The sequence below is a fragment of the Cetorhinus maximus genome, chromosome 21 (genome assembly GCF_964194155.1).
Source record: "Cetorhinus maximus chromosome 21, sCetMax3.hap1.1, whole genome shotgun sequence".
Classification (NCBI taxonomy): Eukaryota; Metazoa; Chordata; class Chondrichthyes; order Lamniformes; family Cetorhinidae; genus Cetorhinus; species Cetorhinus maximus.
In genome coordinates, this window is record NC_135899.1 from 61,303,922 (window position 1) to 61,448,100 (window position 144,179).

The 144,179-nt window shown below is 43.9% G+C and overlaps 2 protein-coding genes across 3 annotated transcripts; both read left to right on the forward strand.

Annotated features, from left to right (window-relative positions):
* The first annotated feature begins 4,089 nt into the window (after positions 1-4,089).
* Positions 4,090-61,883, forward strand: LOC144695901 (transmembrane protein 35B-like). Of its 2 annotated transcripts, none has more exons than XM_078566980.1 (3): positions 4,090-4,262; positions 18,889-19,069; positions 53,695-55,317. In XM_078566980.1, exons 1-3 carry the CDS (start codon positions 4,155-4,157, stop codon positions 53,823-53,825), a joined length of 420 nt encoding a protein of 139 aa, XP_078423106.1. In that variant the 5' UTR covers positions 4,090-4,154; the 3' UTR covers positions 53,826-55,317. The 2 variants fall into 2 exon arrangements, with proteins under 2 accessions (XP_078423106.1, XP_078423107.1); XM_078566981.1 differs by lacking the exon at positions 53,695-55,317 and adding an exon at positions 60,021-61,883 and having other exon boundaries at positions 4,108-4,262.
* Positions 61,884-109,296: 47,413 nt separating this feature from the next.
* On the forward strand, positions 109,297-121,450 carry LOC144695392 (platelet-activating factor receptor-like). Its single transcript, XM_078566284.1, has 3 exons — positions 109,297-109,456; positions 115,599-115,708; positions 119,401-121,450. The coding sequence occupies exons 2-3, from the start codon at positions 115,662-115,664 to the stop codon at positions 120,425-120,427; spliced, it is 1,074 nt and encodes a 357-aa protein (XP_078422410.1). The 5' UTR covers positions 109,297-109,456; positions 115,599-115,661; the 3' UTR covers positions 120,428-121,450.
* The last annotated feature ends 22,729 nt before the right edge of the window (positions 121,451-144,179 follow it).

A 144,179-nucleotide genomic window follows, 5' to 3' on the forward strand; every position in this document is an offset into this window, starting at 1 on the left:
AGGTAGGTCAGATTGGTATCTCAGGTTGGTATCCCCTTTTCCCCAGCTTCCTGCATGCTCTCCTTCAATAACAAGTGCAAGAAGCTCATAGGCATCTTTGTCACAAAAATTGTGACCATCTGTTCAATTGTGTCTGTCATTTCCCTTAGTCCCATCACCCAATGGGCCAAAATCCCCTGAACTTCCTCCTGCTCTAGCTCTGATGTTACATCTTTATCTGGTTTCGCTCCTATCTTCCTCCATGCATTCTCTGAGCCCACCTTGTCAATGCGGCCCACTTCTGCCTCTTTGAACCTTATCTACACTAAACTGCCGACCACCCAACTTTCTTTCCTGGTTCACCTATAAGCTGATATTGTAAATGATGCCTACTTCATAGGTAGGTTCTGCCACATTTCAAAACCACAGTCATCGCCACTCTAGATCTCTTTCCTTGCAAACTATCCCATCTCTAACCTCCCTAACCTCTCCTAAGTCCTTGAATCCATGTCTGTACCTTTCCTGTAACTCCAAGATTGGATATCAGGTTTATGCCACTGCTTCGGCAATGAAACAGCCCGAATCAAAGTCACAAATGCCACCCTCTGTGATCCTGGTGCACTTTCCCTCTTCATTCACTTTGTCCTCTCTGCAGGCCTTGACCATAGCATCCTTCTCTAATGCCTTTCCTCCATTATCCAGCTGAGTGGACTGCCCTTGCTCAGTTCCAATGGTGGCTGAACATCTCAAGCGATGACTTCTCTTCCCTTCCCTGCATCTCTGAGGATCTATCCTTTAAAGCCTTCTCTTTATCATACACTAGTGTCCTTTGACTACATTCTCAGAAGACATGTCAGCTGAGACACTCAGCTCTACCTCTCCATACCTTTCCCAACTCCTCCACTGTCCCATGTTGTCAGACTGCTTGTCTAACATCGGTCTTGGATGAGCTTAATTCTCTCCATTTAAAGGTTTGGAAGATGCAATCCATCAACTTCGACACTCCCAAAAACTCCATATCCTTGTCACTGATTGCATTCCCTTCCTCAGACATGGGGGATTAAAATTCTGTCCATAGTTATCTTGGGCTGGATTTTAGGGTCACCTGCCGGGTGTGCTTTCAGTGGGGCAAGAGGGGGGCACATAAAATATGATGGGTGTGTAGCCCACTGCCTTCTCCCCACCTCTGACCCGATCCCAAAGAAAGGTTCTGCACGCACTTTTACGGAAGGTGAAACAAAAAATTGAGTGAATGCTGCATCAGGGAGTCATCTCACCTGTAACCAAACCTGCAAGCTGGTGTTCAGGTATGGTTCCAGCACTGAAACCAAATGGCTCAATACAAATCTGCGTTGATCTTATGCAGTTAAACAAGGCAGTGGAAAGGGAGATCCAGCCAATGGCACCTGTGGATGAGAGTCTGGCAAAGCTAGTAAAAAGCACAATTTTTACAAAATTGGATGCAAACAGTAGTTTCTAGTAACTACCTTTGGACAAGAATCCAAACAACTGACTACATTCATCACAACGTTTTGGAAATATTGCTTCAATCGGTTACCCTTTAGAATTACAGTGGCACCAGAGATTTTTTAGAGAATTATGGCAGGCATTTTTGAAAGAAGAGATGCCACATGGATGACATCCTGATCCACAGGTCCGCCACTATGAAGCATGAGGCATGAGTGAGGGCAGTGTTACAATGCTTGGAAAAACAGGACTAACTCTCAATAATAAATGTGATTTCTCACAGCCCACCATCAAATTTCTGAGACACATGGTTCACACATCAGGCATCAGGGCTGATCCCGAAAAGACCAAGGCAATCAAAGATTTTCCACCATCTTGCAATGCAACAGAGCTTCAGTACTTCATGGGGATGGTCAATGAAGTAGGGAAGTTCCTACCTAATCTGGGCACATGTAAATGAACCACTATGACAGTTGTTTAGGCTAGACCAAGCATGGTGTTGGGCAGAACATCAACAAATCTGTTCCAAAAGACAAAAACGATGCTTATTTCGCCAAATTGGCACGCTATTACCTGGAACCGCCCACAATAGTTGCTGCGGATGCATTGGCGACTGGACTAGGACCAGTACTCTTTCAAATTCAGAAAGATGGAACAGATAGATCAGTGTATTATGCATCTTGATCATTGACTGAAATGGGGCAAAGATACACTGTAATCGCAAAAAATGGGCCAATGAGAAGTTTGCTGACTACTTCTTAGGCCTCAAGTTTACCATTGAGACAGACCACAAGCCATTGGTTACCTTATTAAATGCAAAGATGCCACCAAGTCCAGAGGTTTCAACTGAGACTCATGAGATTCACAAGCAAATATGTTCAAGAAAAACAACAAATAACAGCAGAGTGTTATTACGCATTGCTGTTGAAAAGCTTGAACAGGAGAACATAAATTTTGTCAGAGATGTAGAGTCGTATGCCACATTAATTACAAAATTTCTGCCAGCAACAACATAGAGGCTAAATAAAATTTGAAAGGCAAAAAGCAGATGAAGAATATGCCAAAATTAGGGAATACTGCATAAATAGATGACCAGAATATGTTCCAAATAATTTCATCCTGAAACAATACTTGGAGCAACAAAGACATCTCAGTGTCATGGATGACCTACTGGTTTATGATGAGGTTGGTCATACCAAGAGTCATCATAGTTGTTAACTATTATTTCAGATGGGTTGAGGTTAAACGTCTTCATGGTCCAACCTTAGAAGCAGTCATCAAAATACTAAAAGAAACTTTTGCCACACACAGCATTCCAGACTTAGTCATTTCAGCCAATAGCTCACAGTTTGCAAACAATTGGTTTAAGCAGTTCACAGCCTATGCATTTGTCCACATGACTAGTTCACCCAAATACCCACAAGCTAATGGAGGGGCTGAAAGAAGAGTAAGAACGGTAGAAGCTTTATTGATAAAAGACAAAATCAATTTGGCATTGTTCAGCTACCATTCCACACCACTTCAGAACGGTTTGGCTCTGTCAGAACTTCTGATGGGAAGACGAGTAAGGAATCAACTTCCTGTTCTTCCCCACACGCTAATGCCATGCCTCAAGGTAGCAGATACAGAGAGAGTAAGGGAGAAGGAGGATGGGTATCATGCACATCAAAGCAGAAATTATAATCAATGCCATAGAATGCATGATTTACCAGGACTCCAGCCAGGTAAATCAGCTTGGACTCGTGACCAGAATCACAAATGTTTTCCTTTTCAAGCTTTTCAACAAATTTTGGAAAAAATCAAAATCCGCAATCTTATCTTGTAGAGATTGAAAATGGAATAATAAGGAGAAACAGGAGTGCACTTGTATCTATAAGAAGACCATCAATGGAATAGACTGACTACCCAATCTGAATAAGAAGACACCCTGATTAGAGAACCAATTGTCTCTGATGATTTACATTTACTCTACAGAGTTCAAGACAGAACATGAAGAACTTGAACCCTATGTGACCTCCTGGGGAGCTGAGAACAAGGTCGGGGAGATTGGTGAAACCGCCACAAATCTTATCTCTGTGAACCAGGGATGAAGGCAGAGCCTTTGGAGGAGATATAGGATAATGTAAATAATGTATTTAATAGTCAGAGGTTTGGGGAAGATGTAGTATAAAAGGTCAATGTTGAATATGTAAATAAATAATCTACATCATCAGTGGTGTAAGATCACGTGACAAGTGCATGCTGCAAGAGAGGTCAAGTAGAGCCTTGTCCGAAGCCTGCACTGTATCTATTTAATAAACTTTGCTGTTTATTAAACATTCTATTAACAGCCTTGTCTCCAGCAATATCTGTAAATCCTGACCATGGACAATCTAAGCTAAGAACCACAACGATGATAACAGAGGAGCGAGCTTATCAGAAAAGTATAACACGTTAAAATCCCATTTGAACAGGGAGCAATGCTTAGTTTAAAAAAAAGATGCATTCAAAAGTAAGTCACATTTTAAACCACAAAAGGAAACGAATATAATAAACTTCAAAGTGGACTGGCAATGAGGTATGTTGACAGAGGACCGAGCAGATGCCATGGACTGGGTTGAGCTAGTGTTTGGTTGGCAGAGAGAGAGAGAGAGAGAGAGTGTGTGTGTGTGTGTCCCTTTAAGAACTCTTCTGTCTTGTTGCGAGTTTCAACGGGTGAACCGGCGATCATGGCGCTTGTGGTCGCGGCTGTGCGAGGCCTTCTGGGGCTCTTCTTTATGCTGATGGGAGGCATGAAGTTGACGGATCGGATCTCCCCCCAGCTGTATGCAAAGGCGGTGGGTATGAGCAGGAGCAGCGCTGGAGGAGAGGAGGCGTCCCGGAGGCTGCAGAGCTCCTTGTTGCTGCTTTACACGCATATTTTGGCGCTAAATAGGGCGGGTGGGTGAAGAGCTGCTGGTTTTTGGGAGGTCTAGGTGTAATGTTAAAACATATATATATATATGTAAATCAGGGGCTGCTGTAAAGCAGGATCGAGGAATAAAAAGGACTGGAGGTGCAGTCTTGTGCCACACATCAAAATAAATTCTGAATTTATCATTCTGAATGTGCAACATTCCTGTTGTGTAAACGAGGTGGATTTTGCTTTCGCTGTAGCTCATGTTTTCAGGTGTGTTGCAGTTTGCCATCTCCGGTTAAACAGAGTTTGCTGTTCATTTCAGTTTGCACCGAGTTTCACATTTTGTTTACAAACTGACTCAAACTTGGGAAGTGAGCTCAGCTTTAACGAGTGTCATTCTGAACGCAAAGAGATTCAATTTAACCTGGATAAAGCAAGGCTTTTTTAAAAAAACTGTTTTTATATTAAGGAACTGAAAAGCAATTAAAAAGCACTGGAAGACGTGGGTAAATGTGAACGAACCCCTAACCAGCATCACTGAGAAGTTGCATTCACATTTTTAAAGTGTTTTTTAAAATAGTGAACCTCCCAAGGGAAAGGTTATATTAAAATAAAAGGAAATGCATTTGTGGTTAGGGGGAAGTGAACCAAGTGATCACTGAGGGGTGGAGAGCATTTCCAACAACAACTTACACTTGTGTCTCTCCTCTTTAAGGGAGATAAACAGAGGAGCAATCTGACATAAAGCGATAGCAAGGCAAAAATGGTGAGATTAGGAGGGGCGACCAAATGAGTTTTAAGGAAGGCCTTAAAAGAGAGGGAGCTATAAGCAAATAGCTCAGTGCGAGAATAGTTAAAGCATAATCTGCTTTCAACCAGCCAAAAAAGATTTGGAACAGTAAAAAGCTTTCCATGAAAACAAAGCTTGGTTTCTATACTGTAAATGTGCTCTTCACTCTCCATACACTTTGTGAAACATGGAATCTGCAAAACTGCCCAAGAAAAGAAACTGGCTGATTTGATACCAGATGTCTCAGAAGGATTCTAGGTATACACTCATGGGACTTTAGACTCAACACTGAAGTAAGAAAACACTCAGAACAGCCTCCAGTTTCATCCGTCATCAGCAAAAGACAGTTCAGCTGGCCAAATTCTGTCATCGTGGCCTGCCCATCAGGTCATAGATGTAGAAGAAGAGGGTGGCCCAAGATGAACAGGTGCTAGACTGTCACTCAGGATCTTCAGCTGGTCAACAGACGCTGGAACGATGCGGGGATATTGGCTGTGAACAGGAGAGAATGGAGTGATTTGCCTCGTGCCTCTAGACAGGGAAGCTACTATGTCTAAGTTGAAAGAGAAGAGGGAGGCGGTGAGGTAAAAGGGAAAAGGGAGGGAATTCCAGAGTGTGGGCCAAGATGATTAAAGACATGGACATCAGCGGTGGGGGGGTGGGGGTGAAGGGATGGGAGCTGCATGAAATGCTGGAGTCAGAGGAACAGAAAGTTCTGGATGTTGTAGGCTTGGAGGAGATTCCAGAGAAAGGGAGGGAAGAGGCCCCAAAGGGATTAAACATGACGACACAAATTTTAAATTGGATGCATTGGGGCACTGGGTGCCTATGTAAGTCAGCAGGGTGGGGGTGTGATGGCTGAACAGGACTTGGTGTGGGTTCTATCACAGGCAGCAGTGTTTTAGATGAGCTGAAGTTTATGGAGGGTGAAGAATGGGAGGCCGACCAGGAGAGCATTGGAACAGTTGAATATGGAAGTAACAGGGTTGAGAGTTCAGTGGCTGAGGCAGAGGGTGAAAGTGGGCAATATTAGGGAGATGGAAGTAGGGAGTCTTTGTAATGGAGAAGATATGGAATCGGAAACTCAGCTTGGGGTCAGCTAGGATGCCAAGATTGCAAACATCTGGCTGGAGGCTGATGGGATCATGGCCGCTAGCGTGGAGTTTTTGCTCCTACCAATGTTCAACTGGAGGGAATTGGAGTTTATCCAAGATTCGATGTCTGGCAGCACAGGAATAGTGGCAAGATTGAGAGAGAGAGTATGGTTGTAATACTGGGTGTAGTTAGTGTGCATGTGGAAGCTGACCACCTGTCTCTAGATGTTAAGAGGTGTCCAAGAGCAGATATATGAAAAATACTGAAAGTAACAGTGTGGAAGTGGGAATAATAGGCAATGCTGGAGCTGCTGTTGCTACAATAATATAGGTAAGAGTGGAAGGAAAGGGGGACAATGCACCCATCTGGGTTATGTAGAGAAGGTAATGAAGAATAATGGATCACAGTTGCAGAGGATGTCACTTATGACTTTCATTAGGGCCATTTCAGTGCTGTGGCAGGGACACAATCCTGACCGGAGAGATTCAGTTGGGTGGCAACATCCCATTCAAGAACTTCTGAGAGGAAAGGGATAACCATAAGACCATAAGACATAGGAGCAGAAATTAGGCCATCCGGCCCATCGAGTCTGCTCCGCCATTCAATCATGGCTGATAAGTTTCTCAACCCCATTCTCCCGCCTTCTCCCCATAACCTTTGATCCCCTTACCAATCAAGAACCTATCTATCTCGGTCTTAAATACACTCAATGACCTGGCCTCCACAGCCTTCTGTGGCAATGAATTCCATAGATTCACCACTCTCTGGCTAAAGAAGTTTCTCCTCATCTCTGTTCTAAAAGGTCTTCCCTTTACTCTGAGGCTGTGCCCTCAGGTCCTAGTCTCTCCTACTAATGGAAACATCTTCCCCACGTCCACTCTATCCAGGCCTTTCAGTATTCTGTAAGTTTCAATCAGGTCCCCCCGCATCCTTCTAAACTCCATTGAGTATAGACCCAGAGTCCTCAAACGTTCCTCATATGTTAAGCCTTTCATTCCTGGGATCGTTCTTGTGAACCTCCTCTGGACCCTCTCCAGGGCCAGCACATCCTTCCTGAGATACGGGGCCCAAAACTGCTCACAATATTCTAAATGTGGTCTGACCAGAGCCTTATAAATCCTCAGCAGCACATCCCTGCTTTTATATTCTAGTCCACTCGAAATAATCTTGGATGTTGGAGGTCGGTTGGTAGTTTGCAAGGATAGGGTTTAAGAATGGTTTTTATGTTGGGGGTGGGGTGATGATGGCCGTTTTGAAAGGACAGATGAGAAAAGGGAAGGGTTTATCATGTCAGCTAGCACGGGGCATGAGGGACATGAAAAGATGTTGGGTGATCAGCGACTTAGTGTGAATGCGGTCAAAAAACAAGGGGTGAGTCTCATGGACAAATGAGATAGGAGAGAAACTAAAGGAAGCCATAGAAGAAAGGTCCAGAATGTAGAATGAAGATAGCTGAAAACTTGCTACAAGAGGTTAATTAGGATAGCTGAGGCCTTTGGTACATTATCTTTAATATCTGGATTTCCATTGTGCAGTGCAAGCAAAGTGACCCATTATCCTTGTTTGTCCTTCAAGGTGGGGATGACCATGTTCATCATCTGGGATGTTTGGTAGGGTTCTGGTGAGCATGTAGTGATTGTCAAGGCCAATCTGTGCCCAGAAAGTTCTGCTGCAAAATGGACTGGATGCTGCAAACAATTGAGTTTTGGATGAGTTGCTGGCTCGGGATTTCCTCTCCTTGCATTTTCTCTCTGCCTCCGATATGCTTTCGATGGAGGCTGCATCGTTTTTATTTGGTTGCGCCTGGACAAGTTTCTTCCAAGATTCGAAGTCCATATCAGAACTCCTAAGCAAAGTCTTCAGTATGTCCTCGTAGTGCTTCCTCTGACTGTCATGAGAGCACACCTCAGACTCAAGCTCTCCATATAAGATTTGTTTTGGTAAGTGAGTGTCAGATATTCTGGCTATATGACCAGCCCAACTTAGTTGTTACTATCTCAATATGGTGTGGATGCTTGGCATGCCAGCTTGGGTGAGCACCTCAGTGTCAGGTATTTTGTCCTGTCTTCTGATCTTCAGGAGCTTCCAAAGGCAGCTCTCAAGTGAAAGTAGTTGAGCTTCTTAGTATGATGCTGTCACACAGTCAAAGTCTTGCATGCATAGAGCAGAGTGGGCAGGATTGTTGCTCTACAGACTTTCAGTTTGGTAGGCAGAATTACTCCTCTTCATTCCTAGACAATGTTCGATGTCTGTTGAAGGATACACTTGCTTTGGTGATTCTTGCGTGTGTTTCATCGTCAATATACACAAGTCAAGAGTGTGCTGCTGAGATAAATGAACTTATCCACTGCTGGCAGGTTCTGGTCATGGACTAAAACCTTGGGCTTGAGATAGGGCTTTCCTGGAGCAGGCTGGCACATCACTTCAGTTTTCATCGTGGTGTTCGTAAGATCGAAGTTGTCAGATGCATTGGAGAACAATCCATGCTACATTGGATGTCCAGATCTGAACTTACAACTTAACCTATTGGAAGGGCAGCTTACCATGCCCTCAGTATGATAATGTGCAGGCTTGGAACAGTGAGCTCCTTGTCAGAGAGCTGGCACAAAGCAGATTTAAGATTTACCCCTTTGTACCTGAATATGTTGGCTCCATTATGAGAGTAATCCTTTTGTACCTCTGTGCCTGTTTATCATGTGTGGCACTAAAATGAATGCCAGTGGCCACTTGGTTGTGGAGCAGACCACACCCAAGCTCAGTCTTGTTTTCACTGGACATCCACAAACTCAGCAAGAGCCATTGGACACTGATCAGAAATAGGAAACTTGGACAGATATGATCCCCTACATAGGGCAAAGGCACTACTGTCAACTATAACATCCCACCTGACATTCTGACAGAGATCCTAGGGCAGATGATGTGCAAAACTCTTTCACAAGAAAATGTGAAAAATTGGAGAGAACAACACATCAGCCCTTCCTGCACTTCTGTCGCAGAACAAGACAACATTTGTTCTGCTGTGAACCTGTCACTGAAACAATGCTGACAGGGGCAGTAAAACATCAGGAACTGAGCCTGCATGTAAGCATTTCTCCTCGTGCAAACACCTTTATATTTTTTAAAAAGACACACTTCCCTCCTACAGCTGCGTTCCTGTTATTGTTATGAATTTGGCAACCAAGATGGCTTCAGTCAAAAATAGAATGGAATTTAAGATTTTCCAGTTTGCAACAAAGCTGCAATAAAACCAGAAAAGGAAAAGTTGGGTGGATTCATTATCCTGCAAAATCCTTCATCAGATACAGTGTCACCCATGTTTGTGTTTTAAGAGGATGTGTAAATTCCTGACTCACTTTGTTCTGTTAGCTGCTTTCCATAAAAAGAGTATGTTCTTCCCCAATGGAAGGCTGCTTAAATTATACCTGTGATTTTTATATGGGAAATAAAAGTGGACCTTGAGCAAAACAGGGTTTATTTGTGGCTGAGAAAAACCAAATGGAGAAATACACTTGGGTCTGTGTCAGGATCTTTCCCATTAATTGATGTGATTAAATCCTCCAGTACCGAAAGTTGGGCTATCTACCTACAAAATTCGAGCTCTTGCCAAGGGCAGAGCTAAAAGCAGAAATCTGGGCACTAATCCCTTGCTCCCAGTTGTGGGCTGAACAGATATGTAATGTCTTGCTGTGTTAAAGATGTGGCTCCATCTGTTTTTGATATTTTTTCATTGAAAGGGCAAATATGTATATCAATGTCCCAGACAGCAGCATCACTATCCCTGCATATGTCCTGCCCCACCGGAAGGACAGACCTACCAGAGGTGGCGGCCACAGTGGTATATAGTCAGGAGGGAGTTGCCCTGGGAGTTTTCAACTTTGACCCTGGACCCCATGAAGTCTCATGGCATCAGGTCAAACATGGGCAAGGAAACCTCCTACTGATTACCACCTACCGTGGCCCCTCAGCTGATGAATCAGTGCTCCTCCAGGTTGAATACCAATTGGAAGAAGCGCTGAAGGTGGCAAGGGCACAGAATGTACTCTGGGTGGGGGACCTCACTGCCCATCACCATGAGAAGCTTGGTAGCATCACTACTGATTGAGCTGGCTAAGTCCTAAAGGACCATACCTGCTGCAGACCCAGTCTGGCAGCTGGTGAGGGAACCAAGAGGTAAAAACATACTTGACCTCATCCTCACCAACCTGATGCATCTGTCCATGATAGTATTGGTAGGAGTGACCACCACTCAGTCCTTGTGGAGATGAAGTCCCGTCTTCAGGTTGAGGATACCCTGCATCATGTTGTGTGGCACTACCACCGTTCTAAATGGGATAGATTTCAAAGAGATTTAGCAACTCAAGACTGGGAAACCATGAGGCACTGTGAGCAATCAGCAGGAGCAAAATTGTACTCAGACACAATCTGTAACCTCATGGCCTGGCATATCCCCCACTCTACCATTCCCACCAAGCCAGGTGATCAACCCTGATTCAATGAAGAGTGCAGGAGGGCATGCCAGGAGCAACACCAGGCATACCTAAAAATAAGGTGTCAACCTGCTGAAGCTACAACACAGGACTACTTGCGTGTCAAACAGCATAAGCAGCAAGTGATAAACAGAGCTAAGCAACTCCACAACCGGCCGATCAGATCTAAGTTCTGCAGTCCTGCCACATCCAGTTGTGAACGGTGGTGGACAATTAAACAACTGACTGGAAGAGGAGGCTTCACAAATACCTCCATCCTCAATGATGGAGGAGCCCAGCACATCAGTGCAAAAGATGAGGCTGAAGTATTTGCGTCAATCTTTAGCCAGAAGTGCCGAGTGGATGATCTATCTTGGCCTCCTCCAGAGGTCCCCAGCATCATAGATGCCAGTCTTCAGGCAATTCAATTCATTCCATGTGATATCAAGAAACAGCTGAAGGCACTGGATACTGCAAAGGCCATGGGCCCTGATAACATTGAGGCAATAATGCTGAAGACTTGTGCTCTAGAGCGTGCTGCACCCCAGTAAAGCTGTTCCAGTACAACCACAACACTGGCACCTACCTGGCAATGTGGCAAATTGCCCAGGTGTGTCCTGTGCACAAAAAGCAGGACAAATCCAATCTGGCCAATTCCCCCCCATCGGTCAGGAGGGTTTGGGCAGCTGTTGAGGAAGGAGTCATGGACACGGCTGTCTATTTTTGGGCAATCTGAATATTTAAAGCAGTTCTTTTTCACATTGCTGGTGCATGACATGCAATATGATTGTAGCAGTGCCATCGATCTGCAACAGTAAAAAGGATGGTTATCTTTTTATCTTATCAGATTTCTGGACATTCCAGATATCTGCTGAAAAGCGAATCTGCATGTGGCCCATCAGTGTCCAAAGGGAAGACTAGTGGTAACGTGAAATCTTAAACTGGGGGTGCAACTTGGGCAGGTCAGGTTCGTAACATACCACCTGGGAATCTGAACTGCACCAGGCTACAATGTAAATTAGGGTTTTATAACTGGCTATGTGAGAACTGCTTGACTTGAGCTATTGTCTGACATAATGGCCTTTGTGAACACGCTGCATCATTATTTGGTGCTTTGGGTTGATGAATGCCTATTTCAGAGGCTGACAGGGAAGTTGGCACTTATTTTGAATTTGAAATACTTAATAATTTTGAGAGTTTTCGATGCTTACGGACTTTGCGCCGTCGAATGGATCAATTCTTGTACTTTCTGTTCTTAAGTTTCCTAATCTTGTATCACTGCTCCCTTTAAGGTGTCTTTACCTCCAAACTCCAACATTAGAAATGTCTAATGGAGAATTTCTCATTGGATGACACATTTTATAGAATTAACATCACAGTCAGTACATTCAGATACATTTTCTATTTGATGTACAACGCTAACGAGTTGATTCCTATTCAATAAATTCCACATTCCTTAAAGTAAAAGCCACACTTTGATTTTTTTAAATATATTTTTAAGGATTGTTATGCCTTATCTGCTTTTATTCATAAGCTTTTGTAGCAACTCTCATCGGCGATGGATTTTCAAGTTTTTTTCTGAAATGAGGGCTCATACAAATTGCAATTTCACTTTCAGTCACTTGCTCTCAGCAGACTCTGCTCAGCTGGTGAGCAGCCCTGGGCCACTTATACTCCTTCTCATGCTTCCTGTGCACTTCAGCTGAGATGTATCCTGGCAGTTAAATTGAGATATTTGCCAGCAGGTTTAACTATCAAAGTTAGTGTAACTCAATTTCACATGTTCAAGATTTCTGTGTGTACCCTCAACATGACACTAAACCACGGGATTTAGATTCAGGCTGTTTGATCCTCACCATGTTTACCGACATCTGGCTCGAAAGATTTAACTATTAGCCTTTCATTTATAAAATACGTGTGTGTCGCAGTCTCCATTTCTGCTGAGACCTGTTAACACGTTTCCTGCAAACATTATTAATCTAAAATGTGCTTGACCAAAATAACCTCTGATCTGGCCTTCATTGCACAGTTGTAATACTTGGTTTTATTAATTTCCCTTAATGTAAACCTAAAACTGGATTAGTGCTTGTGAATTCAGCAAGAAAGAAAATAAGTAAAACTTATGCGATATATTGATTCCTTATAGGTTTCCTAATGTTCAATAGATGTTCACTGCTGTGCACCTCCAGAAATAAATTTTAGTCCATCTGGTGCAGTTTTTTTTTTCAGTCCCTTCACTTGTCCCCCTTTGTTTTCCAGTACTAAGTGGCTGCTGTTTGCTGCTTTCCATATGGTCGGCAATGTCTTCTTATCTTATGCTATTTGCTCTTTGTCCTCAATCCATCCCTGGGCTCACCATCTACCTCTTGAGCAGGGAATCCATTAGGCATACAACCAGGTTTGCTAGAACATTGTGCACGGCTGCAATCTACATTGGTTTACTGGCAGAGATTTATATCTGTTGTCAGTGCTGTAACTGAACAAGTTAATTGCACTAATTCTTATATTTTCCATGAGCTGTATGTGGTGTGTATTGTATTGTCTTTACATCTTCAGTTGTGTGTTTTTCTATTGCTGGAAAGAGGAAGAGAATAAGCTTGAGTGAGCAGGGAAGCCTTTTAATTTGGAGACCTCTAGAAAAGTGAATTTGACAAATGGTTAAACAGAAGGAGAGTTCATGTTTTTGTGCATGTTAATGATTATATCTCACACTCTGCTGAAAGTGAACAAATGTTGTTTCAACAGCATTAAGTGGTATTGCCCGGTGACATAAGGTTGCAACGTGATGCTTTCTCCATTGCGTTAAATAGCTGTTAAAGCTTTTGTTCAAATGAAATTTAAAGAGAGGAAAAAAACGAGACATTGGGTGAATGTTTCATCTATTAAAGCTACTTGCAGCGTGAAGCCTCCCTTTTAATTAAAAATTTGGTTTACCTCACCAAGTCTTAATCCAAATTTAGGCAGCTAATTTTGAAATAACCCCTGGTTGTGCTATTTACGGAGTTGTGAGATTATGATCGAACAGACTAATTATTCATGAGCTATGGTCCTTGCATGTGTGGGAGTAAATGTGGATGATTCCAAGAATGATGAAAGAGGCCTCTGTGCTGACAGTTGTTTATTAAAAGGCATTGAAATTATATTGACCATTATTAGTGTCCAAATATTTACCTTGATTTAATGAAGGAAGAAATTTCATTCAAAGGGAAGGCAAATGTTTCATACGGATGTGCTAAGCGTTGATCCACTAATATATTCTTATGCATAATTTAGGGCTTGACTCTCGGTTAATGACTAGTGAAAGTGTAAATCGTACATTGGAGGGTTCAGAATTTGTTCATAGATTTGTTTGTCAGCAGTTCTAAGGCTAAGATTGCTGATAGAGCTTTTGGCAGCCATTCATTTAACTGAGATATAACTATTGATTAGCACTTTGCTATTTGAACTTCATTGCAGACAGGTTGACAGAGTTGGTTGGCCCTGCACCAAGGAGACCTGAGGGCATTACTTATAGCTTAGTTGGAGTGGGAGAAGGAACTTCTTTGATGCAAATGATTTCCGTGAATTAATTACTGCACTCAGTATATTGTTTGTTAAAATGTCTGTGATGATTTTTCACCACAAAATGGCTTCATTGAGGTGCCCTGCATGCTAAGGCATTCTGGCCAGATTTAATCTGTGGTGAGATTACCCAAATTCAGTCAGAGCAACTGTTGAAGCGCTACAGTTAGTGAGGGGGGAATCGAAACCCGTGGCCCCTGTGCCCTCAGTAGTGCAACAGTGCAGGTGTTAATTCATCATGTGTCAGAGTGGCCTTTGGCACTGAGAATTTGGCACAAGTCATGAATAAGTCTCGTTAAGGCCTCAGCTTTCAGACTTATTTAGAAGAGCACATAACATTATAACACAATGTAGGTGCCAGCTTTGCTTTTTTCTCCTTTGTTTGGACTGGGATCAACAGAAGCTTTATACACACAGGAACTCTTTTTAAAGTGGCAAAAACTTTGTGCTTTTTATTTTTTCCAAAAGTTTTTTTAGTGGAGCGCTGCTGCTGTTGTAGGTTTATTTCAGGTTTTTGACATTAGATTCTTAAACCTTTCGAAACAGATTTTAGGCAGCTGATTTTAGGCAGGTTTTACTCCTTGTGCTAAATTTGCTTACTTTAAGTGTTTTTTTATGGTGCAAGATTTAAAAGGATTGTGGAAGAATCAGCAGGCCCCAAACATGCGTGCAGGCCTTGGCTCATCTGCTAGTTAATGACTGAGAGTACGGACTCCCACCTCGTGTAGCTCAGCGGGATGCCAGTTGCAAGAGGCTGTTGCCACTTGGAGCAAGCTTGCCTGCAGGCAAATTGCAACATAGGGGTGGCCCTGCTCTCAGCTGTGCCTTATTACAGCAAACTCTGCAATTATCTGTCAGTGTGCTGCTCACAGCTCAGACCGGTGCCTGACGCATTGGCCTGTCTTCACACTGAACAGCATGACACAACTGCACTGCATTTCACAAAATGTGAGGTTGTTGATGGCTGCCCAGTGCTCAGCCTAGTAGTTGACCATGTTAGTGCACAGTGGTTTGATGCGTAAAGGTCTTGGAAGACGTGAGCATGGCAAAGCTTTCCGTTATAAGATTCAGCTTGAATGTGTGCCCTGCTGAAATATGGGCCCCAGTATTCACGGGGAAAGTGCGGGGAGTGTGAAAGCAGCGGGGGGTGGGGGGGGTGGGGAGAGTCTTGGCAAGGCTGGGGATGCGAAGTTCCCGCTAAATGTAGTAACAGGACCTCGTTATTATTATTTTTCCTCTGTTTCCTGCTCGGCTGCCGGCCAAATCGATAGGCAGTGCGGCTGCCGTGGAGGAGTATCAGCAGCAGAAGCTCGCAACCGGGGACCATAGGGCAGGCTGCAGAATGGGGAGGGGTGGTGAATTGGGGGGCGGGTCTAATGTGGTTGTGGAACAGGCTGCAGATCAGAGTGGAGGTGATTACTATGATCGAGGTAGGGGCTAGAAAGTGCCTAGGATTGCCGGGCAGGGTCAAAGGTTTTCTTGGGCGATGGGAGGGAACACTCCTTGACCTGGCTTATAAAAGTGCTTTAAAGCCTACTGGACTTGGAGGACCCACTCCCCTTTCATGTACCTGTAAAAATAGCAATGGGCACATACATGGCAAGTTGAGGATGTATTTACCATTTTCTAGGGTTTACAACCTCCCTCCTTCCATCTGTTTAGAGGAATTTAATGTTGAGGCCCTTCAGTATGCATAAGGTGCAATGAAAGGTTATGTGGGAGTTTGATATGGGCAAGTAGTACATGTGGGATGTGTTGGAAGACAACATTTTGCAGCATGGAACCTTGCATCATCAATTTACTACATGGTATTGTTGGGTAATCTCAGTTTGTCAGGTCCTTATCTATCACCCTCTTCCTCTTCCATCCCGCATCGTACGCAGCATCCAGCTAGCCTGCCACCTTCTGTTGGACATGGTGAACTGCCACCTTATATGAGATGTCCTCTGCAGTCCTGTCTTTAGAACTATGTCTGCTACATCTCCACCTAGAGTTGGAGTCGGCATTGCGCCATCACTCACCCACAGTCTCCTTCTCATGCCTTGACATTATATATTTTGAAAAGGCTGATAACTATTAAAACATATTAGAAAATTGAAGAGGAGAAACACTATTCCAAAACATCTTCTCATGTGGCCACTGCATCTTTAAATGCTCCCAACATTTCCCAGTGGGCTTCCAGGTTACATCCTTTAATCTGTCCCCTTCCATAATGAGGTCAGGTACTGGGAGCAGATTGCATTTATTTCAATATGCTCTCTTCATGTTATAGAACAGTTTATCCCGCAGGATGTGACCTGCACTCAACATGCAGGCTTCTCAACTCCTTGCAACGTGGATTGCAATATTGGCCTTTAGTTTCTCTTTGGCAACCTATGCTGGACACGTGTAGCTGTGATCACCCTCACTATTGTCAATTTAATAAGTACTTTGAGTTGACGTTCCTCTGTGTGCAACTGTACTGTGCATATTTATGTCATATGCTTGTGTGCACCAGTGGGTAACCATTTCAGATACAGCAAGACGCAGGAATTTAGACTCTGTGTTAACCGGGGCACTAGAAATAACACATACAACTTATAGCCCGTAATAAACCAGGTCTTCGCATGGAAAATGGCCACCTGGATAAGGTGCTGATGGGCTAGCTGCAAGTTGTGGAATTCTAAGCCAGTGTCGGGAGAGGAGAGGTTAAGGGCAGAGAATAAAAGGAGATTTTTTTAAAAATTGAAATCTTTGTCGTAAATAGTGTCAGCCGGCTAATATGATGTATGATATAATGGTGCATGAATTAACGCCAATGGTTCCCCTCATTAGCTTGACGGCTAACGTGGGAGTTCTGCCAGGCAATAAGAAAGGAGGAATTCAGAAGGCGATCAGCAGCATTACTGGAGTGACTTGTGGCCCAGTGACACTGGCAGATACCCTGGAGCTGGAGAGCGTAACCTTGAGCAGAGAGCTAAAGCTGAGATTCCTTACTGCCAGAAGAAACTCTTTGTCAGGAATGGGGTGGGTGGGTGTGTAGGAGGGGGTAAGATCTCCTCTGTTAGCTATTATGAACCAAACCTTTACGTGTGCTTTTAAGATTTGACTAAAAATAGCGAACAGAGGAAATCCTTCCCTTAATATCTTAATATTCTATAGGCAGGAAAAAAAAATGAAACCTTTTTAGTAATAGCACACCAGTCACTTCTGTCTCTCTCCAGTGCAAGTTTTTCAGTGTTTAAAAATGCGGCTGAAATTCTTGGAAAACTAACAAATGAAAGATTGTGACATTTAGCTTTGTTGCCTGCCTCAGTCACCAGTCTGGATGATGCAGAGTATTTGAGTATTGCACTTTGATCTCTGCAGTCTGCCTGGATCTAGCCCAACCTGAGGGGAAACTGGCTGTAATGACTCCAGATGAACAAAGCCTGGTCATTAGCAGCCCAGTTCTAAATGGGAGTGGGCGCTTTGTACTAACCTGCACCAGACTGGCACCAACTAACACCACTTTGGAAATTTACTTGAAAGATTCGAATGGATGGCTGTTGTGCAAAGTGGTTATGCCACATTTGTGTAGTGGGAGTGCTCTTAGGTTGGGGAAGAGTGCCTACTGCTGGCTGCATTATATCTGGCCCAGGTGTCACAGCTTACACAAAATGGGAAAGAAGTCCATTCCCCAGCACTAAGAGCCTTCGCCTTGATGAGCATCTGGTTCTCCCCCATCTTATAGGACCACTTGCTGTAAGTGAGAGAGAGGGTGGGGAGGCAGCTACCAGCCACCAGCATGGTGCTCTTCAGCTGGCTATAAGGAGGTGGGCACCAATGATCAAGTAATAACTCTTTCTTTTGATCTCCTTCATGTTTACGTTGATAATTCACAAGAATGTGTTTAAAGCAAAGAGTAAATAAAATTAGTCACGCCTCATTTGGAGGATTGGGAAAAGTTGATCCAGGCAAATTGACCACTATATCTAAGTTTCCAGGGGGCACAATTGAAAATGAGGGAGTGAGGTGGTGCCTTGTCTTATAAAACTTACTTGTAGGAAGAAAGAAGGACTTGCATTAATCCGGTGCCTTTCATGACCTTGGGTCGTCTCAAAGTGCTTTACAGCCAATTAAGTACTTTTCAAGTGATGTAATGTAGGAAATGTTGCAGCCAATTTGTGCACAGCAAACTCCTGCAAACAGCAATGTGAAAATGACCAGATCACCAGTTTTTCAGATGTTGAATGAGGGATAAATTTTGGTCAGGACACTGAGCAAAGCTCCCCTGCTCTTCGAAATAATGTCCTGCGATCTTTTACATCCGCATGAGAGGGATGATTGGGCCTCTGTTTGACATCTTATCCAAAAGATTGCATCTCTGACAGGGCAGCACCCCCTCATTGCTGCACTGCAGTATCAACTTATATTTTATCTAAAGTGTAATATAGTAATTACAGAAAAAAAAATACTAGTTGAGGCCAATTAAGAAAACAGTATAAATAGGTTAAAAGGACAGTTGTATGCGTTTCTAGAGAGATGCGATTGAGGGGTAATTTCAGGGGGTGCGCCGGATGATTGAAGGAAACAGGCAAGCTTATTTACTTACTTAGCCTCCTCCGAAGGTTCTTTGTTTCTTGCTGTAAAATGTTGTTGATTTTCTTTCCCTTTCTGTGTTTCTCCAACAGGTAGATGAGTTTGAGAAGTTTGCTGATGTGTTCCCATTAAACGACGTGGGTATCAAGTTAGACCCCATGCAATACCTACTTGTGGTGGGCTGGATCGAATTGATTGGAGGTTTGGTGCTGGCGTTTGGGACTAAGATCCTGCAGGAAATCAGTAGTATTATCCTTTCAATCATTATGATGGGTAAGAAATGACAAGATTCCAGTAAAATACACTTCAGGCAGACCCACCCATGATTGCAATGGAGTGTGATGTGAGCACACCGATCAATTAATAGCTCGCTGATTTCCCCCATTTTCCTGACAAAGAGAAACTCTCAAGTCCTGGAGGCAGGTTAGACTTCGGCACAACGCTCGCAGAATCTAAAGGAGTGAACTGTGAGGGTAGAATGGAGAAATGAGGCTCTTTATCCTCAAAGGTGAATGAGGGGGACCTCGTAGGTAGATATTAAATGGTATAGAAAAGGTAAACCTGGAACAGAAAAGATAAACCAGAAACATTACTTCAAGGTAAAACTGGGAGGAGGGCAAGGTTCTAATTGACGATTAGCAAATTTGGGACTGATGTCAGGAAGAATTTCTTCACAATGTGTATATGACAATTGAATTAGAGCCACAAAGAGAGGCGATGGGGAAAACCTCAAAATTGGAACTGTAGGTTTTTCATTTTGGATGGATGAGTTAAGATGGGCCGATTGTCTTTCCTCATCTGTATTCATCTTCTGAAGGCCACTTTGGCTGCTCATATTTAGCAAAAAAAAAACATACCTAAGACTACCCACTTGCAAGGGTGCAAAGCCACAGATTGTATCGGTGTGATTTATTTCCTCATCATTGCCATCTGTAGATGCGGCGCAGTGAACAGTTTGTGCTCTGGGCAAACGAAGCTCAGGTGAATCTCAGTCCTGTAAGATAGTCACAACTAGCAAAGGGAGGAATCGTTCATTCCAGCAGTCTAAAACGGAATTAAACTTCGATTCCAGACGTGGGAGAACAGTATATTAGTGAGCTAGCCTCCTGTGCCACCCATATTGTATTAGTTCAATTTGGTTTAAAATTTAAAACTTCGTATTATCTGTTGATGGTTTTAACAGCCTGCAACCTTGAATTTAAATGCTTCCCGTCTCCCCTAATGTTAGCAGTATATCAGTTATAAGTCCAGGTTTCCATTGAACTGATCTAGTAAATTATTTTTTTGAAATCGCTGTATATGACGTCCAGCATCTAATCCTGTTCACTTGCAATGCCCGTTTATAGACCAAAGAAATCCACATATTATTCTTTAACTTTTTGACAATAGCCATTGGTGGCCCTTTCCTGTGCCTTATCATCAGCTCTCCTGTTGAAACTCTCACTCATGGCACAGATTGATTTTCTCTAAAACTCATTGACTTCCTCAAGCCATTCCTCACAACCTCTGTTTAAGCCGGAGGACAACAGCGCAAGTCATTATTCCCCCAATCAAAGGAAAGCTTATTACCTAGCCCAGATGGGGAGATGGTGGCATGATGGTAATGTCACTGAACTAGTAATCCCGAGACCCAAGTTCAAATCCCACCACAGCAGCTGCTGGAATTTACATTCGGTTAATAATCTGGAATATAAAGCTAGCCTCAGTAGTAATGACCATGAAATTATCATCGATTGTTATAAAAACCTACCTGGTTCACAATGCTTTTCGGAAATCTTCCATCCTTACCTGGTCTGGCCTTCATGTGACTCTAGATCCACAGCAATATGGTTGACTCTTAGTTGCCCTCTGAAATGGCCGATCAAGCCACTCAGTTTTTAAAAATGCATTCACGGGATGTGGGCTTCGCTGGCTGGGCCAGCATTTAGTACCCTTGCGAAGGTGATGAGCCGCCTTCTTGAACCGCTTCAGTCCATGTGGTGTAGGTACACCCACAGTGCTGTTAGGGATGGAGTTTCAGGATTTTGACCCCGCGACAGTGAAGGAACGGCGATATATTTCCAAGTCAGGATGGTGAGTTACGTGGAGGGGAGCCTCCAGGTGGTGGTGTTCCCATCTATCTGCTGCCCTTGTCCTTCTAGATGGTAGCGGTCGTGGGTTTGGAAGGTGCTGTCTAAGGAGCCTTGGTGAATTCCTGCAGTGCATCTTGTAGATGGTACACACTGCTGCCACTGTGCGTCGGTGGTGGAGGGAGCAAATGTTTGTGGATGTGGTGCCAATCAAGCGGGCTGCTTTGTCCTAGATGGCGTCCAGCTTCTTCAGTGTTGTAGGAGCTGCACTCATCCCGGCAAGTGGGAAGTATTCCATCACACTCCTGACTTGTGCCTTGTAGATGGTGGACAGGCTTTGGGGAGTCAGGAGGTGGGTTACTCGTCACACGATTCCTAGCCTCTGACCTGCTCTTGTAGCTACAGTATTTATATAGCTAGGCCAGTTCAGTTTCTGGTCAATGGTAATCCCCGGGATGTTGATAGTGGGGGATTCAGCGATGGTAATGCTATTGAACATCAAGGGGCGATGGTCGGATTCTCTCTTGTTGGAGATGGTCATTGCCTGACACTTGTCTGGCGCAAATGTTACTTGCCACTTGTCAGCCCAAGCCTGGATATTGTCCAGGTCTTGCTGCATTTGGACATGGACTACTTCAGTACCTGAGGAGTCACGAATGGTGCTGAACATTATGTAATCATCAGCAAACATCCCTACTTCTGACCTTATGATGGAAGGAAGGTCATTGATGAAGCAGCTGAAGATGGCTGGGCCGAGGACACTTCCCTGAGGAACTCCTGCAGTGATGTCCTGGGTCGGAGATGACTGACCTCCAACAACCACAACCATCTTCCTTTGTGCTAGGTATGACTCCAACCAACGGAGAGTTTTCCACCTGATTCCCATTGAGTCCAGTTTTTCTAGGGATCCTTGCTGCCACACTCGGTCAAATGCTGCCTTGATTGTCAAGGGCAGTTACACTCACCTCTGGGATTCAGCTCTTTTGTCCATGTTTGGACCAAGACATAAGGTCAGGAGCTGAGTGACCCTGGCGGAACCCAAACTGAGCGTCAGTAAGCAGATTATTGCTAAGTAAGTGCCACTTGATAGCACTGTTGATGACCCCTTCCATTACTTCACTGATGATGGAGAGTAGACTGATAGGGTGTTAATTGACCGGGTTGGATTTGTCCTGCTTTTTGTGTACAGGACATACCTGGGCAATTTTCCACATAGCTGGGTAGATGCCAGTGTTGTAGCTGTACTGGAACAGCTTGGCTAGGGGCACAGCAAGTTCTGGAGCACAAGTCTTCAGTACTATTGCCGGAATATTGTCAGAGCCCATAGCCTTTGCAGTATCCAGTTCCTTCAGCTGTTTCTTGATATCACATGGAGTGAATCGAATTGGCTGAAGACTGGCATCTATGATGCTGGGGACCACCGGAGAAGGCCGAGATGGATCATCCACTCGACACTTCTGGCTGAAGATTGTTGCGAATGCTTCAGCCTTATCTTTTGCACTGATGTGCTGGGCTCCTCCATCATTGAGGCTGGGGATATTTGTGGAGCCTCCTCCTCCAGTGAGCTGTTTAATTGTCCACCACCATTCACGACTGGATGTGGCAGGACTGCAGAGCTTAGATTTGATCCGTTGGTTGTGGGATCACTTAGCTCTGTCTATCACTTGCTGCTTATGCTGTTTGGCATGCAAGTAGTCCTGTGTTATAGCTTTAGCAGGTTGACACCTCATTTTTAGGTATTCCTGGTTCTGCTCCTGGCATGCCCTCCTGCACTCTTCATTGAACGGGGGTTGATCCCCTGGCTTGATGGTAATGGTAGAGTGGGGGACATGCCAGGCCATGAGGTTACAGATTGTGTTCGAGTACAATTTTACTGCTGCTGATGGTCCACAGTGCCTCGTTACTGCCCAGTCTTGAGTTACTAGATCTGTTCGAAATCTATCCCATTTAGCACGGTGGTAGTGCCACAGAACATGATGGAGGGTATCCTCAATGCGAAGGTGGGACTTCATCTCCACAATAACTGTGCGGCGGTCACTCCTACCGATACTGTCATGGACAGATGCATCAGTGGCAGGCAGGTTGGAGGATGAGGTCAAGTATGTTTTTCCCTCTTGATGGTTCCCTCACCACCTGCCGTGGACCCAGTCTAGCAGCTATGTCCTTTAGGACTCGGCCAGCTCAGTCAGTAGTGGTGCTACCGAACCACTCTTGGTGATGGACATTGAAGTCCCCCACCCAGAGTACATTCCATGCCCTTGCCACCCTAACTGCTTTCTCCAAGTGATGTTCAACATGGAGGAGCGCTGATTCATCAGCTGAGGGCGGTACATGGTAATCAGCAGGAGGTTTCCTTCCCCATGTTTGACCTGATGCCATGAGACTTCATGGGGTCCGGAGTCGATGTTGAGGACTCCCAGGGTAACTCCCTCCTGACTGTATACCACTGTGCCGCCACCTCTGCTGGGTCTGTCCTGCCGGTGGGACAGGACATACCCAGGAATGGTGATGGTGGAATCTGGGACATTATCTGTAAGGTATGATTCCGTGAGGATGACTATGACAGGCTGTTGCTTGACTAGTTTGTGAGACAGCTCTCCAATTTTGACACTAGCCCCCTGATGTTAGTAAGGAGGGCTTTGCAGGGTTGACAGGGCTGCAATTTCTGTTGTCGTTTCCGGTGCCTAGGTCGATGCTGGGTGCTCGGTCCGGTTTCATTCCTTTTTTGTACATTTGTAGCGGTTTGATACAGCTGAGTGGCTTGCTAGGCCATTTCAGAGGGCATCTAAGAGTCAACCACAGTGAAGGGCAATTAGGGATGGGCAGCAAATGCTGCTGTTGTCAGTGACCCCCCCATATCCCATGGAAGAATAAACAAACAAAAAAAATCTGAACACTGCTTTCATGTTACAGCCGCCCAATCAGAAGGAGCATTGCAGCCCACTGGAGGGTCCTTTTAATAGTTTGCATTCAGAATGCGAACTGGTCAGTCTGGAGACGGGTTAGAATGTTCTCTACAACCAAAGCAAAATACTGCAGGTGCTGGAAATGTGAAATAAAACCAGAAAATGCTGCAAATACACCGCAGGCTTGGCAACACCTGTGGAGAGAGGAACAGAGTTAACATTTCAGGTCAGATGGATTAAAAGAAGGGTGAGAGGAATGGAGCAGGGCAGTTGATGAGTAGAGAAATCAGTGCTTGTGCCGTAGATGAGGTTTCAACAGGAGAGGAGGTGAGTGAGATGGGGCACAGGGTAGGATCATCATTGACAGAAGGTGGAAGAATAACGTTTGCATTTCATTGGTTTATAAATGCCCGATGCACTTGGACTGGGAAAGATGCTGGAAGTAACCAACCTGAAACGTTAACTCAGAATATTCTACAGCTCTACAGACTGGAAGTTGAATGTCATGGGCAGCAATTTTGAAAATGGACAAATTGCTGAAGAAACATCGAGGTTGCAACCTCAGGCTTTTCCCAGGCTTCCTACCCTTTCTCTACATCTGCCTCCTAATGCCCTCTCCACCCCCACCCCCAGCCCCACCCCAACACTGGTTCTTTCCATTTGACTCCAGATTTCAATCTCACATTGCGCTAATGTCTGGAGATGGGGATGGGGAGGGAGTAAGCCACTTTTGGTCATTATCTAGCGCCCCTTGCCATCAAGTGCATCAGTATTTAAAAATCTCTCAGATTCTAGGTAAAATCACAGTAGTGATGGTAGGTTATGAAAATCAGAAGATGGCATACTATGACAGCACATAACCATCCCTGACTGATATGGAGGTGTAGAGGGATTGGACATCCATGGTGAAGAGGAAGCGGTTGGGGCCAGGGAACTGGAAATTGTTGATGTGACGTAAGGTGTCAGAGGAATCACGGATGTAGGTGGGAAGAGACTGGACAAGGGGAGAGAGAAGGGAGTCAAGATAACGAGAAATGAGTTCCGTGGGGCAGGAACAGGCTGACACGATCGGTCTGCCAGGACAGTGCTGTTTGTGGATTTTGGGTAGGAGGTAGAAGCAGGCCGTCCAAGGTTGGGCGACTATCAAGTTAGAAGCTGTGGGAGGAAGATCTCCAGAGGAGATGAGGTCAGTGACAGTCCTGGAAACAATGGCTTGATGTTCTGTGGTGGGGTCATGGTCCAGGGAGAGGTAGGAGGAAGTGTCTGCGAGTTGACGCTCAGCCTCCGCGAGGTAGAGGTCAATGCGCCAGACAACAACAGTACCACCCTTGTCAGCGGGTTTGATGACAATGTTGGGGTTGGACCTGAGAGAACGGAGTGCAGTAAGTTCAGAGAGAGACAGATTAGAATGGGTGAGAGGAGCAGAGAAATTGAGACGGTCCACCAGGATGGTCTGAGGGCCCTTAGCTTCTTCCTTGAACAGAGGCCCCAACAATCCCCATCCACCACTACTCTCCTCCGTCTGGTTGAACTTGTTCTCACACTGAACAATTTCTCCTTTAACTCCTCTCACTTCCTCCAAATAAAAGGTGTGGCTCTGGGTACCCGCATGGGCCCCAGCTATGCCTGTCTCTTTATGGGGTATGTGGAACATTCCTTGTTCCAGTCCTACTCCGGCCCCCTCCCACAACTCTTTCTCCGGTACATCGATGATTACTTCGGTGCTGCTTCATGCTCTCGTCGGGACCTGGAAAAATTGATTAATTTTGCTTCCAATCTCCACCCCTCCATCTTTTTCACATGGTCCATCTCTGACACTTCTCTTCCCTTCCTTGACCTCTGTCTCAATTTCTGATGATAGACTGTCCACCAATATCCATTACAAGCCTACTGACTCCCACAGCTACCTCGACTACAGCTCCTCACACCCCGCTTCCTGTAAGGACTCCATCCCATTCTCTCAGTTCCTTCGCCTCCGTCGCATCTGTTCTGATGACGCTACCTTCAAAAACAGCTCCTCTGACATGTCCTCCTTCTTCCTTAACCGAGGTTTTCCACCCACGGTCGTTGACAGGGCCCTCAACCGTGTCCGGCCCATATTCAGCGCATCCGCCCTCACGCCTTCTCCTCCTTCCCAGAAACATGATAGGGTCCCCCTTGTCCTCACTTATCACCCCACCAGCCTCCGCATTCAAAGGATCATCCTCCGCCATTTCCGCCAACTCCAGCATGATGCCACCACCAAACACATCTTCCCTTCACCCCCCCTGGCGGCATTCCGTAGGGATCATTCCCTCCGGGACACCCTGGTCCACTCCTCCATCACCCCCTACTCCTCAACCCCCACCTATGGCACCTCCCCATGCCCATGCAGAAGATGCAACACCTGCCCCTTCACTTCCTCTCTCCTCACCGTCCAAGGGCCCAAACACTCCTTTCAAGTGAAGCAGCATTTCACTTGCATTTCCCCTAACTTAGTCTACTGCATTTGTTGCTCCCAATGCGGTCTCCTCTACATTGGAGAGACCAAACGCAAACTGGGCGACCACTTTGCAGAACACCTGCGGTCTGTCCGCAAGAAAGACCCAAACCTCCCTGTCGCTTGCCATTTTAACACTCCACCCTGTTCTCTTGCCCACATGTCTGTCCTTGGCTTGCTGCATTGTTCCAGTGAAGCCCAACGCAAACTGGAGGAACAGCACCTCATCTTCCGACTAGGCACTTTACAGCCTTCCAGGCTGAATATTGAATTCAACAACTTTAGATCTTAAACTCCCCCTCCCCCCAACCCCACCCCGTTTCTCCCCCCTCCCTTTTTTTTTCAATAATTTATATAGATTCTTCTTTTCCCACCTATTTCCATTATTTTTAAATCTAAAACTAAAACTTTGTTAGTCTTTCCACCCCACCCCCACTAGAGCTGTACCTTGAGTATCCTGCCTTCCATTCTTAATTAGCACTTTTCTTAGACAATATCACCACCTTCAACACCTCTTTGATCCTTTTGTCTGTGACGTCTTTTGATTATCTGCTCCTATCACTGCTTGCTTATCCCCACAATCACCCCACCCTCAACTTCTCCCCACCCCCCCCCCCCCCCCCCCCCCCCACCTTAGACCAGCTTATATTTCACCTTTCTCCTAACTATACTCAGTTCTGCCGAAGGGTCATGAGGACTCGAAACGTTAACTGATTTCTTCTCCACCGATGCTGCCAGACCTGCTGAGTTTTTCCAGGTAATTCTGTTTTTGTTTTGGATTTCCAGCATCCGCAGTAGCTTTTAGCTTTTTGTTTTTTTGCTCTATGTACAGTGTTGGACAGTTGTGTTGAAATGGATGCATGGCACTAAAGCACATATCTTAAGAATTAAAGGTTGTAATCTTTCCTAAAGGTGCCAACTTGTGCTGAAGTACAGTTTGGTGGGAGGTGATAACTTCATCCTAGTTGTTATTCTTCATGTATCTTCACTGATCCACATTGATTTGCAGTCTGCCAATGAATTGGATTTGAAAGCCTGGTCCCTGTCTTTATTTCCCTTTCCCTGCCTTTCCCCACTCTATCTCTGCAATCGCCTTCACCCCATACACCTATGGATCACGCTGACCCTTAGTCTGTTCTTATATCTGTCTCACTCCCTCCTATCCTTTTTCCACATTGGTAACTGAACTAGCTGGGACCTGCCCTCTGGAATTCCCCCTTTAATCTCACTGTCTCTAGACACCACCCCCCCTCCCCCCACCACCACCACCAGCTTTGACTCTTTAAGGACCCTCTCAAGACTTAGCCCTCCAACTTTAGCTTTCAGTCAACCTTCTGACCCCCCCTCATTCTGGCACAATGTCTGTTTTCTTTAGGTATATCTGTGACTCACCTTAAAAGATGCTATATGACTGGGAGTCAGATGAGCACGTAGTCGTATCATTGAGGGCATTAGAGCACCCTGTCTCAGCCTGGGGCACTGAGACCAGTTGGAAAGACCTTATTGCCACCCTGGTTTAGATCAGTTCACTTAGCACAGACTGAAGATCAGAACTGGGACCTTTCTGGTCTGTTTGACTCAGTGCTATCCTGGGTGGTACAGGCACACACACAGCCTTCCAAGAGGTTTGATGCTGGCATTGATTCTACGTAACTGAGGGGGAGGGGGGGGGGAGGGGGAGGGGGAAGTGGGGGGGTGGTGTGGGGGGGCGGGGAGAGTGATTAATCACCAATAAAACGAAAGGCTTTATCATCTTCAAAAGCAAAAATACTGGAAACCTGTCAGAAAAAATAGAAAGTGCTGGAAACACTGGGAGCATCCGTGAAAAGAAAGATAACAAATGTTTCAGGTTGATGACCTTTCATTAGAACTGGAAGATGTTAAAACGAACAGCTTTTAAGCAAGCACTGGCTGGGAAATGTTGGCACTCGGGGATCTTGGGTATCCTTGTCCATGAATCATTGAAAGTTAACATGTAGGTGCAGCACGCAATTAAGAAGGTAAATGTTATGTAATCTTTGTTGCAAGGAGGTTGGTATATAAGAGTAAGGAAGTCTGGCTCCAATTGGATAAGGCTAAGACCATATCTGTGATAGGGTGGAGGGCAGGAGTGATTAAATGACAAAAATAGTGATGGGTGGAAAGCAAAACGAGCTGCAAAATGGCACAGGTACAGAAACAAAACGTAGCCCCAGGGGAGGTCTAAGCGGTTGCAGTGGAATACCAGAGCATGTAGGAAGCAGTAAAAACCTGGCAAAGACCCAAACGTATGGCAAAAGAAAGACAGGCAGTGAAGGCAACCCCGCTCGCCATGTGCTGTTTTGGAGATCCCATCTCAAACAGCAGCCCACATCTCCTCCATTCCCAGTGGCTCTAGTGCAGCCAATGCTCTATTACCAGGACCTCCTGCCAGGGTAGGGTTGCCAACCGCCGCCCCCCCCCCCCCAACCTCGGAATGGCCAGGAGACTCCTGGAATCGCCCTCAATCCCATGGCGGCTGCTAAAATGCAGTCCGGGAGATTTCAGAACGATAGGATCCCAATTAGTCGAACGACTTCTGTCCCGGCAGCCAGAGAGTCCATTTCACTGAACAGCATTTGGCAGGCAGGCTAGGCAGCGCTCCCGCGCAGGCGCAGCCAGCACGGTGACACAGCACACTACATCGCGGCCGATCACGTGTCCTGAGCCCACGGCCGTCTGTCGCTGCTTGCAGCCTGCCTGTGTTTGTTCCCGTCGGCACCGAGGTGAGTGCGGTGTGAGCCGGCAGAGGAACCTGTGGTGCTGCAAGAAGCGGGCGCGAGGCCATGGTCCCGGGGACGGGGTGTGGGGAGCCTGTTAATGTAACCATCAGGAGGGAGCAGGCCAGGGCCGCTGGCAGCCGGAGAGCAGAGCCTGAGGCAGCTGCTTGTTAGCGCCCGGTGTGTCTGTGCTCGGGGTGGGGGTGGGGGGGGGGATGACCCTACAGAGGCTCACGGGTATGGGGGTGGTGGTGGGGGAAGTGGAAAGATTGGGATCTGAGCCAGGGGTGCGGGGGGGGTGGGGTGGCGAGGACTCAGCAGCAGCAGCTTTAAAGGGCATCTGACTGTGGTTGCAGCGGGCACCCAGGTGCAGCAGTGCCTGAACGAGCCAGTTCTAAACAAGATACAAAATACCTTTGTCCATTTATGCGTCGAAGAAACCCATCCCCTCCCACTAGTTTTTGTGGATTTGGACTTTGCCCCCCCACCCACCCCCGGGACGGGCTGACCCGCTCGCACCACGCAGCCGGGACCCTGTGATGCCATTTCCACCAAGCCCAGCTGGAGTTGCCAACCACAGACGTGGTGGTTAAGATTTTAAAGTTTTCTTCATCCTGTCAAACGCAAGGTTAAATTACAGACTTAAAGTATTTGGAAAAGGGTGTAAATCCATGTCAGCTCTGTTTCTGCTTCTCTCTTAACTGTGGCTTGTCCTCTCGGGTTGTGTAGACCCATGACAGCATGATTAATGGGGCTTTCGCTGAGAAATAATCCTCGAGCTGGGACATGCTGCCATTCCTGGGTGGACCACTAGATGGCTCCAAAAGCAAAAGAAAATCATGACTGCAATGAAAAGCGTCAGCTACTCTGCACTGTAAATAAATTCCAGTTTGAAGAGTAATAAATAATTACACATCAATCCTAATCAAAGGGGGGGAAACAAAGTACAACTCTTTCCTTCTCTTTAGTTATTGAATGGTTTTAGAGTCTATGAAGTATCTTTGAGGTTTGAAGTGCGGACATATATGAGGCCGGCACAGTACAGCAGATTCTGAAGGCCTCTCAGCTGCCTAGAAAACTGTCAGTGTGTATGACTGGCGACTGGTGGGGAAGAACAGCAGCTGACCAGGGATAAACGCTGAAGGTGTTGGCAGCAATGGTCAGGGCCATCTCCTGACCCAGCAGAAGTGGGACATCCTATTTAGGAGCAGCACACTTGCTCCTTCCACTGAAACTGACTTTGGAAGAAACAAGAGATGAACACCCTGCCCTGTCACCATGGGTAAGTATTGCGAAGTGATCCTCGAGGCGAAGACACATGTGTGGAGGACAGGAACAGACTGGAATTTCTGACCATATATTTATGCACAGGAGGAACGTGTGTGTTCCAGGTCCGGGCAGGACTGTGCGACATCTTTAAGAGCAAGCCTTAGTTGCGGCTCCTCGATATTTAAGCCCCACTGACTGCTCCTCAACTTTAACCACTTTTCCATCTTTTTTCCCTCTCCCTTCTCAGTCGGCAAAACCTGTAGTCTTGTCTCGCGTCCTGACTGCTACAACTGCCTGTCCAGGTGGTAATGTAGTGTAGCCCCCTGAGCAGATGCAGATAACCTTTGACACTACTCTAGGGTGGTGGTGTAAGGCTCCTTCTACGTGTCCAGACACGGGAAGTGATGCTTTAAGATCCCAACGCTTGCTCCACCAGAATTTGGGTGACGGTAAAAGTTTCATTGTGTTTTTGCTTTGCCTTGGATTTTGGATGAAGAGGAAAGTGTTGCCCTGATTCCCCAGTCGCCATCTCTCCTTCCGCCTCCTCTCACACAATTGTGGCACCAAGGGCATTCATTATACCCAAAGCTTCGTGGCTGTTGCATGAGTCCATTGAAGTCACCTGCCCGGTTCTGTTACAACGGTCAGAGACCAACTGAAACTCAGTGACCACCCTTTCTGGTTTTTCCTTTCCTTCCCATAATGAAAGTGACAGAGCTGTTACAGAAAGAAAGACTGGGGTTTATACAGCACCTTTTATCACATCAGACTGTCCCTAAGGTGATTTACAGCCAATGAAGCACTTGGGTGGTCACTGTTGTCATGTAGGAAATTTAGCAGCCAATTTACCCACAGCAAGGGCCCACAAAGAACAATGAGGTAATGACTGGATAACCTGGTCTCTTTTAATAAAACCATAATAAATGGCAACAGAAGTAGGCTATACAATTCCCTGAGCCTGATCCATCAGTCAGTAAGATCATAGCTGAGCTTTTCCATCAATGGCACGCTCTCACTCTATGCCCATACTCCTTAATTTCCTCAGTTCCATCAATCTATCAATCTCAGTCTTGAATGTACCCAAGTAAGCATCATGGGTCAGAGCACTTCAAAGATTCTCACTCCTGGGAGTGAATAACTTTCCCCACATCTCAGTCCTAAGTGCTGACTCCTTATCCTGAGACTATGACTGTTAGTTTTAGATACTCCAGTCAAGGGAAACAACCACTCAGTATCTATCCTGTCCAGCCCTCTAAGAATTTAATGTCTTTAAATGAGGTCACCTCTCAATCTTCTAAACATCAGAGAATACAGGTCCATTCTACTCAATCTTGCCTCGACATTCATCTCATTCCAGGAATCAGTCTAGTGAACCTTGTTTGCATCCCCGCTAGGATAAGTGTATCCTTCCTGAGGTAAGGAGACCAAGACTGCATACAGTATTCCAGATGTGGTTCTACCAAAGCCTTATATGATTACAGAAAAATGTCCTTACTCTGATATTCCAACCCCCTTGCAACAAAAGATAACGTCATTTATCTTCCTAATTGCTTGTTATACCTGCATGTTAACTTTCTATCATTCATGCATACAGACATCCAGGTTGCTCTGAGCACCAGCATTTTCCAGCCTATTATGTCTTAAAAAAAATTATGTTTTTTCATTCGACCTACCAGAGTGGATCATTGCACATACTTCCTCACATTATACTCCATCTGTCACGTTTCTTGCCTAATTACAGTAAGCCCTCTCTTCAAGTTCCCCTTTTTAAGCTGTTTTGATTAATGTTGTGTTTTTAATGGGGCTGGTGTTATCGTTTAGCATCACTTGGATTTGCATTTACGTTGTTTTGTGCCAGGTGTGACGTAGGGTCATATGACCCAATCAGCGCCATTTTGGAGCTGCCTCTTCCGCTCTCCAACCCTACCGGTTGACGTTGACCCTCCTGCTTATGGCTGACCTCTGCCACCCTGCAACACAAAGCATGGGTTGCTTCCTGCCTCTCGCCACTCATCTCCTGAGTTCTCATTCACAGCGAGGGTCCGGGAGAGGGAAGCAGCCAGTGGGAGGGTCGGCGACCAGGAGAAGTGGCAGTGACTACAAAAGTCAGGGAGTGGAGCAGGAGAGATAGTGAGCCAGAGTTAATTAGAAAGAGTTAGCATATTTCTTTCGTACTTTAAAATTTATTTTATTTTAAAAGTTATTTTGTTTACGATCATAGTATTTGAGCAATGTATGGTATTTATTCCGACAGGGTATGATGTTTTCACCTTGTTTCTGATGGAAAGGGTCCTACGGAACCTACTTAAGGCTTTTACATTGGTTGTAATTGGAAAATCTGATTTGTTTGATGTTGTTTCATTTAAATTTGCACTTTTCAGGAACACAACTAAACGTTAAGTGGGGAATTACTGTACCTAACTGGTCCAGATCCCTTTGAAGCCTCTTTGTGTCCTCCTCACAGCTTACTTTGCTGCCAAGCTCTGTCCTGTTTCAGTGATGTTGAGTGAGGGATAAATAGCAGCTAGGACACTATCAAGAACTCCCCTGCCCTTTTCCGAAATAATGCCATGGAATCTGTTATGCACACCTGAGAGGGTAGATGGGTCCTCTGTTTAATGTCTCATCTAACATTCAGCAGCTGCGACACTGCTGCACTCCCTTGGCGCTACACGGATTGACGCTAGCAAACATAGCTTCAGTGAACTGCTTAACGCAGCGTTACACAGATGCCTGATTGAGCAAAGTCCTCAGTGATGGGTTGAACTGTACCAGTTGCATCAAGTGCGGTTGAGTTAGCCCGCATTGGGCATGACTGTCCTTCTATTGGACATAATCTGCAAGTCAGACTCCGGCAGATGGCATAGCTCAGCAATTGCCTCCCTATTGATGGTGAGGGCAGGGCTCTTTTGACTTGCTCAGGTAATTGTGTCTGGGTCATATCACGTGTTGGGCTGCTTGCACATGGGCTCTAGTCATCTGAGGTGCATCTGCCTTTTGTCTCTCTTCTTCAGTGCCTCTTTGCCTCCACATCCACGTCAGTCAATGGCACGTTCAATAAAATGAGCAGGTTGCGGAAATGTGTCTGCAGCCCAGGGTGGCCACTGATAGCAAGAATGGATCTGTTGAGCCACACACTAATAGCTTGCTTACAATGGTGAAAACCGGGCACTGGTGAAGAGAACGCATGCCCAGCAAATAGCGAGCTGCACTGCAACATAGCATGGGAAATTTGTTGTACCACCTATCAAAATGCATTGGCACAATGTTACAGTGAGGTCAGTGCACGCAAGTAGTGCTGCCTCCGAAAGTGGAAAATGCTTCCACAGAATTGAGAGCTCAGTGCCAACTTTACAAGGTCCCACTCCCTGAGTCTGTGGGCCTTGTAATCTGGCCATCAGACATCCCTGAATGTTCACAGCGAGGAATAAGTCCTATCAAGTACCAGGGGCTGAATTTTAATGCCAGCGAGATTTTATGCTCCTGCCGAAGTCAGTGGAGTTTTAAATGGCTCGTTGCATTTTACAGCCCCCTGCCTGCTGTCACAGGGCTGTAAAATTCTGGCCCAGGACTCAACACAGTGTGTGAATATATTACAAATATATCTATTTTAGTAGAATTTCTATAACATTGTATGCAGTACAAGTTGGTTGATGTTTTATAAGGGGAATAATATAGCATAGAATCCAGTATTCTGCTAAGATGAAGCTCTTCCTTTAATATTACTAATTGATAGGCAAACATTGGGCGAGTTACTTGTTGACAGGCTAAGTGACATAAAAGCTCATGGAATAGTGGCACAGCACTTCCAGCATTCCTGACAATGAACTATAAAAAAAGGATTAGATTTCACTGTTAAATCTGGTCTGGCTGCTTTGTTATAACAGTGCTTATTAATATCTCTCCTCAAGGCCACCTCCTTTGAAGGTGCTTAGATCAGCTAACTGAGCTGAGAACAAATTTCAAACCTCTGATCTTCCTCATGTGCAGTCAATGTAATGCCATAACATCGATGTGTTCAGGAAAGCTTGTACTTTTGCAAAAAAATTTCCTGTCTCTTTAATCTTTCTCCACTCAGAGGATAAACATAATCTCCTGTTGCTGCCCTTGGCATATTAGAAATCATAGGTGTGAACTGGTGCCCTGCTTTCCATCACTCTGTGCATGTGTGCTTAACCTGGTATGGTCAATAATAGTAATTAATTTCCTGCTGGTTATACATTTACTATTTGAAGATGTGCGAGAGATAATTGGCAGATGATCTTCCCTGCCAGGTTACCACCCAGTAGATTGGGTGCATTCAGGAGGTTCTGCTAATTACAGTATCCACATGTCCACTGTTAAGGAAGGAGATGGAATACGTGCTTGGGATCGACAGACAAATCATGAAAAGCATTGATTCAGCTTCAAAGTACCAGGCAGATTCACTACCATTAACCCTCCACTTGAAGCACATGTGATATTGAATTTCAGGGAAAATTTCTCTTCAAGAAGTACTTGGGTTTTTGATGAACTGCTTATCAAGGAGTTATTTTTCCCTTGGTGCAGGGTACATAAAGCTACAGAGTGCGAGCTTCTAAATGTGGTGCACTCCTTAATCTAAGAATACTTTTCAACCTGTGGCTGCTGTGGAGTGGGACAGGAGTCACTTTTGCTGGCTGGCCTGGATGGTTTTGACACATTAGCTGACTTGTCAGAGAGAGGGAACAAGTAATTCAATTCAGACACAAGCAATGTGTGGTTTTTGTTTGACTATATCTTTGACAGCAGTCTGAGGTTGAGGTACTAAGTTGAATTTCCTTTGTCCAGTTTCATTTTGTTGAAAATGCTTTTCTTAGCCTGCCTTGCTCAACTTGTCTGAGACCATCAGAGAAATAGATAGACCTGAGGGAAAATCTTTGGAGGGTCGGTAATAAACCACCAGAAGGACAATATTCAGGAACATTGACTCCAGTATTAATGGGGAAGTGTGCAGGGTGGAGGGAGGGGCGCATTTGGAAGCAGTGACAGGCAACGAAGCCACCAAAGCTGACCACATGCAGTCAGAACTGATCTTATCGGCACAGCCTCATTTAAATGAAGCAGTGCAGATTCCCGCCTGACAGCTGGCCAAATTGAGAGCCTGGCCAGTGAGCGGGGACCGAAATTAATGGCGTGAGGCCACAGCCAGCGACTTTGGAAACATGCCTCGCAGTCAGTGTTTTGGGGAGGCTTGGGGGCTGTGACAGGAATGGGATGGGACTCGGTGACACGAGAGGTTGGGACCACAGTCGGGAACAGGATGGGCCATTGGGGGGTCAGGGCAGCACTCCTGCTCCTCCTGGCTCACGAAGAGCTTAAAAACAGACAGTGTTTTAAAACCTACCTGGGCCACTTCTGGCCAGCGGGTTTTCCTTGCCATGTTGCGGCTGCCCAGAGACTAGCGGCTACCCCCTGTGCTGAGGCTCTAAATAGGTTATGGCGCCAAGGACACTTTGAGCTGCCACTTTGCATATGAAGTAGGCCTGAATCCAGGAAAGGGATCGCGTGTTCAACCCTGACTTTTTAACCTCCCTTCCCATGACATTCTCTCATCCACTGGGCAAGGGGTTAAAATCGAGACCCTTATAACTGGTGCATTTTACAGTTCACCCACGTTAAAAGGGCAGATTTACAATACTGGAAATGTAATGTGTTGTGGCTTCAGTTCACTTATTCGTTTACTTTTTAATGAATCTATTTGGCAGCTTGTAGCCTAACCCACGGTCTCGTGCAATGCTTATTCTACTGCCTTCTGATGCTGAGCAGAATCATAGGAACACAGGAATTAGGAGTAGGTGTAGGCCATTTAGCCCTTTGACCCTGCTCCATCACTCGATAAGATCATGGCTGATCTGGTTGTAACCTCAACTCCACTTTCCTGTCTGCTCCCTTCCCACGCCCCCATAACCCTTGACTCCCCTGTTGATCAAAAATTGAACTCAACCTCGAATATATTCAATGACCCAGCCTCCACTGCTCTTTGGGGAGAGAGAATTCCACAAAGTAACCTCTGAAAGAAAAAAATGACTTCTCATCTCAGTCTTAAATGAGAGACCCCTAATTTTAAACTGTGTTCCCTAGTTCTAGACGCCCCCACCTTGCTTGTCACTTCCTCAAAGAACTCTAATAAATTAGTCAAACACAATTTCCCTTTCACAAAGTCATGTTGTCTCTACCTGATTGTATTATGATTTTCTAAATGTCCTGCTATTACCTCCTTTAATAATGCATTTTAGCATTTTCCCTGTGATGGATGTTAACTGGCCTATAGTTTCCGGTTCTCTGTCTCCTTTTTTTTGTGAATAGAGGTGTTATATTTGCAATTTTCCAATCCAATGGGATTTTTCCAGAATCTAGAGAACTTTGAAAGATCACATCCAATGCATCCACTATCTATGCAGACACTCCCTTTAAGACCTTAGGATACAGGCCATTAGGTCCCGGGGACTTGTCAGCCTTTAGTTCTGATAGTTGTTCCAGTATCTTTTCCCTGGTGAGTGTGATTGTTTTAAATTCTTTCTTCACTTTTACCTCTTGATTTTCAAGTATTCTTGGGATCATGTGAGGGTAAGTGATGTAACTAGGAAGCTGACATATAGTAAAGGATTTTCTGTTTGATCTCCAGACACACTACATATTACTTAGATATTCAGCAGAATAAAGGTGCAACTTGGGTTATAGAAAATGGGGGGGGCGGCCTGTATAAGTGCACCACGACACTGGGTGCAATCGTCCCCGATTTGCACTAAGCGCGGTAGCGAGTGGGTAAAACAATGCCGCATGCACATCTCTCAGTGCTTCCAGACCAGGACTGCTGCAAAGAAGACATGGCCCTGAAAAGCAAGAAGACTGCAGCCCCCAGGTTCAATGACGCGTCCCTCGAGCGCCTTTTGGACACAGTGATGTCCTCTACCACCGCTTTGGCCGCAGGATGGGCAGCAACATCACCAATCCGGCTTGGGAAGCGGTGGTCGGCGCCAGCGCCCTGCAAAAGGGGACAGCCACCCAGTGCCGCAAGAGGATGAATGATCACAGGGCCCTCACTCACTGCCAGTTCAAGGGATATCACCATTCACTCTCTGATGCACATCTTCATTGTCTTCAACCTGTCCATGGGACCGCTTACCACCCACACATGCCAGGCATACTTATCATCTGGCCTGGCAGGCATCCTGCTTACACTCTTTCCATCTATCTTTATGCAGGACAAGCTGGCACACAACAAGAGGGAGAGGTCACAGCTGGTGGAGGAATGCCTGAAATCAAGGTCCTCATGGACTTTAAAAACAGAGCCATCCAGCTGGCCGGTGAGGATCTGGACCGTTCCTGTGCTGACGGTGAGGTCGGCGGTGCTCTACGAAATGAGGATCTAGCAATGCAACATCCTTCAGATAACCATGCTATGAGTGATGTGCCCTGTTTCACAAGCCACTGCCATACATTAATTATACCCCCTTGCTTCTGCAGGCACATCTGAGAAACAACCAAGAGAGTCTACGATCTAGGGCCTGCAATCAAGCCCCGAGGGAAACTCAGAAGGGAAACCCGCTGAAACCCTCCCTGAAGTCCTGCCACAGTGCTCACCCACACCCTCCACCCCTGCAGAGACACACACCTCGGTGGGACCTAGCTTTACAGTAACCTCATGATCACAATCTGGTGAACACTTTCTGATCCACAGCAGGTACTTCCCAGATGTACGGCTCTCGGAGGACTGCTGGAGGCCAGTAATTTGCTGAGTCTAAGTCAGATGATGAGCCTTTGGACTCGATCATGTCACAGTTGCTGGAGCCTCAAAGGCAAGCACGGGAACATCAGGAAGGGATGTCCGCTGCACTCCTCAGATTGCAAGGCATGATGGAGGAGTCCGTCCGCCTTCAGGCTGAGGTGATAGCGCTGGCATGCCAACGCACCAAGGTCAACACTGGTAGGATGGCGACCGCCATGGAGACCTTGCTCTAGGACATCACTGCTGCGCGGGCTGAACTACTTTGCTGATGCCATAAAAACAAAAAACTACTGCGGATGCTGGAAATCTAAAACAAAAACAGAATTACCTGGAAAAACTCAGCAGGTCTGGCAGCATCGGCGGAGAAGAAAAGAGTTGACGTTTCGAGTCCTCATGTTCTGCTGAAGGGTCATGAGGACTCGAAACGTCAACTCTTTTCTTCTCCGCCGATGCTGCCAGACCTGCTGAGTTTTTCCAGGTAATTCTGTTTTTGTTGTTGCTGATGCCATAGTTGGCCTCCAACAGTTGTGTATACGAGAGGAGTGCGGATCAGCCCGATCTCACTCCAGCTACCCCTTCCCAAGAAGTCAGCCAGGGGCCCTCGGGCACCCTTAGGGAGGAGGATCTGCAGGTGTACCCCTGGAGCCATCCATCCAGGTGACTCTGGGAGGGTCCGGCCCATCTGAATCCCTCTTCCTGTGACCTCAGCAGCTCCAGCTCCACAGGTCAAGGAGGGTGCCACTGCCACACAGCAGGACCCCAAAAGCAGGCAGGGGCCCTCCAGACTTTGGCGCTCCAGGGGACGCCCGCCAAGGTAATCACAGACAGGGCGTTGCAGGCAGCAGGCTGCACCTCCACTGTGGATGTCCAGGGAGCACCAAGACGTAGTGGCAAAGTTTGGAAGGTTAAGAAGATGTAACTCTTCTGTAACAAAACAAATAAACTAAATTAACAAATCAAGGGACAAAGTAAAAAGCTGCCCCTTAAAGGGAAACTGCAAAAACAAAAGACAAAATGCGTTAAGAAGATGTAGGAGCACAGCCTGGGCACAGGTGTTAATCACTTGTACATAATGTTCACTATTGTAAATAAACTCCCAAGAATGTCTCCATGCCTATGGCTCCTTGTTCTGATGAGCAGTGTTCATGTCACTCAGATGTGAAACCTTTCTGCACAAGATAAAGACAGGTGTCTCAGTCCAGGGCCTCTTCCCTGTGCTCTGTGCAGCCTTCAGACCGAAGTGATGGTCCAGCTTCACACTCCCTGGACACATCACTGATGTCTGCACATCGACGGTGCTTGTCATTGCTGCCAGAATATTGTGGGCAGGCGTCACAGAGTTCCATCATTCTCTCTGTGTGTTCTCAGCACCTTTAAGGTGGAGTTGGCCCCCATGTCTTCAGCACCTGTGACCGGTGACGCTGTGCTTCTGAAGGGGTCAGGTGCTGAAGGCGAGCAAAGGATCAGATGCTTTTATAGTTTCATGGTTGCATCTCCATGACATGAACCTGATCACAGAGCACAAGTGAGCTGTCCTCAGCCAGACAGGAGTCAGACATTCTCAGAGGCTAGGTGAAGATCTATGGAGTGCCCTCACTGCATGTCATCATCATCTTCCTGCAATCAAAGGAGTATTGGGGCCTCCACTGTGTCTCCATGACAGGAGCATTCTCACAGAGGGTATTGGCGCTGCCATCAGCCAGACTGGAGTCAATCATTCACAGATGCAATGTGAGGATCTATGGTGTCTACTCACTGCATGTCATCATCATCCTCCACAAATCTAGCAGCTATGAGGGCCTCCCAAGCATGCCTGCCTTGTCTGGCTAGTGCGAGGGCCTCATTGCTGTCATTGTCGCCTTCACGGACCTCCTCACCCTCATCACCGCCGACGTCCTCCTCATCAGAGGAGACCTCCAGCTCCTCCATCTCCTCAGCCAGCTCCTCTTGCCGTTCCAGCGCCAGGTTGTAAAGGGCGCAGCAAGCGACGATGATGTGTGACACCCTCTGTGGGCTACATTGCAGAGCTCCACCAGACCCCTCCAGGTATTGGAACCTCATCTTCAACATCCTGATGGTTTGCTCCACCAAGTTGCAAGTTGCAGCATGAGCCTCGGTATACCTCCACTCTGCTGCAGTCTGAGGCTGCTGCACGGGTGTCATCAGCCATGTCCTCTGCGGGTAGCCCTTGTCCCCAAGGAGCCAACCCTGCAGCTTCTGTGGAGCCTGGAAGACATCAGGGATCTGTGACCAACTGAGAATGTAGGAGTTGTGTACACTCCCTAGAAATGGTGCGTAGACCTGCAGGATGTGTTCGTGGTGGTCGCATACCAGCTGCACATGCAGTGAATGGAAGCCCTTGCGGCTGACAGAGTTGACCCCTTGTTGCGACGGAGATCTGAGCGCCACGTGAGTGCAGTCGATTGCACCCTGCACCTGCGGGAAACCTGAGAATTGGGCAAAATCCAATCACTCTTGCATCCTGGCTGCCTTAGGCGAAATGCACAAGGTTGTGTGCCCTCATGAAGATGGTATCTGTGACCCCATGGATGCATTTGTGGGTGGAGGCTTGTGATATCCCACAGAGATCACCTGTGGAGCCCTGAAAGGAGCCAATGGCCTAAAAATTGAGCGCCGTGGTCACTTTCATGGCCACTGGCAGTGGATGCCCTCCATGTCCCCTTCACACCAAATCCTGCAGTAGCTGGCAGATGTGACCGACCAGTTCCCTAGACATAGGAGTCTTCAGCGACACTGGTTGTTGGTCATCTGCAGGAATGAAAGGCAGCATCTATAGACCCTGAGTCTATCTAGGCGCCAACCAACGATGGCTCGCTGTGGCTCTTCGGTGACATGTACGGGAGCCCCAGCCACCCCTTCTTCCTGAGCATCATGCTCCTCCCTCTGCACAGCCAATTGGCTTTGTCGCTCTCTTCTCAGTCGTCTCTGCTCCCTGTAAGCCACGAAACATACAGCTAATTCACCAGGCTCCATTCTCCTGCTGTACTCCTGCTGCAGGATGAAAGAGAGAGACTTGTGGGTTAGCTTGGGTATACTAAAAGGGTATACTCTCTTGGTTCCTTAATGCATCCTGGAGTCTGCTGGCCACCATTTGGATGGCCAGAGTTTAGTGCGCTGCATGGCTGCCCGAGATCCCACCCACCTCCTCCCCACTCCACCTGACTGATTGGCAGCAGCTTTGCCCACTGGACTGCATGCCATGCTGTCAGCTCAGGCGCAGGCATTCTCCTAACTCACACTGCAAGGCTGTACTGTTAGCTTGAACCATGGGGGAGACTGGTCCAAACCGGGATGATGACATTGCAAGGGGCTGTTAGCACCTCCACCAGTGACTGCTCCATGGCCAGCTTTAGCGAGGAGATTGTACAACATGCGCAGTCATCCAACTGTTCTGTAGTCCACTAATATGCTCATTAGTTTGCAGTCTGTGCCCGAGGGGTGAAAAGCTCTGGAGCACTTGGTGGCACTTTCATGCCTCTGCGATGCTTGACTGGGCAGATGAGCTAGAGGCTTGACTCCACACATGTCAATGTGGCTGTGTCTGAACTGTCTTAGCTGCAGAGGAATAGTCACTTTATATAAGGTTTGCCCTACTGCGTGGCTGCTTCCCTCTCCCACAACTCCCCCCCCCACAACTCCCACCCTGCACGTGCTTGTGCACTATCTTCAAGCGCAGGGCAGCCCTTGCCCCCACCCCCAAGTGGCCTAAACTGCAGGGCAGCCCTTGCCCCCATGCCTCCAATGCGCCTCCACCTTGAAGTCCAACAGGCAACCCGGGTGAGCGCTGCGCAATGTTTACCTCCAAGCTTCCCTCAAAGTGCAGCCTGCCTTATGTATGCTGTTGTGAAAACACGTCGGTGTGCAATCTCGCTCAGGTGGGCAGATGATCCTGCATGGGGGGATAATTCCTGCGGACTGGCCTTATAATGATATGCAGACGTATTAATGAGGTACCCAATGTCTGTTGGTGGCAAATGCGGCCCGCCATTGATGGGCTGAGCGGACGATCGCAAACTGGTTTTGCAACGTTGTGAAACCGACTTTTGGCCTTCTCGCCATATTGTCCGCTCGTGCGGCCGAGCACGCCCGACGCCAGCGGGCAGGGACGATTCCGTCCATTGAAACTAAATAGTCGCTGCAAAAAGATCTCCAAAAATGGAGTGTTGCCTGAAAAAAGTGGGAGAGTGGTCCTTTTCCAATAATGGATTCCTCCTTGTGGTGGAGGAGATCTTGTGATGCAGAGGGTAGTGCCCCTGCATCTGAGCCAGCAGCTCTGGATTCGAGTCCCAGTCCAGGACTCGTAGGGGAGTGCAGAAAGCTATCCCCTGGCACTCAGAGTAAACAGTGTTGACTGTCTAGCTGGGACTACGGGCTGTTCGTGCAAATATATGATGACAACGTGTGTGACGGTTTTCGGTTGGACCACAGGATAGCAGTTAGCCCAGTTCACTTTGTGCTGTGCTTCCTGTGAGAAATTATAGTCTGAGCAGCTTCTGACGATGCAATTGTAGACCACACACTTAAATCCTGAAAGTGCAGATAGACACCCACCAGACTCAATGTATCGCATTAAGCCTGCAGTGCCCCATAGTTGACCTGTAGCGACAATAGTTCTTAAAAATCCTGTGTATAACTTGAAGTTTGAGAACCCACCTACTTGGCCAGGCTTGCTGGGTGCTGTCTGGTATGAAAATAGCCTGTCTGCTGGAGAGGAGGTAGACATCAGTACTGCACAGTTGCTATATCTCGACCTCACGCTCTCTTCTCTGTTTCTACAGTGTCGGTCATGCCTCAGTGCTCTCACCTCTCACCTCTAAGCCAGGAACCCTGCTTCACGCCCCGCTCCAGAGGCTTGAGCTTGAAATCTGTAGTACTGTGGGAGGGCTGCACTGTTGGAGACGCCTTCTTCCAGATGAGATGTTAAACCAAGCTGCTCCCTTGAGAGGGCATAAAATATACCACAGCTTTTCGAAGAAGAGAAGGGCAGTTCTCTGCACTGTCGCTGCCAATATGTATCTGTCAGCCAACATCATTTTAAAGAAAAAAACAATTTTTTTTCTTCTTTCTACCATCAGCAAAGACTTTAGTGACAGGTCACATTGCCATAATGATCTCTTTGGTGTTAAATCTTTAATCTAATCCCAACCTCAGCCTCATTAGGATGCTGACTTGCGCTGATGTACAATTCCATGCATCCCTCCGAGACTTTTCCCAAGGTACATTCTTCGTTTGTAGGGCTGGGGGATATCAATCAGGAACAGGAGCCCTGGCAACAATGAGGCCATTTGTAGAGCTCTGCCTGAGATCAGAAAACTAAACCCAGTCAGGGATTAAACCAGGAACATTTCTACTAAGGCATTGCATTAACCAGCTGATCCATCAAGGGAGCTTAATTGCAAAGCATTAATTTCATGTTAACAGATGGTGCTCAAAGGAAAAAAAGCTAGCAGACCAGTTTCTTTGGCTCCTGAATGACGGAAAAATCCATTTCTGGAGTCACTGCCAATTTGACACAGTCAAATCCGCCCTCTGTCTCTTTTACATAGCAGTATTTTCCATCCCTGCCTTGTAGCTGCAGGTGACCTATTTAAACTTTCAACTGCCGGAATAAAAACCTCTTTCTTTCAAAACATCTGTAAATTTTCATTGAGTGTTAATAAAAGTAAAATAAAAATAAAACAAACACCGGGTTACCTCTTACATTTTCGATTTGATACAGAAACATTTCTGATGTGCCCAGGATCAAATTCAGTAGAATGCTGATGAAGGCCTTAATGTGATCTTATTTCAATCTTAATTGATCTATTTCGTTATTATGAAAGGATTTACTGAGGGTCACGGCCATGATTATTGAGGGTGATGGCCATGTTTATCCAGGGTCCGTGCTCATTGGGGGTTCATGGCCGGGGCCACAGCCGTATTCATCTGGGGTCACGGCCGTGTTAATGCGGGGTCATGGCTGTGTTTATTGGGGGTCATGGTGCATGATGACATGATGGAGTCCTCTGGTTGTTGGTGTATCATTTTGGATTCATGTGTGGAGTTTTCGTGCAACCCATGTTACTTCGAACACTTAAGTTCCCCTATTTGATAGCTTACCGTGTGATATTATGTGGAGAGGGCTCAACTCCAGCTACCCAGTGACAGGGTCCCAAATCCTTTTCTCCCTGGGACCTGGCCACTGCCTATGGTGCCTTGTGGGCTGATCTCACTGCTGCCTCCAATGCTTCCTCAGGCTTGGCTCTACAGCCTTTAACTGACATAGCAGCTTAGGTTTCCTCTTTCTCAACCATATTTGCCATATTGTGCTCATCTTTGAGATTATTTCCTAATAAACCTTGAACAACATGACTGTAGTCGCCTCTACATTCATCCTAATCACAAGTGATATTTGAATCACCCCTCAACCAAATGTATTTCAGGTGATACTGAAAGAACCCAGAATTTAGGCTGGCCTACCTTGAGGTACTGCATGCTTCACACCAGGTGTATGGAGGCGTGTTTGGACCAGAGTCAGGTTGTGTCCTGCACCCTGTGTGGCCTAGCAAAGGTTTATACTCACTAACAGGAATTGTAGGAATGATGTTACGTTATTTACATCTGGGGTCATTGCACATTGAGCAGTCTTGTGTCTCCCAAGTGGGTTTGCGGAAGCACTTTGTCTCTGTCTGGTAGGTAAATACTGCCAACCAGGCTAGAGAAATTGAATAGATCAAGCAGTATCTATAGAGAGAAACTGAATGTTTCAGATTAATGACCTTTCATCAGAACCGAAAGGTCGTGACCTGAAATGTTAACCGCCTCTCTCGCTCTCCACAGATGCTGCCAGGCCTGTTGAGTGTTTTCCAGCATTTCCTGTTTTTATTTCAGATTTCCAGCATTTCCAATATTTTGCTTTTGTGTTGTCGCAGGGAAATTGAGTGGCTGATGGGACCTGCTGCCCTGGCATTGCTCCAACTACTCTTGTATTAATCCAATGGACCAAAGCTGTTCCCACTGCCTCATATGTTACAGAATTGTAATGGACCAAACTCAACTGACTGATTCAGAGGCTTTTCTGTGGAAGTTCAGAATAACGGCAAATGGGTGAACATACAAACAAGGAGCAGGAGTAGGCCATTCAGTCCCTTGAGCCTGCTCCGCCAATTAATAAGCTCACGGCTGATTTGATAGTAAGCTGAAATCTGCATCCCACCTACTGCAGATAACCTATCACCCCCTTGCTCACCAAGAATCTATTCATCTCCACCTTAAAAATATTCAAAAACTGTGCTTCCACCACCTTTTCAGGAAGGGAGCTACAAAGAATCACGACCCTCTGAGAGAAATAAATTTGCCTCATCTCCGTTTTAAACAGGCGAGCCCCTTATTTTTAAACAATGACCTTTGGTTATAGATTCTTCTACAAGAGGAAACATCTTCTCCACAGCCACCCCTGTCAAGACCCCTCAGAATCTTATATGTTTCAATCAAATCACCTCTTACTCCTCTAAACTCCAGCGGATACAAGCCTAGTCTGTCCACCTTTCCTCATAAGGCAATCCACCCATTCCAGGTATTAGTCTGGTAAACCTTCTCTGAATTGCTTCCAATGCATTTACATCCTTCCTTAAATAAGGTGACCAATACTGTACACAGTATTCCAAATGTGATTTCACTAGTGCCCTGTACAACTGAAGCCTAACCTCCCTACTTTTGTATTCAATTCCCCTCGCAATAAATAATAACATTCTATTAGCTTTCCTAATTACTTGCTGTACCTGCATACTAGCCTTTTGTGATTCATGCACTAGGACACCCAGGTCTCTCTGCATCTCAGAGCTCTGCAATCTCTCACCATTTAGATAATATGCTTCTTTTTTAATCTTCCTGCCAAAATGGACAATTTTATATTTTCCCACATTATACACTCATTTGCCAGATCTTTGTCCACTCACTTAACCTATCTATATCTTTTTGTAGCCTCCATATGACCTCTTCACAACTTACTTTCCTACCTATCTTTGTGTCATCAGCAAATTTAGCAACTATCCCATCCACCCCTTCATCCAAGTCATTTCTATAAATTGTAAACAATTGAGGTTCCAGCACTGATCCCTGTGGCACACCACTCGTTACATCCTGCCAACCAGAAAAAGACCCATTTATACCTACTCTTTGCTTCCTGTTAGCCAGCCAATCTTCTATCCATGTCTGTATGTTACCCTATACCATGAGCTTTTATTTCCTGCAATAACCTTTGATGTGGCAGTTTATCAAATGCCTTCTGGAAATCTAAGTACAGTACATCCACAGCACGTTACTTCCTCAGAGAGCTCCAATAAGTTGGTTAAACATGATTTCCTTTTCTAGTCTTGTCCTTCTAAAGATATGTTGTAGCTGAAGACAGAATTGTGTTGTTACGGGTCCCTTACTGGGAATGGTAGTGGGAGGAATTAGAGGCAGTAAATTAAAAAGCTTATCAATGCAATATTGAAGCTTGTTGCAGTAAATTAAAAAGGCAGTAAATTAAAAAGCTTATCAATGCAATATTCAAGTATGATTTTCTTACAGGATATCAGTTTCAATAGGTTAGAGAAACCCAGTAAACAAAACCGGCCAAGATTAATGAGACTAGACATGCAGTCAAATGACATAAATTGAACACTGTTTCATCCACCAAACATTTTAGGTGGGAAATGATTTAACCTTTGTAAAGTCACAGGAAAGCTGATGAACTGTTGGATGATTTCAACATGATGCTTATCACTGATTTTTTTAAAATGAAATTTATGCTTCTGGTTTTATTTACTGTGTATAGGAAATTGCTGTTTACTGATTGCAAGCATTCTCGTAACCAGATAGTCTTCGAGGCTTGGTAAATGAAAGTCTTTTTTAAATGTGGTTTTCATTAATGAAAAGATCTGGAAGTTTTTAACCAGTTCCCACCACTAAAATAAAAACCCAGCTTAAACGGAAAGTACGTGAAGAATGTAACTTTTAGCACGTGGTAACTTACCTAACCAAAATCGCAGAGGTGATCAGATAAATCTGGAAAAGCCCTGTCTGTGCACACTGAAAAATGAACATAATTTACGCAGTGAGAGTATCTGTACCTAAATGCATGGGGAGCTGATCCATCAAGACTGACCGCCCTTTAGTTCCTTGCCCCAGTTTCCTGAGCCTGTGTGGTGAATGTTTGGTTAAACAGAGCCCGATCCTGATCCAAAATAAAAACAGAAAATGCAGCATCTGTGGAGAGAGAAGCAGAGTTAATGGAAAGGTCATTAACCTGAAACCTTAATTCGGTTTCTCTCTCCACACATGCTGCCAAATTCGCTGAGCATTTCCAGCATTTTCTGTTTTATTTCCCATCTGCAGTATTTTGCTTTGGTACTGCAGATCCTGTTATCCCCAGCAACAACTTGTATACTTCCCGATCAAGAGTGGGAATAATAGCTGATTTGTTTCCCCATCTACCCAGTTTAGATATACTGATTATCAGTTAGAGTGTCCTTACCAGCAACCTTGCAGATCTAACCCAACTATTGGGTAATTCAATTTTGTACATCTTAAACAGCATGTATTAACCTTAATATAAAGAACCTTAATGTGAAGTTCTTTTGTGGAGACGCTGGGGCTAAAATTCCCCATTTGTCCCACCATAACCCTATAGTACTGCTAGTTGGCACATTGAGCAAATGAAGCATGCCACCCTTCACAAGGCATCTAGGGGCCCACCAGGGAGAACAAGGCCATGCAAACTGTCTGGAACCCTGAAGAATTAAAAAAAAAGTCCCCAGATTGACTAATTGAGTAGGGGCTTTGATGGGATCGTGGGTGAAGGACCTGGAAAGTCACCATCCCCTCATGGCCCCCAAAGTCTCAAGCAGGCAGGTGTTGAAGGTGTGCCTGAAGTACTACTTGTGCCTGCCTGACCCATACACACGAGGTGCCCTCTCACATGACCCTGCAAACTGGAGGAAAATGACTGGTGTGATGCGGAGGAGTTTCAGAACAGCTCTGTTTTACACCTTGCCTTGATTCTGAGACAATTAAAGAGAAACGCATCTACACTACTCTCAAGTAAGGCCACTTGCAACACTGCCTTTTATTCCTCATCATCCATCTCCTTCCAATGCCACTTCCTTCAATGTCTGCATTGGGAAATAAACTCACCCCCAAATTATTTACCACTGCTTTTGCAAGCTCATAACTTTCTAACTGTTGCCTCTCCATTTACCATTATAGTGCCACAATTGTTGATGTGCTCAATCAAACCCCACCTACACCTACTTCCCAGTAAAACCCTTACTCGCTTTCAGCCTCGTTGTTTACCTTGATATGACCCCTATCTTCACTCTCTCAATTCAAGAGGCTTAATGTCTGGTGCATAACAGGTTTAACCATCCATAGCAAGGTCTGACTGGAACACATCAAGCACTACTAGACCTTTCTGCCAAACCTGCTTAGCACTGCAAAATCATCCTGGAAAGCAAAGATACTGTAATGCCCAGCTTCTTTTCTGTACCAGCAGCTGTGTCCTTAACTGCCCTGCAGCTTCCAACCTTACTTTCATGAACAAGCACAAGAAGCTCATGGACTTTCTCACCACAAACATTCATCTGACCATCCATTCAACTGTCTTTGCTGCATTCCTCCCTTCCCTTTAGCCCACCAAGTTACCCTCTCCCAAGGTTCCCCCTGCCCTGCCTTGAAGCTGCATTGTTTTCTCATTTCTCTCCCGTCTCCCCTCAGGCCCTCACTGAGCTCCTCCTGTCCATGAAACCTCATGACCCCAAACTGTTGATCACCCAGCTTTCCTTCCTGGCCCTTGACTATTTTGATTCCTGGTTCTCCAATATCTCAAGTTTAAAATCCTCATTCGAATCCCTTCATGGCCTTGCGTTTCACTATCTGTAAAATTTTCTCCAGCCCTGCAACCTTCTGAAGACACTTCATTTCTCCAACTCTAACCTCTTGGAGCTCTGGATACCCCTTCACCCTACCATTGGCAGCTGTGTCCTCAATGTCTAGGCTTTAAGCTCTGGAATTCTCCACCTATAACTCTCCTCCTCTCAAACGCCCTCTTATTCTTTCTGACTCTCCTTAAAACCAGTTGACCAAGCTTTTAGTCACCACAAAGCTGGTTCCCTAATGGAGAACAATTATCCTTTTACATTTGACCATTTCTAAAAGCTGCATTGAAGCACAAAACAAGATCCATACACTTTAGAATGTGATACATTTTATTGAACAATTCCAGCTACATGCAAGAACTTGAGAGTAAATTACACATTTCTCAGTTTCTCATTACTAATGACATTAACTCGAATTTCACAGTCAGTGATGAATGACCGCTGTGAACTATTGGTTGAACTTGCACTTGCCACAGACTTACTGTGGGCTTTTGCACTGGAACTTGAGGTTATTAGGTAAAACAGCACAGCATCCTCTGCAGGGAACCTGGGGCCTGAAAAGGGGAAGCAATGGTGTGTCTCCTTAACCAATCAGGTTAAAGGATCCTTAGTGAGACACAGTGCATGGAATTGTTCCAAGTTTGGACTAAGAGCGGTAGCGGGCAGGTAAAACAGCATTTTACCTGCCGCTCGCTTCTAATGCCATATCGCCCCAAACCTGCTACATTAATTATGCATTCCCGGGAAACACACTGTTTCCATGGCAGGTGGGCCCTGTTTCGCCTGCCACGCCATCAACTCGCTGCTTCGTCACACCGGGTGCCACGTTGAAACTACAGCCGCATGCGCATCTCTCAGTGCTTCCAGCCCAGGACTGCTGCAAATAAGACATGGCTCTGAAAGGCAAGAAGACTGCAGCCCCCAGGTTTAGTGACACATCCCTTGAGCGCCTTTTGGACGCTCTGGAGGCCTTTTGTAATGTCCTCTAACCCCCCCCCGCTCTGGCCGCAGGAGTGGCAGCAACATTACCACTCCGGCTTGGTGGGTTATGGCAGTGGTGATCAGTGCAAATGCTGCACAGAAACCATCCAGTGCAGAAAGAGGGTGAATGATCTTATCTGTGCAGCCAGGGTAAGGCAACCATCTCATCATTCTAAACTCACACACCCAAGCCCATCACACATTCACTGGCATCTCACTTACTGCCCGTTTAAGGGACATCACCTCTCACTCTCTCACAGACATACCCTCACACCTCCATCTGGTCTCATCAGCTCTGGAGACTGCCTCCTCAGCCCTCACCATCTTGAGGCCACTTGCACCGATCAACTTGTTCCCCCACACACACCCTGGGATACCCCTCATACAGTACAGCCCTCACCCTGCAGCCTCTTCCCTTGCCTGAGGCCACTTTTCCTCCTTCCCCAAGCAAGCCCTCGCCCTGCGGCTGTACAAAGCCACCCCCGCCTTATGGCTGCTCTGGTAGGTAGAGACCTGCCCGTGAATCCCCTTAAAAGTGATGTGGTGCTGCCTGTGAAGCCTGGCGCTGATGATTGCGAGTGATGCCCGAAGTAAGGTGGGCAAACAAACCTTGAAGCCCTGAGCACCTGCAGCTCGCCAGGTGCATGTCGCTTATGTACAGTTGTGAAGCATGTCGGTGTGCAATCACGCTGATGTGGGTGGACGATCCAGTGTGGCGGGGGGGGGAATGAGTCTTATAATGATATGCAGATGTATTACAGTGAGGTTCCCGACGTCTAATAGTGGGAAACGTGGCCCGCCATCGACGCGCTGAGCGGACAATTGCAAACTGGCTTCACGACATTGTGAAACCGATTTTTGGCCTTCTCGCCATATTGTCCGCTCATGCCGCCAAGCACGCTCGATGCCAGCGGGCATGGACGATTCTGCCCATTGCCTAAACCAAGTAGTGTAAGTTAGAATAGTTAATTCAATACCAAATCATGAAAAAATGCAAAATAAAGAGAAAGAAAGCAAGCTGGGATTGAGAGAGGGATAAAAGATGCAGAAAGAAAAAGTAAAACTTTTGAAGGAATTCACACTTTTAAACATTAATTTTCAGTTCGAGAGGTTATTTGAATTACTATATAAAAACAAAAAACTACTGCAGATGCTGGAAATCCAAAACAAAAACAGAATTACCTGGAAAAACTCAGCAGGTCTGGCAGCATTGGTGGAGAAGAAAAGAGTCGACGTTTCGAGTCCACATGACCCTTCAACAGAACTGAGTGTAGTTAGGAGGGGGGTGAAATATAAGCTGATATAAGCTGATATATATAAGCTTATATTTCACCCCTCTCCTAACTACACTCAGTTCTGTTGAAGGGTCATGTGGACTCGAAACGTCGACTCTTCTCCACCGATGCTGCCAGACCTGCTGAGTTTTTCCAGGTAATTCTGTTTTTATTTGAATTACTATGCTGATAAAAGTACTTGAATGGACATGCTCTAATTTTCACTGGTGTGTTGTGGGCATCTATGACATAAATACTGCAAATTCACACCCTCCCAGTTATGTGATTGATGAGCCTCTTGGTGAAGTACCGGTATAGCGAAGCGTCTGGAGGATCAGGTCAACTCAGACAGCAACTTCCTGATTTTCTTCTTCAACTGCATATGTACAGTTGGTGGAAGTTGCTGAGCAATTTACTCCTTAATAACGGTGAGCGCTGACGTGCTCAATGTTACTTCTCCTGCAAAGTCCTGGCCAGTTAAACACCTTGGGCCCCGCAGCTAGAGTCAGAAACATTTTTATCATTTATAGAAAGTAAGAAAGCAAGAACCTGCATTTCTCTCGCACCATTCTTTTTTTTTTCATTTAGGCTCTTAGGAAGCACCTAAGTCCTTCACGACCTATAAGGTACATTTAAAGTGTATTCACAGTTTTGTGGGCAGAGGCAAACGTGAGCCAAGAAGTGTCTTGCAAACAGCAATGAGATGAATGAGCAATTTAATCTGTTTGGTGGTGTTGGTTGAGGTTGAGTAACTTGTTAACTGCATGTAAAATTTTGCTGGGTGGTTATTACAGTCATGACAAGAATGGTTTTTTTTTTACTCTTGCCTTCCTGAACAACAGAATTGCTTCTTTTTATAAATCCATGCACCATTTATTTTGTTAGCAGGCTATAAATAAATATTTAATAAGTAGGTTGTTTGCTACTTTATTGAACAAAGCTGAAGATTCAGCTCAACATGGCCTACTCATAAAATTGCCTGTTAACACCAAGCAGAATAGATCAAAAGAGAGACGGGATGTTCTTGATATAATTTAGGGAGTCGGGATTAACTCTTCAAACTTTTGAACAGCGGCTTTTGACAAGATTTCTGAATCCAAAATAAATACCACGTTAGCTCAAAATTTACTTCAAATCCTAAAGCTGCAGAATCACATCTCATGAGGTCCCACTATCGCAACGTTCATAGATACCACTTCATCCAAAAGGGTGTCCCACTGTGTTGAGATGGTTATCAGGTTCCTTGTTACTGTTTCATTGTTGATTCACCCTCTGATTTTAACTAATTATTGCCTTTCCATATTCTTCATATTTCTCTTTGCTTGTTTTCTCAATAAAAATCCATCTTTCACCATTCTCATAAATCTAACTGCTTATATGGATTCACAGTGAAAGAATGCAAGAATTGTGAAATATTTTGTGTGCAGGATGTAACCTGATTCTTGAAGGGGAACTCCAGATTCTATGCAGATTTGATTCAATACATCAAGCAGTGGTCCAATGTCTTCGAAGCAATTGATTCATTATTTCACTATAATTTCATCTACAAGGGAAAAGCAAGTGTTGGAATGACTCAGCTACTGATGACTCCGGAGAGAAGCCTGGGTGCCTTGTTTCTCACCAGGCTGTGAATTTAATCTGCTTGCTGCTGTTTAAGATACACCATGCCTGTGTTCTTTTCAAGGGTCCTGTAGGGTGCAGGATTGCCATTATGAGACAGAAGACTTTTCTGATTAAATTTTTATTAAAATATTTTATGAATTTTTTTCTCCCAACACTAATATTTATAAAAATGCAAATTGAAAAGGCTGCTCGCAATCTCCAAAATGGTTGATCTTAATTCAGAAAAAACATTCCCTATCAAATAACCTTCTGCTGTGTTGCTAAAGTGATTGTGATGAATTAATTAGCCCTTGCACTTTGACATTAATATTCATCTGGTGTAGTACTGAACCATGTACACCAGGAGTATCCTATGTTCAGTGTGCTATAAAAGCTACCTTTTCAATAACGCTTTACGTTAGCCCCATCTAACTTCTCCTTACTTATCTGTGGGTTTGATGCCCAACTGTCAATGTTGAAGGCGCTGCACAGGCCTAAGTTGTATTGCTATTATCAGCTTTTCTCAGCCAGGACTGTATACGTAAGCCAGGGTTCTCACCCCTGATTGCTATCCAGTGAATGTTACGGAAAATACGTGTTGAACATCTGGTTATACATTTGGGCTTTGCTGTGTCCTTCGAGCTCCTGAAGTCTGCCAACACTTATGGTCTAATCTTGCCACAAAGAATGAGTAAGATAACAAGTTCTTAGGCCTGTGGGTCAGACCCCAAAGTGAGTCAGCATCTTCCAGAGAAGGAAAGAAAATCTATAAACAAAATATTAAGCATTGCTTTAAATGTTGGAGTTTTCTTTGAATGAGTGGCCATCCATTGACTGTTCAGGGGAAAGCTGTGAACTTTGTAAAAGACAGGCAGTAGTGTATTTAATTGCCTTTGTTTATGACTCTGCAGGTGAGCTGTATTCCATCCTGATCCTAAAGGAAGAACTTTATTTGTGCGTACCATCTGCCACCTGCCTTGGCTTACTGCTGCTCCTTCTATATATCTGGGAAAGAGACAGAAAGAAACAGAAGAAAGAGTAACCAAAACTACTAGTTCCAGACGTGAGGGACCAATTTGGATAATGCATAGAGCCTGTCTATCATAGGGACAAAAGTAAAAGGAGAATATGTACAACATACCTATTGAAGGGGATTAATACATTGACTTCAGAAGGTCAGCTGGGAATAAGCAGCTAGAAATGAAGGAATAGATGGGGTGGGGATTTGGAAGAGGCAGGGACATTCAGATTCTGAATGTCATAGCTTAAGTTTGGCTGACAGGATTGAAATGACCAGATGTAGGCACCTTTGGCCTACAATATATCCAGCTTTCAGTAGGTACACTATTGTTTCTGTGTGAAACATTTGCAAATAATTTTCTGCGAATTATTTAATATGGGATGAACTTGGTAAGAATTTGAAAACTGGGGACAGACAAAAGCATTTCTAGGTGTTATAGTGTTCTTGGGTATGATCTATTTTTTGCTTTTTTGTCATTTCTCTATGAGTGGTGTCAGCCATGGCTCAGTGGGCAGCACTTGTGCTTCTGAGTCAGACGGCTATGGGGTCATTGTCCCACATCAGACACCTGAGCACAAGGCTGACATTTCAGTGCAGTACTGAGGGCATGCTGCACTGTCAGATAAGATGCTGAACTGAGACTCCTGTCTGTCCTCAAAGGTGGACATAATAGATCCCATGGCACTGTTTTGAAGAAGGAAAGGGGAGTTCTCTCTATTGTCCTCAATATTAGTCACTCAACCAGCATCACTATAACAGATTTTCTGGTCACTGTCATAATGCAGATTGTGGGAGCTTTCTGTGCTGCGTTTCCTACATTTCAACAGGGATTACCCCTCAAAAAGTACCTCATTAGCTGCAAAACGCTTTGGGATCAGGAAAGGCATTATATAAATACAAGTATTTTGGTGCGTTGAAATTGCCATTGCATTCATCAGACAGTTGATTGTATGGCCAGTCTGACACTGGGGAAAAAAAACATTTGAAGAGAATGGAGGTAAACATTCAGTTCGCTGTACTGTGCTATTTGAAATGTTTTAACCTGTGATGAAAAATCCTTGGGAGATGTCGAGGAGGAATGTACATGTACTTCCCTGCAAACATCCCACTTTGTGCAGTGGTGGGATTGTAAATGATGTTAATTTCAATACAGTTGTTGTAATAATGCTGATGGTTCATGTGTTAAAACCATAATCTGCTTTTTGTGTTTAAAGTTCACTATTGAGTCTTAATTGTTTTACTGATTTTCCTGGCACTTTGAGCCATGTTTCCAGCACTTGTTTTCTTTCCACTATGAGATAGAATACCTTATAAAGTTCAAACACTCTCATAAAAGGAAGTAGCACCTCCCTTTCTACCATAATGTGTTTTACTGATTTGTGGACTGACTTAAGTTGAATCACCTCTGTTTTATTCTTTCATTCTGTAAAAGTCTCTACCTGCTGCTTTGCTGTGCTTACTGTATCATCCTGCGTTTTGAAAAGCAAATAAAAAGATTGCATTAAAAAAGTAATATATTGTAAACCTCTGAATGGAATTAATTCCCAAGAAAATTATACAGGTTTTGTTGTAAATGGTCCTTTTGACCACTCCTAAATCATGACTCTGAATTTCATAAAACTATTGCATGGACTAAGATTTTCTGGCAGTCATGCATTAGAGGAGTAGCCTAGAGCAGGGTGCATTCTAGAAAAGCTTTTTACATGGTTTCTGTGTTTGTGAGGAATCAGCAGTGTGTGATGCAATGATGGTCATATTTTAGAAGTGGTTCCTGCATTGGAAGGGAAATCAATGATGATGCAGGTTGTTATGACCAGTCCTTGGGCAAGGTCCCCCAATTTGTTAAGATCCTGGATGAGATACCCCAAATTGTTAACTTCCCAAACGGCCCCAATTTTGTTATGCTCCTGGGTGAGGAGGAACGAGCTGGCTCCCTTTCTTTATTCAACCCCCTCAGTTGGTCACAACAAGGCTAATTTAAAAGGGATCCTTTTCCCAGCCCAAATGCATTTATGTTTTAGGAGGAGCCAATTTAACCAGGCTTCCTTGAGTCAAAGAAAGAGTAAGTTTATTAGTTACTAAAACCCGAGGAAAAAATCATAAAAACTTAACACATATGCAAAGAAATGAGAAGTTGAGTCCAAATAAAAATTTAAAGGATATCCGAATCAGCCTTTGGCTTGTCCATGAGGAGTAGATGGCGAAATGTTGAGGCTGTTAAGACGGGTGATTCCAGTAGATGATTCCAGTAGATCTGACTTTAGCAGTTTAGCAGTTGATTTGGAGACACTTGGTTCTGCAGGTTAGTTGAAGGAGTAGTCCTATTTCCTTTCTTGATTGTGGCTTTGCTGACTTGCCCCCAGCAACAGAGAGGAAAGAGCTTTGCCTATAAGCTGCAAAGGGGTGCCTAGTCGATCTTCTTCTGTTGTGACTCTCACTAACACACACTAGCATATCAGAACTAGATCAGGTCTGCAGCTAGCTTTTTAACCCATTTCCTAGTGTATTCTTCTCCGTCGATGCTGCCAGACCTGCTGAGTTTTTCCAGGTAATTTTGTTTTTGTTTTGGATTTCCAGCATCCGTAGTAGTTTTTTGTTTTTATCCTAGTGTATTCATGTCTTTCGCCCAGAGTGTCTTTCAACTTAGATCATTTCCACATACTGAGATATAACTCAACAGGAGATGGTTTCTGCTGAGATGTGGCGATCAGTCTCCATTGTCTCCGCAACCACAGGAGATTAAAGTTCAGTGTTTTGCATTTCATCTCTTCTTTTCAAGCATCTCTGTCTGAAGTAGGCCTTAGCAGCTTTTTAGGTGCGATATTCCATGGTCTCTCTGGGATGGTTGGTCAAGTATAATCCACATAGGAATTTTCCAGAAAGTGGTTACTTTACATTCTTGGCCATCTTTTGTTTAGTGTCTTCGCTTGTATGTCTTTTGTAAAAAAGCACATTTCTTCCTTAAAAAGGTCAATATACCCATAAGTAATTTGGGACTGTAATCCACTGTCGTGACAAGGTAAATTCGGAGTGCTCTAGTGACTGAGTGCTGTACCTGCACACTCCAGGTGAATGGGAATTGGGTGTCTTCCCCATTGTACTATGGGAGAAGTAGCCATTCATCCTCATCCCGTTTCAGGACATGTGAGATAGAATTTGCATCTCCTGTGCTTGCCAGCAAGCAATTTCCTGCCTTTTTACTTACATATCGCGGGGCTGACCAGTGTCGAAGCAGAATTTATACTAATTTCTTTGACACTGAGGGATGAATTCAGGTTTGTTTAATTCTGATAATTGTGAATTCTGTCCAGAAAACACTGTTTTAGGTTGCAGTTTCAGCTGTCTTTGTTATGTTCTTCTTGGAGTTAGGTGTGCTAATTTTTGCAATGGATGAGGGCCTGAAAAATTACCAATTGAATAAAATACTATTAGGCATTTTAAGCCTGTGATATCCACAATCTTTATTTCATTTCAGGAGAACTCTAGAAGATAAAATGGTGGCGGAAGCGAACCTCACTTCAGTTTGGTTTTGAAGCTTTTTTTGTTAACAGGAAAGGATATCCTCATAAACTGCTACATATACTTTATGGTTTACCTGAGACTAAAGTTAGCACAAATAAACAATCAGCACAATCCTATTTCACAACTCTATCATAGACAGAGTTTTTGATGAGAGTACAGGTTTTGTCTTGTGGATTTTTGTACCTTTTTTGGAATTTGAACATCTCTCTTTTCCCTTTGTATCAGTCTCCCCAGCCAAACAGGTTGATTGTCAATCTGCAAATCTTTTCAACATGCTATCAAGTCCTGGGGTGGGATTCAAACCCAAAAGCTTCTGGCTCAGAGGTAGGGACGTTACCCACTGCACCACTAGACCTCCCCAGACAGCCAAGATGGAGGGACTAAAAATAATGCCACCAGAATTCTGCCAAGTCCTGCAAACCTTCGAGGAGAAGCTGGTGGAGAGTGTTAAGTTGCTGGAGCCTTGACTGGTTTCCAAGTTCTACTCCTTGCAAACCCAGTCAGGCTCTACCTGATCTGAGATAATCCAACCCATCACAAAGCAGAGATAGGAAGTTGGGCACTTACTGTTATTGAAGTATCACACTGGATGGACAGTTATACCATCAGGGAATCATGTCTGCCGGCCTACCCTTTTTTCTCCATGAGGAAGGTGTATGAACAATTTACAATTTAAAATGATGTCACTGGCCACTGCTTATGAGAACTACACCACTTGTCTACATATTCCAACTCACAAAATACTGATCTGTTGTGAAAGATATAGAAACAGGGCAACAATTTGTCTTCAACCGCATATTGCACAAAAAAAAATCGGTGTTTCGTAACTTAGACGAAGTAAGGGGCAAAATTCTCAACTGGCGTTTAAGGGGTGTAAATAATTAATAGACTCGCCCAAAATAGATGCCAAGAAATATGAGGAAGGCACTTCTTCACATCTTAAACCTTTACACATCTAACTTTACCTGAAATTACTTCTGTTTTGGCTTCTACTGTCTTAGCTGTCATTGCATGTGTTTGGTGACTCCTTATGAAGACTTCCTGAACTCAGTCTTTTGCCACTTTGAGCTTGTCCTGCTGTCAAGGTTTACCAAAGTTGTCTTCCAGATTGACTTTTCCTAAACTAGTTAATACTATTAAACCCTATTGCTTTCTCTCCAGGTTAAATAGCCCAAGTTTCTTGAGCCTTTCTTCATAATTCAGTTTTCCAATACTAGGGCCAGAACTTTTACCAGTTCTCAGTGTAACTCCAGGGGACAGAGGTGAAAAATTCTTTGGAGGCTCACCATCAACCCATTCTCCTTGCCACTTCCAATCATTTTGGGCTGGAAGTGACAGAATGGATCTATCCAAATATGATGAGCGTTATCAGAGGAAATATAAGTTGGGAATATATCATTTTAGATGATGTGCAGCCTGTCATTTGTGCCCAAGCAGCCATATTGCTTGGAATGCATTCTTGGTGCTCAGTGTTGGTATGGTTTGCGAAAGTGGAATTTAAATTTGAAAGGCCTAGTAGGGAGTTGAATCAAATGTAGCCACCAACCCACAATTTAAAAGCAAATGCCTTCCTCTTCAGAGGGCAGCTGGCCCTGTTACATTGTGGCTGAGCTGCTGCAGTGATTTTCCTCTCTCCCTCAGCTGGGCTTCTGGGCCAAAGCAGGAACTTGAGCAGGAACCTGCCAACATTATTGAAATAACCCTGACCCCAGGTAAATTGGTCAGGGCCGGGTTGATCCACTAGGGTGAGTGGAACTTTGACCCATCCTAGCATTCATCAGGATTCAGCCAGAGTTGAAAATCCCAGTCAAGCTCTGCTCCACCTCTGCAGGGTGAACCTTCCCCTTATATATCATTGATCAAACTGAAGACAGCACTCAAGGTGCAGTCTGACCAGACCACTTAATCATTTAAACAGGACATCTTCCAATTTATACTCTATGGTACATGTTTTCTATTTGGAAATCCCTGGATATTGTGTTTTAGGATCAACAATACTTAGAATGAAGTCCCAAAAATCCAATTCAAGGAATGTAATTTTTCAAAATGTATTTTTTAAGATCAAGGTCATCTTAATTGCATAAAAGAAAATTTTAAAGAATACAACAGGGAGCTTCCCCATGTTTAGGTGAACCTGTTTAGAGGTGGTTTGGACTGTTTGCCCTAATTCTCCCTCAACACAGTGGGACTGTTACCCAACTGTGAAGCTACGTTGGTGTTATCTAAGTATAAGTTGTTTTGCTATTGTTAGCTTATCTCATCCAAGGCGCTATGTGACTTCAGCATCTCTGGGCTAAAGAGGAAAATATCAACCAGGGTTCCCACCCCTAATTGTTATCCAGTGAATCTCACTGTAAAGTATATGTGTTGTGTTGTCTTTCACAATTGTGTAGTCTACCAAGATTTATGGTTTGGTCTTAGACATGAAGGATCACTGAGAGGTAACAAGAAAGTAGACCATATTCCAGCATGAGTCGACATCTTCAAAAGGGAAGGTGAGAAAACTGTAAAAGCAAAATAATGCACATTGTTTTAGATGCTGGAATTTTCCTTGAGCAAGTAAATATCCCATGATATAGCCTATTGAAATGGTTTCTGTCTTTAAAGCCTGGAGTTGCTGTTCAGGAGAGAGCTGTGAACTTTGCAAAAGGCAGACACTAAAGCATTTAACTGTCTTTGTTTATGACTCTGCAGGTGCCATCTATTCCCAGCTGGTGCTGAAGAAACCCCTTTACATGTGCATACCAGCTAGTGTCTGTCTTGGCTTACTGCTGCTCCTCTTTGTGTGGGGAAGAGACAAAGAAAAACAGAAGGAAGAGTAACCAACATCCTGTTCAGTTTCGGGTGCTGTGGACCAGTTTGGGTCTTGCACAGTATCTGAATATTTTAAAAGCAAAAGGAAAGTCTGTACACCACGGCAGCTGAAGGGGATTAATACAGTGCTTTGATCAAAATTCAGTAGGTCAGCTGGGAATAAGCAGGGAATATTGTCTATCGAATATTTAATGGAATCATGAAGCGCTAAATAGCTTTCTTGCAATGCATATGGCTGAGGGGTTGAGGTCTGAAAGAGAAAGGGACATTCAGCTGCTGAATGTCTTAAGTTTACAGTTTGGTGATACTAGATGTAGGCATTGCTGGCCTGTGCTTTATGTTACCAGATTTCAGTAGGTAAATTCATTTGTTTATTTTCTTTAATGAAACATTTGCAAAATAATTTTCTGGGAATATTCTAATATGGAATGATCATGGTAAAAATTTTGAAACTAGAGACAATCAAAAGTATTTCTAAATGGTGCTATAATCTTGAATAATAGTCTATTTTTGACTTGATTTAATTGTGTTCAAATGCCATTACATTTGTCAAACAATTAATTATATGACCACTCTGACAGTCGGGAAACAGTACAACATTTCACATTTATAAGTGTTAATGGAGGAAAACATATAGGGTGGAATTTAATGTTTGTGATAGGGGTCTAGCCCACTGGCAGGATAACTGGTGGGAGTCCATTGTTACATCCGTTGGGAAGGCCCGTCGTATTAAGTACTCATCAGGCACTTCAGTGGTTAGCATCAGGATTAAAGACCCCAGAGGTGAAAATCCCGCCTCCTGACGCTTGCTGACCAATCAGTGGCTGGAGGCTCTCCATTGCCATCAGTGCCACCAGGAGCAGTGGCAGCAGCCAATAATGCACCCATCAGAGGACTAGAATCAATGAGGGTCCCCAGGTCCAAAGGTGAGTGAAGGTGGGATGGAATTCATGTGGTCAGGATCATGGGAGGGGTAGAAAGGGGGTAGGAGGGAAGGAGGAAGCCCCCTTCCCTTCCTGATGCCACGTCCTTTGATCTGACACTGAGTGCCTTTGAACGAGGGCCCCCCACCCCAGGGCCCCCACAACCAAAGTTACCTCTCCTGCCCCAGACTTAATTGAGTGGAGTTGGGGAGGTGCCAAGGTTCTCCCCCACTCCCCCTACATGCTCCTGCCTGATTAAATGCCCCCCTCTCCGATACCACCACTGGGGAGGGACATTAAATTCTGCCCATAGTTCGTTGTATGTCCTTCACCTTTTGAAATCTGTTAACCTGTGATGAAAAATTCTTGGGAGGTGTGGAGGAGGATTGAACATGCACTTCACTGCAAACCTCCCACTTTGTGCAGTGTTGGGATTGTAAACTGTGCTAATTCTAATGCAGTTATAATAATAATGGTGATAGTTCATTTGTTTAAACCATAGCGCTCAAGACTATATTGTGCTTGAATTTTCATTGCCTTGCTGATGCTCCTGACACTTTGATTCATGCTTCTGGCACTTTTTTTTTCGCTGAGAGATAGAATGTGTTGTTAAAGTTGAAATATTCAATAAGGGAGCAGCACCTCCCTTTCTATCTTAGTGTGTTCTACTGATCCACACTAGTGTTTAATCACTTATCATCTGAGTATGTATCTCTGTTATGTTCTTCAGTTCTGTGTAACCCTCTACCTGCTGAAGCTGTGCTTACTGTATTATTTTGCAGTTTGAGAATCGAATAAAAAGATTGCTTTAAAACAGTAATGCATTATAAACCTCTGAATGGAATTTATTCCCAACAAACTTAAAATGATTCTGTTCTACATGATCACCTTAGCCACTCTTAACTGAGGGGATGTTTCCACTTGCAGAACGACCAGAACTAGAGGCCATAAATATGAGATCTCCTCTCCCTTTGACTTTGCATTGTTTCTGATGATTCAAATCTACTTCCCCTCTGTGTGAGTTTTCAAGTGGGAGTACAGACTAATTCATGCACGATATTATAGGCTACAGTAGGGACACCCTAGATCTTCATTTACTGATACAGAGACTATTGTGCATGCTTCTTCCTGCAATGGCGCTTTTCTGTGGAAATCTGAAAATGTTGCTCTTCATATTTTCATGCTCCAGCGTGGAGACTTGGGTGCCAAATGCTTTGGTCAAGTGCAGACTGTTCCTAGTTTCTTGAAGCCAATCTGGCATGAAATTATATCTCGCTTTCATGAATCCTTGTTTCTTATATTTAGCTGTTGGGCTGCCAAAGCTAAGATAAATATAAGATGGTCACAAATAAATCCAATATGGAAAAGAGGAGAATCTACTTTACCAAGAGAGTGATTAGAATGCAGAACTTGTTACCATAGGGAGTAGTTAAGGCAACTAGCATAGATGCATTTGAGGGGAAGCTAGAGAAATACATGAAGGAGAGAGGAACAGAAGGACATGTTGAAGGGGGTTAGATAAAGAGGGTTGGGAGGAGGCCCTTGTGGAGCATGGAATCAATCAATGGTTACAGCACAGAAGGAGGCCAGATGGCCTGTTGAGTCTGGACATAAACACGGCATGGATCGGTTAAACTGAATGGCCATTTCTGTCCTGTCAATTCTATGTGATTATGTTAATTGGGAACTAAAATTTTATAAAAACCTCTGGGTAGTACTGTTACTTAAATCAAGACAAACTTTGGGAGGCTGACAAGATGAGAATGCTCTAGAGAGCTTAGAGAGCAATATTCTTGAAAATATTTTTTGCATGGTTTTGTGTCTTAATGTGAAATCTATCAGCAATCTTCATTGTAGCAATGGCCATGTTTTAGAGATGTTTCCTGTACTGGAATGGAAACCAATAACCCTGCAGGTAAAGTTGGAGTGTTCTATTGACTGCCTGCCCCATACGCTCAAGATTGAGTGGATGTCTCTCTCTTGTGCTGTGGGCAGGTAGCCTTAGAACTTATCCAATTCACTGTTCAACTGAATGGACAGAAAACTGTGAGTATGGAATTTCTACCCAGTTTGTCATTTTCATGAAATAGAACAAGAATGGATAAGTTCTAATGTTACCCGGCCACAATGAGGAACAAGGAAACATCTTCCCAAAAACAATGGATATATAAAAAGGGAATACATATTTGATCTAGTGATTTGTGTAGTGTTTAATTGTTCTGCATTTAATTTTGTGAGTCCATTTCCAATTAATGCTCATTGTGTTTGATAAGTTAAGCCTGGATATGGACTCAGAGAAAAGTAAACAGATCTGTCGAAAGAGCTGCATGCCAGGGTTGAAATATAGGGTAAACATTTTAAAGCACTGTGAATAAAATCTGTCACACACATAGAAACTAGTGTCATCTCTGCATAGACCTGAGATATATAAAATATACAACAATTTGTGCCCAAGCAACTGTGTGTCCAGTGTTGCTATGGTGTGTGAAAGTGGCATTCAAGTTTTAAAAGCTCAGTAATTTACACTCGGCTTCATAGGTGACAACTGGCCACGATGCACTGTGGGTGACTAGCTATGGAAATTCTCCTGGCTTCCTGAGGCGGACTTTCTGACAAAAACAGGAACCCTACCAGGAACTTGCTGACATTATCTAAATGGCCCTGACTCCGGGTAATCATCCAGGTTCAGGATGGTCCACGCGGGTGAGTGGAACTCATTGAACATGGCAGTCAAGATGTAGTCTGACAAGAGAATTTAGTCGTTTCAACATGACATCCATTGACTTATAGGAACTAGGGTAGGCCATTCAGTTCCTTAAGCATGTTCCACCATTCAGTTAGATCATGGCTGATCTGTACCTTAATTTTTCACCTACCTGCCTTGGTTCCGTAACTGTTAATACTCTTCCCTTACAAAAACCATTAACATCGGTATTTAAAATTTTCATTTAACAACACCCTACCCAAACCCCTGCCAACCCCCCACCCCTGCCAACCCTCCCCCCCCCCCCCCCCACCCCTCAACCCCCACCCCCACCCCCAGCCCCAGCCTCAACAGTTTTTTGGGACATGTCTTCAGAAGTTTTGAGATTCTGTGTTTCAGGACCAAGGACTATTTCGAATGAAGTTCCATAAATCGAAATCAAAGGATGTAAACTTTTCAAGATTAAATTTTTTCCTGGTGATGTGAACTTCAGAGGCATAAAATTTCTTACTGCAAATGTCAATTTTAAGAATAGTGAATTTCCGCCCTCCCCACCAACTTAGTTGTTTTTTTCTATGCTTCGGGAAACTATTGGCTGTCTGAAAGCAAAAAGCTAACCTAATATGTAGACTTAGCTGGTACTGACGATGCTCACCCTGTACTCGGGGTGAATTCATTTCTTTGGGTTGCAATGATTGGCTCTTTCAGACATCTTGTTACTGGAAAGTTACCATCATAATTAGCTTAGACCCAGGGAACAGGAAGTAAATGTCAAAGGGGATTTCCTCAACTAGCTAACTCATTCACAAGCATATCTCATGACCTACAAAATGTAAATTTGGATCAGACGTTGGCAAAAGTAATTCATCGCCAAATGCTGTTTTACTTGCTGCATATTAGCATTGTCACTTGATTGGATCATACAGCAGCAATCAGTGAGGGAAGTATTTGAGGAATTAGCAGTTTATTTTAGGACAATCATGAAGAAAACATTAAATAATGGAAACTTCTGGAAGTATACAGCAGGGCAGTCAGCAGATCAAAAAGAAAGAAAGATTAACATTCCTGTTTTGACCCTTCATCAGAACCCTGTAATGAAAGGACATTGTGAGGGAATCTAGAATTAGGGACACAGTTTGAAGATAAGGGGTCTCCCATTTAAGACAGAGATGAGGAGGAATTTCTTCTCTGAAAGGGTTGTTAGTCTTTGGAATCCTCTTTCACAGAGACCAGTGGAGGCTGGGCCATTGAATATATTCAAGACTGAGTTAGATAGATTTTTTAATTGACAAGGGAGTCAAGGGATGTGGGGGCAGACAAGAAAGTGCAGTTAATGCTAGTCAGATCAGCCATGATCTTATTGAATAGTGGAGCAGGCTTAACGGGCTGAATTGTCGACTTCTGCTCCTATAATGATCTTGCATTCATCATGTTATGAGAAGGGCTTGAATGAGGTAGTCTGCTTTGACTCATTAATCTTATCCTTTCAGAACCCTCGGATAAATCTCCTAAATTCACACCTATTTTCCTTGCTAGTCACAATTGACCTTGAAGAACATATGCTTAACACTGCTAATGCTGAGCCTTGCGGGTAAATGAGATCATTTTGGAGATAAACTAAACATGGAAGAATGAAGATCTAACTAGATGTGAGTGCTATTATGACATAGTAAAATGAATCTGTAACAAGTAGGCAAGTAACACTAATCTAACAGAGCTCCTTACTAACTGCATACATAAATGAATTTGCTTGTAGTAACATTTTTAATCTAGTGCCTATTAAAAAGTTAAACAAAACCATTTCAGAATAAGGTTTTTTTTTAAATGATGGCAACTCAATAAAAGACAGTATTTCTACTTTGGGTGCAGTCGAGAGATTGCTCCCATGATTTGCTTTGCAGTTCATGTTCCTGCTATAATGTATTTGCATAATCTGAAACATAAAATCTTCTACAAAAGCAAAATACCGCGAATGCTGGAAATTTGAAGTTAAAACAGAAAATTACGGAAATACTTAGCAGGTCAGGCATCATCTGTGGAAAAAGAGACTGATTCATTGTTTGCTGAGACATAGGGCCAGCTCTGCAGATTATTGTAAAGCTGTCTCACACTCATCCCCTAACCTTTCACCCCCCCCCCTTAACTCATTTCACAGAACCACAGAACTTTTGTAGCGCATCAGGAAGCCATTTGGCCCATAGCATCTGCACCAGCTCTCCAAATGAGCAACTCGCTTAGTATCATTCCCCGCCTTCTCCCAGTAACCCTGAACACTCTTCCTTTTCGGATAGAAGTCTAATTCCCTTTAGAATGCTTCAACTGAACCTGCCTTCACCACACTCTCTGGCAGTGCATTCCAAACTCTAAACACCTGCTGCATAAGTAAGATTTCCCTCATATTACTTTTGTTTCTTTTACGAATTACTTTAAATCTGTGTCCTCTTATTCTCGATCCTTCCACGAGTGGGAACGGTTTCTCCCTATCTACTCTGTCCAGACCCCTCATGATTTTGAATACTTTTATCAAATTTCCTCTCAACCTTCTTTCCTTCTCTAAAGAAAACAGTCCTAACTTCTTCAATCCATCTTCATAACTGAGGTTCCTCATCTCCGGAACCATTCTCATGAATCTTTTCTGTACCCTCTTCTCCACTGTGTTCACTTCCTTCCTAAATTGTGGAGCACAGAACTGGATGCAATACTCTAGCCAAGGCTGAAGTATTAACTTGTATAAACTCAACATAACCTCCTTGCTCTTGTACTGTATGCCCCTATTAATGAAGCCCAGGATACTGTATGCTTGATTAATTGGTCTCTCACCCTGCCCACCACCTTCAATGATTTATGCATATATACACCCAGGTGCCTCTGTTCTTGCATTTCTTTTAGGCCAGGATTTTCCCGTCGGCGAACGGGGAGCAGGGCCCACTCGCCGACACGCAAAATGATGTGGGAATGACGTCAGGGGGAACCCCCGATGTCATCCCGCCCCATTTAAATCTTCAGGAAGGTGGGCCCGCAGCAAAATCAGCTGCAGGCCCACCGACCTGTCAATGGCCATATTGAGGCCATTGACAAGATCATTAAAACAATTAAAGGACCTGCCCGTACAATCTTAAGGTTGGCGGGCAGGCCAGGAGCCCCGGCAGGCGATAGATAAAACATGAAACCTCATCCACTGGCAGGATGAGGTTTCATATAAGGTTTAAAAAAGTTTAATAAAGTTTTAGTGAAATTTATTAACATGTCCCATCTCGTGTGACATTGTCACATGAGGGGGACATGTTAAGCATTTTTTTTTCTATTTTTAATGTTTGTACAACTTTCAATGATCTCCCTGAGGCAGCAATTAGCCTCAGGGAGATGTGCGCTCTTTCGTGTGCATGTGCAAAGGAGCGCACTCTCGCATTTGGGGAATCCCTCCCCCCGCCTGCACAGGGAGCGCATAGCGCTTCCCACCGGGCGTCATGCTGGGCGGGCCTTAATTGGCCCGCCCACTTAAAATGACGCCGGGGCCCACTTCTCCAGCGGGGATCGGCTCCCCGCCCGCCGGAGATTGGGTCGGGCCCACCGGCCTGGTAGGCAGAAAATTCTGCCTCGATGTCACTGCGCACCATTTAAATTTTCAGGTAGGCAGGGACTCAGCAAAATCATCTGTGCACCCGCCGACTTGTCAAAGGCCAATCGAGGCCATTGACAGAGTCATTTAAGTAACTAATGGACCTGCCCATCCAACCTTAAGGCAGGCAAGGAGCCCTGGCGGGCATCAGAAAAAGCATGAAACCTCATCCATGGGTGGGATGAGGTTTCATGTAGGTTTTAAAAATTTAATTAAAGTGTTTTTAAAAGTTATGGACATGTCCCAATCATGTGACAGTGTTACATGAGGGGACATGTCAGGGGATTTTTTTTTTCTATTTTTAATATTTTTTACAGTGGGGCCGATCTCCCTGACAGTACTTTGCCTCAGGGAGATGAGTGCGCTCTTTTGTGCGCATGCACGAACGAGCGCACTCTCGGGTTTAGGGAATGCCCCCCGCCCGCACAGGGAGTGCATAGCACTTCCGTGCAGACTTCACGCTGGGCGGGCCTTAATTGGCTTGCCCACGTAAAATGGCGGTGATTGGAGGCACGCCTCTGCGCACCCGCTCTTCAACTTCTCCCCCCAATGGGGGGAAAATCCTGGCCTTAGAGTTGTACTGCTTATTTTATACTGTCTCTCCATGTTCTTCCTGCCAAAATGAATCACTTCGCATTTCTCTGCATTGAAATTCATCTCCCACATGCCCACCCATTCCACCAACTTGTCTCTGTCCTTTTGAAGGCCTGCACTATCGTTTTCATAGTTCATAATGCTTCTAATTTATGTATTATCCACAAACATTTGAAATTGTTCCCTTGTACACCAATGTCTAAGTCATTAATATAAACCAGGAAAACCAAGGGCCCCACTACTGACCCCTGGGGAACTCCGCTACAAGCCTTTCCCCCCGTATGAAAAACATCCATTTACCACTACTCTCTGTTTCCTGCTGCTCAACTAATTCTGTATCATGTTGCTGCTGTCTCTTTTATTCCATGAACTATAACTTTTCTTACAAGTCTGTTGTGCGACACTGTATCAAGAACCTTTTGGAAGTCCACGTACACTACACCAACAGCATTGCCCTCATCAAACCCCTCTGATACCTCTTCAAAACACTTCAGAAAGTTTGTTAAACATGATTCTCCCTTAAGAAATCCATGCTGGCTTTCCTTAATTAACTTGCGTTTGTCCATGTGACTATTAATTTTGCCCCGAATTATTGTTTCTAGAATTTCCCCCACCACCGATGTTAAACTGACTGGCCTGTAGTTGCTGGTCTCATCTTTACACCCTTATTTGAATAACGGTGTAACATTTGCAATTCTCCAGTCCTCTGGGACCACCCCTGAGTCTAAGGAAGACTGAAAAATTATGGCCGGTGCCTCTGCAATTTCCACTCTCATTTCCCTCGGTATCCTTGGAGGCATTTCATCTAGTACAAATAATCTATTCAATGCCTCCTCCTTTTCAATTTTAAACTGTCTGAACTACCTCATCTTTTACCATGGCCTGGGTAGCATCTTCTCCCTTCGTAAAGACAGATGCATAGTATTAATTTAGTACCTCAGCCATGCCCTCTGCCTCCATTTGTAAATCCCTTTTTTTGGTCTTGAATCGGCCCTACTCCTTTCACCACCCTTTGACTATTTATATGCCTATAGAAAACTTTGGGATTCCCTTTTATGCTAGCTGCCAGTCTCTTCTCATACTCTTTTTTTGCTTCTTCACCTCTTCTCTGAACCTTCTAAATTCAGCTTGGTTTTCAATTGTATTTTCTACCTGACATCATTAAGCACACCTTTTCTTCTTTATCTTAATTTCTTTCTCTTTTGTCACCTAGGGAGCTCTGGCTTTGTTTGCTCTACATTTTTCTTTCGAGGGAGTATACCTTGATTGCACCCGAATCGTCTCTTCTTTGAAGGTAGCCCATTGATCAGCTACTGTTTTTCCTGCCAGCCTTTGACTCCAATTTATTCAGCCCAGATCTGCTCTTACCCCATTGAAGTTGGCTTTCCCCCAGTTAATTTTTCTTATTCTGGACTGTTCTTTGCCCTTTTCCATAGTCAGCCTAAAACATATGTTAAAGTAATCACTGTCTCCTAAATGTTCTCCTACTGACACTTGATCCACTTGACCCATCTCATTTCCAGGAACCAGGTCTAGCAGTACCCCCTTCCTTGTTGGACTGGGAACATACTGCTGAAGAAAAATTTCCTGAGCACATCCTAGGAACTCTTCCGCCCCTCTGCCCTTTACATTACTATGGTCCCAGTCCCACTCTGTCCTTGACCCCTCTGGGACATCCTCTCTCTCCAGAACTGCATTGCTCTCCTTTGTCAATACCGCCATCCTTTCGTCTTTACTTCCTTTCCTATCTTTCCTGAACACCTTGTGTCCAGAGATATTTAACACCCAGTCCTGCCCTTCTTTGCGCCAGGTCTTTGTTATTGCCACAACATCATATTTCCACATGGCAATCTGTGCCTGTAACTCACCAATCTTATTTACTACACTCTGTACATTCACATACATGCACAGTAACCCTGATTTACACTATTATTTTCTCCTTTACCGTAACTCCACCTATTAACTTACTGTTCCCTACTCTAGTGCTATCCATCTCTCCCAATATTATGTACCCCTTGGTATTACTCTCTAATATTATCTCCTGGTTCCCACACCCCTGACGAGTTAGTTTAAACCCTCCCCAAACAGCACTAGCAAATCACCCAGCAACAAACTCTGCCTAGCCTTTGTCCAGGTGCAACCCATCCAGCCTGAACAGTCCCATCTCCACCAGAGCCAGTCCCAATGTCCCAGGAATCCAAAGCCCTTCCTCCTGTACCATCTTTCCAGCTGCACTTTCGCCTATCTTATCTTCCTATTTCTGTACTCACTTGTGCATGGCATTGGGAGTAATCCAGAGATTATTATTTCATCCCCCTCAATCCTCACACCCCTCACCACCTCTTCACCCTCCCTCACCCCTTCACTCCTCTCACCCCCTCTTCATCCACCCTTACCCCTTCACCCCCCTTACCACCTCACCCCTATCATTCCCCCTTCACCCTCCTTACATAAGATCATCAGAAATTGGAGCAGGAGTAGCCCATTCAGCCCATTCAGCCTACTCTGCCATTAGATAAGATCATGGCTGATCTAATTGTGTCCTTAACTCCTGTCTGCCCCACATAACCCTTGATTCCCTTGTCAATCAAAAATCTATCTAAATCAGCCTTGAATATATTCAATGACCCAGCCTTCACTTCTCTATGTGGAAGTGAATTCTAAAGACTAAGATTAATGACTCTCTTAGAGAACAAGTTCCTCCTCATCTCCATCTTAAATGGGAGACCCCCTATTTTTAAACTGTGCCCCCTAGTTCCAGATTCCCCCACAAGAGGAAACATCCTCACAGCATCTACCCACATCTTCAATGAACTAGCGGAATTGTGCAACTAATAGAACATGATCATTTGCTTTCCATTAGAAAGTATTCCCTGACGTAACTAAGAGATATCCTGATGCAGTTTTATTAATTCAGCTGAAAGCGGATATATCAATTAAAAAAAACAATCTTAATAAGTCTGTACAGACCTCCAACTGTGAATAAATTGATTTAAAATGACTGATAATTACTTATAGTTTCATTAGTGTACGCTAGTCAGTTTCTCAGTAAGTTAAGTATTTTTTGATATGAAAACACTTTTGAAATGTGCCAACTAGTGCCTGTGCCAAAGAAATTGAGTTCAATTTGAAAAGACCTCCCAAACTGGCATAATCTCACAATTTTTTGATCTGGGAGCGTGGACAGTTATGAATGGGACTCAATCTGGGAGAATTGAATCTTGAACCAGCATGAAGAAAATCACAAGTGTAAGTGGTTTTGGAGATAGCTTATTGGTTAAAATTTCCTGATCATTTGCACTCATAATACATCCCGAATTGACATTGCTAGATATTACTGAGGTAAAAGAGCAGAAACGCCACACCATCATGTTATATTAAACAAAATCTAATTTTTGGCACATGAGAAGATGACAGTTTATTGTACAGTAAAAAGCAACTGGTCTGGAAATGCGTTACAACTCCAACATTTTCCCAATTAAATTTTATTTGTTCTCAGCGCAGAAGGGTTCCTTCATAATCAAGCCCCCATTCCTCAGGTTGCGAACCTTTACTTATATCTTTATGGTAAGGAGTTTAAACTTGAGGCATTGGGGATTAGGAACCTAAGAAGTTATTTCTGAGGTATATCACTTACAATACACAATAGAAGGATGTTTGGCCCTTCATGCTTCTTCTCCACAACCTGTATCTCCCTCCACTTCAAATATTTATCAAATTTTCCCTGAAATCATTCCCAGAATGATCTCTGGAATCCTTTGTCACAGCAAATGGTTGAGACAGAGTGAACTCATCGTGTAAAGAATTTTCCCCCAGCATCTCTCATTCTCCTAGTGATAATTTTAAATTGATGAACTTCATGTTACTGACTCCCCAACAAGAGGAAATAACCTTTCCCTATTCACTTTATCAAAACCATCATAATTGTTAAAACCCTCAGTTCAACTTTCTCTTTAGCTTTACTGTTCCAATGGAAATAATCTCAGTATCACAAATGTCTTCCCATAATTATAGTTTCCCATCATCCGGACGAAGCTACACTATAAGGTCTCTTGTGGTTTTAATGACCTTTCTATAATCAGGTGCCCAAAACTGCACACAGTACCCTAACTGTAGTCTATGATGTTCTATGCAGTTTATCTTTATTTCATGGGCTGAATTTTACTGGGGGTGGGGGGAAGGGGGGAAATGGTATTGCTCACCCCACCCATTACAGAAGTCAGTTTCAAACCGACTGACTTTAAAAAATGCTGCCCTGCAGCGATCACACACTGCCAGCAGCCTTAATGAGCAGAGAGTGGGACTTCCTGTTAGTGGGAGGAAGTCCCGTCCCTGAGAGCTGATTAGCTGGCAGCTCTAGTAATCCCAGCAGTACCAGAACTCAGCAGCGGGTGCTGCTGAACTGCAAGCTGGCCCGTGGAAGAAGAGCAATGGATCCCAGACTAAGGAAGGTCCCGGGCTTTTTGGGCAGGATGGGATCAGGCACTCTAGGGAAGGGGTGGGTGAGAGGGGGCGTGTGGGGTGAGTTTTGGAGGTTAGGCGGGGAGGCCCAAAGTGGGATTTCATCTTAGTGGAGTTGTGGGGGGGGGGGGGTTCCCTGATGCGCACAGGGCACCCCTCATAGGATGCACCCACCATCCCCAGATGCTGAAAAAGCGGAATCCGTATTCTCGCCCGCCTGTCCATGCCAACTGCATCATGGTGTGGGGAGCACAATATTGTGGTCAATTGCCTTGTTAACAAGCTCAATAATGAGTTTTTTCAAAATGGTGGACAGGCTGCCGACTCCTGCCCCCACCTGCCTGCCATTTTATGGGGACCGAGTTGGGGGTGGGTGGGAAGGCAGTGGGCTAGCCACTGTCATATTTTGCATGCCTCCCCGCTGAAAACATGCCTGCCGGGGGGTGGGGTGGGGGAGGGGAATTCTTGGGAGGGTAAAATCCAGTCCTATTATTCTTCAATCTAGCAGATCAAGCAGGTCATAATGCTTTGTCCAAAGGGTACATTGCATTAACATGAACAGCCATTGTTGAAAAAAATCAGCAATTTTATGTCTATACTGAATTTAGTATGATCTGTAGGAAAATGGAAGAGAAAGAAGATATATAAATATCAGGTTCTGACCGACCAGACAGAGAAAGGAAAAAAAAGGAACATGATATGTAAGGTAAGTGGGAAGTGGCTGCGATGTTGATGCTGGAGTGAGTGCGGTGCAAAGCATTGCCATTTATTCTGAAAACATACAGTGAGTCATCAAAGATTTGCGAGTTAGGAAATATTCCTTGTGTAGAATTGTGCTGTTCTACACATGCATTCATTTGTTAAGATTACCACGAATACACTTAGTCATGCAAATTGGAACCTAAAAATAATGCAAGTGCAGTGCAGTGGCATTTCCAGCTTTCAGAACAATCAACAGTGAAGTAAGTGTGTTAGTGACTGGTGCACTAGGATCTGTGGAAGTTCTAAACAAACAACAGTGACAAAAACTTACATCTATATAGCACCTTTAACATAGTATTACTTCCAAAGATTCCTTGCAGGAGCTTAACCTGTCAATAAAAATGATACCAAGCCACTAAAGGGATATTTAGGACAGGTGACCAAAAGCTTGATCAAAGTGATAGGCTTTAATGAATATCTTAATGGAAGAGAAAGAGATTGAGAGATTTAGGGCAGGAATTCCAAGAGCTAAGGGCCTAAGGAGTTGAAAGCCTGGCCACCAATGGTGAAGGAAGTTGGATGTGAAGGAGGCCAGAATTAGGGAACACAGAGATTCTGTGTGGCATCTGAAAGATTTTTGGTTTCTGGATCGGCAATTTGGATGAATATCGGAATAACTCATTAAGCACCTCAAACCCTTTCACAATCAGATGTAACAAGTGAAAAAAAGAACCTGCAGAAATACAAGGCCATAAAAATATGCATACAATCAGGTTACATTTTAGAATTAGATATGATACATTGAGTATATTGTCCAAAATAGGTAGTAATTGCTTACTTTGAAACACCAGGGGTAGGACTTTACTTGTGAGGTCCTGAATCCTGCTGTCAGGCTGAAATATGGATCAGGAACCCTCAGTGTGTGTGGAAGCAATCACCCATTGGGCTGAGTTTTACGTGCCCCCGGTTGGAGTGTTTCCTGCGGGTGGGGCCTTCCCGCCCACCCCCATAATGCAGGGGTTGTGGGTGAGCGCTGAAACCAGCAACCCACCCACCATATTTAAATAAATAATCAAGGGTCAATTAGGCTTGTTATCGAGCCAACTGACCCTGATAACACACTCCCCATGCCATAAAAATTTCACGTGGGAGCCAGGTGGGAGCGGGCAGCCCGTTTTTTTTTTTGCTTACCTGTTTAAAGGGTGGGAAGAAAGGGGGGTGTCACTTTCGGGGGGCTGCCCTTTGCTGATAGCGGGGTGGCGCCCCGCTGAGGTCAAACCTCCTCTTCCTTCCTATCCGCTCCCTCCCTTTAACTCACACTCTTTCTCCCGCCCTTCTCATTAACCTCCCCAAACCCTCCTGGCCCAAGCTCCTGGAATTACCTGCTCCGGGGATCCATGGGCCTTGGTCTTCTACTTCTGCAGTCCCAGCAGTAGCCACTCACACCCTCCTGGCGTTGCTGGGACTGATGGAGCCGCTGGCCAATCAGATTGGTTGGCAGCTCCAGGGGGCGGGGTTCTGCCCCAGTGAGGGGTGGAAGTCCCACGTGGCAAGCTGCTGGCAGTATTGGAGAGCAGACATTTTAAAACCATTGAACAAAACTTATGTTCACACATTAAACCTGGAATGTAACATCTCTGCATATCTCCAGGGCATAAAACACAACAATTGTGATTTTCCCCAGATGGCCAATTAATGGCCAGAGGGTGAGCTCAATGTCCAATTAGAGATGGCAGCAGGCTCTCAAAGCTGGAAGGCCAATCAGAGGCCTTGCAGGTTGAAAGGAACAGCAGGGAGCAATGGAAAGTAAGAAAGGGAGAAGGTGCTTCAAGATCGAGGCTCTCTCGCCAACGTTATGAAATTTAAATTTTAAAAAATAGCTTTTGCAGCCAGGCCTCACAGTGGGGTTGTGAGGCAGGATGGTGATGGAAGCCCATCTACAGAGCGGCCAGTGGCTGATACAGCACCCAGGCAGGCAGGGAGAGCCTTTAGATCTACCTGATGTGTTTGTCCCCTAGTCTGCTGCCGGGAGGTGGCCTCCAGGCCCCTAAACTGCTCCCCGCCCCTCCCCCACCCCACCTGCCTGGAAGCTGACTGGAATATCCCAGCCTGCCTCTTTAATTGCCTCCTTGAGTCTGTTAATGAGCTGAGTTGGCTAGTTGCTGCATGCATAGGGGTAACCTCACCCCCCATCCAACTTCTGAAAAAATGGCCTGGGGCGAGATGGAGCTGGTGAAGTGGCATGCCGGGCGGTGGTGCTGTTTTTTGACCATGCCCACCTCTGTTCCTGGCTCCGGCTGGGGTTAAAATCCTGTGTCAGTTGTGTGTAATTTGGTTGTGGATATGATAATTCAAATAGCTTCAGGGTTTGTTCCTGAGGACGTTCATTGCAGAGAAAGAACTCCCATGTGGATAAGTGGACCCAAATATACAGCTCACCTCTCTTGCGATGTTTTTGACCTTACGGTCTGGTGAGAAGTGATAGAATGGCTCCCTCTCTTTCCGCCCCTCATTTGACTGTAATTGTTTTTTTTTTCAAAGAATACACTTACCAATTCAGTGAGTGTTTAAGTGTTGTGACAGTAAAAGACACACACAGATAGGTTTTCTTGTAAGGTTTTTTTAAAAGAAAAGAGAATAGCATTTATTGTACTTAACACCTGATCTAAATCAAAATAATAAAAACGCTCTGACTCTCACACACACACGCATTCAAGAGTTCACACATGCACATGCAAGTAAGTTATAACGTGGGAGGATAGGTTAAGTACTGTCACGACCACATAAAAGGAGTTTCCTCAAAGTGGTCCATGAGTTAAGAATTTGTGTGTGTTTGTATGTAGCCCCCATTTAGTTGTGACTGGCTCAATTAACAAAATAACACAGCAGCAAAACTTTAGTCTTAAATCAGAAAAAAATGTTTATTATATAACACTGCCATAAGTTACTTAATTATAAATAATATAGTTGCTAGCTAAATACATACAAAGGTTAATTGCAGTTAAGGATAAAAGATACTTTTAAAGATGAAATTCAGTAGTCCTTTAAGGTATCGATGGAGGTCCATAGTCTGCAGTTGAACAGTTGGTTGTCTGGAGTGAAGGGGCGAAGTTGAAGAGTTGTGTTCAGCAGCTGCAATGACTTCTGTAGTTGAATAGTCAGAGGATGTCTTTGTGGGTGGGCTCAGCAGGTAGCGCAGCTTTGGGGAGCAAGTGAAGGTTCCTTTTCTTTACTGGCTCAGCTGGCATGACACTTGAAGACTGCCTAGATTTCTTTTTTCAGTAGAACAGTGATGATTTCTTGACAACTTCCTCTGAGACTCCCGGTGGCAGAGAGAAACCCAGCTCTCACATGCTGTTCACGGTTAGTTCAATCGAGCGCGAAGGGCTAGAGCTGTCTTCCTGAGGTCTCCTGGGTTCTCTGCACAAAATGGCAGTCCTCAGCCAGACTTTATACAGTTTCAAACTAAAAATGGCTGCTATCCCAATTGTTGAATCATGCTCCCAAATTAGGTATTGGGTTAGCCCAGGTCTGGACATAGTTCCATCCATTGTCTTTCAGCCGAGCTATTTAACCTTTTAAATGTCTCAGCCATTAACGTGAATGGTTCCCATTCTTCCAGGTTTGGTGAGATACGAAATAACTATTCACACCTCCAGGGAAGCCATTGTCAATTAATTTCTTTTTACCCTTGGGGAAATGTACATTAAATTTCAAATGTCTTCACATGTCTGGGTATGTGTATCTGCAATCCACTTGGAGCCTTCTAGAGGCTTAACAAACATTGCAGTTGTAAAAGGTCAGGTGATTTTTGGCAGCCATTTTAAGGCTCCTTGTGTCCATTTAAAAGGAAGATTAGCTTTTTATAAAACCAATAATATCACAACTACACATTCCTGACAGTGCTTTAAAAGACCAAAAAGCAGTCAGTTGTATACAAATTCAGTAGATTGATCCCCAAGTTGGTTTTACACTGGGCTCAATGGTCTTTCCAAATTCTGTGATGGGTCAATTTAAAGATTTTGATGGATAATTTCTATTTGGTTTCCTATAGTCAGCAGCAGCTGGGTTAGTTTTAAACACAGCCCACTGTGCATAGCTGCTCAAACTTACAGGATGGATGGAGAAAGAGAGAGAATGCCTACATAAGGTCCTTCTTCTTCCACATCTCTGCTTTTGTTGTTCTCTTACTGGCCTGGAGATAAACAATTTCTTAAACACAAAGACTGTTAGTTGGCTCATCACATGATCTCCTCTCACCAACTGACCTGTTCCCCAAACATGGTCATAGCATAATTCCAGGTCCATGGTTTAGAAATGATTAGGTTATGGCTGGAAGAGTTCCCTTCTCAGCCAGGGTCCATTGTCCAAAATGATTGCATCTGATGGCTTGTTCCACACCAGGCTGAATGCAGAGGTGCTGCCTGGATGTTTTGTGAAAGGGTCAGAAAATGGGTTCACATTCTTCTGAGGTGGTTGTCTCTGATGAGTTATTCTATACAGCCTGACTCTGTTTTAATGGCTTTGGAATTTATAGGGTATAATTATGCAAATGTTTGGCCATCTTAGAAACTGCTGTTTAAGTCAATTTTTACAAAGTGCTGCTGTTCAGTCTTTGCACTTATCTGGTGGTTTCAGCTGAATGAATAAAGTCATTTTTGATACAAAACATGGGTCTTATAACAATGAAAACTGCCAACTGATCATTCATAGTTTTCTAGGAGTCTACTGGTTCTTTAATTGTTGCTTCAAGACTGTGCTGTGCTGAAGATCATGAAGTTCCATCCATGCCAATATACTAACTTCAAGCGTTCGGACCTGATGTAGCTTTACCACCTGGGCTAAATCTACATGCATCAAACGCTCCAACAGTGCAAAAGTTTGTGAAAATAATAGATAAAAGATCAAACTATCCTAATTACATTACTACATTTAGCCACAGCCAAAACTTTCTCCCAATCCCCTCTATCTCCCTCCATCTCTCCTGATAAAGAACCTTGCTGGGTTTTAGTTCCCAGATGCACTGTCATCCCTTTACTTAAATCGCCAAGCAGAAATTCTGTGTATTTATTTTAGAAATACATTTGTAAACCTTTTACAATTGTACTGGTTTGAGTGCTGTAACAGGATGTGGTTTCAGCCCAAACTGGTGGAAGTATCGAGAATTAGAGGACACCGATTTAAGGTGATTGGCAAGAGAAGCAAAAGCGACATGAGGAAAACTTTTTTATGCAGCCAGTGTTAGGCATTGGAATGCATTGTCTGGGAGTGTGGTGGAGGCAGGTTCAATCATGTCTTTCAAAAGGGAATTGGATCATTATCTGAAGAGAACACATTTGGAGGGTTATGAGTAAAATGCAGAGGAGTGGGAATGGGTGATCTGCCCTTGCAGAAATCCAGCAAAGGCACGATGGTTCAAATGGCCTCTTTCTGTCCTGTAACCATTCTTTGATTCCATGATCCTGATGATTTGGGATCCTGGCGCCTCACCAGTCCAGTTGGGCTTTCGGACTTCAGCAGAGCACCGAATCAAAGCTTTCTGGCAAATGCTGAGAATGCACCTACACATGTCCTTATTCTCGCAGATCACTGCATGGGCTACACAAGAAATAGCTGGCACACACAAGGCAATTTCTCATCCAAAGTCAATTAGCATTGACACAATCTGGGGACTTGCCTAAGCGTTGAATGCAAAACTTGATATTTTCTTCCCCCTTCTCCCTAAAGCTTTCAGGTCTAACACAAGTTGGCATTGCACTTACAGCTGTTCTTTTCAAGTTTGAGGCAATTTACCTCTTCCTTAAAACGTTGTATATGTGTAATAAATTGGTTGCATATCTGTCTTGATCTTATTTTCCTAGCGCTATTGCTCGCACTTTTCAATCTGACTTTGCTGATTCATTTGCCTGATAAAACAGAAATAAGGGGGTGGTCTGGTCACACTTGATGACTGCTTCCCTTTCCTCTTTCAGTCTTTTCATTCTACCAGATCAGCGATAGTCTCTTCTTTATCGACTGTGGGCATCACATTAATTGCTGATGACACGTGTGCCAATCCCCACTTTCGGGAAAATAGTGTTCCACCATCGCCTCAGCGGGAGGCTTGCTATGGCCATGTGATGGGACAAAAGCCCTCTGACAGTTATAAAAGTTCCAAATACTTTGTTGGAACCGGGTCCTGTTCTAATGTCTGCAGTAATGAAACTGCCCATAAATCAGCATAAATTGAGACTCCATTGATAGCTCTGTTCAAGATTGTTTCTAAAATATATGAAAGTTTATACCTTACATAAATATGATTCCCTTTTAATACTTTGATTGCATAAGGGAGGAGGTTCATGAATTTGGTCACCAAACCCACAAAGTGTTATGGTTCCTCTATGAGTCGCAATTTATAATTTATGTTTTCTAGTTCTCAGAAGTTCTTGACAATCAAATGCTAGAGTTTCATTAAATGTGTTTCTTACAGCTCCCCATGTGGCTGGTGGACTGATACATAGTTGCTTGGCCCCCTGACTGCTGTGCAGCAGTAAATGTAGCACCCCAGATGTACATTTGCATAACAATTAGTTCCTAACACTTTACGAATAATATAACAACATAGCATAATTTTTAACTTTTATAAAATAGATATACAACAGATGAAAGCACAAATACTTCAGACTTCATGATGAGACTCTTGCTTTGATTTTAATCCCCCTCGCCCAGTGAGAATGGTGTTTGGTGATGGTTACAGTTAGGCTGGGTCCACTTGCCATCTGGAGGAAGCACCATTCTCACCGGACGCCATCTCCGCCTTTCAAGTCGCCTGAGGCTCCTACTGTGGGTGGGCAGAGAGCTTACTTTAAATCCATAAAGCCCAGGCTGATGGTGTCATCAGCAGTGCAACATGATCTTGACTTCAATTCAGGGCTAGCACATACGATGTGGAATCCCACAGAAGCGCCACAACAGGAGGCGCTGGCTGAGCAGAAGAGGTCAAGATAAATGTTGTAAAATGCCTTTTGTAAAAATCCCCCGGAGGAGTAGGAGCGCTCCTGGCCCCTTGTTCACCTCTGATCTCCACCCCCACCAACCCGATCACCTGTGGACCACATCCCCACCCCTCCCCCGTCACTGACTCCTGCCTCTAAATCCCCCCTCCGGTCTGCTGTCCTGGTAGTGGTTGAGTTTGAAAGGGATTCCTGGAACATTTATGCTATGTCACGGCACAGGCTGTTCCACTGGGACCTGGCTTGATTCTGGAATCAATGTACCATGCCTCTTTAAAGCTTGGATTGCCTGTGTTTGTGTAGTGGTAGAAAATATAAACTTGTTTTCTCTGTAGAAAGTGCCCAGTCATTGCAGTTCCTTGGGGGATTTGTATGTCAAGCAAGTAAATGGGCTGTTCAGGCTTTCTTGCTGTCTGAATGTGGTCTCCTTCATATCTATCCCTAACTAATCCTGAATTAAGAAACCACCTGTCTTTAGGAGCTTACTACCACCAGTTCAATGCAGTTAATGTGAATGCAAGATGACACAAACACCTGCTCCCAACAGTCACTTCTTTGTCTTTCAACGTTTCCCCCATTGTGGTTGTATACCTAGCTCCATGGGGCTAATACCAGCAGATCTCTTGTGGGAACACGCACATCAGGCCGAGCAGCACGTGCAAAGGCAGCTGTGCTCTTAAATCATTGGAGCCCGGCCACAGCTCACACTGTCCACTCAAGCTGTTACTCTATGGCTCCTGTGTGTTCCCTCCTCATCGTGCTCGCTGTCAACTCTGTATTAGTCCCAATACTGTAGCACAGCGGGGGATGTTTGAGACTTAGCTAACATGTGTCAATAACATTGAAGCTAGTATTGCTTTGACAAGTATTTCAAACCTAAATGATACTGTATGAGAGGCCCAGGTAAATTTGATGCACAATTGGTACAAATTATGCCCCATACCATGAGCAATGAAATTGTGAGTGTGGTAACCAAAGAAACCAGAAACCTTTTTACTTTTACCTTCGCTGTCCTACTGTGTCCAACTGAGGGCACAGAATAATGCAGAATGGTACCACATATAAAAAAAGGGCTTTTTGCAAGGAATTACCCTGTGAAGATTATTGTTTGCTAGTTTGCTATTTTTAATATAATGTGAAGTGAACGTTAGCAACCAGCACCATGCAATTTAGCTCATAGGGGAAGAAATGAGGAGAAGCAGGACTTGGTGGACACCAAATATTGAAGACCCCCTGTAACTTTCTATGGGAAAGCTGTCTGGAGAGATGCTATGAATTAGGATAACTAACTCTGAACACCGTTGCTGCCGTAAACAGCAGAAGGTTTTAATAGTGCAGTGCTTCATTTTTGAATTTTACCTTTCTTTCTGGCAAAGAGTGGCAGCGCCAATTTTAAGACCTGGAAACATATTGTCAAGCTGTGTGCTGAAGCTCAAGCACATGTTTTAAATAGCACCTTGATTCTCATAACAGGTATTAGCATGAATGGCACAGGCAAGATGGGCTGAATTGCCTCTTTCAGCTTCGCAAGATTGGGCAGAATTTTGCCCTTGGTGGGCACGTGGGCCCCACTGGCTCGGTGGCGGGTGGACAGCCAACCCTCGCCGCCGAAACGGGGCACGCCGCCATTTTAAGTGAGCGGGCCAATTAAGGCCCGCCCAGTGGCCTGTCCGACAGGAAGCGCTATGCGCTTCCTGTGCAGGGGGCGGGGAGGGATTGCCCATCTGTCAAAGTGCGCTCTTTCGTGCATGCGCATGAAGGAGCGCACATCTCCCTGAGACCAGGTGCTGTCTCAGGGATATCACTGACATGTAAAAGAACACCAAAAATAGAAAAATATTAAAATTATTAACATGCCCCCTTCATGTGACAATGTCACATGAGATGGGACATGTTAATAAGAAACACATTAACTTTATGAAACTTTTAAAAAACGGACATGAAACCTCATCCCGCCAGTGGATGTGGTTTCATGTATTATCAGAAGCCCGCTGGGGCTCCTGGCCTGCCGGCCAGCTTTAAGGTTGGAAGGGCAGGTCTTTAACTATCTTAATTAGCCTGTCTATGGCCTTAATTGGCCATTGACAGGTCGGCGGGCGGACAGCTGATTTCGCTGTCCGCCCGCCTTCCTGAAAATTTAAAGGGACCGGGATGACATCGGGGGTTCATCCCGCGTCATTTTCCCGTTGGCGAGCGGGCCCCGCCCCCAAATCGCCGACGGGAAAATCCTGCCCATTGAATTTGATTCTAAAAGTCGTGCCAGTGAGCATTTTATTCACTACTTCATATTTTGTTCATTAACTCCACCATCTGTGATGTAGTTGTACAATGCCTATAGGAATGGGAGATAAAAGATGCTTGGCAATTTTACAATTTCTTAATTATTTTTCTTAATGCCAGGTATACTCATATGTTTAAAATATGATACAGAATCTGAAAATTTTAATTCAAACTGGCAGTCTCTTCTCTATTCTCCCTCCTACAGTTCATGGCATTTTCTCTCAGTCTCCTCAATTCAGTCTGGCACCCTCCCCTTCTCCTCTGGTTTTTGCAGGCACCGCCCTCCCCCTCCCCCTCCCACCAGTTTACTTGCCACTCTCTTGCCGATGCCCCCAGTTGGTGGTGGCGTGCTCCCTTGCCCCCTCAGCTCAATCTGGCTCTCCGCTCAGATCACTAGTATTCTCATTCCTCAGCCTGGTTCACATTGGCACAAATCTCCCCTCATCCCTCACCACCAGCCCCAGTTTCTACCTGACACTGGCATCGCTCTGGGGAAATGAGACTCAGCTTTATCCTTTGGATCAGAACTTGCGACCTCACAAAAATATTGTGACAAATCCCACCTGGAAATTTCAACAGATTTCCATTCCCGGCTTAACAGTGGCATGAGACATGGGAGTTGGGAGTAGCAGTAAGGAGTACACCAAGGAGCGTTACTCATTTTCACCTGCAAACAAGAAGCAAACAATGATTCATAAGCATTAACTGCCTGTTTCAAATATAGGTGACTAACGTGAGGAAGATGAATCAGGCTTGATGACTAACTGGCCTTTTCCTGCTTCTCAATTTTGTCAATCATATGCATGTAAAATGGCGGCACCTCACCCTGAAAGGTCACGTTTCTAACCACAGGGTGTCCCAAAGTGCTTTACAGCCAACAAGACACTTTTGAAGTGTGGGCACTGTTGTCATGTAGGAAATGCAGCAGCCAATTTGCATTCAGCTAACTCCCACAGACAGCAAGATGATAATTAGCAGATAATCAGTTTTTGTGATGTTGATTGACGGATTAATACTGGCCAGGACATCTGGGCTAATGCCACTGCTCTTCGTTGGAGTAGTCCTCTGGGATCTTTTACACCTACTGGAGAGGGCAAATAGGTTTTCAGTTTAACGTCTCATCCAAAAGACAGTACCACTGATAGTGCAGCTCTCCCGCAGTCCTGTACTGGGGCGTCAACCTTTTGATTTTTGTGCTGAAGTCCTGGAGTATGATTTGAACCTACAACTTTCCTGACTCCAAGGTAGAAATACTACTCTCTGGACCACAGCTGACACCCTAAAAGCTCAAAGACATAGTTAGGTTAGTGCATGGAAGGATGCTCAATGCAATTCAACTATAAAGGACAATCCCTCTGCCATCACTTCTGCTCCTGTACATAACCACTTAATTTTTCTGAGCACCTGTTTTAGGTGTTACTAGTTGGAGAATGAGCAAACATTGCCTCATGATAAGGAGAGCATTATAAACAGGAACATATTGCGCACTTTACTAATTCTTACTAAAGATTTGCTTCATGTATTTCTGAATCAATTTTTTTTTGCCGGGAGTGGCTGTCAGCATCATTGATGCTTGCTAATGCTTGTGCTGAAACATTTACCTACTGCAACGTTACAGCAAGTTTCTTGACCCTTGAGTTGCAGTTGATTACCAGCGAAGTACCTGAGTGATATACCAGCAGAGATGGTTTAGAGAATGATGAGCATGTGGCACAAATTCAGGACTCAAATGACTTTCATAAACCACTCAAGCATCGCTCCCACAGTTCTTGATGTCATCCAAATGCCCCGGCTGGTTTCATGGTTTTATGCAGTCAAATCTTTATTACACTCTGTACATGCCTTTCAGACAAACATACTGCAATTTTTACAAGGAATTGGATTAGTAATACACAGAAAAGATAATTGATGTTAAAGTTATCACACTTCCTTCATTTGCTCATATATTTAATATTAAATTTTAAATTAATTTTAAATTAATTACATTAACATCATATCATTATGTTCATATACATTACTCATATTTATCCTCTTGTGGCACTGCTGAAATTACACTTCCATGTCACGATTGCCACAGAATCGTGTTGTATTAAAAAGTTAATGACTCTTTCTCCCAATAGAATCAGGATAAAGGAGAAGTCCCACTACCCTGGCCCATTTCTTTGCCCTTTGTCAATCATTGATGTAAAAGAATGTTAGTGCTGGGAATGGAACAATTTCTATTTCAACCATCCAGTGCCTGTAACAAGCGCACCCAGGTCCAGAATTCTGTTATCATTATTATGGGTCTTAGCTGAGGTTGTCCTTGGTGAGGATTGTTAGAGACTGCTGGAGGCAAGGCTGTTGGTAAACTTTAACTTTTATTGAACATTCTTCTAACTATGTACAGGCTTAGTACAAGGCTTCACATAGAACTATCTCTCAGCATACTCTGTTGTCATGTGATCTTACAATCACTGGTGATGTGGACTGTCTATTTACATTGATCCTTTACACTACTTCTCCCCCCGAGTCTCTGACTCTATCAAATTGCCGGGGTAGGGGAGGGAAGACGGCGGGCGCTGACGTCAACGCAGCATGGGTTAGTGCTGACAGAAAGCTCCCTGAAGGCAGAGAGCTGCCTGAGGGAGCCGAAGACCTAAAAAATCAAAAATAAAGTTTTGAAAAGCATCAAAAAGTGTCCAAGCATCCCAGTCAGGCACCTGAAAAGATACATGATGAAAATGCTGTCCACTGATTTTTATTTTTATTTTATTTCATCACGGAAACCTCATCCTGCCCTTGGATGAGGCTTCATGAAAAATGTCAATGCAAAGGCTGCCTGGTCGATTCGCCTGTCTGCCAACCATAAGGTTGGATGGGCAATGTAAAATTAAAGACAGTTGCGCCGTTAATGACCTTAATTGGCCTCTTAATTGTCGGCGGGCGCACTTCTGACTTCTGCGTGCGTCTGCCAGCCAAAATATGGGACGCTCGCCCAACATCATCCCGTGCAATTTTACGCCTGATCGGGCATGCCCCCCCCCCGCCCCCAGGAATCAACATAATTCTGCCCCAGGAGTTTGGAGCTCAGGAACTGCCTCAAAGACAGGTATTTGAGATAGATCCCATTTAGTCAAGATAAATGACAGGAGCAGAGTAAAATGCTCCAACTTAAAGAAAGAGCTGCAGGGGGCAGACTTGAAGCAAAGTGGGCTTAAGAGAAGCCCTGATGATCCAGGTTGGTGACTTCGTGCTGCGGGTGTAGGTACCCTTTGGGAGCTATGATGTTCTGGTTGGCATGGCCGAAGATCTGAAAGTGTGCTTGGAAGATGAAGCATGAGTGTATGCGGAGGTCCAAGGGAAAGGAATCTTGGAAGGCGAGATTGAAACCCTGAAGGTGGATTCTTGTTGATGCCACCTGAGTGGGAGCAACGTTTGGAGAAAACTCCAAGGTGAGTTCTTCAAATTTGGGGAGTGGAAACCTTCGTGAGGAAGGCAGAGGATCAGTGAGATGGGTTGGCTGACGGTATGAGGAGCGTCTGGGTGGATTATTGAGAAATGCATAGAATCTGCTTTGGTCGCACCTGTCATTTACTTTGGAGTGTGGTGTGTCTGACCACAGTTTTCCAGTTGGTTCACATGTACCGCATACTTACCCTGAATATTAGAGTATAAGATAGATATGGTAAGTTATTTTATCTTCCCAAATTTGTATGTATCTGTAAAGATATAGCTGAGGTGAAGGAATTGTGAATATTTGAATCATTTTCTTGTGTTTGTATGAAGGTCTTTCCAACCTTTTTGTCTGGTGTAATATAGTTTATTTTTCTTGTTTAATAAATGTTTTTTTACAGTCTATCAGCAGACTCCTGTGAATTTGTTCAGTAACTTACCTCCACAGTTTCTAAGAAAAATAAAAGTTAGGATCTATCAAGCCAGTTTTCACTTTGGGATCTGACTTGTCTTGTAACATCAGCTGGGATCGTAATAATTGGGGACTCTTGCAGGATCAAAAATCCTTGAATTTAAGTGGGATGTGTGAATCCTTAAAGAACCAAGTACATGGAGGTGCTAGGCATTGGAACAGGATTTGCTGTGAAGTATATTATACTGGTTCGAACTCAAAAATGGCTTTGACTTTTGCTAAGACTTTTCTGGGAGTAGAAAATGTAACAGTGGTTCATTTGCAATCCTTGGCTAAAGCTAAACTGAGAGAGTTGGCAGATAAATGCAATGTAGAAATAAAAGCAGGATTTTGTAAGGATGATATGATTAAAGAAATTACCCAGCATTTAGAATTAAAAGAGGAGAAACCTGAAATTAGTGTTTCATAGCTATAGTGAGCAAAAATTCAGTTGTAAATAAAGCAGCTTGAGATAGAAAAAGAATGAAAAAAACTTGAACTGGAGGAAAAAGGAAGAATGAGAGAAATGAAAAAAGAAAACTTGAATTGATGGAAAGAGGGAGCGAGAAATGAGAAAAACTTGAATTAGAAAAAGGTAGAACAAAAGAAATGGAAATGCGAAAGCTTGAGCTTCAGTTTCAAAAAGAGAAAGAAATCCAAAAGCATGAACTGGTTAGAGAAAAGCTTAGAATAAAGGAAGAATGGAGACATAGTGATTCAGAGGATGATCCTGATTCCACTGAGGATTTTGATTCAACTAAAAATCTTCATGAAGTGCCTAAGTTGACAGAGGATGGAGTTGAATTAAATTTCACATCATTTGAAAAGACAGCTGTGCAGTTGAATTGGCCAAATTATGACTGGACCTTAATATTACAAAGCGTCCCGACAGGTACAGCTATGGATGTGTACACTAGTTTGTCAGAAGAGCAATATGCAGACCATGACGCAGTTAAAAGGGCAATACTCAATTCTTATGAGCTTGTCCCTGAAGCTTATCAGTTAAAGTTTAGACCATAAGGAAAATGCCTAATCAGACACTTGTAGAATTTGATAGGGAAAAATAAATGCTGTGGGACCAGTGGTTTCGATCACTGAAAATAGGAAAAAAAATTAGAACGTGAGGGAAATTATGATTATGGAAAAAAGTCCGAAATAGCATTCCAGTAACCATTAAGATTTATTTCGATGAGTGTAAAGTATGAAAGATCCAAGAAGCAGCAGATTTGGCTGAGAACTATGGTATCTCATATAGACAGTTTCATGCGGGGAAATGGTCATATAGGAATCAACAGGGAGACTGGAGGAACAGGAAAGAGTTTGGCATTATAGAGAAGGCAGAAGATGTTCCAATCAAGAAAAATGATAATGTAGAGAATTAAAGGGGTGAAAATAAACTGGTATGCTTTTATTGCCATAAGACAGGGCATCTCAAAGCCCATTGTTGGAAGCTGAACGATAAACCTGTGGCAGTAGTCGGAATGCTTCAGTAATCCTCAGAAAAGGCTGTAACAGAGACGTAAGTGGGTTTTAAAGCTGTAGCAGTGGTACAGGCGAAATGTGTTCCCTCAGAACCTACTAGGAAGGGGATATGGCTCAGGATAGTCAAGAGAATTCTTGTTTGAATACTGCTTAAGAGAGTCAAGCTCCTGGAGGTTCAGATGGTTTATCTTGAAATGAGAAGTTTTCCCTTACTCCTCCAACAAATAAGTAAACAAATTAAAATTCTGAGAGGCATTGGGAAAGATTAGTCATTGCTGGTGGCTGAAGATGCAATTTGTATTCCAAATAATTTGATCAAGGAAATGGTATTAGGGGGATGTTCATGGAATTTATAAATCTGTTCCTTTGTGTTAAGTCAATTTACGAAGTGCCTTAGTAAATGAAATTATTACGGTGGGAATTATTTCTAGATCGCCAAATGAAGGGGTAGATTTTATTCTGGGTAATGATTTAGCTAGTGGAGATACTAAAATAGCAATAACTGTATTGCAGCAGGCATTTGATCATGTTGATCTTAACACACTCTAAAAAAATGATTGTGGCCAAAAACGAGAAAGTTATTGCTGATAATGAGCAATTAAAGGAAAACCTGATCAGTGTGGAGAACCAACTTTCATGCACAAAAAATGAGATTGCCATTGAAAAATGAGAATTGATGAGAACAATTAAGCATCAATCACAGGAAGTAGAACACTTGAATTGAGGACTAGGCATGTCTTAATGATAAACTTGTAGAATCAAATTCAACAAAGATAAACCTTCAGTTAAAATTTGATGAACTTCAAGCAACAGAAGTCCCTATGAAGCATTGTGAAAATTTCCTTGAACAGGAAATGGAATTGCTGTGAATCAGAACAGTTAGTTGAATGCAGAACAAAAAACCAAGACTGATGAACTGTTAGGACTTAGTTGTGAAAAGATCAATGAGATTCTTGAACTTTAATGCAATCTGGAGAAAATGTAAGATGAGATGTTTGGTCTGGAAAGATCAATGACCAGAGATACCGATTTATAAGCGCTTGCCAGTGTTGACACACAGGGTATAGCAGCTGGAATCCATGTAGGTGGACGGTTTGCAAAAGACCATTTAAAACCTGCAGAGGAGTGGAATGATATAGTTCATGAATTATGTAAAAGAGTTGAAGTATTGGAACAAACCATAAAACTCCAGAGGGAGGAAATGGTTGATGTCATCCGAAGAGAATCAAATACGACCTATTTGAATTGGGATCAGGAGAAACTACAAGATTTTAAATGTTCAAAGGTCAAACCAAGCAAGAGAATGAAACTCTTTTCTGTGGATATAAAAATAGCTGAAAGAGATCTTGATTAGAGGAAAAATGAATTGCTAATGTACAAAGATGCCATTTTGACCTTATTGACTTAAAATGAGAATTTACCATATTTGAGTTCAGAAAATGAGCTTCATAGAATTATGCCTACAGCTAATGAAAAGGATTGTGACACCTGGGCAGTCAGTCCAATCCATTGCTGGTCTTCTTTTTGCAGATACGAGTGCACTTCTGTTTCTTCTCACTATTCCATTTTCAGTCTCCACAAGAAAAGATCGCAGATGCAGAGATTTTGCCAAAACCTGGTCTCGGCAATTTTGGCCGTGAATCCATAGTGACTCCATTGCCTTGAGTTCTGGTAAGTTGATTATAGTTTCTGGTTTGATTTTCACTATATTCATCCTCTTTCTCCCTTATCCTCTCTGTATCTGTAGCTTTGAGGCATGGCAAAGCGTGTGCAGAACAGCAGGAAGTTGAGTCTTCCCTTTAGGAGTTTGGATGGAGCCAGACCATTCTGGAGCCGTGTGGAATGGTATCTCAACAGAGCCAAGTTGATATTGTTACTTTTCTTCAATAAAGCCTTCACTGTCCTTACTCCTCTTTCGGCCTACCCATTGGCTTGTGGGTATCTGGGTGAGCTAGTCATGTGGGTAAATCCATATAATTCTGTGAACTGCTTAAAATATTTGTTTTCAAATTGTGGGCCAAGTGTCTGAAGTGTCTAGGTCTGGAATGCAACGCATGGTAATAATTTCTTTTAGTGTTGTGATGATAGCTTCCAAGGTGACACCATGTAGACGCTTAACCTCAATCCATCTGGAGTAATGGTCAACAACTATGGGGAATGCCTTCCCCTTGAGCTCGAAAAGGTCCATTCTGTGACATTTCCATGGCCTGGATAGAAATGAGGATACCATCAATGGTTCTCTTTGTTCTTGGCAATGGATTGAATAGGTGATGCGGTTTGAAATCATTTCTTCTAATGATTTTGAGGCCCCTGGCCACTAAATGGAATTTTACACACTAGAATGACGTTTTGTAATGTCCAGATGTATCTCATGTATCCTCTGAAGGATCTCGAGTCCGAGGACTCTAGGTATTACCAGTCTCTTATCATGCACCAGCAGATCATCCAAAACACTGAGATGTCTTCGTTGCTCAATGTATCGCTTCAGGATGAGATTGTTTGGAATGTATTCTGGCCATCCTTTAATGCAGTACTCCCGAATTTGAGCACATTCCTCACTTGCTTTTTGTGCCTTTTTAAATTTCATTTAGCCTCTGTGCTGTTGCTGGTAGAAATTGTGTGGTCAATGAAGCATAGGACACCACGGGTGAGATTTTCCAGCCCCGCCCACCTCCGGGATCATCCGGACCCGCCAAAAGTCAGTGCACTTTTAGCTGGGCCGCCAAATTTCTTGCAGCGGGTCCCACGTCTACGGGGCCAGAAAAGCCTTTGACAAAATTTATGTCTTCTTGTTCAAGTTTATCTCTCTTGTTCTTGTGCTCAAATTTGTGCATCCACTTCTTGCTTGATGCAAGCTACCCTTCCTGGTAAATAACTTATGATTCCTTCACCCACAGTTCATGAGAAATCTTCTGCCCAGTTTTCTCAAGGTTTTCACTTGAATTCTGCTAGGTTCTGGTGCTCCCACTTCAGGGCACTTGTTTCAGTCTTCTCCAGACGTCTGGATAAATTTGGAAATTCTGTCCTGATTTCTTTTGGCTTGTCTTGACTTCCCAGGGCGCCTATTTTATCGATGAGTTGTAGATCTGTGCAAGTCTTTTGGCTTAATATTAGACACTCTTGGTTATGGATCACTTACAAAGTTTCTGTGATTTCTCTTCCTTTGTACAGAAGTTTAGCAGTCAACTGTCCCTTGACATTCAGTTGAATGCTTCCTGGACTGTGGAGTCGTATGGTCGATGGCTGGAGGAAATCTTGCTTTAGCCACTGTTCTGTGTCTGAAAGAACTGAAACTCCTGCTCCAATGTCCAATTTGAAGTTTGTTTTATGTCCATTGACCATAATATCTGTGCTCCAATAGTTCCCATTTGATCCTGTAATTTATCCCAAAAGTGGCACTTCATTGTCTTTTGCATCTTCAATTTCTTGAAAGCTACATGTTTTAATTAGTTTCCACTTAAATTACTGAGTTAGGAGTTTTTTGCTGTGGCATAAATGTCCTCTCCTCTTACGGAATGGCATTCCGCATTTATGCTGGGACACTCTTTGCAGCAATGCAGCCTTTTCCAGCCACAACGAGAACACTGATTAATGGCTGTTACTGTGCCCTCTTCATCCTTTCCCTGTTTTTTAGTAGGTGTACTCCTACCTCTGTGTCTTACAAACTGTACTGTGTCAGTTGTTTTTCTCCACGAAATCTCCCATTGCCTCGAATAAATACTCAATTCTGCTTTCTCACTTCTCCCTGCCTTGTTAACTCCACGGCCTTTAATAGTGTTAATTCTTCCCCCGACTATAGAAAACCTGATAAAGTCTCCTCTGAGACAATGCACTCCTGAATTAATTCATCTTTCAGGGCTCCATATTCTCAATTCTCAGCTAGTCAATATAAACCGTTAATGAAGGAATCAACGTCCTCTCCCAGTCTTTGGGTACGTCTATTGAACTTCGAACTTCTTATGATTGTGTTCCCTCTAAGGCTGAAATAAGTATCAAAATCTCTTATATCACCTTTGTTGCCAGTTCTTTATTTATGCCCTGTCTGACCATTACACGACTGCACTACTACCTATGCCGTGGAGAAAGCTACTGACCTGTTCCTTGCTAGGTTTCCCTACCGGTCCAGAAACGGTTCTGTACCTGGTAAATCTATGACGCCAGTTCTGCCATTTCTTGGCTTGATCTGGGGCTTCCACATGTTCAAAGCACTCTGGTAAGGGTAAAATTTTCTCCATAGCTTTTCTTCACTCTAGCATTTCTACAGGTTCTGAAATAGAAATAGAAAATGTTGGAAAAACTGAGCAGTTCTGGCAGCACTGTGGCAAGAGAAACAGAATTAACATTTTGAGTCCAGATGACTCTTCTTCAGAGCTTCAGTGGTCTTCTTCACATTCTGCCCTGTCTGTTCTTGCACTGTCCTTTTCTTGCAGTTATTTTGCTTGTTGTTTTTTAGTCGCTGGGCCATTTATTTGGTGCTTTTTTCGTTGTCTTTACTGCTGTCAACATCTGTTGTCATCGTTGTGGGTCTTAGTTGAGGTTGTTGTTTGTTAGGACTAATAGAGGCTGCTGGAGGCAAAGATGTTGGTAATCTTTAACTCTTATTGAAATTCTACTAACTATATATAGCATGAGGCTTACCACGAGGCTTCACATAGAATTATCTCTCAGCATACTCTGTTGTCATGTGATCTTACATCACTGATAATGTAGACTGTCTATTTACATTAGCCCTTTGCACTGCAGGTACAGCATTGCTAAATTCAGAGTTATCTTCTTCTGCTCTGTTCCAACAATGTGTCCCAGCGCCAGCCTCAGAACAGCATTCTCTGTTACAGCATTTGTATTTCCCATGCATGTCACTCATCTCTGCATGAGATTGTCAGTTATTGGTGAATATTGGACAGTTTTGTGTGTCTGTGTCTACCAGGAACACAAATCTCTCTTACAGCCAGGGAAGGATTAAACTTGCCTAAATATACACATTCAAGATGTTTTTTTAAATGAAAACAGGAACAACAGTTCAGACTCCTATGCCTGTCAAGGTAGTCAAACAAGTCAATGGTAACACAAGAAAAATTACCTAGCCCTGATAGAGGCTGGTTATGGCCATTTCTTCTTCTTTAGAAATTTAAAGCCTGTGCTAGAAATAGAAAAGGCTGTGTCATGACCATGGATCCTATCCCTGAATAATTTATGGACATATTGAACTTTTAAGTAAGATATGTGTTTTGTGAAAAAGGACCTATGAACAAAAGCTGTTTGAGACTGTAAAGTAACTACTTGCTAGAAAATTCCTATGTGGATTATACTCGACAAACTAGTCCAGGGAACAGAATGCTGCACCTAAAAAGGTGTCGAGGCCTACTTCAGACAGAGACACTTCAAAGGAAACGATGCAATGTAAAAACTGAACTGTAATCTCCTGTTGTTGCGGAGATAATGAAGGCCGACTACCATCTCAGCAGAAACCATCTCCTTTGAGTTATATCCCAGACTGTGGACATGATGTGAGTTGAAAATAAAGCAGATCTGGGTGAACGACATGTTTGTTTTTCCCCTTCCAGGAATACACGAGAAAAGGGGTCAAAAAGCCAACTGCAGCCCTAGTTCTGTGCGCTAGTTTTGATATCCCAGGCCTCGTGTGCAAGGGTGTGCTGTGAAGGTCACAGCTGAAGAACATTAACTAGGCATCCCTATGCTTGCAGGTAAAAAAATGCTCTCTCTGATTGCTGGAGGCAAGTCACAAGTCAGCACAGCTACAATCAAAAAGGAAACAGAACAACTCTTTTCAGCTAAGCTGCAGAACCACGAATCTCCAAACCAACTGTTTGACTGCTCAAATCAGCTCGACCAGAATCATCCACCTTAACAGCTGCAACATTTCACCATCTACTCCTCATGGGCCAGCCAAAGACTTATTTGTATATCTTTTTTAAACTTTTATTTCTGGATTCACTTCACATTTCTAATCTGTGTGTATGTGCGTTTTTATTATTTTTTCATGTGTTTTAGTACCTAATAAACTCACTTTTAAACTTTCTTTGACTCAAGAAAGCCTGGTTAAATTGGCTCCTTTTAAAACATAAACATAGTTGAGCTGGGAATAGGTATCCATGAGTGAAGGGATCCTTTTTAAACCAACCTTGTAGCGAGCAACCGAGGGGGTTGAATAAAGAAGGAGAGCCAGTTCACCCCCCTCACCTGGGAGCATAACAATTTGGGGCACCTCATTTGGGATCATAACAAACTGGGTGGGAACCTCACCTGGGGACCAGTCATAACAGCTGTCACCAGCCATATTATGTGATCCTACTGTGGCTATACTTTCAAAGAGATATTTAATTGCCTAAACTGCTTTGGGACATCTGATGTCATGAAAGACTCTATATCTGTGCTCACTTCCATTGTCATGAGTATTTCCAAAAGAAAAAAATATATTTTAAAGGTCACAAAAAGGTATTTGCTTAAGGGCTAGAGTACTATTTCCTAGTCTATTTTTGGTGCTGGTCATAAAAAGCTTACGCACAATGTATTATCCATTTTTTAGCAATGGGGATTTGGTTGAAGAGACATTACTCTCCTGGTCACCTGCTTCCACAACCTATTGTGGCTGGTCTTTGGGACTCTACTGGCTCCCCATGGACCCATGACATCTCTTGTCCTGCCCACTTGAACCACTAGTGCCTCCACTGCTGCATCTAACACTAAGGATCTCTCTCCAAAGTCACAACTGATGCCCTAAGCAACTGTGAAAAACGTTAATTGTTTTTCTTCGTCCTTCTTGACCTGTCTGCAACCTTTGACTTGGTTGACCGTACCATCCTCCTCCAACATCTCACCACTGTTGTTCAGCTGGGTGGGACTGATCTCACCTGGTTCCATTCTTATCTATTCAATTGCAGCCAGAAAATAACCTGCAATGGCTTCTCTTCCTGCTTCTGTACCTTTACCTCTGGTGTCCTTTAGTATCTGCCCTTGGCTCTCTCATATTTCTCATCTCCATGCTGCCCCTCAATGATATCATCCAAAAACAGAGTGTCTGTTCCACTTGTATGCTGACCACACCTATCTCATCAACCCCCTCCCTTGATACCTCCACTCTCTCTAAATTGTCAGATTGCTTGACAATTTCCTCCAATTAAATATTGGGAAGACCAAAGCCATTGTCTTTGGTCCCTGTTATAAACTCCGTGCCCGGGCCACTGACTCCATCCCTCTCCCTGCCATCTGTTGAGGCTGAACCAGACTGTTCGCAACCTTGATGTCTTATTTAACCTTGAGACGAGCTTCCAACTATATATCTGTGCCATAAATAAGTCTATTTATTTCCACCTCCGTAACATCACCCAACTTCCCTCCCACTGCTCCTGCCTCATCTCATCACCTGCTGAAATACTCACCAATGCCTTTGTTAGCTTCAGATTTGACTGTTCCAATGCACTGCTGGCCAGCAGCTCACATCCTAACCTTCAAAGACGTGAACAAAACTTAACTTAACCACAAACAGGTCATCCAAATTCCTGCTGCCCATATCCTACCTTGCACCCTCATGTTCCCTGCTGTGTGCTGACCAACATTTGCTTCTAGTTAAGCAATGCCTAGATTTTAAAATTCTCATCTTTGTTTCCAAATCTCTCCATTGTCTCACCCATCCCTATCCCTGTAATCTCCTCAAACCCTAAAACTCTCCAAGATATTTGCACTCCTCTAATTCTGGCCTCATGAGCATTCCTGATTTTCATCGTTCCATCATTGGTGGTCATGCCTTCAGTTAATAAGCTTTGGAATTCCTTCCCTAAATATCTCTGCCTCTCTATCTTTCTTTCCTCCTTTAAGCTTCTCTTTGACCAGGCTTTTAGTTAAATGCCTTAATATCCCCTTATGTGATTATTAACTGGCAGTGTCAAATTTTGCTTTATAATGTTTCTGTGACATGCTTTGGGAAGCTTCACTATGTTAAAGGCACCATATAAATACAAGTTGTTGTTGTTTAAAGCCAACTCTGTTTTCAGGCAGCCTCCAGGGATGCCTAAACACTGCAAGAACTGACGCAGCATTTTTTTTAGGAAGCACACTTAAGCCGTGTCATTTTAAGAGCATAATTGTTCCCAGTATATATAAGAGCAAAGAATAGCAAAAATTTAAAGAAAGATAGAAATAATCTTTATTTTCTCTTAAATAATTTTTGTACCTTCCCAAAGCATCAAAATCTGGGATCTTTCTGTTTTGTGTGAGATGCTAATCTTTAATAATTTTAATTGCTTTCATTTTCTTCTTTTCTTTATTAATTTGTCCTCATTTATTTCCTTTTCTTTATTGTATCAATTATATGGACATTATTTCACTTTCATCTGTTCCAGTTTCTTTCCTTCCTCATACAAAACGACTTCTGAATGCTGGTGGTGAAGGTCCCTGCCACAGTGTGTGTGGAGCCTGTGTTGCAGCAGCTGTCAGTGGAGCTAGTCATAGTCTTTTGGGAATGACCTGTCTCGATGGCTAAGGTCATCGCAGGACAACAGCTGGGTTTGGCTGAAAGGAAACTGCAAACAACTGGAGCCAAAAAGATTCAAAGGCAGCCCAAGGGTGTGGAGCAAAGTTGATCTCCTAAGTGGTTTACTAATGATAGCTAGACATTCTTTTTAATATCATTGCTTGATGAGTTGCATCTTTTGATATTAACTTTTCATTGGCTGATCAATAAAAAATGTGCCACCTAGAGGGCAGCAGGTGCATGGGAGCACCAACAGCTTCATGTTCCCCTCCGAGTCACTCATCACCATGACTTGGAAATATGTCACCGTTCCTTCAGTGTCGCTGGGTTAAAATCTTGAAACTCGCTCCCTAACAGCATTGTGGATGTTTCTACACCACATGGACTGCAGTGTTTCAAGAAGGCAACTCACCACCACCTTCTCAAAGGGATAGGCATTAAAGGCTGGCCTTATCAGCGATGCCCACTAAGCATGATTAAATAGATAAAAAAAATTAAAATTCTGGTCACCCCACTTTAGGAAGGATGTCAAGGCCTTAGTGCAGAAAACAACTTTTTAAAAATTCATTCATGGGATGTGGGCATCGCTGGCGAGGCCAACATATATTGCCCCTCCCTAATTGCCCTTGAGAGGGTGATGGTGAGTTGCCATCTTGCATCACTGCAGTCCATGTGGTGCAAGTAAACCCACAGTGCTGTTAAGGAGGGAGTTCCAGCATTTTGACCTAACTACATTGAAGGAACGGCGGTATATTTCCAAGTCAGGATGGCGAATGGTTTGAGGGGAACTTCCAGGTGTTGGTGTTCCCATGTGCCCACTGCCCTTGTCCTTCTGGATGTTAGTGGTCAAGGGTTTGGAAGGTACCAGGGGTTGAGGGACTTCAGTTATGTGAAGAGATTAGAAAAGCTATGGTTTATCCCCTTAGAGCAGAGAAGGTAGAGAGATGTGATTGAGGTGTTCAAAGTCATGAAAAGTTTTGATCGAATAAATAAGGAGAAAATGTTTCCATTGACAAAAAGGTCGGTGACCAGAGGATACAGATTTAAGTAATTGGCAAACATGAAGTAATATTTATTTACACAGTGAGTAGTTGTGATCTGGAATGCACCGCTTGAAAAGGTGGTAAAGCAGCTCCTTTGTTAACTTTCAAAAGGGATTTCGATAAATACTTGATGGGAAAAATTTTATAGGGTTACGGGAAAAGTGCAGTGGAGTGACTATTGAATAACTCTACCAAAGAGACTGCACAGGCACAATGGGCTGAGTAGTCTGCTTCTGTGTTGTATCATTCTATGATTGTAAGACAGTGAAACAAAATTAAACACAAACTGTAACCAAAACTCAGGTGTTACACAGAACCTCAGCTCACATTATTGTGTCTGTATCTGTTAAACCACATTGGTGTATTGTTAATGTCACAGTGCTGTATGTCTTGATCAGTTCTTTCATTTATCTCATCTGTGTTTACCTTTTGAGTACCGGAAATTCTAATACCGTTTTGACTCATAGGTGCCAGGTTTAAAGGGGTATGGAAAGTGGGTAGGGTGCAGGCGAGGTCTGAAGTGGATAATGAACCCAAGGAGTTTGAGGAGGGGCTATACCCGATCAATCTGAATGGGTGGACCTGCTTGCTATAAGTCTTCACTGGCTCCCCCAACTGAACCAGTCACATTGACTACCCGGCTGGTGGGTGGGAGCAAGGAATTTGGGTGACAGGAGGCCATCAGGCTTGGTCCCCTGAAGTCCAATAAATGGCTGGGGGATGGCTCTGGACATGATGGTGGGGGGTGGGGGGCTGGGCGAGGGAAGATCTACTTATGGTCAAGGGGTCTCTAGATGCGACTGGGAAATCGGGTATGTGTGTCCATGAAAGGTATGGGTTTTAGGTGTGATTGGTCGTGAAGCACCCTGGAGATGATTGGAAACTTAGGCCTCTTTTGGCTCAAAGTTCCCCTCCTGGCAGGTCTGACCTGATGGGGAAGCTGTCACTAGTCCCCTGTGCAGGCCTCCAACTGATATTGGAGTCGGGCCTTGATTAGGATCCGATCTGCATATTTAAACAAGACCTCCCCGGCTGTGGTGAGGTGATCTCCTCGCCTGCCCAAAAGCATTGGTTAACATTGGCACATGGCGGGGAGACAGCGGAGTCACAGAGGGTAGCTCACTGTTCTCATTTCAACAGCCTCCCTGCCTGATTTCTGTCAGGAGGGGCAGTGGGGGAATGGAAATTACCCCCTTAAGATCATCTAAAAGCAAGTCTTTCTTTCTAAACCTTTGTGTTGAAACTTTAACTGTTGAAGATTAAGAAGTGCAAAATGGACTGACAAAGGGGGCTAAATTGGATGAGCGCAGGGATCATTCAATGTAATGCTGGCAGCATTTTTTTTTTGTTCATGGGATATGGGCATCACTGGCTGGCATTTATTGCCCATCCCTAAATGGGCATTTAAGAGTCAACCACATTGCTGTGGGTCTGGAGTCACACGTAGGCCAGGCCAGGTAAGGATGGCAGATTTCTTTCCCTAAAGAACATTAGTGAACCAGATGGGTTTTTATGACAACCGGCAATGGTTTCATGATCGTCATCAAACTTTTAATTCCAGATTTTTATTAAATTCAAATTTCACCATCTGACGTGGATTGGATTCGGACCCAGGTCCCCAGTGTCAGTGGCGATACCATATGCCACCGCCTCCCCATGCAAACTTCAAGCTGCTTGCTCATTTGAATGATTGCTGTGTGCAGCCAGCACTGACCAAGATATTCATTGGCTGCATGCATCAGCAGGGGCCCAAAATCACAACTTGCTTGCAGCTGTTAAAGTTAGCCTGCAGCTCTTAAAGGGGAGGTACGTTGTGGCTGGAGCAGATGTTGGCAGTCCTGTGGTGCTGAATCAGACCTGGGAAAGACAGATAAATGGAACAACCATGGAGAGCAGGCACCCAGGTCTTCAAACACTGCACTGGAGGCCTTGGTGGAGGAGGTTGAAAATAGAAAAGGTGTCCTGTATACATGGTGGGAAGGGGGTGGTCAGAAGGCCCCCCTGACACAGTCAGAAGGCCCCCCTGACACAGTCAGAAGGCACTGGGAGCAGATAGCTGTGGATGTCAATGCCAGGAGGTAAGCCCTGAGGACCTGGATAAGTGCCACAAGAAGATCAATGATCTCACCCAAGTAATCAGGTCAGTGATGCATATCCAAACCATAGGCCCCAAATACTATTCAAATCACTACACCCCCATTGCTCACCTAGCAACTTTCACTGTCAATCAGACTTAATATGTAGGCCCATGTAATGGCTTGACGGAGTGGACAGGTTTCAACAAGAAACAGATAAACTTTATTACAGAGAGATTTACAGGTGCTACATGCTCGATCAGGACTCTCGCCAGGAAGCCCCACCCTCTGGATTGCCTATGCTCATGGCTCATTGGTCGGAGCCTCCCAGAACATCAAGTGACCCCTGATAGAGACCAGGAGATGTTATACCTTCAGTTACTACAACCCGTAACTTTCAAGCTCCAGGGCAGTGTATGTACATGGGAAACCGCACCCCCCACCCCTCCATAAGGTCCCTCGTAAGGATTGTGTGACAATTTCCTGGGAAGCTCAAACTTCCTTTGGGCAATTGTCCTGCACTGGGAACCATCTGATAATGTGACTTAAAACTTCAGATAGTTCTGACTGTCACACAGCAAGTTATCCAGAAAAAGGTAGAAGAGTTATCCACTTCTAGCTTCTGGGTAACTATTATACTGATCCACCCTGAGCCCCATGGGCCTTACCCCGCTCCCACTGACCACCCACAGGACTCCTACCGACCCACGCCACTAAGCTCACGGGTCAAAGGGTACCTTTACCCCACCACGAGACTCCACCATCCCCCCCCACCGACTAACACTCTCTGACTGCCCTAGGACCCACACCCAGGACTCCCCTCACCCCTGATCCGACCCCCTGCCGTCCACAGGCCTGACCTGACCCATCCCGACTCCCCCTCAGGCTCAAGCTGCACCCCCCCATCCTTGAGCACTGACCCGATGCGAGCTGCCCCCTACCCAGGCTCAACCCAACTCGGCAACCCCAGGCCCAATCCAACCCGACCCTCCAACCCAGCCTGACACTCTCAACCCCACCCCCAGGCATGATCCAACCTGACACCCTGCCCCCTTGCAGGGCCAACCTAACCCGACCTTACCTGACCACCCACCAACTTGACCTGACCCAGCCCTCCATCCCATCCCCAGGCCCAACCCGACCTCACCTACCCTCCCACCACAGGCCCGACCCGGGCCCCCGCACCCAGTTTTGAAAAAAAAGGGGCGTGGCTAACTGACCATCAACTGAGCTGCCCTCAACTGTAGGCCTCAGGAACCTGCTGTGCTGGAGTGATCTCGCCCGGACTGTGTGCTCAGCTCAGGCAAGATAGGAGCGGCTTCATTTTAAGATAAGAAACTAGGAGCAGAGTGGCAATCTGACTCAATTCCAACTCCACCGGAAGTTACGGCCCGTAATATCCATGGGTTTCACATCACACTCATACACTCAGCACTGCTGCAAGCCTCATACCCACATTTCACAGGTTACACGCACATTTTTTATTCATTCATGGGATGTAACTGTCACTAGCTAGGGCAGCATTTATTGCCCATCCCTAATTGCCCTTGAGAAGGTGGCGGTGAGCTGCCTTCTTGAACCACTGCAGTCCATGTGGCATAGGTACACCCAGAGTGCTGTTAGGAACAGGATGAGGACCTGATCTCGAGAGGGTATGAGCCTGATGGAGGCGTGAGGATTTGTGTGAGAGTTAGTGCTGTTGTCCCTTGAGGTGTGAGATCCCTGTGGATTGCTGGGTTTGGAAGTGTGAGTTGAGATTGATGAGGTGGTTGACTTACTCTGATGGAACAGATGAAAACATTTATCCTCTTCCTGCACTGGATGGCTGACCTTCTCTGTGCTCTGGTGGCACTGATCGCTGCTGCCACCGCCTCCCAGGCTGCATCAGTGACTCTGGTGGGCCTCCTGTGGCCAGAACAGGGGTAGATGGCATTGCAGTGGCCTTCCACTGAGTCCAGCAGGCGCCCCAGAGAGGCATCACTAAATTTGGGGGCTGCCGTCTTCTTTGCTTTCGGGACCATCAGTCACCTGGAGCAGTCCTGATCTGTTGGCATGAAGTAGGCGTGCACTCTGGTGCCCAAAGCGAGGCAGTGCTGAGGTCACGGCGTGGCGGGCAAATCCAAACCCGCCTGCCTGTGATCTGGAGTGTTTCCTTTGAATGCATTATTAATGAGGCAGGACCCGCCGGGAAGGGGATGATACGGTGCAAAATCCTGCCATTGCAGCCAGCGGGTAAGACATCCTTTTTGATGATCGCTTCCACGCTTAGGGTGGAATCGTCCCAGATTGTCAATAAAACTAGATCACATGACACATTTCCCTTCTAGTGATTTCATGCTGATATCCCTTAAAGGCATATTACAACTAGGTGTGGGACTATTGGTTAATGAGGAATTGGGATTCTGGCTACTGGTATCAGACTCAATGAGTTTGTCACAGACACAGCCTGACAAAAAAGGACTTTCTGGGTTGCTTCCTTGCTTCCTCTTCCTCTTCTTCTTCCTCCTCCTCCCACTCCTTATGCTCCTGCTCCTCAACTGTTTTCTGTACAGCTGGTGGCTAAGGCTGTGTCCTCATGATGGTGAGGTTGTGCAGCATGCAGCAGATCACCATGAATGAGTCTTGACCTCCATTCTGCTGAGCATTACAGGGCTCCTCCAGTCATCTGGACCATGGAAGTGTTGTCTCAGCACATGTGGCAGCATGGCTTTCATTGCAAACAATGCTGTGCATGTGTGTGTGTGGGTTGTGCATTGGAATTAACAGCCATGTTAGTGGATTGTCTTTGTCACCCGGTGCATAAGGACAGAAGAACAAAAGCAAAAGGAACAGGAGCATCTTGCTTCCCCATTCAATTGACTATGGTTGATCTGCTGTCTCACTCTACCTTCCCGCTGGTTCCCCATATCCCTTGATTCTCTGAGAGGTGAATAACCTGTCTATCTCAGTAACCACCCTTTGGTTTACCATGGTGGCATGAATGCTGCTGGCAAACTGCCATGGAATGAAGGCATCATGACTGCAGCCAGGTTGGCCTTCATGATTCACTGCTTATAGTCACACACGAGCTGGGCAATGAGGGAGCAGAGTCATTTTTGTTTCTAGTATAGGACAGAGTTGGCACAAGGCAGCAGATCTACATGAAGCCAGAGATCTGATCAAAAGAAGGGTAAAGCCAAGAGAACGAGTAAGAATAGAGTTAAAAGTAAGGTGCATGTAAATGAGACCTGGAAATGACATGAACGCTCCATGTTCACTGTCTGGATGAGGAGAACTTCCTGAGTCATCATTTTCTGCAATTGCTTCCCTGTTGCTTGACTGTTAGATCTTGGGAGTCGTTCTTGGGTCTTAATTATATTTACAATTAAAAAGAGCAATGAATGTAGGTTTGGATGGTTTTCAAATCAGTCATTTTCTTAACCACTGTGATTGCCGTTTTAATGATGGTTGGCAACATTCTCTGACCAAGACACATTATAATCCTTGCACAGTGCTTGTGATATGGCTTTCTGTCAGTATGGAGCTAATAATAAATAGCAGACACTGAGAAATACACAAGACCACAGAATCTTTCATTAGCACAGTACTGTAACCTCATTCCTTTGTATATATATAATTTTGGCTGAAAATAATATAGCTCATGAATCACATAGCATGTGAAAATCATTTAAATTACTAACAACAATGCTATTTCTGCAAACAGCAATACCTAAAGACAGCCACGATTATTAAAAAAAAGCAAATTGTATTAGCTGGAGATTGTGGTAAGTACTATGAAACGTCTGTGCTCAAGACTCTCGCACACAGTGCCCGATTATTTTCAACTGCCAAATTTAGCATCAAATTAGTGAATCAGAGCTGCACTGAAGTCGGTACTTGATTTTTACTGAGGGTAGGGGGTTTCATTTGGGTTGGGTGCAGGTAGGAAAGAAACCCTCATTGGAAGCAGAGTGTGAGGCTTGGCACTGACTTAACCATTCCAGCATTGTCTCTCACCCTAAACCAGAATGACTGATGCCGGGGCTAGCAGTCGGGAGTGGAGCCCCCACCTGTCTGTGACTGGAATTCGGTTCTTTTGAAAATCAGTGAAGACAAAATAACACTGGGCATCAACAAATTGAATTCAGTTTGGCACTTTGACTGGGCCTAATTTTAATCTCTCCCATGCATCGTTCTTGTTGGACAAGGGCGAGGTAGGGGGGGGTGACTAAAATCAATGGTAGCATACCAGACCTGCACTGGACCCAGGTAAGACACAGGCCTAATTCATAGCTTGATAAATGTCATTGGGCAACAATTATCTACAGCAACTTCGTGTCGAAGAATATTTCAATGCAACTTAAAATAGGGAAAATTGAATAAAGCAAGGAATGGGAATATACGAGGGGAGGGTGAACAACTACCCCATATTTTAGGGGATTATCCCTTATTTTGACTGCCCACCATCTCTTAAGAGATGCCTTTTGTCCCATAATTCTAGGACAGCCTGTGGGAGGCTGATCCTCGGAGTCTCAGTTCAGTGATTTGAGTGAGACTGCAAGTCTAATGAGTTGGCCAGCCGAGAGATGATAATGTTGTCACTCCACAAAATAAGTTGTAAGTTTTGGTTGCTTTCAAACCTGCCCATTCTTATGATTGCCAGCAACTACCCCATCCCCCACCCAGGTCCCACAGTCGAAGTGTCCCTTATTTTACTTCATAAGAGTTAGTCACTCTGTATGTAGGAGGGAACCAAAAGTAAATTAAGGAAGATCAAGACCCAAGTATTCCGGCATGGCCATTTCTGGGAGCAGGATACAATCTTGGTGTGTGATAGCTGAGAGCTGAAGATAGCAGAAGTGATCAGGGAAGCTGTGAATGGTAACGAGGAGGTGGGGGTGGGAGCTGATGGCTGCGGGGGAATGGACACCAGTACATCAGTGATCTGCATTCCTTAAATGTGGGGTTGGGAGGAGCACGTTTGCTCCATGTTCAGATAAGTATATTTTTTTTAAAGTTATCCTGTTGGTTGTGGCTTACATAGTCCTAATAAGGTCAGCTGCCTCAGGGTGGACCAGTCTTGCTGTGGAGACCTCAAGCAGACAGGCCCCTTATTTAGGGTCTAGTGCCTGTTTCAGGTGTGGGCACTGCACATAGACTGTTTTGCCCTTTAATAATATGGCAGGTGGTGCATTCCAGCTCATAATATGCATGGGCCATATCGGAGGATTAGATTGGTTAACACCTATAAGAATGGGAAGTGCATAACCAATTTTCGACGACCATTTTTTAAAGAAGCTTTGGAAGGAAGGGAGGAGTGGTAGATGAATTTGTCTTAGGAGAGTGTTCCAAAGATCAGAAATATAGTGGCTGAACGATTGTTCTCTGATGATAAAGGAAAAGAACGTGAAAACAAACAGTAATTTTCAGTTGGAGGAGCGGAGGCTGTCAGCAACAGCAGCTGGTGCAAATCAATCAGATATGGTGAAATTTTAAAGTTGAGAACCTTAACACTGACGTGCCAGAGGACAGTGTGTCACTGGAAATTGCTAAGATGGAGATGATGGATTTTTGGTGGGACAGGACTTAAGAGTTCTAGATTAAGTGGAGGTGAAGGGTCAAAATGGGAGGCTAGCAGGACAGCTTTCAAGAAATCCATTCGGAAGGTGATGGAGGTTTGAATTAATGTTTCAGTAACAAACCTAGTGTGACAAGGGTATTGAGACATTATTTTGGAGATGGAAACTGATTGGATGTGATGTAGCCAGACCAGTTCAAGGTGTACTAGGGTTGTGCATCACTTGGTTCATTATCAGCGAGCAGCCAGGGAGGTTGAAGGGATCAGATCTTAACACAGGTTAGGAACTCAAAAAAAGGATGTTTTCAGTTTTACTGATGATAAGCTGAAACACAAAGTAGCAAGCCTGAAGATTGGGACTGTTGTAGAATTCAGCAAAGGAGAAAAAAGAAACTGATAAAGAAGGAGAAAATAGAATGTGAAAGTAAACCAGAGAGAAACAGAAAAATGAACTGTGAAAGCTTCTATAGCTATGTAGAAAGGAAAAGATTAGCAGAGATGAATGTGGGCCCACTACAGGCAGAGACAGGCGAATTTATAATGGGGAGTGAGGAAAGAGCAGAGAAACTAAACAGATTGTATCTGTCACCACAGAGGAAAGTACAAAAAGCTTCCCAGGAATACTAGAGAACCAAGGGACTAGTGAGAATGAAAAACTGAAAGGAATTAGTATTAGTAAAAAAATGAGAAATGAATGGGACTGAGAGTTGATAAATCCCCCGGACCTGATGATCTGCATCCCGGAGTGTCGAAAGAGGTGGCTGTAAAGGTAATGGATGTATCAGTGATCATCTTTCAAAATTCTATAGATTCTAGGATGGCTTCTGCAGATTGAAAGGTGGCAAATGTAACCCCACTATTTAAGGAAGGAGGGAGAGAGAAAGCGAGGAACTACAGCCCTGTTAGCCTGACATCAGTAGTAGGGAAAATGCTAGTAACTATTATAAAGCATGTGATAACTGGACACTTCGAAAATAATGGTAGTATTGGGCAGAGTCAACATGAATTTATGAAGGGAAATCATGTTTGCCCAAACCGTTAGGGCAGAATTTTACGGCTCCGTTTCGGCGGGGGCGGGGCCGTAAAATGCAGCGAGACATTATAAACCCCATTGACTTCAGCCGGAACGTAAAATCCCGCTGCCGTAAAATTTTGCCCTTAGAGTTTTTTGAGAATGCTACTAGAATGCAGAATAATAAGGGAACCAGTGAATGTGGTGTATTTGGATTTTTGGAAGGCTTTCACTAAGGTCACACAAGGAGGTTAGTAAGTCAAATTAGAGCACCTGGGATTGGGGGCAACATACTGGCATGGATTCAGAATTGGTTAGCGGACAAAATATAGAGAGTAGGAATAAACGGGTCATTCTCCGGTTGGCAGGCTGTGACTAGTGGGGTATTGCAAGGATCAGTGCTTGGGCTCAACTATTCATAATCTATATTAGGCTAGCGAGCCTTTCAGCAGCAAATATGGGAGAGGAACAATCTGTGATTGGAGGAGCAGCGAGCACCAGTGGCAGTGAATTTGGGGCCCGGGGAGCGTGGCCCAGGGAGCAGAGCTTCCTAGGAGCATGGACAAGGAAGTGGAGGTGCTGGGGAATGTGGATAAGGGAGCAGAGGTACCGGGTAGCGGGGCTAATGCGTCCGGAGCGGGGCCCAGGCAGCCTGGAGCGGAGCTCAGGTGGTGAGGCAGCCGGAGTGGGGCTCAGGCTGTCCGAAGCGGAACATGAGGCAGTGAGAGCGGGGCTCAATGGCATCTGAGAAAGTGAGTGACTGGAGACAGCGAGAGAGAGTGTGTGGGTGGATAAGAGAAATTGTGGGGGGAGGGGTAAGAGGGAGTGCGAGGGTGGAGGTGGAGAGATTGGGGGATAAGAGACAGTGTGGGGGGTGGAGAGACAGTGTGGGGGGATAGACAGTGTGGTGGGGGAGAGAGAGTGCATGGGAGAGGGAGAGATTGTGGGGGGGGTTGCGAGAGAGCGTGAGGGAGGAGGGTGATAGAGAGTGGAGGTGAGAGGGTGCGAGCGTGTGTGAAGAAGGAGTGTGAGAGAGAGGGTATGAGGGAGTATGTGTGCAAGGGCAGGGTGTGTCCATAAGTCTGGATCTCTCCCAATATCAGGGTTCTCATTCACCCTCACCCACACACACCATCATGCACGCATCCACTCTCACAGTAGGTGAGGGTGAGTGAGTGAGCACCCTGAGACTGGGAGTGAGCTGGACACATGCACACTCATCCTATTAGTACTCTTTTTTTTTTGCTTAGCAAGTTGTTTCTTTTCATACCTCAATTTTATTTTGAAATTCATGTTTAATGTTGTGCCAAAGTTTACCCATCTGAAATTTGCTCATTAGGCCCTTGAGTAAGAACAATTTTGAAATGTGGCCCCCCACGTAAAAAGATTGGACAAGACTGATCTATATCAATTCGGATGTGGTGACCAAATGTAATATTTTCAAGTTTGCTGATGAACCCACAGAACTAGGTGTGAATGTGACTTGTGAGGAGGATGCAAAGAGGCTTCAAGGCTGAGACAGGCTAAGCGAGTGGGCAGGAAGATGACAGATGGATTATGACTTGGATAAACAGAAATTCAAAGTATTTCTTAAATGGTGAGAGATTGGGAAGTGTTAATGTCCAAAGGGACCTGGATGTCCTTGTTCTTAAGTCACTGAAAGTTAACATGCAGGTGCAGCCAGCAATTAGGAAGGCAAATGGTATGTTGGCCTTTATTGTAAGAGGATTGGAGCACACAAGTAAAGAAGTGTTGCTGCAGTTGTAGAGACTTGGTGAAAGTGCAGCTGGAGTATTGTGTACAGTTTTAGTCTCCTTACCTAAGGAAGGATATGTTTGCCATAGAGGGAATGCAACAAAGGTTCACCAAACTGATCCCTTAGGATTGGCGGGATTTCCTAAGAAGAGAGATTGAGGGGACTGGGCCTATGCTCTCTAGAGCTTAGAAGAATGAGAGGTTACCTCATTAAAGCACACAACATTATTACAGGGCTCGCCAGGGTAAATGCAGGAAGGATGTTTCATCTGGCTGGGGGGGACTAGGACTAAAACCAGGGGACACAGTCTCAGAATAAGGGGCAGGCCATTTAGGACTGCAATGAGGAGGAATTTCTTTGCTCAGGGGGTGGTAGATCTTTGGAATTCTCTGCCCCAGAGGGCTGTGGAGGCTCAGTCACTGAATATATTCAAGACAGATCGATAAATTTCTAGATATTAAAGATGTCAAGGGATGTGGGGATAGTGCAGGAAAATGGCATTGAGGTAGAAGATCAGTCATCATCTAGTTGAACGGCAGAGCAGACCTGAGGTGCCGAATGGCCTACTCCTGCTCCTATTTCCTAGGTTTCTTCCTAAACATGACATTGGGCAGATAACCAGTTCTTGTAACAAATGTCTTGGAGATCACAGAATTGTTACAGTGTAGAAGGAGGCCATTCAGCCCATTGTATCTCCACCGGCTCTCCGAGCATTTTAACTTAGTGCCAATCTCCTGCCTTTTCCCTGTAACCACATGTGTTTGTGATCCCATGCTAGAGGAGAAACTATTTAAGATGTCTGAAAAAAATATGGAACCAGAAGAGATTAGTGCCATGAAAAAGGATCATGGGGGACGGTTGATGAAGGGAAATGCAGTGGTCAACAGTGTCAAAGATAAGGAAGAGACCATGAACCAGTATTGTTGGTGTTGTATATAGTTAGAAACTCAATTGTTACAACTCAAAAAGGGAATTCTGGAAGAGGTAGGCAGGGATAGGAGTGGAAATATTGGCTAATTTTTATTTGAATATTAACCGATCATAACTAAACCGGTAACAGATTAACCTGGCAGCTATTTTGCAGGTTACTTTTATGGAATGCCTATCCTCAGTTCCAGATTCAATCTTTCCCATGTTAAACCATCTTTCTCCATCAGCTTTACCTGACACCATCGAGAAAGAGGAAGATTATTCATGTTAACTCCATCAAGACAATTTTACTCATTAGAGTGATAGGTAAGGTAAACTAGTACTGGTGTGAGATTTGTGCTTCTATTCTCTAAATCTGTAAAATAGATTAAAGCATAGATTGTGATATAAAGCAGAAAGTCCCACTGAAAATTTATGAATTTAAAAAAATTCCACTCACTTACCACAGCACCTCACAAGTGAAGTGGGGAAGACATCCTTACCATGAGTAATTTACGAGAAGGCTTTGATCAAATTGATATATAAAAAAAGATGAAATGGATCAGACACGATCTGAGCAGTCGTGGGGAGTTTCAAAACAAACCACTGGCCAATGAATGAGAAGGGGTGTGCCTGAGCAGCAACTGTCAAGAGAACTGGACATTTTCAATCCTTTATTAGTTTATTCAGTGTATGTGAACAAACAACTCCACTGGCTACTAGTGTGTAAAATGCACTAGGAATATGTCACTGCAAGGATTCCCTCCAGATTGTTTCTTCAGCAGTTTCTGAATTCACAGATGACTGGTTGCTTTGCTTGGTGACTCAGGGTGAGTGTTTCAACCTTCGTTTCTGTATCTATAAACAAAAAGAAGTTTGAAGGTGTTAAAGTTTGAATCTTGTCTGCTTTGCGCAGGACAAAAATAATTTTCGACACTATTTTATTTTGTGGTTTCAGTGGATTTACATGGTGTATCAGAACTTACACATTTATATGAACGTACATTTGGGAATTAGGCATTAGCTGCATTGCTATTGCAGTTATTTCATTTACCCCAGCTTTTTCAGCAGCCTCTATCTACTACCATCCCCTTGTTGAGAGGAAGGGAAGGTATGCTGACTAACTCCAGCAGGTATCTGCCAGTACCACTCTGTAATCACCTGTTGGGAGAGCGACAAGTGGATTGGATCAAGTCACCTGACATTGCTCTCCTCAGGGTGCAGCACCTCACTTCTGCTGGTCTGCTCACTCTCTGCGGACTTGGCTGAAAATGCGAACACATTGTGTGGGTGAGGTGCCACAAACCCACAACTTACACCTTGTGGCGCAGCACATCACTTCTGCAATTCAAATTTTGTAAACATCTGAAGGCATGTGCAGAACTGATATACAGAAAATTGGAAAACAAAACAGAATGAGAAATCTGCCAACAATTTACAAATTGTGTTCTTGTAATTTTTTTTGATTATTTGATAAATCAGATGTGAACACAGCATTGTGTATTATTCCTCAGCATGTACGTTGATTAAGTGCGCTGTCTTTTTAAATTTCTCTCTGGTTCTTCTGATTGGTTATCAGTTCCACCAACAGTTTAAAAAGGGTACTGATCACTTAAATGAACATTGTCTTCAAATGTGATATCTTGCAAGATGTTTTATTTGTGATTTTGCTTTGTACTGAAGTAATTTAATATTGTACTGGTTTAGTGGTAATAAATATAAGTAAAGTGAATTCGAAACTACATTGCAAATATTTGTAGGATCTCCTGAAACATGAACTTACTTAACTTTGGTGAGTGTTGAATGACATTTTCTAACTGGTTGTTCTGGAATTCCAGAACATCCCAGTTCCAGTTATTCTAGTCTAATTCCAGTTATTCCAGAAATCGAACATACTTCCAAAATTTTCCAATGCAGCAACATTGTCCTTTGGTGTTGGATATTGAAGTCAATACTCACAGTGACAAATCAGCAGCTGACGATTCTTATTCTCCATCTCATTGAGAGATCCAAATCTGCTAACCTCTTTTCAATTTAACCATTCGCTACAGAATATTAATTGCTAATATTAACAACTTAGGTTTTTAAATTAGTCTGCCTTTTCAAATTAATAAAATAACGTATTTCCTCCCCCCGCCCACCTCCTCCTACCTACATCTAGGGTGGTATTTTCCAGCTCCGCTCACGACCTGGATTGTCCAATCCTGCCAAAAGTCAATGGACTTAGGAGGCCGGAAAATCCCAGAACTAATTTTCTCCCCTCCTCTCCTGGAGGTATTTATTGTAATTAGCATGGGCCATGGCTCAGTTGGTAGCACCTCATACAGGGTCAGAAAGTTGCAGATTCAAGTCCCACTCCAGGACTCAAGCACAAAAATCTAGGCTGACAGTCCAATGCTGCACTGTTGGAGGTATTATATTTTGGATAAGACATTAAACTGTGATCCTGTCTGCCCTCTCAGGCAGGTGTAAAATATTCCATATTGTTATTTTAAAGTAGAGCAGGGGTCGTGTTATTCCCAGCGTCCTGGCCACTTGGACCAATATTTATTCCTCATCCATCATCATGAAAGCAGTTTGTCTGGTCATTACCACATCACATTTGTGGGAGCTGGCTGCATTCAAATTGGTTGCTGCAATTCTGACATGACCACGATGCTGACAAAGTACCTCATTGGCTATAAAATGCTTTCTGATGTTCTGTGGTTATGAGAAGTGTTTTATAAATACGAGTCTTTCTCTTCTTTTAATTCTAATGACAATAATGTGAAATGAGCAATACTGGGTCGACTGCCCATGATACACCTTTCCCCATTTAATTTTCATTGAAGTTAGCATGTTGACATGTGTCATAGTTTGTTTCCACATGTGTGGTTGGCAGCCCTCTGCTATAATGTCCAATTGTTTATGTGCCAACTTAGATTTTGAGTGTTGCATATTTGAATATTGGGGTTGACACAGCCAAGTTCTATCTGCTCCTCAATGAATGCACGCTTCCAGCAGGGGTCTCTGTGCAGTGATCAGGCTTAGCTGATTACTTTTGTTATTTACATATAGTTCTTTGCTTCCTAGCCAATTTGATGGCACTGAGTCAAAAGTAGCCCCCTCATGGCCATTTGGCTCAAAATCACTAGCTTGTACAGATTGAGAATCTACTCTGGGACCTCCCTAATCAGTGAAGCTCAATGCCACACTACATCCTCTGCACACTTAGCAAATGGCTTTATTAAGTTCATGATAACTCAGGACAGCTGCCAAGAAACCCATTGTGAACACTGGTCATTGTGAATTTGCATTATAATAGATCATGTACCTGCTACACCCTCGACTGTTGTGATGTGGTTTTTAAAAAAATCAATGTTGCAATAAAAAAACTGAATTTGTAATGCCAGATATGATGACATCAAAATATTCCAGGTCCTACCACTGTAAATCCCTCCACATACAGACACAGTATTAGTCTGCAATCTTAAAATAATCTTTATAAAAATCTATCTATAATCAATATGTAGCTTAAGTGCAATGTTAATTAGACACTCGACCAAATGAGAGAAAATAAATTTTATTTTAAATTGTTTATTCTCCCTCGCTTTGCTTTTGTAGGGTTTCAATGGACCACACACTCTCTAGGCTGAGAGGCATTGGCATTCCCAATAGCTGGTGCACAACAGTGTCTGAGATAACATCCCTTCCAACTTCTCTCTTCCTGTATGACAATGATTGGTCTCCACTCAGCATTTTCCCACAGAGGCACAAACCTGCATTCCACCATCTCTGGTACACATATTAGAGATTGCTGGATTTCTGCTACCCAAGGCAAACAATTTAACTGCTCTTTTATTCAGGGGAAATTCCTTTACGTGGGTGACAGGATTCAAACTTGTTAAACAGAGGCTGAAATGGATCTTGAGTGTTTCATTTTAACCACTTAACCACTATTACCATACAGATGCTTTATCAGTTATACTGCTGAAGTGCTTGTAGTTACTGTAGATGTGTTTGTTGTAAGGATGTGCGTCAATGGCATAGGTATTTACATATTTTGTTGGCTTATATAGCTGGCCAAACAAGGAAGTTGTATATTTTAACTGTGTAATTACTGAGAAATGGCATAGACTTTGCAGCTGTTAGTATCACAGACATACAGAGTATGTGCTTCCACCCTCACCACGAACCGCAATTGGATACTGGACCTTGGTTCTACATTGGCCTTTTCATGTGTGTGGGAAGTAGAGCAGATGGTGTTTGCATAGGCAAGAGCCGGACTAAAACACTTCTTCTTTTGTTTTGTTATTTGCTGAATTTCAATGTCAAGCTAGCCTTTCTGTCTTTTTTTAAAGCATATGTATCCCAAGCAGTTTGTTTTAATCACTTTTGCTGTTGTTACTTTTTTTTTAACCACTAAGCTGCCCCCTCTCCACACTACAAGACTAGTTGCCCGAGAGCACATGTTTGTGCTCCATAGCTCTGCAAGTGTCACTGTGCAGTTGGATGGTATGAGGTGTACAGATTTCGGAGACTCAGCTGACCCTCTGATTTTATTTCCATCTTGTGAGGAAGCTTCCACACCAGGCAGTTTGGTGTCAGGAGGGAACATATGTGTTGAGAGAGGGAGGTGGGAATGCAGGCATGGACTCAGATTTTACTATTCCACAGGACAATTGCACACATTTTATGCCTTATATTACTCAGCATGTTTGCTATTAGAAGCAAACAAAAAAATGTGTGCTCAAGTCCAGTGTTTAGGGAATAAGCCGTGAAAATGAATAAATAGCTGATGGATCATTTTATCTTTTCAAAGAGGGGAAAACCACCACTATTACCAAGCTATGTCTCTTCAAACACCACAGGTAGAATCTTCTGACTGAGTTCTATGGTTAAGTGGTTAGCAAACAGAACCAAGGTTCACTCACTCTTCAGACCTACCACTTTTGGTCTCTTCACAGAATGGCAGCGTTTAATAACTTTTCTTCAGCTGCTGATTTTTGTTTTTAGAATCTCTTTCAATATGCATTTCTGTAACTATCAAATTCTTAACACCCAACATTCTGTCCTTTTCTGTCTTTTTAGTGTGAAAATCAAAGGGAGAAAGTGATTAGCATCTCCTATGTGGTTATGCTCACCAAAGCGCAATATATGGGGGGTTTCTACAGGATGTTGTATATTGTAAAAGTTTATTACAATTGTTTTCTTATAAATGCATCATTTATCCAAAAACTGCTGATGTGAATGTCTATTAACCATGGAGAGACATTGTGAGTTTACAAGCCTTTGTACCACAGGATTCATTCACTGACAACACACAGAGTAAGACACAGAGCCTTTAATTTTACATCCTGTAGGCAGGTTTGATTGGGATATTGTGGACTTGGTGGCTCTTGCTCCTCCTCGCTCCACAGGAATAGTTTAGAAAAACATCTTTCGTTGGCATCCTGAGTGAAACAGACCTGACTTCTTCACTTGTTAGGGGCCTAATGCCCCTCTTAGGCTGCTATCCATGAAATGGGCACAGCAATGTCCAGTTACTACCCCTTGGTTTTAAAGGAAGGGTAGGGAGCACCCTGGTGTGTTTGCAGGCTGGCTAAGTAAAGGGGAAAAGAACAGGAGCAGTTTTGGAAACTGTTTTGAGTTCACAATGATTTTTGGATTCTCTTCAAGTTGTTACAGAAACTCTACCAGAAACTGTACACTGCAAGCAACTGAAGTGTGGGCTGGGGAGCACTTGCTATTTTTAACCTCAATGATTCAGTCATAAGGGAGGTCTTGTGGCCCAGTGGTAGCATCCCTACCTCTGGGCCAGAAGCTCCGGGTTCTAGTCTCACTCTGGGACTTAATGGCTACAGAAGATGTGTTCATAATGTGGCCATACAGGTTGATTGTCAGCCTATAAATCCTTTCAATATGCCTGATGGTAGGGGATAAGAGCAAGAGAGTTTCCTGGTCAGCCAGACTGCAGAGGGCAATGACAAAGCACTGCAATACTTTGCCAAGCATAATCATGGACCATGGTCACCAATGCCCTCTTAGACCATGGTATCTGAAGAAATAGAATTCAGTCAACACACCACCACCTTCTGTTACAGAAGCCCTTTGACTGACCAATAACAAAGCTACAGCTCATTCACAATTAGTGTCTCCCCCTCAGCTCCATGAATTCCATAGCTATGTCCCATGACAGAACCCCAGTGTCTGGTGACTGATGCCTTGCCATCAATAATTTTTATTTATTTTGAAACAGTTCTCAGTTTAGAAAGTACCAACTTATGATTCTCTCCATTTTCCAAGATAAAGAAATCTACAGGCTGTTCTTATTTGTTTATTCCTCAGAGCTGGCACTTAACTGCATAGGTGTGATGAGGATTAAATATTACACTCTAACAGCAGGTTGTCTGTGTTCCTTGTCACAGCCATATGGAAAACTGACAGATCCTAAAGATTAGAGCCTTTGCAATTAGCTGTATCCCAGTAAAGAAAAATAGCTTGATTTTCCTTACTCTATATCTTTGTCTAGTCCTTGTAAAAATAACACCAGTACAATTCCGATATTGCCAGTAATGGAGCTTTAATTTCTGTAATATTAAACCCCCAAATGACAGAGGCGACATAACTGATCACCTTGTCATTGAATATTTAAGATTGAAAATATTGCAATAAGAAAACAAGAAAAGAGAGACTGTTTAACCCATCAAATCTGCTGCTTTGCTAAACATCTTAGGATGCACTCAAAAGCATCCTATTTAATTTTTCCAATGCTTTAGTGCATTAACTATATTAAGCTGGCCGCAAGCAGGCAAAGGATCTGGGCTAAGAGAGCTCTAATCAGCCAACTGTATTCACAAAAATAGCAGTCAGCACCAGCAATGCAGGAAGCTAGATGTGAAAGGAATTTTTCTACAGACTGTGAGTGGGCAGTTCTTGAATCTGGTATAAGTGTGCATTACTGTATTAACATTCAATGTTCCATTCTCATAGGGTACCACTGACTGTATACCGTAGAGCAATCTAGAGAACCCTCTGAAAGAAGCTACAAACAAAATGGGGTCACAATTGTGGATCGTGACTGAGGAGCCCCCAAATTTGGGGTAAGTTTGCGCTGCTGTTTCACTGTCCAGTCTCTATTATCCCCAATAACGGCATTGCTGGTAATTTCTTTCCCTGTAAAAGAGAAAGCGTATAAGATGCCTATTTCTCAACAATCCATTGCATCATTTATGGCTCCCTCATTGAGGGAGAAATTATGTAAAATATCTTCTTTTTCATGTGTTACTGCTGTTAAACAAACTCTGCAATCACTCAATCTTTGCTACAAGTTGCAGACCACTCAAACTCTTGGTGGGTGAGCCAATGTGTTATTTTTTTACCTCAGTACCATGTGATAAAAAGCCTGTTGTGGAAGTAAAGCAACATATCTTGTGGGGAGAGTGGCAACTCTGGCACCCAGCACTGTCTTCTGTTGGAATTGTGCCACTGGCTGTCGAGTTACCGATGGTGGGAAACACTTCATCGGTTTGATTAAAAACCTGAGACTCTTCTGACAGGAAAAAGAAGCTTTCTGATTATCTCTTTACCATGACTTCAACATGCAATAATATAGTTGCATCAGCAGCAATCTATTCCCATTCATTTCAATAGGAAACAAATACAAAATATGACTAAGTGAATGATTCAGACTGTGATGTAAAATAATGGAAAGTATTATTTACATCACACTAATTTCCATATTCAAGTTTTAACAGGGAATGGGTTGAGTGATTCAGTTTTTATTCACTGAATTTGTTTGCTGCTTGGATGCTATGGAGTCTGTTATATGTCTTGGAACAAACCTGCTGTGTCCCTAATGACAAGTTTCAGTGCTGAACTATACATTTTGATATGAAATCAAGATGCTGACAACTATGTTCGCCTCAGATAGCTGGTTTCACAGGGTTTAATATCACGTCAACCACTGAGGCAACTTGAACAGCATGTGGTGAGTTGTCAGCAAATTACCCAGTCAATTCTGAAATAAATGCACCAGAGACATCATTTACTGATATGCTAATAGCCAAGATTTTCTGGTTTCTATCAGTTTCTCAAAACAAGGTAATGTGATTAAAATTCATACAGATCTATGAATGTTAGGACTCCACTGATGGTTGAGAGTAAATGCATCTTATGCAACTTGTCTGTTACAGAGATGAATAGGATAGCAATATCCTGGGTTCAATCCTCATCTATGCTGAATAAGCTGATCTCAGCATTGTTCCAACTGACCTCAGGATCCACCAGTTAGTGAGGGGGAAAGTTGGAGCCTTTGTTGAGCAGTGATGGGAAATGTCGAAACATGGGCCAGGTATTCCCTGGAAACTACTCCTGCTCTGCTATTGTAACTTTGTGAGAGCAATGGCGGAGGGGAAGCAGTTCCCTGGACATTCCTAGGCTACATAAAGGAGGTTTCCATTGTACTGACAACAAAGTTAAAACGGTGCAGCTGCAAAGACATTCCTGGTCTCAAACACTAGAGGAGATCAAAATGAAGACAGCGGCAATGCCCATAGCCTGCTGCCACTCACTCATAAAGAATGCCCCCTTGGGTGAGAGCTGCCAGATTGCTAAATGCTTGAGAAACTATACCACCGGAATGAGTCTATGTAGGAGAGGAAATTAGGAGCAAAGAGAGAATTTTTTCACTCTGGTATATTTGCACCTGTTGAAAAATTACATACATTCTGCCATCTGTTAAAATTAATAAACTAGCTGAAAAGTTCCCCTAAAATCTATAAGAAAGTTTATCATTTCTTAAGTCCTTGAAGTAGAATATAACCATTTTCCCACAATAATGCACTCTTGGAACCTGAGGGGCAGTAAAAAGAAGTCTTCAGAATTGTACACATCATTTACCAAATGACTCATAAACCTGATGATACGGAAAACTCCAATGCTCTGCCATGAGGTTGACCTATTACATAAATGTATTGCAATTGCATCTTTCAAAATACAAATATTTAGAAATAATCTGTTACTTTGTGGCCTTCCTGAATGCCCATGTTTGATACTGAAATGCTATTATGTCTCTCAGAGAGTTATTAAGCATGGCTTCCCTCATATGAGTCATGTTTTAACTCATAAAGCTGCCAAATATTATAGAAATATTGCTGAAACTGCTTTCAATTATTATCTAAACCTAACAAGTCAGGCACCAATTTTCACTAATTGCTGTTACCTCGGAGAGCCTTTGAAATGTTTACACTGATGTTTCTAATTGTCAACAGATGGGTTTGGTGGGTTTTGAGGTCATTGTTCATTCTGGATTGAAAAATAAGTGCCAATAATCCTGCACAGCTTACATTCTCAATATAGTAGCTAACACCATGCACCATCATCTCTCTCATACAAAGCCATCTTTCTCTCTTCAGGTAGCATGACCTAAGAGGGCATTGGTGGCCATAGACTTCCATGTGTTAGGCCACGGTTATGCTTGGCAAGGTACTGCATTGGTTTGCTGTTGCCTCCTGCAGGCTATGGCTGACAAGGAGACTCTCCCACTCTTACCACTGCCATAGGCATAACCAAAAGGCCCACAGATTGATAATCAACCTATTTGGCCATGTTAGGCATACGCCTTCCATGGTCATCAAGTCCTAGAATGAGACTTGAACCCAGAGCTTCTGGCTCAGAGGAAGGGAAGCTATCCACTGTGCCACAATACCTCCTACAAGGCTATTAACATTGGGAAAATACATCTCTGCCGATTTTTACTTCCATTGGATCCTAATCCGTTCTCGTCTTTTTTTTAATTCATTCATGGGATGCAGGCGTCACAGGCTAGGCCAGCATTTATTGCTCATCCCCAACTGCCCTTGTTCAGAGGGCATTTAAGAGTCAACACATTGCTGTGGGTCTGGAGTCACATGTAGGCCAGACCAGGTAGGGACGGTAGATTTCATTCCATAAAGGGCATTAGTGAACCAGATGGGGTTTTACGACAATCGACAATGGTTTCATGGTCATCATTAGACTTCTAATTCCAGATTTTTATTGAATTCAAATTCTACCATCTGCCATGGCGGGATTAAAACCTGGGTCCCCTGAGTCTCTGGAATACCGGTTCAGTGACAATACCACTACACCATTGTCTCCCCATGTTTTATACAAAGTCAAGATCTACCCCATTATGCCCTGTTTATTAATAGGTTAGAGTTACATGGAAATTAGTTCCACTTTAAAACAAGTGGGGTGGATTTTAGCTTGGCTTTCTGCTGTGTTCAATGAAACCAATCCAACATTATAGATGGAAACATTTCTGGAACATTAAAATGACCTCTCCCCATTCCTCTTTTATCTAGATCAGCTAGAATGACAGACATAAATGACAGACTATTGTATCTGTCATTGTCCCCATGGGAGCTTGGGCACAGGGATTAGACAACAGCTGGGTAGGAATTTAGTGATGCAATCGGCCTTGCTTCCCATATACAAAGGGGCAGCCTAAGTGCAGTAGGGAAATTAATTAATTGTGTTCTTATTCCTAATTTATTTCAAATTAGCATATTAATAATCCTTTGCTGATAATGCACATTATTTATTTCTCACGAATTTGGCCTAAAAAAAGGTGAGGCTCTTTAAGTTGATGAGAGCCCATAATTTCAGAACTTGTCAGTTTTTGCCTTTATTTCCTGTTATTAATTTTTCAAATATTAGCTGAAAACAGCTTTTAGGATGACCTATAATTCCTCATGTGCATTGACAGAATTTTAATTTCACCTGCCCTTATACTTGCTTTATTTTTCTACAGAGGGATAATGATGAACTCCAGTGAGAACTACAGCTCGATAGGCCCATCAGCAGTGGCCTGTGACACCTGGGATCCTGTTCAGAACTTCATTCTACCACTCGTCTACTTGCTGGTCCTGGTTGTTGGACTCTTTGGGAATTTCATTGCACTGCTGACATTTCTACGGAATGACAGGAAGGTTAAAAAAGCAATCCGCGTGTATCTGATTAACCTGTCTCTGGCCGACATCCTGTTTATTCTCACTCTACCATTTTGGGTGGTTTACTATTTTAAAGGGGGAGACTGGATCTTTTCAGAAGTCATCTGCCGACTAGCTGGGGCATTCTACTACATGGCAACATATAGTGCCATCACGTTTATGATCCTCATTAGCATTAACAGATACTGCACAGTCCGAATGAGAAGACAGAACATTCCTTTCAATAAGCCGATAGGATCCATTTACACCTGTGTGGCTGTTTGGATATTTTGGTTTGCATGCTCCGTTCCTGCATTGATGCAGCAGCAGTCTTTCAAGAAAGGACTTAGCGTCACAAAATGTTTTGAAGAATACTCTGACAGAACAGTTTATGTATATGCATCTTTCACGTTCTTCCTCATATCCTTACTGATTGTTTTACTCAGCTATGTTTCAATAATGAAAGCTCTTTCATCTCAAGGTAAAGCTTCTCAAGGTGCCCATCGAAGGCTAGCTAAATCGATGGTGCTGGGCATGCTTGTAGTGTTTTTGGTCTGCGTTTTACCCTATCATGTTTTCCTAATCCCCTGGGAGCTAAGCAAAGCTAACTCCAAAGGGGTGCCACACTGTGGCCCTCTCAAGGCCATGGACATTGTACACCAATTAAACATAGCTTTGTTGAGCATGAACAGCTGCATTGATCCGATCATCTATTGCTTCTCCGTAAAGAGATTTCGCAGAGAGTTGAAGAAAACATTCAGAAAATTGATGCGCTGCCTGTCATTTCAGGTGCACACATTTGAAGCCTCAGAAACTCATATCAGGTCAACTTCACTCACTACCTCGTAGCCTTGAGACTGACAGGAAATGGTGCCTAACCTTAAATTCTATGTCAGCACTCACCACTCTACAGCGCTTGACACACTTTCAGCTGAGTTAAAAAAACAAATTCAGGCCATCCTTGGGTGACTTTATTCTCAGGTTTTACAGCTGCAAAGCATCCCATCAGGTTTCTTCAGTTGCATCCTGCACCAAATGAAGCTTGGCGTGACTCAAAAGACGCTTGTGTCTGCTGCAATTTTTAAATTCTCACAGAGTGAATTTTCATCTTTGAATTTTAATGGATGAAAAGTCATAGGGCGGGGGAGTGCAGCCAAATTCCCAACATGCACCATTGCCATGAGGAGGCCTGTGCCAGGAGCACCAAAGGCTAAAATTGAATTGTATTTTCTAAGTTGATGACTTTAAAGCAGCAGTGCCTCCATGAAAAGATGCTCGAGAAATGTTTTGGTGAAGGGAGATTTGCTGGAAGAGTCTTACCATTTTTAGTGTAATGAGGCCAAATGGACATAAGGCAAGACATGCCGTGATACAATGTTACAACGCTGAGCCATGTATTGGGAAGTGAGATCTTTCCTCTGAACATAAACCGACCTACAGCTAATGTGGGAATTCTTTTTTACTGATCATGTATACTGATAAGTGTTCCATTCATCACAATGTTCAAAAGAAAAATGGGATCGCATACATCACACTGGTATTTTTCCCCACTGGAAACAATCCTGATTATTCTGCTTCTTTGAAAACTAGTTTTTGATCTTAATTTAAATATTCTCTTTGTAGATGAAGTACTCCACTTTTTTATTGCTTACATTTTGTACTTTAAAAAAATATTTATAATTTTTTTTTTGTACTCTTCATTTAAGTCCTGACCTTGGCTTTGCCTAGTTATAGCGCTGGAAGCAATACGCGCCAGAATCTAGCCTTCCATCATGATTGTTTTAACTGTATTAAGTCTTAACGATTATGCGGGTAATGTATATAAATGGATGCTGGCACACAAAGTGTAAAATAAATCTGACATTATTTATGGAAGAAAGACTCTCAGAATCAAAGAATTATTTGGTGTGTCAAATCACTGCTGATGGTTTCCTCCAAACCCACCACCCAGTACAATACAACTTTCCTGCTCATTCACCTTATGCCTTCATATTTATCAAGCAGCTAGTTAATTCCCTTTTGCATGATTTTGACACACTACCTCACCAGGTGTGGAATACTACTTGCTGTGTAAAGATTTTTTCCTTTCATTCCCTTCATTTTTTTGATGGAAGCCATAGAATCATAGAAATGTACATGACAGAAGGATTTCATTCGGTCCATTGCCTCTGTGATGATCGGTAAAGGACAATCCAGCCTAATCTCACCTTTCTAGCTCTTGGTCCATAGCCCTGTAGATTAGAATATTTTAAAGTGCATATCCAAGTACTTTTAAATACAATTGGCGTTTCTTCCTCTACCGCCCTTTCAGACAGTAAGTTCATCTGAAATTTGTGCGCTCTATGTCATTTCCTTAATCACTGGAAACTATCTATCACTACTTAACATGCCATAATAAACAATCCCGAAACTTTTCTCAGGTCCTCCTAATCACCTCAGCTTTGGCAAAAAGTCTCCAACTCCTCACATCTCTCCTCATAGCTGTGGTTCCTGGGAACACCTCATGAATCTAAACTGCATCTTTTCCTTTGCTTTAAATCCTTATGCTGCAAAGGGGTGCCAAAGCTGTATATAATACTCCAACTTGTGAACTTTGTTCAAATTCAACATTACTTAGATATAAAACCAGGGGTTAGATGAGATTGTGTGTCACAGCAGAGCTCTCAACAGATATGGATGTAGAGGAGAGGCAAAAAAAGATTATTTCTACTCTATAGAGGGGCAGTTGACGACCATAGAGTGACAGTAGGGTGACGATATTTTCTAGAACAAATCCAGGGACACACAGGCTGTGAGGACCAGCAAAGTAGCCAGGATGGAAAATGTAGGTTGTGCATTGCAGTGAGGCAAAAACCTTTAGCAGGCTATATTTCAACAGCTGCACAGATACATTATAAATAAAAAATACTTATGTGACACTGCACTATTGAAGCGTACTCCAACATCATGTATAGATAATACAATAACATTGTTCATAATGATAATTTTTCGTACCCATTGTCTATACTGTCTAGTCTGTGTGGCTTAACTTGGTGAAAAAAAATCAGTAGCAAAAATTGAACTAGTGTGTACTGGTAAGAGAAGCTATGTATTTAATGGTACCTTTATGTTCTATTATAGATGTCCTGTCTCCACTCAAAATGGAAAATATTGAATATGTCACTGATGTTTCTTTTCCCGCTGGTATCAAATATGGAAAATCGTTTTGAAGCTGGTTGTTAAAGCAGCTGTTACATTTTCCTGACAACACTATTTTCACTTTACACCAAATCTCGAACCTTGTGTGTATGTAGGCTGCATGTCCCAGCAATTGGCTGATTGAATCAAACAGCATGTTCCTTTAGTTGTTCATAATATACAGAGTACAGACCGTACTCAACCAGCCCATACTTGTAAAACCCAAAACAAAGTGTCTACTGTTAGATCTGATTCCATGACTGGGCAGCATTTGCTGAACAATCCTTAGTGCACTAATGTCTACACTAACAACCAATTTAATATTATCAGCCGAGCTCATGTTGTGGCTCATTTATGCTTGCCAGAAGCAACTTACATTCATACGCAGGGGACTGTTCTCTGTAAATAAAATATGTTCAAGCCTTGCGCCTTTTTTGAATTATCCAGGAGCTTGGGGAGCCGATAGTTTCCCATTGCTTTCTTCATGTCCACACTTCAGCCAATCAGAGTCAACTTGCCAGCCAGTCAGCATCCTTTTCTCCTGCAGTATAAATTACGGGAATCATTCGAAATTTGGAATTCTTGTGTTTATCTGGATGAGTGCAAGATGAAATTCTTCAGCAAAATGTTTCTGTTTTCAGTAATAATCTTGCGTGTGCTCTACATTATACGGCATTCAGTCAGCATCTTGGTGATGCCAAATGCAATAGCGTTATACTATCAATGTCACAAGTACTTAGGAATAATAACAATAATAGAAATGGTTATCATATTTATTATTATTTAGAAATTGAGCAGACACCTTTGTCCAAAGTGATTTAAATAAAAACATACTCTGTGCTGCACCTCACTTGTGCATTAGACATATCCAAAGTGAAAAATTAGTTATCAGGATATTTGGGGATGAGTTTCATGATTCAGGGCCAAGTTTCATGAATAGAGGACACTTCCGGGGATATTGATTACCCAGGGACATACTATCTAATCTAACGAGTGTCCCCAGAAAATGGAGATGAATGGTCGCCTAATTTACAGTAACTATGAAGATGTGTCCATCTACCATACCACATTGCGGGTGAAGAAGAATGACTGTATCATTGCTGATTAAATAGGCATTGTCATTGGAAAAAAAAATGTAAATTATTGTAAGTGTCATGGGGACCACACATAGGCATTTGCTTCCTGATATCTTCTCATCACAAGAAACTGTATCAGATATTTGACTGGGGGTAACATTATGAGTTGACATTGTAGATGTACATCAATACTTCTCAAATTTCATCTTTATTTGATTTGCAGCTGGACCATTAAGCTATCCAACATGGCAAAGTTGAACCTAATGCACTGTTGCAGGGTTTAAAGGCCTGAAGCAGCTTAAAGGGACAGGCATTCACCAAAAATGATAGACAGCCCTGCAGAAAATTTTCATTGAACTTAATGCCTGGCAGATCTGATGGAGGGTATAAAGCAACCAGGCATCCAGATGCTGCTGTAAATATGCTGTGGGAGGAGCTTAGGTAGAGGAGTAGGTACTTTCACAGGTCCAAAGAGAGAAGTGTGAGAACAATGGGAGGGATTGACGATGATATTCAGTACAAACGCAGCCACACTTTGCATGGCAGCAACGCAGAATGAGATTTAATGACCTAACTCAGTCAGACATGATATCAAGGGCAGAATGCACAATACCAAGCATGTCTGCTTCTTTGCTACTGTAACTTCCCTTCACCCTGTGCTAAAGTGCTCAGGAACTAGCATGGCACAAGCTACACTCTCAGCCTTCCCCAGGAAACATTCCTTCGCTCACAGTCTGATATATATTAACCCACTAAAAGCTTGCATCGAAGTTAATTTCTTGGTATATGCACCTGTCATATGGGCTGCATGCTGACACTTGCATTTTCATGCATATCACAGTATTCAAAATATAATGAAAATAGAAGGCTAAGGCATGACCTATTAAAGGTCTTTATAACTATGAAAGGTTTTGATAGTGTAGAAACAGAGGCTGGAATTTCCCAGCAGCCCTGCAGTGGGTTCCCCTGCAGTGGGTCTGTTGAGCCACTGAAAGCTCCATTCACATCGGCAGGACCGGAAGATCCCGCTGGCATGAGGAGCTGGAAAATTCCGGCCAGAGAGAGTGTTTCCTCTCGTGGGGAAGAGTGAAGCTAGAGGCCACTAATATAAGATAATCACCATGAGATCGAATGGGGAATTCAGAATAATCTTCTTTATCCTGAGAGTGGCAAGAATGTGGAACACACTGTCATAAGAAATAGAGGTTAATAGCATAGATGTACTTAAGGGATCAAAGAAGACTCAAGTGGAGCATGAATATCAACATGGACTGGTTGGGTTGAATGGTCTGTTTCTGTACTGAATATTTCAAGTATTGTTAACTCTCCATTTTATATTCTTTTCAAGGGCAAGGTAACTTTGAATATCTAGGGAGATTTGAAGAAGACATTAACAAGAAAGAAAGAAAGACATGCATTTATATAGCTCTTTTCACAACCACTGCATGCTTCAAGACACTGAACAGCCAATGAAGTACTTATTGAAGTGTAGTCACTGTTGTAATGTAGGAACCTACTACTACTACTACTAGACTCCCAAACATCTATTCTCTCACCTATGATGTGGAGCCTCTTCAAATCCTGGAAAGGAAGACATTGGATGATGTTCAAGGCAGGGAAATGGGAGGATGTGTGCCAGCTGTGGATTCATAATGACATTCTGCTTCTCTTCTTTCTCATCTTAAAGTACTCCAGACAATTGGTCAGCAAACTATACCAGGACACCCTCAGGCCACTCCTTCTTTTGAAAGTGATGTGAGCTCTGTTAATCAGCAGCCCATTTCCAGCTCTTATCTTCTTTTCCTCCTTTATATGTGTCAAATTAAGATGAGCCAGGCCCAATGAATCTGGCTTCAGAACATGCCCTGTCAATCACTCTTCCTTAAAAATACCACTTTGTAACATTTACCCAGTGGGAGCATACTGGGTGATAAGTAGAGCATGATAGGAACATATTGGGTGATAAATAAAGCATGACTGAACAGTGTTGCTTAAACCTCAGATCTATTCAGAGATGACACAAGCTGCTCTGTGTATAACAGGTTTTATTCACAGTGCTTTAAAATGTCTACTCCATGCTTCAGCTTTGCCTTTTAGCTCTTTCTACAGTTGTGTTTGCTTTTCCCTAAGTCCACACCCAAGCTTAATCAGTCAAGCACAGTAAGCATCAATAGTAACAGACTCACACAATCAAACTCAACAATTGAATACTACAAATAGGAGCTGCTATCAGTGGCAACTGAGGAATATGTTTTTTCCTCGATTGAAGAGGTTGGGGATCTAGTTTCTGCTTATGAAAGGAGGATGCTTGCTGAGTATCAAATACCTGTGCAGGCAGGGGAGGCCAGAATGTAGCAGATGGCAGATCGAGTGAAGCAGTCGATTACCCTCATGTGCAAATCAAGCTGGATGACTAAATGTCTCGGAGAGTGTCACTTCAATTTTTCAGCAGAGGTGGCCACAAATGGTATGGGAAAGAGAAATGTCCAGTAAATGTGTTATTCTAATGTTTGGGCCAAAGAGAGCTTTTCTGCACACACAATTCGGTGCCACCGGGTTGACCAGCTCGAGCAATGGGTTTCAGAGCTTGAGCGTCAGCTGGAGACACAGCAGTGCATCCGCGAAGCTGAGGGTTAATGTGGATAGAAGATTTTTAAATGTGGTCACTCATCAGCTTAAGGAAGTACAGTCAGAGAGGGAATGGGTGACCACCAGTCGGAAGAAGGGAGGCAGGCAGGTAGTCAGGAAAGCCCCATAATGCATCTCACTCAAGAACCATTTTTCTGTGCTGGAAAACGGTGAGGGTGAAGCTCCCTCTGGAGAGTGCAGCCAGAGCCAAGTTTATGGCCCTGTGAGTGGCTCAGCTGCACAACGGGGGGCGGAGTAAGAATGCAAGAGCAATAGTGGTCGGAGACTCAATAGTGAGGGGAGCAGACAGGCGCTTCTGTGGCCGTAGGCGTGACTCCAGAATGTTGTATTGCCACCCTGGTGCCAGGGTCAAGGATGTCACAAAATGTCTGTAGGGCATTCTGAAGGGGGAGAGCGAATATTCAGAGGTCGTGGTCCACATTGGTACCAATGGCATAGGTAGAAAGAGGGATGAGGTCCTGCAACAAGAATTTAGGGAGCTAGGTAGCAGATTAAAAAGCAGGACCTCAAAGGTTGCAATCTCTGGATTACTCCCTGTGCCATGTGCTAGTGAATATAGGAATAGGAGTATAGAAAGGATGAAATCATGGCTGAAGAGATGGTGCAGGAGGGCGGGCTTTAGTTTCCTGGATCACTGGGTCTGTTTCTGGCAAAGATGGGGCCTGTACAATTTGGATGGGTTGCACCTGAACCAGAATGGGACCAACATCCTTCCGGGGAGGTTTGCTGGTGCTATTAGGGTGTTAAGGAGGCGGGGGTTTAAACTAATTTGGCAGGGGGATGGGATACAGAGTGCAGGTGCAGTAGGGGGCGATGCACAGCCAAATATAGAAGAGAAACTAAGTCAGCCTGGAAGGCAGAGCAAATATAGACCTGTTAAGGCACAAGGGAATAATGCAAGGCTCGATTGCATCTATTTTAACGCAAGAGTCTTACAAGTAAGTAAGATGAATTAAAGGTGTTGATTAACACATGGGAATATGATATTGTGTTATCACAGAGACATGTTTGAGGGAAAGGCAGGACTGGCAGCTCAATATTCCAGGGTATAGAATCTTCAGGCATGACAGGCAGGGGTGTAAAAGAGGAGATGGTATAGCACTATTGATCAAGGAGTCAATTAATACAGTAAGGAGGGATGGTATCTTAGAAGGTTCCTCAACTGAAATCATATGGGTAGAACTTAAAAACAAAAAGGGGGCAATCACTTTGCTGGGAGTGTACTATAGGCCTCCAAACAGTCAGGGGGTGATAGAGGAGCAGATATGTAGGCAAATCTCAGAGAAGTGTAAAAATAATAGGGTAATAGGGTATTTCAACTTCACCAATATTAACTGGGATAGTCTTAGTGTGAAAGGCTTAGAGGGGGTGGAATTCTTAAAGTGCATCCAGGAAAGCTTTTTGAGCCAGCACATATAAAGTCCTAAAGAGAAGGGGCAGTACCAGACCTAATCTTAGGGAATGAAATGGTAGAAGTGTCAGCGGGGGAGCATTTCAGGGATAGTGACCATAACTCTGTAAGATTTAAGGTAGTTATGGAAAAGGACAAAGATGGACCAGAAATAAAGGCCCTGAATTGGGGGAAGGCCGATTTCAATATGATAAGATAGGATCTGGCTAAAGTGGACTGGGAGCAGCTACTTGTAGGAAAGTCTACATCAGACCAGTGGGAGTCATTCAAAAAGGAAATAGTGAGAGTTCAGGGTCAACATGTTCCCATAAAGGTGAAGGGTAGGACCAACAAGCCCAGTGAACCCTGGATGTCAAGGGATATAGAGGATTGGATAAGGGAAAAAAAAGGAGGCTTATGGCAGATACAGAGGGCTGAAAACAGCAGAGGCCCTGAAGAAGTTAGAAAGTGTAGGGGGTACTTAAAAAAGTAATTAGGAGAGCGAAGAGAGGGGGCATGAAAAAACACTGGTGGGCAAGATAAAGGAAAATCCCAAGGCTTTTGATAAACATATTAAGGGCAAGAGGATAACTGGGGAAAGAGTAGGGCCCATTAGGGACCGAAGTGGCATGCTGTGCGTGGAGCCGGAGGTTAGGTTTTAAATGATTACTTTTCATCTGTGTTCACTATGGAGAAGGATGATGTAGGTGTAGAAATCAGGGAGGGGGACTGTGATATCCTTGAACAAATTAGCATTGAAAGGGAGGAGGTATTAATGGTTTTAGTGGGCTTAAAAGTGGGTAAATCCCCAGGCCCAGATGAGATGTATCCCAAGCTGCTATGTGAGGCAAGGGAGGAGATTGCAGGGGCTCTGACACTAATTTTCAAATCCTCTCTGGCCACAGAGGACTGGAGGACAATGAATGTGGTACCATTATTCAAGAAGGGTAGTAGGGGTAAACCAGGTCACTACAGGCCAGTGAGTCTAACATCAATGGTAGGGAAACTATTGGAAAACATTCTGAGGGACAGGATTAATCTCCACTTGGAGAGGCAAGGATTAATCAGGGATAGTCAGCATGTCTTTGTCAGGGAGAGATCATGTCTAACAAAGTTGATTGAATTTTTCGAGGAGGTGACTAGTTGTGTAGATGAGGGTAGTGCAGCTGATGTAGCCTACATGGACTTCAGTAAGGCTTTTGACAAGGTTACACATGGGAGAATGGTCAAGAAGGTAAGACCCCATGAGATCCAGGGCAATTTGGCAAATTGGATCCAAAATTGGCTTAGTGGCAGGAGGCAGAGGGTGATGGTCGAAGGTTGTTTTTGCGATTGGAAGCCTGTGACGAGTGGTGTACCACAGGGATCGGTGCTGGGACCTTTTCTATTTGTAGTGTATATTAATGATTTAGACGTGAGTACAGGAGGTATGATCAGTAAGTTCACAGAGGACATGAAAATTGGTGGTGTCGTAAATAGTGAGGAGGAAAGCTTTAGATTACAGGATGATATAGATGGGCTGGTAAGATGGGCAGAGCAGTGGCAAATGGAATTTAATCCTGAGAAGTGTGTGAGGACTAACATGGCAAGGGAGTACACAATGAATGGCAGAACCCTAGGAAGCACAGAGGATCAGAGGGACCTTGGTGTACATGTCCAAGGATCCTTGAAGGCAGCAGCACAGGTAGATGAGGTAGTTAAGGAGGCATATGGGATACTTGCCTTTATTAGCCGAGGTATAGAATATAAAAGCAGCGAGGTTACATTGGAGGTGTATAGAACTCTAGTTAGGCCACAGCTGGAGTACTGTGTGCAGTTCTGGTCACCACACTATAGGAAGGATGTAATTGCACTGGAGGAGGTGCAGAGGAGATTCACCAGGATGTTGCCTGGGCTGGAGCGTTTCAGCTATGAAGAGAGACGGGATAGGCCAGGGTTGTTTTTCTTAGAGCAGAGGAGGCTGAGGGGAGGGCCTGATAGACATCTACAAGATTATGGGGGGCATGGATATCGTAGGTAGGAAGAAATTTTTCCCCTTAGCGGAGGTGTCAATAACCAGGGGACATAGATTTAAGGTAAGGGGCAGGAGGTTTAGAGGGGATTTGAGGAAAAATTTTTCACCCAGAGAGTGGTTGGAATCTGGAACATACTACCTGAGAAGTTGGTAGAGGCTGGAACCCTCACAACATTTAAGAAGCATTTAGATGAGCACTTGAAATGCCAGAGCATACAGGGCTACGGACCGAGTGCTAGAAAATGGGATTAGAATAGATAGGTGCTTGATGGCTGGCATGGACATGATGGGCCGAAGGGCTGGTTTCTGTGCTGTATAACTCTACGGCCAGAATTTTCCCGTCAGCAATTTGGGGGCGGGGCCCGCTCGCCGACGGGAAAATGACGCAGATTGACTTCGGGAGGAATCCCCGAAGTCATCCCGGCCCCTTTAAATTTTTAGGAAGGCGGGCGGACAGTGAAATCAGCTGTTCGTCCACCGACCTGTCAATGGCCAATTGAGGCCATTGACAGGGTAATTAAACCAATTAAAGACCCTGCCCGTCCAAGCTTAAGGCTGGCGGGCAGGCCAGGAGCCCCAGCGGGCTCCTGAAAAAACATGAAACCTCATCCATTGGTGGGATGAGGTTTCATGTCCGTTTTTAAAAAGTTTAATAAAGTTTATGTCATTTTTATTAACATGTCCCATCTCGTCACATGAGGGGGACATGTTAATAATATTTTTATTTTTCTATTTTTTAACTTTTGTGCACTGTCACTAATCTCCCTGAGACAGCACTTAGTCTCAGGGAGCAGTGCGCTCTTTCGTGTGCATGCGTGAAAGAGCGCACTTTGACAGCTGAGGATTCGCTCTCCAGCCTGCACAGGAAGCGCATAGCGGTTCCTGTCGGGCAGGCCGCTGGGCGGGCCTTAATTGCCCACCCACTCAAAACTGCTGTCTGCCCGCCGCCGAGCTGGTGGGGCCCGCCCGCCAACCAAGGGCTAAATTCTGCTCTATGACTCTATGGGCAGAATTTTTAGCTTAGCGAGCAGGCAAGCGCCCGACCTGCTTGAGTGTTAAATAAAACGCTTCGATGTCAGCCGAGCATGCCGACATCAACGCGCACTCTGACAATATTTCGCTAGGCGGGCGCGCGATGGAAGTGGAGGCGCACCCGCCATTAATTAAGTGGCCAGTTAAGGCCCTTGAGACACTAATTGTCTCCAACTTTACATAGCCTGTGCGATTTTTAGGCTGTTGCACGGGCAAAACGGACAGGTCGGCAGGCCACAATTAGCAAACCTCATCCACGGCTGGGGTAAGAGGGGTCAGTGGCCTTGTCAATGCGATTAGCGAAGAGGTTAGGATATCACTTGCTGTTGATTGATTGTGTGAACAGGACAGCTTCATCTTGCTTCAGAACTGCATTCAGCGAATTTGGAGGCTTCAGTTCAGGACTCAGTGTGGTTTTCCAGGCCCCCGAAGGATTCACACCACATGGGGCCTTCCAGGTATCAGACTGCCTTCTCTTATCCTGGTAATGGGGAATGTGGTCTCCATTGGAAGCACCTCCTCGAAGGAGGAAGAGAGGGGCAGAAGGGAGAGGAGGCCAGGTGTCCCTAGGCAGTTTCCAGGGGGAGGAGAGGTGCAGGCACAAGGGGCGCAGGCCCAACAGGAAATCCAAGGTGGAAGGGGCCACAGGAAATGTCACTATCCTGCTGCCATGGTTTACAGGCGGCGATACAGCTACCTCAATATGTCTGAGCTGCAATGCTGAAGGAGGCTTCGCCTCTCAAGGGAGACTGTGACCTCCATTTGTCAGAGGATCGACCCTGAGATCAGCTCTGACTGCGTGGGTGGACATCCAATGCCAGCGGCGCTGAAGGTCACAATGGCCCTCAACTCCGGATCTTTCCAGGGGTCAGTGGGGGATCTGTGTGGAGTCTCCCAATCAGCTGTCCACAGTTGTGTCAAGCACTGAAGCTTTGTTCAGGCGGGTAATGACTTTCCTTCATTTCCGTACGGACGAGGCCAGCCAGGCTGAGCGAGCCAGAGGCATCGCAGCCATTGCTGGCTTCCCCCGCGTCCAGGGTGCAATAGACTGCACACATGTGGCCATCAAGGCACCAGCAGGTGAGCCCGGTGCCTTCATCAACAGGAAGGGCTTCCACTCCATGAACGTGCAGATAGTGTGTGATCACAGGATGCTGATTCTGCAAGTCTGTGCAAGGTACCCAGGCAGCTCCCATGATGCCTACATCCTCAGACACTCCCAGGTGCCTGGGCTCTTCAGTGCTCCGGCTCGGCTGAATGGATGGCTGCTGGGTGACAAGGGCTATCCCCTCAGAAGGTGGCTCATGATGCCTCTCCGCCATCCAAGATCAGAGGCCGAGCAGCGGTACAATAGGAGCCACGCCTCCACAAGGGCGGTGGTAGAGAGAACTATAGGTCTTCTCAAGTTGCGCTCCTGATGCCTGGACCATTCGGAGGGTGCACTCCAGTACCCCCCCAATAGTGTGTGTCATGATATTGGTTGCATGCTGCACTCTCCACCATCTGGCACTGGCAATGGGGGGGGGAGGGGGGGGCCACTGTGGAGGAAGAAGATCTTCACACAGTTGCACAGACAACAGATGATGAGTCCAGTAGTGAGTCCGAGGACAAGCACGGTGAGAAGAATGCTGAGGGCATGGACGCTGAACTGGGTAACCTCCAGGGAGGCAGGGACAGCCGGGACGCTTTAAACCAACACTCCTTTAGCTAGCCTACCAAATAAGAACCACCACCACATGCCAGGACTGCAGGCTCCATGCTCGATTCCTGACAGGACCGCTTACTTGGTCAACAACATACGCTCTGTGCCTGCGCAATAAAGTTTCAGGAGACACACGTCATTCACAACATCAAGGCCTACTCTGCACCTACAGAACAAATGAAGCATACAGAGGCCAATAGCACAAAATAACATCTCATTTAACTGTGAACGTGAAACATTGCTGAAATGAATGTTAACCGATGTTTTCAATCACAACATGAAAAAATGTAAAGAAAAATTGGAGAATAAAATATCACCGTGATAAGTCCGTCTTATGCTTAAGGTGCTTTAAGTTTGCGCTTGTGGGTGCTACGTCTAGGTGCTCCCCCCTCACTGGCACCAGCATGGGAGTCAGCCTGATGGCTCTGCTGTCTTGTTGGTCTTGATGACCTTGGCGGGCATCCTCTGGCCTGTGGAGCCTGTGCTGGCTCCGCCTGGGAGGGAGTGGCCTTTTCCACAGCTGGCATCTCCCCAGTCGCCGCAGCCTCATCAGCTGCCACAGTCACTGGCAAAGGGGCGGAGGATCTGCTGCCGTCATCTGGAGCGCCCTGAGAGGAGTCCACAGAGACGACAATGTGAGGTTGCTCTGGACCTCGCTGCTCACCATTGATGGACGGACATCTAGCTGGGATACTGGGTGCCCAATCCATCTCCCACACTGACAGTGACCACCTGAGGTCATTGCCTGTGTGAGGGCTCGCAGGTCTGAGCGCCTCCCCAGGAACCCCTGACTCAGCCCCTGGAGCAGCCTCTCCATGAGAGTCACCACTCTCTCCATGGAGGAGGCAGAGCGCTCGGCCATGAGGGTCAATGCAGTAGTGGTCAAGCTCCGCAGGGACTCCTCCACAGTGGACACTATGGCACACATTCCCTCATGTATCTCCGCCAGATCCTCCTGCACACCCTGCTGGGCTTCCAGCATCTGCTGCCTAATGGATGACTCCAGAGGCTCATCATCAGCCTTCGACTAAGCATTGCCCTTGTCCCCTGAAGTCCTCCGACTGCTGGCGCCGTGGGCACTCTCTGCCTCCACCTGCACCTCAAGCAAGTGTGAAGTGCCCTCACCAATGTGCACCGAGATTCTAGACAGCGATCTTATGCCCACTGAGGTGCTGATATCTGCGCTGGTGCCTGCTTGACAGAGGGTGTGTAACACAGGTGCGTGGTGAGCATGGTGGTCCTCAGGGGTCAGGGTTGGGCATTCACACTCTTCATGACGACCGCCTGCTGGTGAGCCTGAAAGGGTGAAGAAGGACATGTCATTAGTTTAAGTCATGACACTGTCACTGTGTATGCCTGGCACCCTGATGAGACAGAGATATGCATCATGGTGCCCTCATCTTTCGATTATCAATGGGGTTTCCAGGTTCGTGGCTCACTTCAGTATAGAGACTACATTGGAATGGTTGCAATAACGGCAATTCTCACCTCAGTGCACTGCTCTCTTACCTTCTTCTGGCACCCCAACCTCACCGCGGCCACTTGAGTGAGGAGCGTGGCACCTCTCCAGCTCCAGGGCACCCTACTCGTAGTGGGTGTGGATGAGGAGGTTTGGGGGTCCCCCGCCAGTCCGCGACCTCTCAATATTGTTATGGGGTGTTTTCTCCTGAAAGGGCAAAGGAGCATTGATTAGTCCACCCTGCATCTGCAGCGCCATTGCAGCCTGGCCAACCCCACCTGAGGAGCACCTTGCAGAACATAGCTGATTCGTGACCCTGGGGCCACAAGGCACTCAGTCCAAGCAGCCAAGGCTCACCCCCTTGGCCGGTTCCCGCCTCATTGACATTTGCCACTCACACTCTAACACCCCTGAGGTCCACGGGCAGCTCTTACCTGTTCTGCAAAGTGACCCAGACCAACTCACCCTTCCTGATCGCAGGAGATCGTTGAAGCGCTTCCGGCACTGTACCCACGTGCGCATCACCACGTTATGGCTGCTGACTCTGGATGTCAACTCCTCCCAGGCCTTTTTGGTGAGGCGGGGTGGGGTGGGGGGGATGGGGTGGGCCTCCTCCTCCCATCCCTGGGGACAAGGATTTCTCTCCTCGCTGCCACCTTCACCAGGGGTACTCACCCGAAAAACGCGGGTCCGGCTGCCCTGTCGACCTTCCCTCTTGCCTGTCGTATCCACCCGCAACGGGTTCCATTGTGCAGACTTCAGCGTCCTTCCATGGCAGCATTCCAGGGGCTGCTGAGGCCGCTTTTGAATTGGCCGCCGGGTCACCCTTGGACCTGGTGGACATCATGCCCCTCCCCCCACCCGCCCACGCCAATCCCGCGCACCAAGGGCAAAATTCTGCTTTATGACTCTAATTCATTCTCTGAGGTGCACGGTACATGATGCCAAAACTGGCTTAAAAAAGTAGGAAGTGCTCCATCCTCAAAGTGGACTTCAGTAACCTGGGTAAGCCCAAAAATAACTGAACCAAAATAATTGAAGAACATTTTGAAAGGCAAGCACAGCATTGCTATGTGAAAGCCAAGCTTAAAAAATTGCTCTGCAAGAAAGAAGCAAATATCTTCAAATGTTGCCTCCTAGCAAAGAAACCATACAGCGAGGGAGCGCAATGTTTGAAAGAGGCAACTATCTGAAAAAATACAACTCAAATCTGTTGAGTTTACCAAAATAGTGCGCAGAGGAATTTCAGTCCCAAAGTGTTTTGAAGCTTAAGAAGTCCCAACATTGGGCGAAAGGAAACCAAGGATAAATTAAAATGCGATAAAGAAAATAAACGTGCTGCAACTTTACAAAGGCATCTTAGGCTGGAATCTGGTAGAAAGTGGATACGAAGGAGGCCAATCAGCCCATCTTAACAGCAGCACAATTTTTAAAGAGCTATCCAATTAGTTCCTCACAGCTGTTCTTTCCCATAGCACTGATTTTATTTCCCTTTCCGAGTGTATATCCAATTTACTTTTGAAAGTTACTACTGCTTCCACCACCCTTTCAGACGGTCATTCCAAATCACAACAACTCCAATGGAAATAATTTCTCCTGAGTTCTCCATTAAAATCTTTTCATCATTTTAACACCTCTATTAAATACTCCAGCTTAGACTGAACCTGTAATTCATAAAGACTTAACATAACTTCCTTGCTTTTGTACTTCATGCTTTCATCTATAAAGTGAAGAAGGCTGTATACCCAGTTAACAGCCTTACCAACTTGTCCTGCCACCTTTGAAGATTTCTGGCGCCCCATATTCATATGAAATGGTCCAAAATACTTCATGACTTCAATCATTTTGAGATAATATTAAGAGCATCTATGGAATGGAACCAGTCAGGGCTAAATAATGTAGATTATAAATTGACAATTTGGATTTATCCCTCAGTTATCTTCAGAAAACAAAGGGTTGCTCACCATTTTCATAATTCAACAAATTAGGTACAGCATATGATAATACAAATTGTGCATAGTTCTTGAGAAGTTCTGATATTTGTGATTGGAATTTTTTTTTTGTATGGAACAAGGAACTCACTGGAAGTTATAAGGAGCTCATAGCCAGAAGGAGGGAGGTGAACTGAGTGATTCAAAACAAGTGAGTTTGGAGACAGATGGTAAAATAACTGTGTGAAATTGTTGTATCGAACAAATGAACATACGAATTAGAAGCAGGAGTAGACAACTCAACCCTTTGAGCCTGCTCCGCCATTCAATAAAATCATGGCTGATCTGATTGTAACCTCAACTCCACATTCCCACCTATCCCTGATAACCTTTCACCCCCCTTGCTTATCAAGAATCTTTCTAGCTCTGCCCTCAAAATATTCAAAGACTCTGCTTCCACCGCCTTTTGAGGAAGAGAGTTCCAAAGACTTATGACCCTCTGAGAGAAAAAATTGCTCCTCATCTCTGTCTTAAATAGATGACCCCTTATTTTTAAACAGTGACCCCTAGTTCTAGATTCTCCTACAAGAGGAAACATCCTCTCCACATCCACCCTGTCAAGACCCCTCAGGATCTTATATGTTTCAATCAAGTCGCCTCTTACTTTTCTAAACTCCACCGGATATAAAGATAGCCTGTATAACCTTTCCTGATAAAACAGCTCTCCCATTCCAGGTATTCGTCCAGTAAACCTTCTCTGAACTGCTTCCAACGCCTTTACATCCTTCCTTAAATAAGGAGACCAATACTGTACACAGTACTCCAGATGTGGTCTCACCAATGCCCTGTATAACTGAAGCATAACCTCTCTACTTTTATATTCAATTCTCCTTGCAATAAATGATAACATTCTATTAGTTTTCCTAATTACTTGCTGTACCTGCATATTAACCTTTTGTGATTCATGCACTAGGACACCCAGATCCTTCTGCATCTTAGAGCTTTGCAATCTCACACTATTTAGATAATATGCTTCTTTTTATTTTTCTTGCCAAATGGACAATTTCACATTTTCTCACATTGTACTCCATTTGCCAGATCTTTGCCCTCTCATTTAACCCAGTGATACCCATTTGTAGCCTCCTTATGTCCTCTTCACACCTTACTTTCCTTCCTACCTTTGTATCATCAGCAAATTTAGCAACCATACATTCGGGCCCTTCATCCAAGTCATTTATATAAATTGTAAAGGTTTAGGCCCCAGCACTGATCCCTGTGGCGCACCACTTGTTACATCTTGCCAATCAGAAAATGACCTATTTATGCCTACTCTCTTTTTCCTGTTAGCTAGTCAATCTTCTACCCGTGCCATTGTGTTACCCCCTATGCCATGCCAACTGGGCAATTATTTTCCACAATAGCCTTTGATGTGGCGCCTTATCAATTGCCTTCTGAAAATCTAAGTACAGTACATCCACCGGTCCCCCTTTATCCATGGCACATGTTGCTTCTTCAAAGAACTCCAATAAATTGATTAAACATGATTTCCCTCTCACAAAACCATGTTGACTCTACCTGATTACCTTGTCTTTATCTAAGTGCCCTGCTATAACGGCTTTAATAATAGCTTCTAACATTTTCCCTATGACAGGTGTTAAGCTAACTGGCCTGTAGTTTCCTGCTTTCTGTTTCCCTCCCTGTTTGAATAAAGGCATTAAATTAGCTATTTTCCAATCTAATGGAACCTTCCACGAATCTAGGGGGTATTGGAAAATTAAAGCCAATGCATCAACTGTCTCACTAGTCACTTCTTTTAAGACCCTAGGATAAAGTCCATCAGGAACAAAGGGCTTGTCAGCCTGCAGCTCCAAAAAAATTCCCAGCAACAATTCCCTGGGTATTGTAATTTTCTTGAGTTCCTCCCTCCCTTCCATTTCCTGATTTATAGCTATTTCTGGGATGTTACTTGTATCCTCTATAGTAAAGACTGATGTAAAATAGCTGTTCAATTCATCTGCCATCTCCTTATTTTCCATTACTTATTTCCCAGACTCACTTTCTATAGAACCAACATTCACTTTGTTAACTCTTTTCTTTTTTAAATATCTATAGAAACTCTTACTATCTGTTTTATATTTCTAGCTAGCTTTCTCTCATACTCTAATTCACCCCCCCCCCCACAAACTGATTAATCTTTTAGTCATTCATTGCTCTTTTTTTATATTCTGTCCAATCTCCTGACCTGCCACCTATCCTTGCGCAATTATATGCTTTTTCTTTAAATTTGATACTATCTTTAATTTTTTTATTTAACCACATATGCTGGGTCCTCCCTTGGAATTTTTCTTTCTTGTTGCAATGTATCTACTCTGTTTATTCTGAAATAAATCTTTAAATGTCTGCCACCACATCTCTATTGACCTATCCCTTAACCTAATTTGCCAGTTCACTTTAGCTAGCCCTGCTTTCATGACCTCATAATTGCCCTTATTTAAGTTTAAAATACTATTCTTGGAACCACTCTTCTCTCTCTCAGACTGAATGTCAAACTCAATCATATTATGATCGCTGCTACCTAGGGGCATCACATCAAGGTAAAGTTTAACTCAGTGTATTGATTGAATGAGAAATTATCACTTTACATTACATTATGTTACATAGCATTTACAGCACAGAAACAGGACATTTGGCCCAAAAGGTTCCCGTTGGTGTTTATGCTTCATGCACACTCCTTCCCACTGTACCTTGACTAAAATCATCAACACTTTTTGCTTTTCCTTTCTCCCTCATGTGTTTATCTAATTTCCCTTTAAATGCATTTATGTTAGTTACCACACCACTTCTTGTGGTACCGTGTTCCACATTCTAGGTATTCTCTGGGGAAGGAAGTGTCTTCTGAATGCCCAATTCACACAAGCAGGCCATTCGACCGACAGATCTGTGCCAGTATTTATGCTCCATATGAACCTTCTTCCACTTTGCTTCATCTACCCTATCAATATATCCTTCTGTTCCTGGCTCTGTAGTGTACTTACCTAGATTCCACTTAAATACATTTATACTATTCACCTTAACCAGTCCTTGTGATAGTGTTTTCTACATTTTCACCGAATTAATTTCCCCTGGATTCTTTATTGGATTTATTGGTGACTATCTTATATTTATGACCCTTAGTTTTGTATTTACTTTTATTTATTTTGGTTTATTTCCTCAAAAGCTAGGCAATTTAATTTAATGTAAAATTTAAAAAAATGCAAATTTATGTTGACTCTTCTGACTGGCCAGTGCCTTCCCAGGTTTCCACTAGCTTCATTCCATATTATAGACACTTGGGGCAGAATTTTCTGCCAGTCGGGCGGCAGGCCTGGCCCAATCTCTGGCGGGCGGGGAGCCAATCCCCGCCAGAGAAGCAGGCCCCGCCGCCATTTTGCGCATGTGAATTAAAGAGCGCACATCTCCCTGAGGCTAAGTGCTGCCTCAGGGAGATCGCTTACACTCTGAAAAATGTTAAAAATAGAATTAAAAAATTCCCATGAGATGGGACATGTTCATAATATACATACTAACTTAATTAAAATGTTTAAAACCCTGCATGAAACCTCATCCCACCGCTGGATGAGGTTTCATGTTTTTTCTATTGGCCACCAGGGCTCCTGGCCTGCCCACCAACCTTAAGGTTAGACGGGCAGGTCCTTTAATTGTTTTAATGATCCTGTCAATGGCCTCAATTGGCCATTGACAGGACGGCGGACGGACAGCTGATTTGGCTGTGCCCCCGCCTTCCTAAAAATTTAAATGGGCCGGGATGACATCGGGGGTTCCGCCCGTCATCCCGCATCATTTTACATGTCGGCGAGCGGGCCCCGCCCCCTACTCAACGGCAGCAAAATTCTGCCCTTGCAGTTTACACACAACCAAGGCAAGGCTAACTGGCTTATTGCTTTCCCCTTTCTTGTACAGTAATGAAGCATTTACTGTGCTCCAATTCTTTGGCACAGATTCCTATTTTACAAATATTTTTGGAAATCATGATAAAGTCTGCTCACTATCACCTCCCCACCTCTCAGTACTCTGGAATGTATACCATCAGATTCTGATGACTTTTCTACATTAGGTGCCATTAACTTTAATATAATATCCTTTGTAATGCTTATATCCAATAATGGTTCATTCATACTTTCCTCATTTACTCCTGCTGATAAATTGAAATCTCCCTCTTTCTTCTATGACATACTGTATTTTCAATATTCAGGAATTTCAATCCCACCATGTATAGCGGTATTACATCTTATAATAATAATAGGATCCCATTTCAATTAGAAAAGGTTGGATAAAAGTGAACAAACTTGTCTTTAGTACCTGCAAGGGATAAAAGGAAAATTACAAGGCAATTGGACAATTGATAGAATAGATTTTCGTTGGAATCAAAAGTGTTTAATGATAAACTTAAAGGAAATGGACGGTTTTGGGAAAATCTTCAAGTAGGCTTGTCACCCAAAGCACATTGCACTGTATAAAAAATATGAAAGAGCTTGAATTCTATAGCGCTTTAGTTATATAGAATTGTTATGAACACGCAGCATGGAAAATTCCAAAGAGTTTCCTCCTCCATCTAACTCCAACAACATATTCTTCTATTCTCTCTCTTGCATACACGTATTGTGGCGTATGGTAGCAAGTTGCACATTCTCAGAAAATAAATTTCTCCTGAACGCCCTATTAGATTTATTAATGATTATCTTATACTTATGGTGCCTAGTTTTTGACTCCATCATTTGTTGAAACATCAGTTGCAATTTAACGCCCTCTCTCGAGATGTGTTTGGTGGTGGGGGGAGCTTTTAGGCAGGTGGGAACTCCGCCACCTTTGCACCTTTGTCCTAATTAAGTCTGGGGTAGGAGGGCTCATGGGTGATCTTCCCACCCTGCTGCCAATTCGAGCCCTTAAATGGACAACTAATGCCACTGGTATTTGCCTAAAGGCAGGCAGCGGATTTGCCATACTGGAAGACCATTAAGCAAACCCTGTCGGAGTTGCTTGTGGGCTCCTGAGTGGTGGAGGGGGCGGGGGGGAGGGGGCAAGGGGTGAGGAGGCCACTCAAAGTTACTTAGTGCCTGATCGAGGGACCCAGCATCGGGAAGGGTGTTGGGGGGGGATGCTGTTGAGAGCCACCCTCTGCCCTTGCTGCCGACCCCCATCCCCCACAACCCCAATCCTGCCTTCAAACATCTGTGGCCTGGGTCCCTCTGTGATCCTGGGCCTGGGGTGGGTGCATTGACAGCAACTGCCACCGCCCCCCGATGGCACTGCTGAGAAATGCATAGCTGCCAGCTCTAATTGGCTGGATTTCCGTCCCCGGGGTCCTTGATCCCGGTGAAGGCCCACTGTTGCTCAGTTTAGTGTCTGCTCAGTGCTGAATTTGACTGGCTTTCTCTAATGGAGGCAACAGGGACTCTCGCTGACACTCTAGCCTGCAGGCAAGACCCCTGTCGCCTGCATTAAATACCGCCCATCTTTTCCTCATTTACCTTATCAAACACCTTCATATTTCAGGGCCTCTATCAGGCCTTTTCTCCTCTCCCCTTTTTAAAAGAAAGAGCCCCAGTTTTTTCAGTCTTTCCTGATAGTTGCACACTCTCAGTTCCAGTATCATCTTTGTAAGCCTTTTTTGGGCTTTATCACAGAATCACAGAATCAGACAGTGCAGAAGAGGCCCTTCAGCCCATCGATTCTGCACCGACATTTGAATTAAATATTCACGTTCAAACAACCTCTCTTTTGAGCCTTGGTTATCATTCATTTTGCAAGGCAGGCTGAAATCAGTCTGATTATGATCAACTTCCTTTTTTTCAGCCTCTGCTGGAACTTATTAGGTCACATCTAATATTTACACCATCAATAAGATAAAAAAATTGCTTCTAATTAGATGCTCAAAGGCTTTTGGAATAACAACAAAGCGACTACAAACAAAAAACTGAGACCAAGCACATAACCACAATATTAAGAAAACAAACCTAAATTAAAAAGTGAAATAGATGAGTAGCTACTTTTCCTAAGAGACAAAAGACCTGCAGTAAAGTAATGAATCTTTAATCATGGGAGAGTTGAGTGCATCACAGAAACTGTTAGACTTTCTGTTACATAAACTACCCAGAATTCTTAGCTTGTAAAAGATACCATAGCAACACAAGTGACTGAATAAGCGATTACAGAGTGCTCTGATTATAGGAATAAAATATGCTCAATATATTTAAGCAGACTAATGATTAATACAAGGAAAGAAATAGTCTGCCAACTAAATCTTACTTTGAATATAATTTGGAGTACACTATTATATAATTCAGCATCTGGATAGCCATCAGATATCTTCCCAGGAGGTGAAGAATTAATCAATAATGGATGATGGTCGACAGTGCAGTAACTATCACTGGGCTTTAATTTGAACCACTACATCAGTAAAAAGGCTAAGTAAAGGAGTCACAAACCAGGCTTCCTGTGAATCATACCAGTTTGATTTGGCATGTATTGCTTCATGTAATTTTTGATGTTTGCCTTGGAGGTCTCTTATATATTGAATTGTTTGATGGCAGTTCCTATCATTTCTAAAAGCAGCCAGTCAGAAAGTTATACTTGGGAAAAGGTTATGTGAATGCTACTTTTAACTGTTATAAATGAACATCTATGTTAGGTAGACAGTTTTGATGGACTGATGAGGTATGTCCATGCACAGAAATTAGGCAGGAGGTGGTCAAGGGCACATTTGGTGTCTGCCATCACAGAATGAAAGAATGTTTGAACTGTTTACATGTGTTTAGGTTTGAAAGGCAGCTACCAGATAAGGTAGAACCACAGTTCTTAATTTAGTTTCTAGGATTCCAAGAAAAGCTGGGGTGAACAATATTGTGCCAGACTCTGCCACTCAAATGTGTAGAGCACTAACTTGCAGCTTGGGATGTGTATTCAGAACAGTATTTTGATAAAATGAATTCTAATCTGATTTGTAGGGACATTTTAGTGGGGTGTATTCTAATCAGTTTATTGGGCCACTTTGGTGTAATGTATTCTGATGGGCTTCTTGGTACATTTTGATGGAAGGTATTCTGATGAGGTGTGTTATTTAGTCGTGGGTATTTTACCTAATTAAAATTAACAGATATATTCTGAGAAAAACATAGGGATATTTTGGTAGGGCATATTTGAATATTACAGTGCTGTATTTTAGTGGGACGGGGGGCAGTTAGCTAGACAGCTATCATTAAATTAACACCAACAGCGCAGAGTTCAATCCCCATTTCAGCTGAGGTAGACTCTGGGCCTTCCTCTTTGCCCTACTCATAATAATAAAGAAATCACAGTGTTTAGCTGTGGTTTAGTGAATAATCATCTTCAGGCAGAGAACTCAAGAAGAAGATTTTTGTAGAATATATCTACTCAGTTTGTTGGGATATTTTGATGAGGCATATCCTGATGGGTTCTTGAGGTAACAGTGGAAAGCTTTTGAAAGGGGTATCATGGTGGGATGCATTGAATGGGCTTGTTGCCATATTTCAGTATGATTTATCTTGGTGGGATATATTGTAATTGGTGTGTTTGGATACTGGTCGACGAGTATTCTGTTATGTTTGGTGTGATATATGAGGAGTTTGTAGGAGAATTCTGTTGAATGTCTCCGAGTGGGCTTACTAATATGTTTCCTCAAACATTGGTGGGATTTAACTGGCATAGCACAATGGGTTTATTGATGAAATATGGGGCAGATGTTATATTGTTTTGATGGGATAGCTGAGGTGTACGTGATAGCAGTTTGCTGTGCTACTTTGGTGCATTTACTGAGGTCCATTCTGATGAACTTATTGGTAAACTCATTTTGAAACTGAAGCCTGATGTGAATCCCAGTCGGCATTGTCAGCCTATTTGACACATTGTGATATCTTCAGACTTTCAAAGTGACTCTTCTGCTATTATCCTTTTAAAAAAACAATCTAATAGCCTGCAGATGGTGTCTGGAAATGTAACCAAAACCACAGTATACTCTCAAAATGAAAGCCACAGCATTACAGAGTAGCTGAAGCTCCCAGGTCACATATTTTCCATAAAAGAGCAAATTCATGTTAGTTGCAGAAAAACATAGCAGCAGGCAGAAGAAAAATCCAGTCAAACCTTGTTACAAT

Bases quoted from the DNA above. Each gene is read 5' to 3' on its own strand.
- LOC144695392 (XM_078566284.1), top strand. From the start codon at position 115,662: ATGGGGTCACAATTGTGGATCGTGACTGAGGAGCCCCCAAATTTGGG. The intron at 115,709-119,400 runs GTAAGTTTGCGC...ATTTTTCTACAG, and splicing joins GAGGAGCCCCCAAATTTGGG to AGGGATAATGATGAACTCCA.
- LOC144695901 (XM_078566980.1), top strand. From the start codon at position 4,155: ATGGCGCTTGTGGTCGCGGCTGTGCGAGGCCTTCTGGGGCTCTTCTTT. The intron at 4,263-18,888 runs GTGGGTATGAGC...TTTCTCCAACAG, and splicing joins CCCAGCTGTATGCAAAGGCG to GTAGATGAGTTTGAGAAGTT. The intron at 19,070-53,694 runs GTAAGAAATGAC...ATGACTCTGCAG, and splicing joins CCTTTCAATCATTATGATGG to GTGAGCTGTATTCCATCCTG.